Source organism: Vulpes lagopus, chromosome 3 (genome assembly GCF_018345385.1).
Source record: "Vulpes lagopus strain Blue_001 chromosome 3, ASM1834538v1, whole genome shotgun sequence".
Lineage (NCBI taxonomy): Eukaryota > Metazoa > Chordata > Mammalia > Carnivora > Canidae > Vulpes > Vulpes lagopus.
In genome coordinates, this window is record NC_054826.1 from 67,304,767 (window position 1) to 67,422,263 (window position 117,497).

Genomic DNA, 117,497 nt, shown 5'->3' on the forward strand with positions numbered 1-117,497 from the left:
TTTTCCACAATTCCTAGGGTGGGCGCTAATATTTGCATTAAATAGACGAGGATGGCTCATTCATCACCAAATTGGCTACATCTTACCGCCGGGTGGGAGCTTGCGGCAGGGCGGCCTGTTTCTCTCCAGATCCCAGTCAAGCGCCTTTGTCTCCAGGACCCCCCCTCCAACCAGTTCCCCAATTTCAGGCAGCCCTGCCACTCCCCCATCCTTCGCCACAGAAGGGAAGTCACATCTGTCACCCTCCCGCTTAAGAGCTCGCCGGGGCGCAGGGCGTCCCAGGGCCCCGGGGCGACGCAGCCCGCCAGGCCCGGGGGTCTGCGCGCCTGCCCGCGCTGGGCCCGCTGTCCCTGGCCGCCCCTGCGAGCCCCGCTTTCAGCTCTCTGTCCTGTCCTGCTACCGGGCCCTTGCACACCCAGGGCACAGCTGCCGCGGTCCTCCCCGGGGCCCACCCCTTCTCATCCTGGGAGAGGCCGCGGCCCGCCTCCCTGCCCCCAGGCTTCCGTACCGCGGGGGGCCGTGAGCATTTGCGGGTTTGCCCCAGGCTGTCAGCTCGGCGTTAGGAGAGCATCGCGCCCGCCGGCCACGGGGCGGGCTGGGGGCGGCTGCCCGGCGCGGTCCGCCCGATCGGGATTTCCAGGCGAGCCGCGGGAGGCAGGGGCCGCGGGGACCTCGGGGCGGTCGACCCGCCGCGGTGCCGGGGCCGCCCTCTGGGGCCGCGGGCGGGCAGGGGGCGGGGCCGGAGGAGGGAAGTGCCGGGGCGCCCTCTGGGGCCGGGGCCGGGGCCGGGGCCGGGGCCGGGGCCCGGGCCTGGGCGGGGAGGGCAGTGCCGGGGGCGGGCCTCTGGGGGGCGGGGCCAGGGCGGGGGCGGGGGCGGGGGCGGAGCCGGACCGAGCCTGGGCGGGGGGGCAGTGCCGAGGGCGGGTCCGGGGCGGGACCGCGGGGGGCACCCTCTGGGGGCGGGGCGAGGGCCGGGGAAGTGCCGGGGGCGCCGCTCTGGGGGCGGGGCCTGGGAAGGGGCGGGGCCTGGGCGGGCCTGGGCGGGGGCGGGGCCGGGCCTAGGCGGGGCGGGGCCTCGCCGAGCCCCGCCCACCCCCGCCGGGAGGAGCCCGGAGCGCGCGGCGACCGCCGAGCGGCCCGGGGGTGGCGCGCGGGGCGGGCTCTCGGGCCCCCCACACTCCCGGAGGGCTCGCGGGGCCTGGAGGCGCGGCGGTCGGCGTGGAGGTCGGTGCGCCGGCGTTGGGCCGGGCGGGGGAGGGCGGCCGTGCGGGGTCGCGGGGCCCACGCCTGCCCGCCCCCAGGTGCCCCAGGACACGGAAACCGGGAAGTCCAGCCCCGGCCCGGGCCGGGCAAGCTCGCCCCTCCCTCCCCGTCCGCGCTCGAAACTCCTGCGGAGTCTTCCCAGGTCGGACGGGCGCTCCCCTCCCCGAGGGCCCGGGGGTCACCGGCGGAGGAAGCGCGTTCCGGGGCGGGAGGAGAGCCTCGGTCGCCAAGGAGGGCAGTGGCCAGGGCCTGCTCGGGCGCGCTAGGGGCCCGCCCCCCCCCCACGCGGCCCCAGGTTCCGCGGGGACACAGGTCAGTGGTCCGGAACGCCTGGGGGGACTGGGGAAGGCCAGGCAGCCCGAAGTCCTCCCGGAGCTGCTTTTAGTGGGAGATGGTGGGCGCTTTCCTTCCAACAGCAGCCGCCGAACACCGGCCTTTCCCTCCAGGAGGAGTCCGTCTGCCGCGTGGATGCACAGTCGGGGGGGGCGGGGAGAGGCCCGGGAAGCCGGTGACCCACAGAGGGACGGGCCCAGGGCAGAGGGTCCGACCGCGGGGAAGGGGCTCGCAGGCGGCCCGCGGGCTCCTACCGTGTGCTCCAAGGCCAGTATGTAAAATAGGTAAATATGTAAAATATCGGGAAAGCCTGGCCAGGTTGGTGCGGATACAGGCGCGGGACCAGCTAGGGCCCCAAGCTCTCGGACCCCGCTGCCCTCTCCCTTGTGCCTGGCCTTGTTCAGGACTACTTAGCGGTTAGGGGTGGAGCTGGGCTGAGCTGCTGTCCTTGTGGGCCAGCCTGGCCTCTGGTGGTGAAATGTGGAAATCCGGGTCCAGACACAGGCTGTGAGCAGATAGTTAGTCTGGGTGTTGGGGGGGCCACGGAGTGACTTGCTCCCAGGACGGTGTACAAGTTCCATGGCCTCGGTTTTCCCTGAGTGTATATGTGACACCTGAATGAGCCTTTCTGCCCAGAGCTACCCTCTCCTGGGGCATGAAAGGACAACTCCCTCTTCAGAAATCTTTTTTGGGTTATATTCAGTGTGCCTCCCCTGGGGGCCTGGCCACAGAATGCCAGCACTCAGCCTGCACCCCTCTTCCCTGACCTGTGAGGAAGGCTGCCTGCCCCTCCCCCCACCCAGGCTGGGAGAGAGGGTGGTCAGGGTGAGTCCCACTCTAGTGGCCCCCTCATTCAGATGGTCCCTTGGAAGCAAGGCTCTGGAAATCCACTCTTGGTGTAACTGTGTAACTGTGCTGACTCAAAAAACGGGTGTGTGTTATTTGTAATCTCTCTGAAGTAATGCTGGGGCAATGTCCTTGCTTGGATCAGAGTTCACATGGTTCTTATGTCTTCAGAGGCACGACCTCTTAGCAGCTTTGGCATAAATACAACTTCTTCACTTTTCGGAGACTCATTCCTAACAGCCCCTTGTTTGTATTGTTAGAGAAGAATCCTCCTGGGGCCAGGCTGGTGTCCTTGGCAGAGAAAACAGGATTTACTGAGAAAATACAAGTGTGAACCAGATTGTGCATGTGTGTGTGTGTGTGTGTGTGTGTGTGTGTGTATTGGGGGCAGGAATGGGTGGGTGGCAAAGGTAAAATTCCATAGGAGTTGTTGGACAATTAGGATTTGTTTTCTTGGACCTTCTTTTATGCAAACATTCCTGAGTCTAGGCTGATGTAGTTAAGATTCTCTGGGGTCACCCTCTCCCTTGGCTTGATGTTCAGTTCGAAATCAGATGGTGGGGCTGGCAGTTCCTGAAAAAATTAAATCAAAAGTTACCATGTGACCTAGCAATCTCATGCCTAAGTATATATACTTGAGAATTAGAGACAAAAGTCCACACAAAAACTGGTACACGAATGTTCCTAGCAACATTATTCTAACAGCCCAAAGGTGGGAACGACACAAATGTCCATCAGCTGACAGATGGATAAATAAAATGTGGTGTTTCCATACAGTGTGATGTTAGCCATAAGAAGGAAAGAAGTACTGATATATCCTGCGGTTTGGAGGTTTGGATAAATCTTCAAAACGTTATGCTAAGTGAAGGAAGCCAGACACAAAAGGCAGGAAACAGGGGAATCTATAGAGACAGACACATGAATGGTTGCCGGAGGCTGGAGGGAGAGACAGACACATGAGTGGTTGCCGGGGCTGGAGGGAGAAAGGCATGGGGAGTGGCGGCTAATGGATAAGAGGTCATTTTGAGGAGTGATGAAAATATATTCCGGGATTAGATTGTGGTGATGGTTGCACAGCTTCATGAATGTACTAGAAACCACCAAATTGTATACTTTAAACTTGTATAACATATGAGTATCTCAACTTAAAAAAATAGATGGTAGGAAGCCTGCCCTGGTTTTCAACCTTTATTATTTCTATAAAAATGGCATACTCAGTTAAAAATATTCAGGCAATACAAAAAAACAAGAACAAAAAAACAAGCAAGCTCAAAGAAGAAAGTAAAAATATCACTTAGTGACCACTCTTGGTAGTTTGGTTTGGAGCATGGTTCTGATCAGAGTGTTGAGGATGGAACTTGGACAAATTATTGAACTGGTTTCCCAGATAGGGACAGAACCCCAAGCCTGTTCAATGCAGAGGTGTGTGTAAAAGTACAATGGATGCTAGCAGATAGAATGGTGACTTGTCTGTGTGTATGGAGCTGGGTATCTATCTGATTGTACTCAGTGGGATTAGACTTTATATGCTGTTTCCGGGCTTTTTCATGGACAACTTTTTTTTTCTCTTTTTAAAAAAATATTTAATTTGTTTATTCATGAGAGACAGAGAGAGAGGCTGAGACATAAACAGAGGGAGAAGCAGACTCCTCTCTGGGAGCCCGATGTGGGACTCGATCCCAGAATCCTGGGATTATGACCTGTGCCAAAAGCAGATGCTCAACCACTGAGCCACCCAGGTGCCCCCATGGACAACCTTTTTTTCCCTCCCTAGGACTTTATGTTTTTAGAGTAGTTTTAGGTTCACAGCAAAAGTAGAGGGGAAGGTACAGAGATTTCCCATATGCCCCCTGCCCTTGCACCTTCCATTGCTTTTCCCATTATCAGCATCGCTTACCAGACTGGTACATTTGTTACAGTTGATGAGCCTACATGGACACAATCACCCAAAGACCATAGTTTATTTATTTATTTATAAAAATATTTTATTTTTTTATTATTTTTTAAAAATTTTTTTATTTATTTATGATAGTCACAGAGAGAGAGGCAGAGACAAGCAGAGGGAGAAGCAGGCTCCATGCACCGGGAGCCCGATGTGGGATTTGATCCCGGGTCTTCAGGATCGCACCCTGGGCCAAAGGCAGGCGCCAAACTGCTGCGCCACCCAGGGATCCCTATAAAAATATTTTGTTTATTTATTCATGAGAGACACAGAGAGAGAGGCAGAGACATAGGCAGAGGGAGAAGCAGGCTCCTGGTGGGGAGCCTGTTGCGGGATTTCATCCCAGGACCCCAGGATCACCCCCTGAGCTGAAGGCAGATGCTCAACCATTGAGCCACCGAGGCGTCCCAAGACCATAGTTTATTTATTTATTTATTAAATATTTTATTTATTTATCCATGAGAGACACAGAGAGATGCAGAGAGAGAGGCAGAGACACAAGCAGAGGGAGAAGCAGGCTCCATGCAGGGAGCCTGACATGGGACTCGATCCCAGGTCTCCAGGATCATGCCCTGGGCCGAAGGCAGCACCAAACCGCTAGGCCACCGGGGCTGCCCAAGACCATAGTTTATATTAGGGTTCACTCTTGGTCTTGTACGTTCTATGTGGAGTACATGGGAGCATGGGTGTGGAGTAGTCATGGACAAAGTTTTCATGTAAAATATCATCCATTCTGGAAACACATGACTCCAGAACATTCTATCGTATGGATGTTTAATAGAGTAGTCTGCCCTTTATGGAGGTTTCGATTGCTTGTGGCATCTCCCATCGATTGAGGCTGTTGGCATAGCACTACTGCTACGTTAGAGCATGGGACTCAATTGCAAACATGCTTTTTGACCTCCTTAGGGTAGTTAGGAACACAGGTCTGTGGCTTAAGCCCACGGATTCGGTGTCCCGAGTAAGTCATGGCAGCAGGGTCTAGCTGTCCTTGGAGCCAGGCGAGAATTGGCACTGGAAGAGCCGAGGGAGGGGTGTCCAAGAGTGTGGGGTAGGGGAGGCTGCTGAGCAGGAAGGGTGGAATGTCAGAGGGATGACACTCCCAAGAGTGTCAGAGGCTAGTAGGGGAGAGAGGCACAGATTCCTGGAGAGGCCTCCTGCAGTGTGAAAGCACTTCCCCTCTCCTGGCCTAGCTACGGCGGCCCCTCAGGCCCCACACCTTCCACTGGGAGTGCAGAGAAGTGGTTTGCTTTCATGGAGGGTTAGCCCTTTGGGGAAGCCAGCTGATGATCCTTGGGGACTGAGGGAGCAGGGATTCAACTCCTTTGGCCAACCCACCATCTGCCAGGTCTATGCTGGGGTTGCGGGGCTTTCTTCCCTGGGATGGAGACCCTGGTGGTTATAGCCTGGGGGTAGGCCTGAGTGATGCCCTGGCAGCATGACATGTGTCTGCTGGCCCTGTCACCTGCCCTCCTGGCCTCCTCACATTGTTTCCTGAACTCCCACCCCCTCCCTTCCTGCCACTGGACTTTGGGTCCTAAGCTTTGCCTTTGGTGGTGAAGGCCCACAGCCCCTTGATTTTCAAGGCTCCCCCTGAGCTGGCCTGGGTGGTCCCATGTGACCGGACCTGTGGTGGACCCCGTCTCCCCAACGAACTGTGTATACTTTCTATGTGCCTGGGCCAGCCAAGTTGGAAGCAGTTCTCTGGTTCTCCCCAGCCTCCTGCCCAGGGGCAGGCCGGCGCAAGGGGCTGCGTGGAAGGGGGCAGGTGAAGTGCACCCCTTCCATAGCCCGCCTCATTGTCTGCCACATTCATGGGCTCTGCTGTCTTCCTGGGATCCTCTCCTGACCTCTGTCTGGGTCCCTGGGCCCTCTTGGGTCCTGGCCCCAGGAAGTATTCTCTTTTTGGCCCAATTGGCAGATTCAGTCTGTTGAACACTCAGGGGACGAGCTCTGGACCAGCTTTTTAAAGGCGTGGAGCAGTGAGAGCGGCACTGCCTCTGGGGACTTGTCTTGGTCAGAGCCCTGCTGAGGACTCAGTTTCCTTATCTGTAAAACAGGTGGAATGTACAAACCTCCATGCATTGAGGACTGTTTGGCTAATGGGAAACAAAGTTAGATCCCTTCTAATCTGTGCTACCCCCACCATTCCCAGCTTCTCTCCCGCAGGGGAGAAATGAGGCAGTGCGCATCTGAGTACCAATGAGATCAGTGCCTGCGGGTCCATAAGCTGCCTCTATAACCATGGAAGGCTCTGGGGGCCATCCTGGGTGGGGGGGGTCACCATGTCCTGGAAATATGTGCCAGAACATCTCATGGTGTCCCCTCCCACTGCAGGGGGTAAACGGCGGCCCCAAGAGAGGGGAAGGGCTGTGCCTGAGGCCACACAGACGATGCAGACTGGAGTAGTAGCCTTCCCCTTCTGTACTGCTGCCTGGAAGGGCCTGGATGGCTTGAAACATGCTTCCCCAGTGAGCCCGGCAGCTTGCTTGTGTCCTTCAAGGTTGACCTGAGTCCAGTTTCTTATTTCCTTGACCTCCCCCTCTCCCCTCCCCCTGAACACCCCCTCCCTGAAGCCCACCAGAGCTGCCGCCTTCTCTGCCTACCCTGTGCAGGGTAAGCTTTGTTGCTTTCCTTAGCGTTGCCCTCCGGCAGCCTGGCTTACTCCTGCCTCTCCTAGGAGCCTGCACGGGCCAGGAGGAGTTTTGATCGATTGCCTGCCGCCCTTGAGCCAGCATCTCCCCGCAGGATGCTCTTGGGATCGCAGCTCCTCAGACAGCTGGGTGCCCACCCTAGCGAGCCCCGAGGCCTACAGCACTAGCGCCTTTCTCTGGGGCTATGCTGGGCTGGGGACAGTGCTCCTCGCCGCAGCCCCAGGCCGGCCCCTCGGCCCTCCGTGGAGGCAGACTCTGGGACGCACCAGATGGTCCAGGCCCGCAGGAGGATGGGCCTGGGGGGCCGTCTCCCAGGCTGGCTCGGAGAGCCCAGGCAAACTGCTACTTTCTTTTTCCTTTGTGCTCAGCGGTTCAGTGTCTAGTGGGCCAGCCCGGCACTGCCCTCCGCCTCCCATGTCCTCCACCATCCGGTTCGGTGTCGAGCATTGGTTCTGAAATTTTGGCTCCTTGGGGATTCAGCCAAAGTTGGTTCTCGGTTTGCTGGGAACTGGTCACGCTGCCCCATTCCATGTGTGAGCGTGAGCCTGGTGCACACTTGGCCTACAGGTCTGGCTTCTGCCCTCTGCAGGTGCTCTCACAGATGACCACTCCCCTGTCCCAGGCATCCAGCACCAAGCACCACCTCTGACCAGAGCCTGCATGCATGATCAGTGCTTCTCCCCCACCCCGTGTCTTACCAGCAGACATTTCTTCTCATCCCGTCTCCTGGGGGATGTTGCTCAGCAGTCTTGGGCACATCTGCCGTCCCAGGAATGCTCAGGGAAGTGACTTGCCCACCGCAGGCTCCCTTTCCCCACCCATGACCAACCATGATGGTATCACATCCTGTTTTGGAGATTGCTCTGCATAAACCTGCTAACTGATCTCCTTAGACCCGGGGCTCAGGGTGGTGGCCTGGGAGCTGCACAGAATCCGGCGTCTGCCCAGTGCAGCACGTAAGGAATTGTAGCTACTTCCTTTAACGTGGTCTGTGCTTGCCAGTTGCCCACTGCTGTGCACCTGCCCAGCTCCCCTCATCAACCTCCTCCACCCTGCCCTTTGAGTCTGCGAGGCCTGCCTTAAAAGGACAGAGACCCTATCTGTGTGTGTGTGTGAGTGTGTGTGTGTGTGTGTGTGTGTGTGTGTGATTATGGTGTCCATAGCACAGAGCACACCAAAAAGCGGGAAGCTGGTTAATGCATGTTGAGTGAACAAATTATATATGGAGTGAAAAAATGCACAACAACTTGTTTAATGTGTCCAAAAAGTAATATTGGAGGTGCACAGAATATCTCTGGTAATGGGGGCAGAATGCCTTGGAGAAGGGAACTGGGTGGTTGGGGAATGGGATAGTTAGGGTACACCTTGTTCCTTTGCAATTTAATTCTGATGTTACAGAATTGGAATTTCATTAATAGATAGTCACATAATTTAAAAAGATCCAAGTCATGGGGTACTTGGCTGGCTCAGGCAGTAGAGCACCTGACCTTGGGGTTGTGAGAGTTTGAGCCCCACTTTGGGTGTAGAATTTACAAAAGAATAAAAATAAATAATAAATAATAAATGAGAAAAGATCAAGTCTTGGCATCTGAGGCCTTTCTTGCCGCAGGCCCCCTGACCCTGCCAGCTCTTGAGCCCCCTGACCCTGATGCAGTCTCTCCTCCTACCCCAGCAGTGCCTGGTTCAAGATGGGGTCCCAGGTCTCTGTGGACATGGGAGCCGTGCGCGTGGTGATCGTGGGTGGCGGCTTCGGTGGGATCGCTGCTGCCAGCCAGCTGCAGACTCTGAACATCCCCTTCATGCTGGTGGACATGAAGGACTCCTTTCACCACAACGTGGCAGCCCTCCGGGCCTCCGTGGAAAGTGGTAATGGACTCTTTTCTGGGGCTTTCTTTGTGAGAGTGGTCTTGTCACCACTGTGGGGCTTGGGGGTGGTTTTCTCCACTTAGGGCAAGGCTTAAGTGCCACCTTTAGAGAAGTTCTGGAGAGTCTTAAGGCTACTGGCCTTATGCAGCTACCATCTCAAGGCCGTAGAAGTAAGAGCTGGGCTTCCCTGAGGACCTGGTGAGGCTCAGGCCGGTGCTTTCGGGGAAGAGGGGGGCGGTAATTCCCAGAATACCATTGGCTCCGCTGTTTGGCCAAGGATACACCTCAGGAAAGGTTTCGAGTCATTCTGGCTTCCTGTGGAGAGCCCAGGTTCACTCTGTGATCTCCTCTGTGCCCATTCCCCAGGCTTTGCAAAAAAGACATTCATTTCCTACTCGGTGACCTTTAAGGAGAACTTCCGGCAGGGGCTAGTCGTAGAGATCGACGTGCAGAATCAGATGGTGCTGCTGGAGGATGGTGAGGTGAGCGTGGGGGGCGCTGAGCCGACCCTCAGCTGGCTTCGAGAGGCCCCCAGGAAGCCGCAGCTGCTGGTGGGAGGAGACCTGGGTGGTCTCAAGGGTGCAGACCTCTCTGTGGCCCCTACATGGTGCCGGCTGGATGGCACATTCCTCACACGCAGAGGCCTGGCCACAGCAGCCACGGGAGTGTGGTGGCAGCCTCTCCTGCGCCTTTTCTGTACGCCAGGCACTGTGTTAAGCTTGCTTAATCTCATGTCATGCCCTCCATGACTCTGTGAGGGAGGTGATATAGCCTCGCTTTATGGAGAGGCTCAGTGGCTTGTCCAAGATCCCACAGCGGGTAGGAGACTCAGCCAGGATTTGAACCCAGGCAGTTTCACCCCAGGGAGTCTATGCTCTGAAAGCTGGTGTTCCAGAACAGGCCCGGCCTGGCTGGCCTGTGGGGGCCCTCTTGGCTGTGTAGGTACACACATGATCCCACATCCCCTGGATTGGGAGGTCCCTGGGGCAGAGGCCTTCACTCATCTCTGCATTTCCCAGCCCCAAGTAGAGCCCAGAGCCTGGCACATACCCGCAGTGATGGGGGATCCATCCGTGAGCCACCATATGTCGTGCTGCCGGTCACCTCCAGCCTGGCCCTCCACTCTATTCAGAGCTAAGGGGCAATTGGAGAGAGGGGACACAATTGCTTTTCTCAGCAACTTTGTGAGAATCAGTCTTCCTTGAATTAATTTTAGGGCTGAGGAATCTCTTGGCTGGAAAGGTGACCGAGTCTCCTTGTCCTGTGGTTTAGGCCATGCTTCTCAGGGCCCTAGAAGGGACCATGAGGGCATCTTGGGTCTCCACGGGGTTGGGGCAGAGAGAGAGACAGCCGCACCGTGCCCCCTCCCACCAGAGCAGCTCTGATTTTGTCCACTTCATGCGTTTGGGCTCCAAACAGAATTTCTCTCCCTCCCTTCCTTTCTTTGTGGGAGCAGAGGAAGTACCTAGGAGATTCCAGACCAACTCCACACTGGCAGCTGGAGTCTGCTTGTCTGCACAGTATCTCCTGTGCCCTGCTTGCTCACTCACCCGCCACCCATCCCTGTGTGTGTCAGCTCCAGCAGGAGCGTGATGCGCTCCCTCAGCTGTCTCCCAGGTTCCAGGGCCACCCCTTGGCCTGGTCAGTGGCGGGTTTGCTGCTTTCAGAGGAGGGTGGCCTCGGTGTGCTCCCTGCCCGGCAGGCCTGATCGCAGGCAGAAGCGCAGGCCTGCCCTCACCTCTTTTCCTTTGCTCCTCCCAGGCCCTGCCCTTCTCCCATCTTATCCTGGCCACCGGCAGCACCGGGCTCTTCCCGGGCAAATTTAACCAGGTTTCCAGCCGGGAGCTGGCTATCCAGGCCTATGAGGACATGGTGAAGCAGGTGAGCTGTCTGTTGGCAGGGCCCCAGGAGAGGGGGGGCATGGGAGGCACAGCCATGAAGATGGAGGGTTAGTGGGAAGAGACTCCCTGGCGGGGACCTTTGTCCCCATCATCAAAGTCTGGAGGGGAGCACCCCAGACCTCACATAGTGACTGCTCTGTGTCCCCGACTTAGGTCTCTTGGAGTCTCGTGTGCACAAGTCTCTGTGTTTTAGAGAGCAGGCTTGAATCCATGATCTCAGGCGGTTTTCACCAAGGGGTGGCCAGGGTCTGGCCCCACTGAAAGATGGGGAGTAGAGCCCCCGAGAAGGATCCCCCAGCCAGTGCTACCGCGGGACCACGGCCGGGTCCTGCCCTCTGCCAAGCTTCTGAGAAGCCTGGAGAACCTCTTGCACCATCATGAACAGATGTGAGTGCAGAGGTGAGGATCCTGGCTGTGAACCCAGACAGACCTGGGCCGGGGTCACCTGAGTGGCAGCTCTTGGGGCTAAGCGAGGCCCAAGTGAGAAGATGCAGGGAGATGCCCAGAACGACCCGGCCCCGAGGAAGCCCATCCGGACCCAGATTTGGGAAGGGTTCTCTTCTCCTCTTTGGCCAAGGAGCCGGCACCCTCACTGAGCCCCGGGCACGCTGGGGCTAAGGGTGTGTTTCTGCTTCCTTCCACCCCAGGTCCAGCGCTCACAGTCGGTGGTGGTGGTGGGAGGCGGCTCTGCCGGCGTGGAGATGGCAGCGGAGGTTAAGACCGAATTCCCCGAGAAAGAGGTGGGCATGCGGCCTTGCCTTTAGGCTCCCAGAGCCCGGCATCTCTGCGTCATCTAGGGAGCACGGGGATTGGCCTGGCTCTGCCATGGGGAGTCCCGGAATGTCCTCCGTTCTGCCGGTGGTGTTTCCCAGAGAGCCAGGCTGTGTCCGCATTCAGTGAGGGGTCCTGCGCTCCGGTCCCACCAGGGGCACTGAGCCTGGGAGAGCTGCGTTGCGGAAGGTGAGCTCTCGTGTCCCCATGGTGTTCCCACCCCTTGAGATAGAAACGTAGGCTGGGGCACCCTGGTGGCTCAGTGGTTGAGCGTCTGCCTTCGGCTCCGGGTGTGATCCCGGGGTCCTGGGATCAAGTCCCCATTGGGCTCCCCATAGGGAGCCTGCTTCTCCCTCTGCCTGTGTGTCTTCCTCTCTCTCTCTGTGTCTCTCATGAATAAATAAATAAAATCTTAAAAAGAAGGAAAGAAAGAAAGAAAGAAAGAAAGAAAGAAAGAAAGAAAGAAAGGAAAGAAAGAAAAGAAAGAAAGGAAAGAAAGAAAAGAAAGAAAGAAAGAAAGAAAGGAAAGAAAGAAAGAAAGAAAAAGAAAGGAAGAAAGAAAGAAAGAAAAGAAAGAAAGAAAAGAAAGAAAGAAAGAAAGGAAAGAAAGAAAAGAAAGAAAGGAAAGAAAGAAAAGAAAGAAAGAAAGAAAGAAAGAAAGAAAGAAAGAAAGAAAGAAAGAAAGAAAGAAAGAAAGAAGAGCTTGACTCCCTCTTTTTGCTGGCAGCTGGCCTGGTCAAAGACACCTGCATTTGGCGTTTGGTCTGGGGGGAGCAGCAGCTGTTTGGTCGTCAGGAGATTGTCGCCCTTGCCCTGCGTGGCCACATGGGTGCCAACAGAGCAGGCCCCTCAATGCCCGTGCTGGGGAAGGACTGGCCAGCACCCATGGCAGGGTGACCCTGCTCCCTTTTAATGATGGAGGGAGGGAGATCCTGCCTGGAACTCTGGAGAGAAAGAGACCGTCCTCGCAGGATGTAGAGGCTTAGCTGAGGGCTGCGTGATGAGTGGGGATATGGGTCCTTGAGGCGAGAGCTCGCTTGCAGCTGATGCCAGACCAGCTCCCTTGAGCCCCGTGAACCCTGTGGCTCGTGCTTTTCTCCCAGAGAAAGGCAGGTCGGTTGTGAAAAGTAAGATCAGCATGGGCTAATTTAATTATATGACTGTTCTCTGACAAATTATTGGAAATTATTATGCGTGATGGATATAAAAGTTTTTAAAGTTTGATTTATGGGGCAAAGACCAGTCTGAAGTAGTAAGTCACTCAGTATGACTTCCACATGTTTATGATCGGTGAACAGATCCCAGTAATGGTGTTCACCCTTTACAAAGGACTCAGTATGTGCTGAGTTATGTACTTTGTACATGTTTTCTTTCTTTTTTTTTAAGATTTTATTAAGAGAGAGCATGTGTGCATAGGTGCAGGTGGTACGGGGAGGGGCAGGGGCAGAGGGAGAAGAAGACTCCCCACTGAGCAGGGAACCCAAGGTGGGGCTCGATCCTAGGACCCCAGGATCACGACCTGAGCCAGTGGCAGACGCTCAACCACTGAGCCACCCAGGTGTCCCTGTACATGTTTTCTCAGTTCATCATCACAAATTTCCTGTGAGTGAGACTGGATCCCTTTTTGACGGACTCTTTGGGAGGTGTCCGAGTGAGTATCTGAGATGACACTTCAACTCAGGGAGTCTGACTGTAAAGCCCAAGCTTCGAACGTCATTCCAGGCTGCCCCCTGCTTCCCTGTGCTTGCCTGTCAGACAGCAAGTAGACGTGCCTGGAAGAGCCAGTTTTAGAACCAACTTTAATGTAAACGTCAGCCTGATTTACAGCTGGAGTGTCAATGGCTTATATAGAGACTACAGTTATCAGTGCCCAAGGACGCTTGAAAAGAGTTTCCACATGGCTCTGGGGTGGGGTGTGGAGGGTGTGGAGCCCTGGTGCTTTCTGAAAGAGTCTCAGATTAGATGTGGGCTCCAGCCCAGCTGGCGTTACCTGGTTCCGGCATTGGGCGGATTACTTCTCTGACCTGGTCAGCGGACCTCGCTGACCTGGGGAGGAGCGAAGGGAGACGGACTCGTGTGTTTCTAAGCCTCTCCTTCTCTGCCCTGTGGTCGTTTGTCCAGGTCACTCTCATCCACTCCCAAGTGGCCCTTGCTGACAAGGAGCTCCTGCCCTGTGTCCGGCAGGAAGCAAAGGAGATCCTGCTCCAGAAAGGCGTGCAGCTGCTGCTGAGTGCGTGCAGGCTCCCCTCCCGCCCTGCCCCTCTCCCTCCCCAGGCTTCTCACTGTCCCAGCTGGAGGGCCCTCTGTGTTTTGGGGTTGAGCAGCTGAGCCCCGCTTTCCAGCTGGACTGGTACTCACAGGATGCCCACGCCATGCAGGCAGCACTGTGCTGGCTGTTGGTTTGGACACAGTGGAGGTGGTGCCCCTTTGCTGAATGATTTAAAAAAATCACCTGAAGGGATTGTGGTAGACAGAGTGGGTACTTTTGTATTCAGAGGGTGATGAGTGAGGAATGTGACCTTTGTTGAGAGCAGGAGGGGAGAGCACCTCCCAGCTTGTTTGAAGACTGAGGCCCTAACCCAGTGCCGTGACCACCACACTTCATGGGGCTCAGCCCCTGCGGTTTTCACAGGGAGGGGTGACATTTCTGCTCTCGACAGACCCCTCCCGGCTCTTGGTCTCCTTGTACCTGGCTGTGCGGTACTGCGACCACCTTTACTTTGAGGCTGGGGGAAGAGTATCGTAGAGCGTAGAGTATTGGCCAGCTTCTGGACCTTTCTTGCTTTCACCTTGGTCAGTGGTGTGCCTGGTTAGGACAGTGTGGCTGACATTGTGGGAGGTGTGGCTGATGTTGTCCTCAAATAGCTTTTCCCAGAACTTCTTGGGAAACTCAGCTTCACTTTCCCGCACTGCTTCTGGGAACTTTCCTCCCTTTGGATCCTCTGTGGTGGCCGGATGTCCACATCGTGCTTCTTGGGGCAGCAGGGTGGACTGGCAGGGGGCAGGGAGGAAGCAGGAGCAGAATGGTCACTTAGTGGGGCCCATACCCTGCTGGCCTCCCGCTCACGGATCTCACCTGACAGGTGAGCGGGTGAGCAACCTGGAGGACCTGCCTCTTAACGAGTATCGAGAGCGCATCCAAGTGCACACGGACAAAGGCACGGAGGTGGCCACCAACTTGGTGATCGTCTGCAACGGCATTAAAGTCAACAGCTCTGCCTACCACAGTGCATTTGGTAAGTGGCCCACTGCCCAGGCTGCTTCCTCACCCTCCGGCCTCTGTAGGCTTGTGGGCCTCTCCCCCAGGAATCAGCATCGCCCTGCCTTCCTCCCCGCACTCCCAGCAGCTCAGGGCTCTTCTGAATGGTGACATCAAGCTTTAAATTCAGGTCTGGGCCCACTCTTGCAGTGTCTTCCTCCCTGTGGTCATGATTTTGCCCAGGGTGGCCCAAGTGACCAGTCTTTCAAAATCGGAGCCCGCCCCCTCGTGGTGAGAGCAGGGAACAGGTTTCAGAGCGAAGGAAGGATCCAGTGGTTCACTTTCTTTGAACATGGAAGGGAGGAAATGCCTGGGGTCAGGCCCAGGAATTTCTTTCACAGGTGTGCTGTTCTCCCCTACCCTGATCCAAACGTATTGCCACTGAGCTTGGAATGACCACTTGGGGAGGAGAGGAAATAATGCGGCCTCAAGTTCAATATGGAAGTCAGCTAAGTGGAGGCTGCAGGAGGTGGAGTCATGCTTCCCGCCACCGCCTAGCATGAGCTGGAGACTCTGTGACTCTTCCTCACTCCCCATGATTGGTGTGTCCCCAGGTCCCCGTCATTTACTCCGTAGCACCCTGCCTGGACATGGAGCTCCTTCCAGGACATGGAGCTCCTGTTTGGGTCCTGCCTGAAAGAACTGGCCAATCCCAGGAGGAGGAGGCTCGTCCAGGCCATGCGTGGGGCTGGGAGTGAGTGCTTGTAATGGACGGAGATCCCAGAATTTTATACCCACTTGTCTTAATGTTATATTTTAAAAAATAATTCCTTTAAGTCCCTTAAAAAGAAAAGTTTATCATTTACTAGAGCCCTGCCTTATTTAAAAAATCTGATCCCCCCCCCCCCCCAAAATAAAAAATCTGATCCATGTTCAAAGGGAAATTCAAGACTTGGCTAAGTTACAACCTAGTTATTGTTAAGTTAATCATTGTTGATGGAGGTAACTTACAGAGTCATACACATCGTATAGAGTGGCACATACTGTCTTTCTGACCAGTTTCCATCCCAGAACAGTAACCTTAACTTTGCAGTAAGAGTTCGGAGGTGGGGACTTCAGGCAGAAATAAATTAGGTGGGATGTTTGGCCCTTGAGGATATGCTTTCAGCCAACACCAGAGGGTCATCTTCTCCATGTTCCAGTGGCCACTTAACAGGATTTCAGGGTTGGCTTTGCCCGACAGATGATCACCTGGCCAGCAATGGCGCTCTGAGAGTGAATGAGTACCTCCAGGTGGAGGGCTACAGTCACATCTACGCCATTGGCGACTGTGCGGACGTGAAGGAACCCAAAATGGCCTATCATGCCGGCCTCCATGCCAGCGTCGCCGTGGCCAACATTGTCAACTCCAGGAAGCAGAGGCCCCTCAAGGCCTATAAGCCAGGTAAGGAAGCCCCTTGTACTTCAGTTTTAAGAGAGCTGGGTTAGACATGGCGAAGCATTTGGGGGCTCTAAGATGAGTGGCCGCGAGAACAAGCTCTCAGAGCTGGTGATGGAAAATATCCCTCTGGACCTCTTTATTTTTATTTTATTTTTAATTTTTAAAAAATTTTTATTTATTCATGAGAGAGACACACACACACAGAGGCAGAGACACAGGCAGAGGGAGAAGCAGGCTCCATGCAGGGATCCCGATGTGGGACTCAATCCCGAGCCTCCACGATCATGCCCTGGGCCGAAGGCAGGCACCAAACCGCTGAGCACCTGGGGATCCCCCTCTGGAACTCTTTAAAAATAAATCAGGGACTCACCCATCTTCCTAAAAGTCTTAAGCATTTCCCTGTCCTCAGACCGAAGGTCCCGGGTGAGTTTGTGCTCGGGGAATTGTAGGCCCACGAATGGGGAGCGGGAGTCTGGTTTGTGCTCATGTGTCTGCTCCACAGGTGCGCTGACGTTCCTCCTGGCCATGGGGAGAAATGATGGCGTGGGCCAGATCAGTGGCTTCTATGTGGGGCGGCTCATGGTGCGGCTGGCCAAGAGCCGGGACCTGTTCGTCTCCTCCAGCTGGAAGACCATGCGACAGTCTCCACCTTGAAGCGGAGCTGGGCAGGAGACAGGTACTGCCTCTAGTGCACTGAGATTGCTTGACAGGTGGGCCCCGCCTGAGGAATGACCAAGGGCAAACATCCTCTTCCTGGACTGAGATGCCAGCCAGGGATGTACTGATCAGAAACACAACTTGCAGAAAACCAAAACTGGGAGAGGGAGAGAGCCATTGCACAATGACCCCCTCTAGAGGATTCTTTCTGGGTTTGGAGGGGTCTGCCTGCTGGGGAGGGAATAGCCCGCCTTCTCTCTCCCAGGGTCCTCATGTGTGTGCACGTGTGCGTGTGTGTGCACACGTGTTGGCATTCAGGAGAGCAGGAGAGGGCAGGGTCTCCTGGTGGCTGGTGTCCTGTCAGGGCAGGAGGGGGAGCCTGCATGGTGAGACCAGCTAAAGACGGGGAGCTGGGGCAGAGATGACCTGCACCCCGAGCCTCTCCCATCATGTCATGGGTGGGGAAGCCCATGCATTCTGCAACACCCAGGTGTTAGTTGGAGCCTGATTTCAAACTGTTAGTCCCTCCCGTCTTTCATGTTCAGGACGCTTTCTGTATTTCCATTTCTAGGTCCTGATTAATACACCACAGGTTACATTTAAGAAGAAAGAGTTAGGTAAACTCCCCGCCCAGTTAGCCCGTCCTAACAGACAGTGAGGTTTTACAAAGCTATCAGGTTAAGCCTGGAGATGTTCAGGAGAGGCAGCTGAGCTAACGTGACCCTTGGGGGGGTTGCCATTGGGCTCCCATTGAGGGAGCAGAGCGGGCTCAGCAGGTGTAGCCTTGTGTGCTTCTAGGCTGACACTTCGTGCAGCAATGCCTGCCTCTGGCCGTGTGAAGGTACATAAGCGACTCCTCTATCTGGGAGAGCACCTCAATCGGAGGGAGTCTGTTTTGGAAGACAGCTTAAACCTCCGTAGTGGAAGTGGTTGGTGATTTCGTCTGAGTAAATGCAGGCCCTGCTCACCTTTGATGATGGCCCCTGGGTACGTGGCCAGAGTCCTGCGGACACCAGCCTCTCTGGGCTGCTGTCTGGGCTGTGGCCCAGGTTGGTTCCATTTGTTCCCTGGGCCTACGTGAGACCTATGCCTCTCCCCCATAGGATGGCTGCCCCACTGGAGGCCTCGCCCAGGACTCCCTTCCTGTGGACCAAGGCCAACCAGGCTCCCCTTCTGGAAACAGGACCTGCTGCCACCCGAGAGGCGCAGGCCATTCCGTGCTGTCTGACCTTGGGGCCTAGCAGGGTAGGAGGCTCAGCCCGTTGTTCTGTTTGTAACGTTTTGCAAGCGTCCATCCATGGGGACACAGTTCTCCAAACTGAGGAAAATGTTGCAATAAAAGACTATATTGTAAGAAAGACACTGGATCTTCTATTTTTTTTTCCTTTCATTTTCTTTTTCTTTAAAAAAAACAAAACAAAACAAAAGCCTGAAGTGAAATCTTTTTAGGGGTAGATACAGATGCCATGGGGTAGGGGTGGGGGCAGTAAAACAGGAAAGGAAAGCACCATTGAGACACCTTTCTCGGTTTCTTCTCTCCGCCACTGAACACAGACAGCCAACAAAGCCCAAGTCACTTTTACGCCCTCTTCCCTCGCAAGAAGGAGAAACAAGGTATTAAGAATTTCGAAAGGATTTTTTGTGTGTGTGTGTAAAAGTCAATGCTATAAATCTAAAACGAAGTCTGTTTCTTTTTTTTTTAAAAAGTTCTAAAACAACAGGAAGAAAACACATGGAAAGAAACCCCTTGTGGAGACCTGGGTAATTACAGACTGAGGCTCTTTTAAATGATAATATAAAATGCAGAGGGCTCCTTCCGTGGGCAGGACCTGCGCTGGCGGCCTCTGTGACCCGCTGCCCTGCCAGCTGCCCTCGGCTCCCCTGCTGTCACCCTTCCTCTCTCCTTTTTAAAAATAAACCCCCACTCCTGTGACTTCGATCCTCCTCCGATTCCCGTTGGCAAGCGCGGCCGGGCAGGGGGTGGCTACTTGGCGTCGAGCTTGGCCATCTCCTGCACGTAGATGCCAATGCTCTCGCTGTCAAAGAGCAGGAAGTAGACATTCTTCAGTGAGGATGTGCTCGAATCGTCAAAGTGGGCCGAGATGGCTTTGAGGGTCACCTGGGCTGCCGTCTGTTTGGGGAAGCAGTTTCTGTACCAGAGGGAAAAAAAGAGCTGATGTCACTTTGGTTCCCAGGACCCGTGGGATCACTTTGCCCTCAGCCTGGGGTAGGGGTCAATGCGATGCCTACTTATCTTGGCACCACGCCTTTTGTTTCCAACTCATGGCGTCTTGCTGTGTGCAGGCTGGGCCACGTACCACCATCTCCTTTGACCCTAGTCAGAGGAACAGCCTGGGAGGGGGTGGGCAGGAGACGCTGGCCCCACTTTACAAGAGCCACGCTGACTCAGCATGGCACAAAGCGTTCAGCCAAAGTCAGAGAGCTGGCCTGCGAGCAGTGCCTCATGCTTGGGTGAGTCGATGTCACCTGCCCCAAGTCAAGCCGGGCTTTAAAACCACTACCAACTCAGCATTTGAAATACCTGGTATTCAAAAAAGCACAGCTAGGTTTTATTAGCTCCCTCAAAACCGCCGTGCATTGTCAGGTTGCTTGTGAAAGGGCACACATATGTGCTCAAAAGTACATTTCTTAACTCTTCTGCACTCACTAGTTCCCTCTCACTAGCCTGTGTGGACATGCAGGTGTAACTCGAGTATGGGGGACTCTGGGCAGGGACCCAAGCACCAAGCTGAGATGGAGCTGGCCTCTGGGCTGGGCCATGGCATTAGCCTTCGGGGACACAGCCATCCTAGTCATTTGGGGGTCAGCCACGAAGCCCCCTCGGGCGGGTGCGGGATGAGCCTGCCTGACAGGGATTCTTACTCGGATGTAGCGCCCCAGCTCAGGATGTCACAACACTTGGGCCCGGCTATGTGAGGGCTTCAGCCCGCCGTGCCTCTGGGCCCGGCCATGGACACCCGGTGCTGCTTGCTCAGGTTGAGGTGGGGTTATGGCAGGAGGCCAGGCCACGATTTCTCCCTCAGCCTTCCTGTGACTCGACCGTAACAGAACGGCTCTAGTGTGTGACTCCCATCTACGTTACAGAGGGGTATCTCTTTTAAGACTTTATTTATTCATGAGAGAGAGAGAGAGAGAGGCAGAGACACAGGCGGAGGGAGAAGCAGGCTCCATGCAGGGAGCCCGACGCGGGACTCGATCCCGGGACTCCAGGATCACACCCTGGGCCGAAGGCAGCGCTAAACCACTGAGCCACCCGGGGATCCCCCAGAGGAGCATCTCTTAAGAGAGAGGGTGTTCAAAATTGAAGCAATAGCTTGCTTCAACGACGAGTGTGATGTGAGAAGACAGGCTACCTGTGAGGACAGGTAACCTCATTGCCTACCTGCTGCTGTTCCCGCACCCCGCTGGGGTCTGTGACCATTAGAACAGACACTTCTCCTGACTCCCAAAACAGACCTTTGGCAAGAACCTGTCGCTCCTCTAGGTGGTCTGTCGGGCTCAGCCTCCAGGCTCCCCTCCCCATCACCCGAGCCCCACACGAGCCTCCTGGGGATTCTGAGGCGGTAGTTCTGGGGTGCAGTCTGAGAGGCCAAGCTCTGACATCCTAACACAGAGGGGTCACCGCGGCTGGTCCACGGGCTACACTTCAAGATGCAAGGCCTTTGAGCCTGGTATTTCCTTTTCTCTTGAGTAGGCTCCTCCACCAGCCTGGAGCCCAATGTGAGGCTTGAACTCATGACTGACCCTGAGATGGCAACCTGAGCTGGGATCAAGAGTCAGATGTTTAACTGGCTGGCAGCCTAGTCAACCTTGCTTGGCTGTGCCAGCAGCCCTGGGTTGTGTCTCCTGGAAGGGCCAGCCCGGCTGTGAATACGCAGGAGAGAAGCAGGCCCGAGGGAGCGGGCTGGGGGAGAGTCCCCCGCTTCCCCGGCCACCCAGAGAAGCGCATCTTACCTGCCGCTGGGGAATGGTGGGAATGCCACAGACTTGAGCTTTTTGTCCTCCGCCGCCGACAGGCAGTTTTTGATGGTCTCTTCCAGCTGTTCTTCACATTTGTCGGAGCCCCACTGAGGGATGTGACAGTGGATGACAAATTTGGCTGCAAGTCCGCTGGATTGGCTGACAGCGGCTGGGACAGGAGAGAAACACTGCGGGTTACTTCCTACACCTGTGCCTCCTGCCGGGGGTTACAGGCCGAACCTCGTGGAGGCCCCCCGGATGCTGTGGATGGGGAAGCGGGGCACCGTCCTGTGCTTCTGATGGGACCGGACGCCGGCAAAGAGCAGGAACCCTGTCGGGATTGCTTTGGGCAGTGGGCACCGGCTTTGGACAGGTGCGTTCAAGGCTCATGTGGTGGCATGTGGCTGTCACCTGCTGACCACGGTTCCCAGTGAAGAGGACCCGTCAGAATCATCTCTGGCAGCTGAGGAATGGCCCTCCCCGGGTGTCCATGTCCAGATCCTTACCTCACATGGCAAACAGGACTTGGCGGAGGTGTTTTAGTGAAGGATTGTAAGACGGGGAGATCACCCTGGGTGATCTGGGTGTGCCCTCAATGGAATCACCTGGGTCCTTCTGAGCAGGGCGAGAGGGGGGCGGGTAGGAAGGCTAACGGTAGGAGAAGGCGATGTGAGCACGGAGCCAAGGAGCAGCACAGCCCAGAAGCTGGGAGGGAAGAAGGGAGGAGCCAGTCCTGCCAACTGTAGTGTTCGTGACACTGTGACTCGTTACAGCAGGGATAGGAAAAGGATAGGACAGCTTTCAACAGGTGGACACAGGGGCCCCGCCGCCCCCACCCGGGGGGCCCTCAGGGTCCTGGCTTGGTGGGTCTGGCGCAGCGCCTGTGTGCACATGTGGGTGAGGGCCCTCCGTAGATGGCAAAGCACTGCACTACTTGGTTGCACATCCCCAGGGTCAGGGACTGTCTTCTGGTCACCCCTCCCTACCCAAGGAGTCCCCGGTGGGAGTGGGGGTTCAAAATGGGCTGTGCAGTTCAGTTACACCAGCCTTGTCTCCTTGTCCCAGTTCAGACTCCTATCTACTCCCCCAGGCCCACCCGGAGCACTTTGGTCTGAGCCCCTCGCCGTTCTCCGGTGAACCCTGCTTCCCCCAAGCCACCCTCGCAGAGCTGGGGTTCTGTGACCCTCAAGGAACCGGCTGTGGCAGGGGTCCTGGCCTCGCTCTGGGGGCCTGGGCAGTTCGGGAAGCCTGTGGCCACTAGGGAGTGTGTTTTTTTTTTTTTTTTTAAGATTTTATTTATTTGTTCATGCGAGAGACACACACACACACACACACACACACAGAGAGAGAGAGAGAGAGAGAGAGAGAGAGGCAGAGACACAGGCAGAGGGAGAAGCAGGCTCCATGCAGGGAGCCCAACATGGGCCTCGATCCTGGGTCTCTGGGATCACGCCCTGAACTGAAGGCAGCGCTAAACCGCTGAGCCACCCGGGCTGCCCTAGGGACTGTTTGTAACACAACTTTGTGCACCAATGTTCACAGCCGCTCGATTTGCAACAGCCAGACGTGCAGCAGTCGGGAAACAACCCAACTGATGAATGGATAAACAAAACAGAATATTATTCAACCACAAAAAAGGAACAAAGCACTGATGCATGCTCTGGTATGGGTGGACCTTGAGAAGATTATATGAAGTGAGGGAAGCCAGACAGCAAAGGTCACAGAGCCTATGATCCTGTTCACGTGCCATGTCCTGGACAGGCACATCTACGGAGGCGGAAGGAGGGCTGGGGGTCACCAGGGGCCGGGGAGGAGAGAGGGGTGTTTTCGGGAGACACCCAGAAGAGCTCTAGACTCATGGTGGTGATGATAGGACAACATGATGAGTAGAAGCTAACCCAGTTGCTTCATCTCTGGGTGACTTGATGCAAACTGACAATTATCCAGACACTTGGTCGTCCCCAGAGTGTGTTGAGTGGTCTACACAGGCCTGCTCAAGTTAACTCATTGGCCATGGTGTATTTTGCTTGGCACACTGATGGTGCGTGAAGCGGCTGACGCTGGCGGGGACGGTGCCGAGGCTGTGCTGGGAACACGGCCCACCGCCACACCTACCTTCAGCAACTTCCAAAGGGCCTTGGGATTTGCGAAGCTCCTTTACTGTTTCCAAGAACTCTTTGCCGCCCGCCTTTTCCAAGGCCTTCCCTGTGGAGGAGAACAGGAGAAGCCATTGCCGTGGTCCTTTCCAGAGTCACTAGTTACACTGCTTCACACAGTTTTCATAGGCCACAGACAAACCCACAGCCACACATGGGAAGTAGGAGTCACACTTTGCAATTGGAACCCTCGCTGCCCCTGGTCACTGCCCGCAGGGGTCTCTGGGCTTCTGTCCCGCAGGACTTGGATTCTAGCAAACTCCTTTTTCCCCCTAAATATTTTATTTATTTATTTGAGAGAGAGAGGGAGAGAGGAAGAGAGAGAGCACACACAGGGGAAGGGGCAGAGGGAGAAGGAGAGAGAATCTCAAGCAGACTCCTTACTGAGCGCAGACCCTGACGTGGGGCTCGATCCCACAACCCTGAGATTATGACCAGAGTCAGACACTTAACAGACTGAGCCACTCAGGTGCCCCTGTTGCAAACTCTTTTAAAGGACCATTTCAGGGAGTGATTTGGTCATAAGCAGTCTCAGGACATGAGTCCTAAAGGTGATTTTTAAAAATTCAAGTACAGTTGACACACAGTGTTACATTAGTTTCAGGTGTACAACATAGTGATCGGACAATGCTATGCTGTGCTCTACACACTACGCTGTGCTCACCACCAGGGTAGCTACTATCTGTCACCATATGGCGCAGTTGTAATACCACTGCCTACGTCATTTCCTATGCTGTGTATTAAAGGTGAACTTAAAAAAATAATTGGGGCTCCAGTGTTCTCATCTCTGAGTTAAGTCCCCACAAGGGGTTGGTTAAATTCAGTGTCTGGGTGATTTGAAGGCAGTGACTGCTCACAGACCCTGCAACCTGCCTCTTGTCATCAGGTCCTGAGCCTGGTCCTAGGCCCGAGGTGACACATGACTCAGCAGGACCGTCTGGGTGGAGAGCTCTAAGGTCCTATGCCCAGCTCTCCAACTACGTGTGGAAAGTCTTGGGGTCAGAGGACACACACAGGCCCAGGGCAGCGTGCGATGGTGTTCCTCCAACCCTGGCCTTGGTTTTCAATGGAAAAATGCAAATTTGAGAGGCTAAACTCTAAGGACCTTCCTGATGGGAGATCCCTTGAGTCTCTGATGTCATGACAATTCTCTACTTGAGATTTCAGGGTTGTGCTTCTACAGAGGCCCAAGTGGAGTCCCCAGGGGATGGCGGGACTCCGTCTCTGGCCAACAGGGACCCCATGTCTGCGCACCGGGGGTCCTCATGCCTCTGAGCGACATACGGGCGTCTTGTCTAGGCGTCTTGTCTATACTAGATGGCTGCTGCTCTCAGGTGCAGGATGAGGTCTCTCTCCCCAAGGGCTTTCATCTTCTAATGAATGTGGTGATCTGGCTACCTGGAACCAGTCTCAGCTCTCCCTCTTCATAGCTATTATGGTGGTGGTTATTATTCAGCTCAAGGGCTTCCCTGGGACCTGGGTAAGGAGCTTCTCCCTCCCCCCGGGACACTGAACTGTATTTGGAGAGCCACAGGACGTCCTGCAGGTGATTGTGGACCCCGTCTATTAGCAGTCAGTCTTCCCTGGGGGTGGGAATGGGAGGGAATTTCTTCACGAATGTGCTTGGGTTCAGCGACATGATTTGGAAATGGTAATCTCGGGCCTTCAAGTCTCTTTTCTGGGGGCACCCAGGTGGCTCAGTGGTTGAGCAGCTGCCTTCGGTTCAGGGTGTGATCCTGGGGTCCCGGGATCGAGTTCCGCATCAGGCTCCCTGCATGGAGCCTGCTTCTCCCTCTGCCTGTGTCTCTCATGAATAAATAAATAAAATCTTAAAAAAGAAAGTCTTCTTTCTGGCCCTCAGGCTCCTGGCCAGTGCTGATCTGCTGGGTCACAGAAGCCTGGAGAAGGCCAGGAGCTGCAGCTAGCAGCCCCATTCACGCGGAGAAGCTGGGGAAGCAGGTGGAAGGGGCTGGGTGGGAGCGTGTGGAAGGCAAGGTGCACCCACACTCTTCCCTGAAGACTTCCAAGAATAAAGCAACCTGGAGCGTTGATGAAGGGACTTTGTCTCTGTGGAAGCATTCCAGTGAAGAAAGGAAGGAGGGCTAGAATTAGGGTACAGCCCCCACCTCACACCACCCCTAACAAACAGACAAACTCAGACAAGGAGCGTCAGTGAGAGACAACCGGGCATCATGTGCCTCCTAATGGGAGAACATTCCATCGCTGACCAGGGAGTCTTGCCAAAACTTTTTGAGCCTTGAATCTCATTAAGACTCTCGATCCAACTACCAATTTATAAGAAAAACAGGAGAAACGTGTTTAATGGAATCAGGAGGAGGCAGTCAATGAAATCCAGACTTGGGAAACCCTACAGCTAAACGGCCCAGCTTCCTCAACAAAATAAATTGAAGAGAGAGAGAGAGAGAGTGAGAGAGAGAGAGAGAAAGGAGGGAAAGATATGAAAGAGGAACCTCTGGGTTCTAAGAGACTTATCAACCAGTTGCAGGGTGTGGACTTCTTTGGATCCTGAATCAAATACATTAAAAAAAAATTATATTTATGACATGACTGAAATTTGAATAGTGACCGGTATTTGATGACATGACTTATTCCAGTTGTGATAATGGTATTGTGGTGATGCTGCCAAAAACTAGCCCTTATCATTCTGAAATATCCACGGATATGATGGCGTGAGGTCTGGAGGACTGTGGGCAGGGTGGCACCGAAGAGGACTCCGTCATGGGTTGAAAAGCTTGCAACAGAATGTGTAGGGTTTCGTCATGCTCCTCTGCTATTTCTTTTTTCTTTTCAAGATTTATTATTTATTTATTCATGAAAGACACAGAGAGAGAGGCAGAGACACAGGTAGAGGGAGAAGCAGGCTCCCTGTGGGAAGCCTGATGCAGGACTCGATCCCAGACCCCAGGATCATGACCTGAGCCAAAGACAGACGCTCAACCACTGAGCCACCCAGGCGTCCCTCTTCTGCTATTTCTGTGCACGCTCGAACTCTTCTGTAGTAGCACACAATGCTTTCAGAAAGAATAAATCAGAGGGGCGACTGGGTGGTGCAGTCTGTTAGGCATCTGCCTCTTGATTTTGGCTCAGGTTGTGATCACAGCGGGGCTGTGAGATCAAGGCCCACGTCGGGGCCTGTGCTCAGCACTAAGCCTCATCTGTGTGTTACCCTACTTAGTCTTCACAGCACCGCTAAGACACAGGTGCTATTGCTGTCCTCACAGGGGAGGGAACTGAGGTTCAGAGAGCTTGAGAAACCTGCCCCAAGTCACACAGCTCAGAGGTGATGTCTAAAATCCAGACACAGACCCATCCCGACTCCAGAAGCCCCACTGCTGGGATCTGAGCCTGAGTTTTTGCTCCAATACCTGTGTTCTTTCTACCTTATCACCACTTAAAAAAAAAAAAATGAAAACACATCTTGATTGCTTTCCTGATGCAAGAGCCTCTGATGCCAAGAGGAAACCGTGTGTGGGGGGGCCCCCCCGGTGCTGCCAGCCAAGGCTGAGCTACTAGCATCTCCCTTACCTCAGAAGCAAGCCCAGCATCCCAGGGACAAGGCCCTTTCTTTGCTCACTTTACTTTTGCGATGAGAGTTTAAGGCACTTCCGTCTTGTAAAAAAAATGGATAGGATGGTGCCCCTCTAGTGTGCTATTGTGTCTAGTGCCCTCCATAGCTTATGCTCCCCAATACTTCCACCTAGCCCGGACCAGCTCCCTCCACCCCCGTGGGACAGGTGGCACCCCGCCCGCCCCATAAAGTGACTCAGTGCAGAGCCTTACAGACAACTTCACCCAGATGTCCATTTCCTTTTCACCAAAGGCGTTCTTAATTTTTAAGCTCAAAATAAACATGGAGGTTTACCCCGAAAATGTACAGTGACGGTTACAGCAGCACTACTCCTTCTGGCCCAACCTAGAAATTCTGTGAACGCCATCAGCGGTGGAAGGGTCAGCACACTGCCATGTATTCCTACAGCGGGATACCACATGGCCAAGAAGAGGAACGGACGACAGTCGTGCCCAACGCTGGGGGTGGATTTTACAAAGTTAAGCAAAAGACACCTAAGAAGACGCGCTGCATGATGTCATTTATATAAAATCCCAGAGGACAGCCATCTGTGCTGGGAGGAGACAGGACAGGGGTTATGCTTGGAGGGATTGGGGACTGGGATGGGGCAGGAAGAGGGCATTCTGGGGTGCCGGTGAGGTTCTGCTTCCTGATCAAGGTGCCTGTTACACAGCTGTGTTCACTTAGAGGAAAAGTCATCAAGATGTGCACTAATGATCTGTTTTTATATAATCCTTCAATAAACATTTTGGAAATATATGCAGATTAAAAACGAAATCAGTTGTTTTCTAGTAATGCTGTTTGGTGACATATAGAGTGTGACATGGTCCCCCAAGCAGAGGATCTCTGGTTGACAATGACCAACTTCAGGAGAACTTGCCCAAACAGTGGACCACTCTCTGGCACCCTACCTAAGTCTCAGGACCTTACCTATATCTTCCTTGAGGTCAATTTCGGCTGTGGTGGGGTGGACAATGCCCTCCACTCTCATGGAGCCAATATGGCTGATGTCACTCTGCGTCAGGGACAGCTGCGTCAGGGGGGAAAGATGGAGAGGGTTGGGAAAGAGCAAATCCAATTAAAAAGCTTCACATTTTACCTCACATCTGTTAATTCTCTCAATTATTGATAGCGAATGTCCACATAAAGGCCTGTGGTGTGGAGCGACCATCTCAAGTTTGCCTGTTGTTTGGGCTTCAGTGGGCTCTTCTGAGTTCAGTGGATTTGATGTCCACCATGATGCCAGCAGCACTCAACCAACTAGCCTCTTCTTCCAGGAGCAGGAATGGGCCCTCCCCTCTTCTTCCCTTCTCTAGAGCTATGTTTCCATCTCCCAATCTGGGGGGCCTCGGTGTGGGGTGACATACCATCAGAGCGGCTCCTACTAGGGAAACCAGGCTGGCCCTCCACCCTCCCCTCAGCACCCTACATTCTTCCCAGAGCAGCAGAGACCTCTGGTGGCAGGGACGTGTGGCCGATGGACCTCACTCAGGATAAGTGATGGGCTCCTGGATTCCGACCTACCTACGTTGGGCCACCTTGCATATTGGGGATCAAATTCTTGGGGCTACACCTGTGAAATGCTGCCCTGCGTGCTCACAGCTGAGCGGAATGCAGGGCATTTTGCATCGTCTCCCCTGTGAGCTCGACAGTCACCTTCCCCTAGGTAAGGGAGAAAAAGCTAATCGTAATGCAACTGTGGCCAGCCCCTTGGGGAACATGCTTTTCGTCAGTGAAAAATTAGGAGCCGGCCCCATGCACACGCTTCTGTAACACGCTTCCCGATTGCTTCAGTAGAGGGGTATCCTGTTACCAGGCTGCAAATGCTCAGCTACCAGAGATGCGATTCACTGACTGCTTCCCTGAATGTCTTACTTCAGCCCCATTTAACGTGGTAGATGAATTGTTCTGTAAACTTTATGCTAGCGGGAATGAATTATTTGCATGTCTGTCTGGCCTGCTGCAGGCTGTTCAGATGTAAAGCCCTGCTTGTTTTCTTTCTGCAGTCTAGAAAGGCAAGTAGACTGAGTTATTGGCAAATAATTCATTTCTAACACTGGAGATGTTCAGGAAACATATATTTCTATTTTTCTTTCTTTGATAAATCACATCAAAGAACCATGGCAGGCTGGCCTCCCAGGGCTGTTTGAGAAAGTTAGCTAAGGATGTTTTGGGTGGGCCCAGGAATGAGGGGGGTACGGGGTGTTCTTGGCAATGATGCCATTCTATCACCTGACCAGGAAGGTTCTCTATGCTTACCTTTGTCTGATTGATGTCAGCATGAATAATTCTTGGCACTAAAGAGCTTGTTGATTCTCACAACGTAGACACTGTCATAGCTCTTTAGTCTAAACATGAATAATTCAAGACCCGGGTGAAAGTTGTATTAGGGGAGCAAGGGAAGAAGGAAGCATCATTGCTCGCAAACAGTAGGTTGTAAAAATGCAATAGTGTTTTTACCACGGCACATTACAATTGTCTTTATTACCTTCTGCCCTAGAACAAGGCTCTTAGAAGACAGAATGGTGAATCCATCCCCTGGCCCATCTTCAGAGGTGGAATTTGAAGTTCCTTCTTTATCGCTGTCCTTTGGTTTGGACTGTTGGTAGAAATCAGAAGGAGAGATGGGAAATAATCCAGAAAAAGCCCGAAGTGGCTTTATTAAGTTCTTCCTATGGCTACCACCACCTTGGATGTGAAAGGAAGTGGTTAGGTGTTAAGTTCTGCTCTTCTCGGAGGGAAGCAAGGCACAGCAATACGAGGGAAATAAAGGGGTGCCACCCCAAATAAAGAGTGTTAAAGAGGCTCACAGGTACCTGTATTCCTCACTCAGACCTGGACACGGGTACATTATTCTTGTTTTTTTTTTTTTTTTTTGCAAAGCCCGCAGCTTACGATGGCAAGCATCAGAACCAAGAGGGGTTATTCTTAGCCTACCATTCGACCTCCCTTCTCCCCAGAATTTCCTTGGGACCCAAAGGAAGTGGAGTGAACTCTTGTAAATCTTTTGTGTTATCATAGAGGTCTGTAGAAGGGGAATTTGACAACCTCCAAAGCAGCGCTGTCTGATAGAACTTTCTGTGATCATGGAAATGTCCTATGCCTCTTGAGCCCTTGAAATGTGGGTGATGTAACCAATGAACTTAATTGTTCATCTGATTTAGTTTTAATGAATTCAAATTAAAAAGCCACATGTGGCTAGTGGTTATCGTACTGGGCAGCATATGAAAGTACTCCTCTGCAAATGGCATCTCCGAGCTACAGCTACTTAGCACATCGGGCTATCCACAACCCACTGGCTGAACCCAGTGACCATCTGTGGGAGACACACAGTCTGTGGGAGACAGAAATGTTTTTGTGTGCAATGTGGAGTTCTCAAGAGAAATGAAGAAGGGCTCCAGGCTATCATCTCTCACCTAAGATTTTGATGGGGGCAGTGGAAGCCTCTGGAAACATGAAGACCACGCGTGTTTTGGGTTTGGAAACCTCTAGTAGACTCTGCTGTGTGATTTAAGCTCTCGTCCCAGAGGTCCTTTGCCATTTTTTCCCAGGGAAAAGAGTCCCCAGCCCATCAGCAATGCTGGCCACAACCTCATCTTCTGATCTTTCAACTTTCTGTTGTCTGAGTCCCTGACTCACACAGGCGACCTGGGCTCACCTTTTTGGACGTCCGTGGTTTGGCAGCCTTAGATTTCTTGCCTCCCTTCTTGCCTGATGCCGCCTTCCTTCCCCTTTTCTCAGGGGGAGGGGAGAGGATAGCTTCTGACTTCCCTTTGGTCCCTCGCTTTTTGGCCAGCAGTTCGGGGTGAATTCTGGGCAGGACACCTCCACTGGCGATGGTCACTCCTTTAAGCAGCTAAAGAGAGAAACGCATGAGCTAAGGCAGCAAAGAGCTTGCTGGTTCTGGACTTACTACAGTTCAAACTGATGGCAAAACAAGTGTTAAGTCTGGTCTTTGCTTTCCCAAAGACACTGCATGATGGTTTAATTGGCTTTCCTGTTTCCCTGGTAGAGCGTGTCTCTGTAGGTATCCAGGCATCCCATGGCCTCTTACAGAAAGCAAAACAAGAGAGGCACGATGAAGGGGTATAGAGGCTGAGGCCGGGGATGTTTCCAGGGCTGTGGAATTCCAGACATAACAGAGGATAAAGAGCTACACAAGTGGGGAGCACAGCTTGATGAAACTGGGTTCAAAGGTCAACACTAAGGCTAGCCCCAGTTAGCAACAGACCAGTGGCCTCCACACTCTTTTGATCACACATCCCATCAGTAAAATATGTTTGACCAATGCAGCTCTCCATTAATGTTCATTTTGTGAATAATTGACGTACTACTACGTTAGTCTAGTCTGAACACCCCGAAGCAGTGTGGGTTCTCCAAGTATGGTCTGCATCCAAGGCTAGTCCACGGATAGTTAGTGACTGTCCAAGACAAGAGAAATACAGAAATTGCAAGGAAGAGTCCTTGCAAACTGACAGAGGTATTGTATTACCTATTGGATCAAATAGCAAAACATTTTGGTTTGGGATTGCATGTTTTGTTTTTTAAAATTTTTGTTTTTGTTTTTTAAAATTTGTCTAGCAATTAGTTTTTATTGTATCTTTAGAAATTTTAGTCCACGATGGACTGGAAATAAGAACTGAGTGTTGGCCACACACAATGTGAGAAGAAAAAAAATTAGAATAAAAATTCTTATACTACCTACCATCCATCTAGCATTTCCTGGGGGAGGCATTTGCACTTGGGAGTTAATTCTATAATATGAAGAAGATTCTTCTGCCCTCATCAAATAAATCATCAGCAAAATTTGGGTGAAGAAACCATGAATAACAGCTACGCACTGCAGCTTCCCTAGTCACACACAAAGCTCACTTTTAGAGAGGAAAAGAAGGTCTGGCAAGACCCAGGATATATAACGGGTCTATTCCAGAGGGAATTTTCTATCTGAATGACATAGCTATCAAATTTATTCTTCTCTTATATGATCTGAATTTTTTTTTTGTATTAATATGCTTGGGAACTGTAGCAGGAATGATTTATAGCCAACCGGGTCTACGTGTAATAGTGTGCCTGGCAAACCCATTCTGTGGCTTGTCGCAATGCTTCAGGCAGACATACCTGATTGAGCTCCTCGTCATTGGCAACTGCCAGCAGGATGTGTCTTGGTGCTATCCGGGCCTTCTTGTTGTCCCTTGCGGCATTCCCAGCCAGTTCTAGAATTTCCGCTGAAATCACAATAGGGAGTTAACAGGCAATCACAGAGTGGAGTCTGAGCTTCCTAGAGCTTTTCTTTGGAAATGGCCTTTGAATTTGATCACATTTATTCGTTTGTAAGTTTTATGCCCAGGTCTGGAAAGAAATCCAGAAAGCTGAGAAAGAACTCAGGTTACAGATGAGTAAGATGTTTTAGCAAGACCTGTTCTATGATCCTGTGGCCCGCTTCTAGTGGCCTCTGACATTAATTCTCCCCAATCATCCTTAGTATTTGGACCTCTGAGTTTTTGGTTGAGTCCATCATCAGAGGAGGGAAGAGTATTTCCCAATCTGCCTTGTTGATCACCGTGGTCACATGACTAAATTCTGACCAACAAGAGGCGGGTAGCATACTGTAGGGCACTTCTGGGAAGTGTCCATCAATGGCAGGCTGTGCCCTTCTTCCCTTTCTGCTGGCAGACCAAGGAGGACATGATGGCTGGAATTTGGCCAAGAGAAAGAACAACAAGATAGAAGGAACTGGAGTCTCTTATGACGGTGGAGGCGCACAACTGGGCTGTCCTTACTCCTGGACTGTCGTCTATAAACCTCTTTGTATGAGAGAGAAGCAAACTCTCCTGTTTAAGCCACGGTCAGGAACAGTTAATTCTGACCAATACCGAACCCTAACAGGACCTGAGTCTCTTCCCGTCTCAGGAGAGCAGGGCTGTCTCTGAAAAGAATAGTGATGTAGGCAGAGTCTGTCTTTGGGGCCCATTGGGATGCCTTCCAGAATCTCCTTTTCCTCTTCCCTCAATGCCAAAGCGGATGGTAAGAACTAAGTCATACTGTGGAGTGAGGAAATCTTTAACCTGGAAAGTGAATTCGGAATGGGGATACCTACAGGGCCTGGAAGGAAGGTATTTGGGGTTTGGAGGGTTTCCACCTATCCCTCAGGATCTGACTGTAACAAACATGTCATTTGGTAAATGTAAAAGGGCTGGTAAAGAGGAATGTCCCTAAAACGATTTTACATGTCATCATTTTTAGTCACAATTTAAAAAAATCTATAGAATTGGTTCATACCATCTGTCTGCTTTCCCCCTCCTCCTCTGTCTCTTTCTTTCGCCCCCGATTTCAGAGAGATGTTCTGCTAATCAAATTTGTCCGCCTTCAAAAGTATTAATGAGGCTTTAAAGGAAAATTCCTTCCCTTAGAAAGCTAGAGACAATGTGGCGATGTGTTGTCTCACTGATAATGTGGTGGCAAAATGCATGTGTGTGTGTTGGGGGAATTTGCTGGTACAATGGCATAAATACTAAGCTCTAAAATTAACAGGCAGTTCTGTGTGAGTCTTTACAATCAACCTAATTTCAAATAAATAGCACATGAAATTGCCATCACTCATAAAAATCTATGGTAATAAAAAAAACTGCATAAGTATGCCATATTAACTAAGCAAATGTGATTAACAAAAAATTAGAATAAAATACACATTAGAGTTAAATATTTATATAGAATTTCCATAATGAAAAGTGCTAAATCACTGCAAATTCATTCTCACAACATCTTTTCCAGGTTATTAAGCAATGAATATCGTGTTTACCAACAATCCATTTATATGGTGGCCGTATTTTCAGAATCAAAGACTGGGGGATGGTGGTAGTTTGAGAAGTATGAGCACACTTGTTGGGAAAACGGGATGGAGTATCTGAAATTCATGCCCCAGTAGATCATCTGGTTGGCTGCTCTCAGGCTGCTGCTCAACCCTTTCTTTCCCTTAGGAGAGGGTACTTGTCACAAAGAAATGTCATTATAAATATGACATAAATGTCATTATAAATATATATAATGTTGCTTTCACCAACAGACTGGCTTTTCCAACTCTAGGTTAAAAAGTATAGCTCCTCATTGTGCACAATAAAAGGAGCTGCTTTTTATTGATGTACATTCTTGGAGTCCCCATACCAGGGAGGAAGAAGGACTCCTCTCCCCTCTTTCTCTAGATTGGGTGTGTGTGGGGGGGTCAAGGAGCCTCCCACTCTTAAGCTTCTGAGCAATTGAACTTATTTTAGCATCTTGGACTACCACTTGCCTGCCTGTGTCTCTTGCACTCAGATGAAGATGCTAAGCATCCTGCCAACTTCCTCAAATGAGCTGTCGGCAGGAGAGGCAGGGCTAAGTGGGCAGCCCTACAGATTTGGGGCCTTCGGGAAGCCCCTGAGGTCGGGTTATTCTTAGCCTGACAGAGAGAAGATGCACAGACATTGGATTCACAGATGGCCACTCCGCTGGAATCGAGGCAGGAGAGCCAGAGCCTTGGCGCAGTGACTCCGCAGGTGGCCCCACGCGAGGCAGGTAGGTGAGGCCCAGCCAGCATGCACCCAGGCTCCTGGACTAGGCCTTCCAAAATCAGTTATAGGAGAGAAAAACCTCGATTCTGTGCCCTAGCACAAAAGCAGAGGTAGCCTTGTGTTCTAGAAAGAGAAAAGCTTCTCAACACACAGCCGAAAATCTAGACCAAGGACTTCTGTGTTGGATATTTGGCCACAACATTCCTCGGGACGTGGACCTCACAGTTTAAATGTCTGAAATAACATTCATTATTATTAATATTTCCAAATGTCATTGTGACCCACATATGTGCACGAACTATAAACGTTCATTACATTCTCGGGTGGTTTGATCTCGAGAATACAGGTATCCTCCTATTGGCAGTCGACAGGAAAAATGGGTTTCTACAGCATATTTTCGTTTCGCTGAAAATTTTGTGAGAAGATTATAATTCTGTCAAGCGGTAGAGACATCCATGGAAGTCTATAGACTTCTATATTCTCGGAAGTCACACTTCCAGCAATAGGAACCATCTGGAATACAGCTTAGACTCTGGTCGTTAAAAAAAAAAAAAAAAAAAAAAAAAAAAAAAAAAAGGATTTCTGTAGCCAAAACGGATGTTGGAAAGCTCAGCAGACACATAATCTTGGAAGCGTTGTGTCCTCTCATTTTGTCCACAATCTAAGCCAACATTGGCTGTCCCCCCTCCACAGGAGCCGGGAAGTAGCACAGTAACTGTAGGGTAGGGACAGAGGGTGTGGAGTGCCCACCCCTTCAAGACTGTCTCCTTCCTCAGCCTCTGCTTCCTCACCCACTTGCCCACGAGGTGATGAAATCCCCAGGGGTCTGGGGCACGCCCTCCCTGGCCTGCTCAGGCCATGCAGTCTCCCAGGGAAACCCCTTCCATTCATGGCTCTTGCTTCCCACTTGCCCATGCCACTCGATCTGCACCTCCAGTCCTGATGTGATGTCACCTGGACAACCTCACCTGGGGCGTTCTGCAGGTAAATAAAATTTACCACATCCCCAAATCCAAATCATTTCCTTAGGGGTGGCAGCTCTATCCACATATAGCTCCTCCCAGAGGCCTGGGAATCCTCCCTCCCTCCCCCTTCCTGGCCTCTTGAATCACACATCTTTGTCCCCCTTCTCCGCACCTACTACCATTCCCTGAGCTCAGGCTCTCTTCTCTTTGAGCCCAGAGAGTTGCAATGGCTGTTCAAATGGTTTCCCCATCCCCATTTTTGTCTTCCTCCAGATGCATGCCAACAAGGCCTCTGCTGGCCCATAGGTACCTTTGTATAGACTTGATGTCCCTTCTGCCAAACACTTTACTTCCCTGATTTTGTTAGAACAACACCGTTTACTGCCATCTGCCGGGAATGCTCGTAATAAAGATACAAATCTTCGGGGTCTATGATGTGAATGATCCTCTCTTCAACAGGTGTCCTTGCACAGTGTACAACCTGCACAACCACACATGTGGCCTTGGCTGGCAAAATGCTCTTTTTAAAACACAAATGCAATATATGAAAATCGTTAAAGAAATGCTTGTTGTTAAACGGATAGACCATATTGTCTGGAAATGATGTAAATGATGGGTTTCTATGTGACACAATGACTTAAGGTGCCCTGAGAGTCAAGCTTTTTTTAAAGACCTGTTTGCCCTGGCAGTTAGAAATATGTTACGGAACATTTTCTCACTACAAAAATGATTTAAATTATTCATTTTTGACACCTTACATTTATGCTTTATCTTTTGTTGGCAAAAACAAAACTATTTTCCAGAATTGGGGGCTTACTCTTTCAGTCCCTTCTCTGTCACTTCGGTTGAAGATGTGAACTGGGTCAATGTTGACAGATCGACAACCTCAGGTATGAAGGTCCATCCTGGGAGGCCTGGGGATGTCTCAGGTGGAAGGGATGTTCTAGATGAGCAGTTCAACATGTGTCTGCCACCAGACTTTGCAACCTCCTCCTCTTTTCTTGCGACTAGAAACACTGCGTGGCTCTAACACCATGGTGATGTGTGAGCCTGGGCCCAGCCCGGCAGCCAGCCCAGGGAAATCGGGCCGACTGCTCTGTCTCACCCAGAGCAGCTGAATATTTGTGCAGTTTTCTTTTTTAGTTAAGTAGCCCCTATCCTTCGCTTACTGGCCATGCCTGTGGCCCAAGGTTCGCTTCCCAAGGCACGGAGGGGGAGCGTCCGCATGAACCTCAGGGGAGAAGTGAGCTGGCCACGGGACATCCCCCGCCCAGGCCCGGCAGCTCCCAGGACATCAGCGGAGAATCCCAGGGCGCCTTCGGGGGTGAAGAGCACTGTTTGCTGTTGAGACCAGGGCAGGAGATGAGAGCTGAAAGGTGAGACTTAAAAACTGTTTTATGAGGAGAGACAGCGAAGGTGATGCTGTATGTGTAGGAGGAGGCTGATGTGCCCAGGGGGCGCTGTGGTATGTGCCTCTGGGAGCCAGAGCAGGGACCTACCCCCCTGGACCAGAGCCCCCAGCCAGCTCTGGAGGCCCCAGGGTCCCCACTTCCCCGATGGGGCCCCTTGTCTCCAGCATCTTCAGCTGCTCTCCCTCTGCCAGGGACGCTACACCCTTGTTGGTGCCAGGACACCTTTGGTAGTCTGGTGAGGCCTATGGACCTGTTCTCAGAATAAAGATTTTTTTTTTATTGCGATAAAGTACACATAACATGAAATTTGCCATTTCTAAGTGAATGACTCAGTGGCATTGATTACGTTCCCAGTATTGTGCAACCATCCCCACCATCCATCTCCAGCGCTTCCTCCTCTTAAATGGAAGCTCCATGCCCATTAAACTATCATGCCCAACCCACCCTCGCACCCCGGCCCCTACAACTGTCTCTCCATGCTCTGTCTCTATAAATTTCACTACTCTGACACTGCATCAAAGTGGAATCATGCACATTTGTCTTATTACGTCTGGCTTTTTTCAATTCCACTTTGCAGAAAAGTCTTCCAAGGCTCAGCCGTGTGGAGCAGGTGTCAGAACTTCCTTCCTTTTTAGGGCTGAGTAACATTCTCTTGCACATTTTGTTGCACCACGTTTTGTTTACCAGTTCATCTGTTGGATACTTGGGTTGTTTCCACTTTTGGCTACTTTGTATGTATAATGTTGCATGAATATTTGTATATAAATATCTGTTTAAGTCTCTGATTTCTATTATTTCGGGCATGTACCTAGGAGTGGAATTGCTGGGTCATATGATAATCATGTTTAACTTTTTTTTAAGTTAAGCATTTTATTTTAATTCCAATATAGTTTTAGTATTAGTTTCAGGTGCACAATATAGTAATTCAACACTTCCGTATATCACCCAGTGTACGACAAGTGTACTCCTTAATCCCCATGTACCCCATATCTTTATCTATTCATCTATCGATAGATACTTGGGCTGTTTCCATAATTTGGCTATTGTGAATGATGCAATAAACCTAGGGGGCATGTATCCCTTTGAATTTGTGTTTTTAAATTTTTGGGAGATAAATACTCAGTACAATTGCTGGATTGTAGAATAGTTCTTTTTTATTTTTTAAAAAGATTTTATTTATTCATGAGAGACACAGAGAGAGGGGCAGAGACATAGGCAGAGGGAGAGGCAGGCTCCCTGCAAGGAACCCGATGTGGGACTCGATCCCAGGATCCTGGGATCACATCCTGAGCCAAAGGCAGACTCTCAACCACTGAGCCACCTAGGCATCTTGAGTAGTTCTTTTTTAATTTTTGAGGAATCTCCATACTGTTTTCCAGAATGGCTGGACCAGCTTGCATTCCCACCAACAGCACACAAGGGTTCCTTTTTCTCCACATCCTTGCCAACACCTGCTGTTTCTTGTGTTTTTGATTTCAGTCATACTGACAGGTATGAGGTGATATCTCATCATAATTTTAATTTGCATTTCCCTGATGATGAGTGCTGTTGAGTATCTTTTCATGTGTTTATTGGCCATCTTGATGTCTTCTTTGGAGAAATTTCTGTTCATGTCTTCTGCCCATTTTTAAATTGGACTATTGGTTTGTTGAGTGTTGAATTGTATAAGTTCTTTATATATGTTGGATACTAATTCTTTATGGGATATGTCATTTGCAAATATCTTCTACCATTCAGTAGGTGGTCTTTCAGTTTTATCGATTGTTTCCTTTGCTGTGCAGAAGCTTTTCATTTTTAAATTTTATTTAAAAAGATTTATTTTAGAAAGGGAGAGAGAGAGAGAGAGAGTGTGCAAGTGTGTGCACGTATGCATGGGATGGGGGAAGGAGAGAGGGAGAGAGGGAGAGAGAGAATCTCAAGCACATTCCTCGATGAGTGCAGAGCTGATGCTGGGCTCCCTCAGGGCCCAGACAGCATGACCTGGGCCTAAATCAGTAGTTGGATACTCAATCAACTGATCTACCCAGACATCCCAGAAGCACTGTATTTTGATGTAGTCCCAATAGTTTAATTTTGCTTTTATTTCATTAGGAGACATATCTAGAAAAATGTTGGTATGACAAATTTTAGGTAAGTTATTGCCTGTGCTCTCTTCAAGAATGTTTAAGGTTTCAAGTCCTACTTTTAGGTCTTTAATCCATTTGAATTTATTTTTTGTGTATGGCATAAGAAAGTGGTCTAGGTTCATTCTTTTGCATGTTGCTGTCCAGTTTTCCCAACATCATTTGTTGTAGAGATTGTCTTTTTCCATTGGATATCCTTTCCTGTTTTGTTGAAGATTAACCATATGATTCTGGGTTCATTTCTGGGTTTTCTATTCTGTTCCATTGATCTATGTGTCTATTTTTCTGCCAGTAACATGTGGTTTTGATTACTACAGTTTTGTAGTATAACTTGAAGTCTGGAATTGTGATGCTCCCGTTTTGTTTTTCTTTTTCAAGATCGCTTTGGTTATTCGGGGTCTTCTGTGGTTCCATATATATTTTAGGGTTGTTTGTTCCAGGTTGGTGAAAAATGCTGTTGGTATTTTGATAGAGTTTGCAATAAATCTAGAGATTGCTTTGGGAAGTATAGGCATTTTAACAATATTTTTCTTCCAATCCATTTCTTTTTGTCATCTTCAATTTCCTTCATCAATGTTTTATACTTTTCAGAATACAGGCCTTTCACCTCCTTGGTTAAGTTTATTCAAAGGTACTTTATTATTTTTGGTGCAATTGAAAATTGTATTGTTTTCTTAACTTCTCTTTCTGCTGCTTCATTATTAGTGTCTAGAAATTCAACAGATTTTTGTACGTTGATTTTGTATGCTGTGACCTTACTGAATTCTTGATCAGTTCTAGTAGTTTTTTTTGTGGAGTCTTTAGGGTTTTCTATATACAATGACATGTTATCTGCAAATAGTGCAAATAGTTTTACTTCTTCCTGACCAGTCTGGATGCCCTTCATTTCTTTTTGTTGACTGATTGCTGTATCTAGGACTTCTACTATATGTTGAATAAAAATGGTAAGTGGACATCCTTGTCTTGTTCTTGACCATAGAGAAAACCTCTCAGCTTTTCCCCTACTGAGTATAATATTCCCTGTGGATTTTTCATAGAAGGCTTTTATTATAGTGAGATATGTTCCCTCTAAACCTACCTCTTTGAGGTTTTTTTTTAAAATATCATGAATGGTTGTTACATTTTAATCAAATGCTTCTTATGCATCTACTGAAATGGTCATATGGTTCTTAATCCTTCTCTGACTTATGCAATGTATCACGTTGATTGTTTTGTAAATATTGAACCACCCTTGCATTCTGGGAATAATTCTACTTGGTCATAGGGAATGCTTTTTTTCATGTACTGTTGGATTGGTTTTCTAGTATTTTGTTGAGGAATTTCGCATCTATGGTTATCAGAGATATTTAGTTCTCTTTAGGTCTTTAGTTCTCTTTTTTTTTTTTTTGTGGTGTCTTTATCTGGTTTTGGTATCGGGGTAATGCTGGCCTCATGGAATGAATTTGGAAGTTTTCTTTCCTCTTATATTTTCTGGAATAGTTTGAAAATAATAGGCATTAACTCCTTAAATGTTTGGTAGAATTTGCCTGAGAGGCAGTCTGGTCCTGGACTTTTGTTTGCTGGGAGTTTTTTGATCACTTCAATTTTGATCAACTTCAATTTCTTTGCTGGCAATTGTTCTATTCAAACTTTCTATTTCTTCCTGCTTCAGTTTTGGAAGGTTAGAGGTTTCTAGGAATTTATCCTTTTATTCTAGGTTGTCCAATTTGTTGGCATGTAGTTTTTCATAATATTATATTGTATTCATAATAAAATAAAGTTTTATTTTTTTAAAGCTTTTATTTATTTATTCATGAGAGACACAGAAAGAGATGGAGAGAGGCAGAGACACAGGCAGACAGAGAAGCAGGCTCCATGCAGGGAGCCTGACACTTGATCCCAGGTCTCCAGGATCACGCCCTGGGCTGAAGGTGGCGCTAAACCGCTGAGCCACCAGGGCTGCTTGGGTTTTTTTTTTTTAAAGTTTTTATATCATTTATTTCTGCTAATTTTTATTATTTCCTTCCTTCTGCTTTGGTTTTGGTTTTGTTTGTTCTTCTTTTTCAAGTGCCTGTAGGTGTAAGGTTAGGCTGTTTATTTGAAATTTTTCTTATTTCCTGTGGTAGGCCTGTATTGCTATAAATTTCCCTCTCAGGACTGCTTTTGCTGCTTCCCAAAGGTTTTGGATGTTGTATTTTCATTTTCATTTTCATTTGTTCCATGTTCTTGTTTATTTCTTCTTTGATTTCTTGGTTTACCTCTATGTTAAACTTTTTGAGGAACCACAAACTGTTTTCCACAGCAACTATATTAATTTACCTGCCTCCCAGCAATGCACCAGGTTTTCAATTCTCTACTTCGTCACCAACAATTGTAGTTCTTTTATAGCTATCTTAATGAGTGCCAGGATAAAGTTTTAAATGCATAATATAAAATACATAGGATGACAAAGAAAACCAATTCACTGGAATGTAATTTTCAAAGTATTAAAAAATCTGGAATATAGTAGTCTGTGTGCTGCTTTATGAACACATTAAATAACAAGATCTAGTGGTAGATCTAATAACTACTGTGATTTTGAAGTAATGATCAGCCTAATGATATTTCTATGTATCTTTAACAAGGGGACTATAATAAAAAAAACGCCACTGATTTCAATTGGCTTGAAAGTCCCAGGTGTAGGGGATCCCTGGGTGGTTCAGCGGTTTAGTGCCTGCCTTTGGCCCAGGAGGCAATCCTGGAGGCCCAGGATCGAGTCCCACGTTGGACTCCCGGCATGGAGCCTGCTTCTCCCTCTGCCTGTGTCTCTGCTTCTCTTTCTCTCTCTCTCTATCATAATTACATAAATAAATCTTAAAAAAAAAAAAGTCCCAGGTGTTGTTGACACACAACTGTGGTTTGTAGCCCACATCCATAGAGGAAGCAAATGGTAAAGTTTAGGTCTGTTTAGGGAAGCTGAAGATTGAATGTGAGGACCCCAGGGCTCAAGCCTCTTCTATGTCACACCCTCTCCCACCTGCCACACCTCTTCAGCTGCCAACCTCTCTTTTGCCTTCTTCTGAGCCAAACTCCCTAAGAGAGTCCCCATGCCCTTTGCCTCCTGCTCACATCTCCAGCTCCTCAACCCACTGCAGTTTGGCTTTGAGCACCCACACTGTCCTCCTCAGGGTCACCGTGACCTTGAGGTAGCTAGATTTGTAGTCCTTGTCTGGTTTTATTGGCATCATTGGTGACAATCACCTTTCCTTCGTTTCCCAGACACTGACTCTCCATGAGCCTCTCCTCATTAACCTCTGTTGCCCTCCTCAGCCTGCCTTGCCACACATTCCCCCTGCTTGGTCCAGAAACATGTGCATGCAGGTGCTGTTTGGACTGGTCCTGGGCTCCCCAGTCTTGTTGCCACACTCTCTCTGGGTACCTCACTCGCTCACTTGGCCTTTACAGCAGTCTGCCCATGATGCCCCCCATCTGTATCTCCAGCCCACAGCTCCCCTCTGGCTCCAGGCACGCCTAGTAGGGCTCCACTAAAAAACAATTCCCTTAGGGATGAGTTGCTAACATGTGTCCCAAGTGGTGCCAAGCACCTTTCATTCATTGTCTTATGTAATTCTCATCTTGACGCTATGAGGGTAAAGCAACATACCTTACAGTCCTCAGCTGATAAGTGGCAGAGCCAGAATTTGTCCTCCAGGGCACCTCGCAGAGACCTAAACCCTATGGGCTCCCCACTGAGCCCTTCACCCTGCACCCTATTTCCGCCCCATTGTTTCCTGCTTCAGCTACAGGCACCATTCTCATGCGTCTTCTACTTTCCTCTTCTTGGTCAGACTCCTTAGGTAAATTCTCCAATCCTCTTAGAGTGGAGTCCTCATCTCCACTCCTCAACATGGCAGCTTGGCTTGAAAGAAAGTGGCCAGCACAAGGCTGAAAGGTTCATGCTTTCCTTGATGCCCTTCCTCCCATCCAACCCATCATTGGGAGGAGCTGACTCTCGTCCTCCAGATATTTCCCCAATTTGCCCATTTCTTCTCATCATCCCCTCTGCACACCCCTGAACTGGCCACTATTGATTCTCAAAAGTGACACAAAAACAGCCCCCAGTGGTTTCCTGGACTCTGATCTTGCTTCCTGCTAACTGTTCACCTAAAGCCCAAGTGATATCCCCCAGAGGCCACCTCCTCACTTCTATGCTTCTCCCTAGCATGTGTGTGTACCTGTGTGTGCATATCATATACATTTTCATCATGGCCCTCAAAGACCTGCCTGCCCACTCCCCATCTCACCTCTCACCCCCTCCCATTCCCCAGCTCTGCTCCAGGCTCTGGAAGGGGCCCACACACTTCCTCTAAACTCTGGGTCTTCACCCTCATTCCTACCCCCACCTGAATATCTCCCCCAGCTCAATCTTCCATCAGAATCTACCTAATTCCAGGGATGCCTGGGTGGCTCAGTGGTTGAACCTGCTGCCTTTGGCTCAGGTTGTGACCCTGGGATCCTGCGATTGAGTCTCACATCAGGCTCCCCGCAGGGAGTCTGCTTCTCCTTCTGTCTATGTCTTTGTGTCTCTCTTTGTGTCTCTAATGAATAAAGAAAATCTTAAAAAAAAAAAAAAGAATCTACCTATTTCCTCCAACTAAATCCCCACTCTGGCTGCCATCAAAATCACTTGGGAGAGCTTTAAAAAATCCTGATGCCCCAGAATCTCTGGAGGTGAGCCTCGTCATCAGGATTTTAAATCAATCAACTTAAGAAAAACCCAGGGTTGCGAACCTGGTTATGTCCTAACAACTCTTACTTGACAAGAGGCAGCCCCCAGCACCCCGCCTGTACACACGTTTCCCAAAGCTCCTTTAACTTCCCTGCCTGGCATGTATGCCCGCTTATTGTGTTATGCTTAATGTTCCTCCGCCCTGCTGGTATGCAAGCCCCGCAGATGGAGGCAGGACCAGGTCTGTCTACTTTCCTCCGCATCATCAAGGCTTAATCCCAAGAAGAAACTCAGTCCAGATTTGTGTCATGAATGTTGAAGGTCATTTCAAGGGTGACTGGAGGCTCTCATGCTTTGAACCTCCTTTCCTAAACAAAATCAATTGATGACCTCTACCCCACCCCCAAAGTAACAACTCCCCCTCTTTTACTTACTCAACAATGGCCTGCAATTCTACTACTACTACTGATTCATTCCTTTCACTTAAAACTTCTCTCAATGCAAGTACAGCCCGAAAATATAACATTTTAACAGAGTTAGTCATTATACTTTGCCTTGAATGATTGCATCAGCTCTTAATAGTAGGGAGAGCAGAAGAATGACAATTTATTGAGTGTATCCTATGCACTAGGCATTTTACATATGTGAGCTCATGAACGGAGTTCAATGAGTTAGTTCTGGAAACACCAGAAACTCAGGAGGTTCAGGAATTAGCCCAAGGTAACAGAGCTGGTAAACTGATAGGAAGGGAGGGGAAGGACACAGAGAAGACATGCCTGGGCTTCAGAGGACCAACTTCACTTCTTCCCCCTGGCGCAGGACTCTGCTGGGTGCTAGGACTGGTTCCGGGGGGATGCAGTGTTATTGGCAACGGCATCCTTCCAGGTGCTTATCCTCTATTCTAGCTCACGTCCAGCACGTCGGCAAATCCTGTTGGATTTGCCTTCAAAATATATCGGTACTCTGACCACTTCTCGGTACATTCACTGCCCACTCACTGGACCTCTGTAAGAACCTTCTTGTTGCTTACCCTGCTTCTGCCCTGGTGCCCTCTCCCCACAAGGGTAGATCACATCCACATCCGCTCAAAACCTTCTATAACTCCTACTGCAAGCTCTCATCCCCCACCTGCCCATCCTCCTCAGGCCTCATTTACAGCCCAAGCCCCTTCCTCAGCCCAGCCTTCCAGCCCACTGCTGCTCCTCTTAACACCCTGCACCTGTCTTCCCCCTGCCTGGAGCGCCAGCCCGCAGACATGCATGCCCGCTCCCTGCCTCCCCCTCCATGGGGCCTCCGACCAGCACCGTTCACAACCTCCCTTACCTCCCCATTCCTTGAACACTCTCTCTCTCCTGGCTTTATTTGTCCCCTAGCACTTGTCACAGGCTTAGAATCATATGTGCTTCACTTACTTGCTTGGTGCTTCTCCTCCCCATAATGCACCTGTTCGAGGGCGGGGATTCCTATCTTGTTCTGTGCTGTAGCCTCAGCATCGAGAACACCAGGCATATAGTAAGTTTTCAATAAAAGTTTATTGAGTGAATGGAGGATTATGAATAATCAATTTGAAAAATTCGGTGCCACTCTACTTTGGGAGATACTATGTATCTTTAAAGATGTGCTGGCTCAAAGTCCAAAGTGTGACATTCGGGCTTTACTATGCATTGCTGGGGTCTGGTGGCTCTAATCTGAGATAAATTAAAACTCCTACCAGTGGTCCAATTCTAATACTAAGGAATAGTCTAAGGACTTGCCGTGTACACAGACATGTAGATGTTTACATGTATTTGTTAAATGAATGAACAGGAAAACATCAGCTTTCATCGGAACGATAGACTGAGATGCCAGTGACTCAAAAGACCAAAGTCTTTTCTATTATGCATAAAGGTTAGACCTTCACCGAGCAGCAGCAAAGGATGTACTACTTAATTATTGTTTGATTATACCAATATTATTAGAGGGTGATGTAATGTAGCAGAAGTACATGGCTTAGGATTGAAGTACCCCAGGGAACCCCCACTCTCTGCTTGGAGGCTGTGGGATCTCTGGTTACTTGGTGCCTTCCAGTCTCACTGGGTGATATGGACCTAACAGGTAGTTTGAAAGCTTCATTCGCCTTTCCCTCTCTGAGCCAGCAGATTTTTCCATCAGATTCCCAGGTCCCTCTCCAGACCCAGTAAATCAGACCACAGTGGGGGATGCAGCCAGGATCCTGCATTTTATTTTTATTTTATTTTTTTGGATCCTGCATTTTCAACAGGCATTCCCCAAGCCTGTAGGCTGCTGCTGCATGACTGGCTCCAGTCTTGCTCCTCTGAGCCCTCCCTGGACTAGCATCAGCATCAGCTGGCAGCACGTTAGGAAGGCTGTGTCTCAGTCTCCACCGCAGGCCTTGTCGACAAGATCCCTGGGAATGGTTGGCACTTTGAAAACACTGCTCTCTCCCACCTGATTGGACCAACTTTCAGAGCCCTCCAGCCCTTCTCTCCAACTTCCTAAAGGGGGCCCGTGAAAAACTTTTAGTTCAGGGACAAGCCTTTCATTTCACAATAAGGGAAAGGCTTAAGATGCCACGGTCTACCCCGAGGGAGCCCCAGGGGAGCCCCAGGGGAGAAGGCTTCCACAGGGTAGATCAAGGCAAACGTTTCATCGCTAACATTGCTTGGTGAAGATGCAGGACCAAGAGAACAGAACGGGACGAGCATCTAAGAGGAGGAAGAGATTGCTCTTAAGGGAGAAGGAGCAGGGGAAGGGGCCTGGGGACAGAAATGGGGTTCAGCCCCGTTGCATCTGTAGGTTTTCATGCTGTGGCGGCAGAGGGCAAGGCTTCTGGGGGAGACAGCTTGGGGAGGTTTGCTTTACCCAGAAGACTGCTTAGCAGATTTAAACTTGGTGCCTGGGGGATTTGTTAACCTTGAGCAGAGTCAGAGACATTGTTGCTTGTGGCTAACATGACTCCTCAAGGAACTAATCTCACTTACTTATACATATTTTTATATATTTTATTTATAAATATTTTGCATATATATATATTTAAAGCATCCTTGAAATCTGAAGTATGGTTCCTATTTAACCGTGACATGGGAGAACAAGAGTAAGAAAGCTAAACAGGGGGGCGCCTGGGTGGCTCAGTCAGTTAAGTGTCCAACTCTTGGTTTTTGGCTCAAGTCATGATCTCAGGGTCGTGGGATAGAGTCCTGCAATGGCTCTGTGCTCAGCTCGGAGTCTGCCTGAAGATTCTCTCTCCCTCTCCCTCTCCTTCTCCCCCTCCCCCAGCCTGTGCTCTCTCTTTTTCCCTCTCTTTGTTTAGAGAAATAAATAAATAAAATCTTAAAAAAAAAACTAAACAGAGAATTATTTAAATATATAAATATCACACATAGCAAAAATCTCATCTTTTAGTAATGTTAACAACCAACATGGGAAATTACTTCCTGTGTACCCATTGTACATAAAGGAGGGCACAACTGGGACATTATGGGCTTCATGGAACCAGCTGGTTCTGATGTGGGGTCAACACTATTCACGGACGATGAGCCCTAGTTCCAATACGCCGGGAGACCTGATGCAAAGTGAAGACCCCCCCAGGTACAATATGAATAGCACCCTGCCCCCCCTCCCATCCCCAATCTTCCCTGGAGTTTCTCTTTTGCGGGAACCCAGACTTTTACACACTGTGTTTACCTAAAGCAAGACACACACCTTTTTCTCGGCTGGTCTAGAAAAGCCACTTGATGGCGTGTTCTCTTCTTTTCGCGTTGGTCTCCTGTCATTATGCCCCCCTCCCTCCCCTAAAGCCTGCAAAATGAATCTCAGCCAAGCAGGCATTGATCCCAAAGGTCACTCTGGTCTTAAGCAGAAACCCTGTTAGCACCCCCCAGCCTTGAACCCCCACCACGGGAAGGGATCCCCTCTGTCTGGGGTGGCTGGGGAGCAGGGAGGGGTGACACGTTACCTGCCAGGTACTCGATGACTGCTGCCATGTAGACGGGAGCACCCACGCTGATCCGGTACTTGAATGTCCCTTTCTTCAGGTACCGCATCAGCCTCCCCACGGGGAAGATGACGCCGGCCCTGGCTGAACGGGACAGCTTGGACATTTTCTTCTTCCCGCTCCGGCCCGACATCTTGCCTCAGTTTCCCTCTCAGCTTGCTGATACGGAGGCCTCCCGGCACTAACACGATGCTGAAAAGGAAAGACGGTAGGGTGAGGAAGGGTGGTTGGCGAACATTTTGGGGACGGTCATGTGGCACTAGGGCACCGCGTGACACATCTGGTTGTCCTGAGAGGCAGCTGAGACCTGGCTGCCATCGCAGGCCACTGCAGGCTGGGCGCTGGGCATGGGGACTCCACAGTGCATCAGCAATCCCCCCCCCCCCCCCCCACGGACATCTCCCCCGTCGCATCAAGCCCACCCAACCTCAATGGGAGAGGCCAAAGAAACTTCATTAGAGAAAGGGGTCATGGGGCTGTCGTCTGCAGGACAGCAGCCCCAAAGGTGCCCAGAACCCCTGCATGTGTCACCTTATATGGCAAAAGAGACTTTGAAGATATGGTGAAGTCAAGGATCCTGAGATGGGGAGATTATTCTGGAATATTTGGGCAGGCCCAGTGTAATTGCAAAGGTTCTTTTAGGAGGGGGCAGGAGATGAGAGAGTAGTAAGAAGTGCAAGGAGGGAAGCAACAGATTCTCCCCTCAAGAGCCTCCAGAAGGAATCAGCCCTGCCAACACCTTCACTGAAGCCCAGAGAACCTGATTTTCACCCTTCCCGCTCCAGAACTGCCAGGGAATAAAATCCTATTACTTTAACCCCTACATTAAGGCTAATTTATTATAGCAGCAGCAAGAGAACAGATATGATTACTCTTCACCCTAATTTGCTCCTGCCTGTCTGAATCCAGAGTACTTAGTTATACAGCGATGCCTGTCCTGGTCGGCTCTGATGGACGGACGACTCAGAGCTGATGTGTGTTTCTAAATTCTCCAATAATAGAGCATTTGTAAAAACAGAAATACGTCAGAAGATGCAATTGATTAAATATTCTACTGCAGAGTAACCAAACCTAGCAAACTAAAAGTTACAAAGCGGCCCAAGCTTCTGCTCCTTGGAATGAGGAGTCCAGGCCGATTGAAGGGAGAAACTTTAGAATCAGCCTTAAGAAGTGACTTCAGTACCATGCACCATGAGACACGCCTATAATTCATGGTTATTTCAGGAAACGATCTTCTGTATGAAGATAAGATCATTATATACTTCCAAAAAGCTAATTCAGAGAATTTTACTAGAACTTTATCCATTTGTTGAGGGTATATTGTGCTCAAAAGATGGGATATAATACATAAAAGCAAGTTAGATAGGACACACGGGCATGACCAAAGGAAGAAAAAAAAAAGAAACAAAATTTCTAGGCAATGTATTAATGAATCAAAGTTCTCTGCTCCAAGGGCAAGGTCATTCTTGAGGGCCGTTTCATCTGGGAATGCAAAATAAGAAAGGCAAAAACACACTTGAGATTGGTTCTGTTTGTGGAGGCTGCCTGTCTTGCATGCTGGCCAGGCCGGTGGACCAATAGCCAAGGTGGTCATGAAAAGGCCCAAGAAAGTGGGTAAAAAAAATATGATGAAAGGAAGTGCTACATGGATGCACGGCTGATGGGAAAGACACGAAGCTGGGAATTATTTAATCTGGATGGAAGAACGAACATAGAGTTCAGTTTCCTCAAGTAGTTGATTACCCCGTTACGACTGAGGAGTTTTATATAAACAGTATGGAATTGGCAACCAACCCCATTCTTGACATCCTCCTATCTCCGAGGTGAATAATGTGAGTTTGAGGCGTTTTATTACATACTTCACATACATTATTTTTTACATGCTCATACGTACTTACTATACTCCTATTTTATGAGTCGTTTTGCCACCAAAATGTGTAGGTATTCATCAAAGTTAAGTACAAGCAAAGAGGAGCAAATGGCCTTACAATATTATCTCTTTTGCAGTAAGGCGCAGGGATCAAACACAATCACCCTTTTTAGAACTTGCACATTTTCTGTGCCTCTGCTGTGCCAGGCTGCTACCTCTCACGAAGCCACTCGGATGTCTTCCCTTGGAGGAAGCAAGCAACAGCAATATTAGCATTTTAGCCATCAATTTACATTAAGGAAACTGAGGTCACGCATCTGTCAATGTCTGCAGTACCTGCTGTTGGTCATCACTGACCCAAGGCATAGGGGACTCATAAAGCAATGTGAATCGGTCCTGTCCCCAGAGAGAGCTAAATGACAGATTTGCTAGCTGCTGGTAGTATTTGAATGGAGGGGGCTCCTGATACAGTGGGAAGCCTCCAGGATGGGGAGCAAAAAACCTGGGTGAGGTCCTGCTTCTACATAACTAGCTAGGGGAGCTCTGTGTTCATTGGTGTGGACCTCATCTGTAAAATAAGGCAGTGACTCATTGATCCCAAAGGTCACTCTGGTCTTAAACACTCCAATGTTTGTGAAATGCACTTTCAAATGGTTCTGGAAAAGCTTTCATACCTCTGGAAATGAATTTTGTAGAGTTAAGAGCCTGTACAGGTTCATAAAGATGTATGAGTATTGGTGACTCTGCTAAGCCAATTATGTGCTTTTTGTAGTTATGGGTAAGTTGGGGGAGGGAGAAGATTAGTAGGTCTGGTTGCCAAGGAAACCACCTGAAAAATCCATCACAGAGTGGACTTGCCCTGTGGATACTGTGCACACTAGATGGTCACGATCTCTCATACCAACAGAGAGAATGATGCACAAAACACAAATACACAAAGGCAGGACATACTCATCCCTCCCTACTCCACCATATTTTTCTCAAATGAAAATAGCCAGAAAATGACTAAGTGTGCGGGATAAAACCTCCTAGGGACTCCTCCAGTGTCAGCCAAGAGGAGTCACAAATTTCCCTAAATATTGAGAATTAGTGGCAGTAGAAGGAAAACAGGTGATGTTAAGGGACTGACGCCTAAAACTCTCATGAAGGGAAGACAGCCAAGGAAAGAAAACCAGGGTTAGATCATGTAGGGATCACTCTACACATAGCGTTTTTTTTTTTTTAAATTTTTATTTATTTATGATAGTCACACAGAGAGAGAGAGAGGCAGAGACACAGGCAGAGGGAGAAGCAGGCTCCATGCAGGGAGCCCGACGTGGGATTCGATCCCGGATCTCCAGGATCGCGCCCTGGGCCAAAGGCAGGCGCTAAACCGCTGCGCCACCCAGGGATCCCCACATAGCGTTTTGTAACCACACTTTCTTTAGCTTCCAGATTTTCCTCCAGATTAAGACCTTAGATCTGGGGATGTGGCTCTGTCTGAAGTATCAATGGGAGATTGTGCCTGGGGAACCCATCTTTGCAGACACCATGCTGAGCTTCAGCAGCTGGGCACCCCAAACTCCTGGGCCCCTGATGTTGGGGGGACCTGTACATTGTAGGAATCAGACCACATCTGGAAATCCCTAAAGATTCAGAAAGGATGCAGATGGAGCGGACATGTCACACCTCCTGGACCCTACAAGTGGAAGGAAGTGCTTGGCATCCACTGACCACTCCAGAGAAGACCCTGTGTTTACCCATGACCCCTGCCCCCAGCCTGCACTGAACTTCATCTGGAGTGGTGAGACATCATAATTCCTAAGGTCCTTCGTTCCCAGGCTACCCCTTCCCCTGACTCTATCTAGTCTTGGGAGATCAGGAGTTTAAAAACTTGAACAGGTTTTTACCTACTTGCCACAAATCTCCAAATTTCTGTGGAGGGCTGCTCATCTAAAGAGAAAAGAACTATTGCAATGTGAAATTTGTTTCCATCAGACTAATACTTAAATGTTTACATTTATTTACCTTCTGCTCTAAAACATTTTTTTCTCTAATTAGGCAAAGCTAAGGACTACAGTACATTATGTTTGTTTACAAGTTTGAAGACAAGAATATGGCTGGATGAAACTCTTCCAGTGGTTATAGGCACCACGTGGGGGCCCCCCTGGAGCCTGCACATGGTCAAGCTCAGCTGGCCCAACCCCTCCAGGCCCATCCTGGGGTATCATGGGGTCCTTAGGAGGAATTGGGAACCAGACCAGATAACCTAGATCTGTAATATATCTATCCTTTCATATTGGAGAGACCAGGAAAAACCGAGATATAAAGTCTCATAGTTGCAAAGTGAACGGGAGAGTTTTCAGCATGCTAACGGTGGGGACTCAGGGAAGAAGGGGGGAGAATGCAGAGCTGCTCATTCCCTTCTCTCTCCAAAAGCACAGTTAGAAGAACAAAACTGGTTTCGCGTGTGCTGGGCAGAGGGCACATTTGGACTCTGTAGATTTAGGATTTAAAGCCCATAAGGACACTGATGGGCTAGATTTTACAGACAGCACAAGGGTAAACATCAAATTGTAGCATTGACTCAGACATGGGCAATAAACTCACACCAGCCTATTCAAATCACTGCTGTATTTCATTGATTTTATGATGCTTTTTTTTTTTTTACACTTTATTATCTCTGGAAATCAGTATGCATCTTCCAACTGTGATGTCATTGATTCCATGAAAGATAGTGTTTATGAAGCATTTATTATTGAACGAGAAACTACATTCGTTGTGGAATATACATGGCCCTTGTCCTCAAATATTTTCCAATGAAGTCGTAAGACAGACCGTGCTAAAGTTTCAAATAGATGCTGGAGACATGGTTCCTAAACTGTGCACCAAGGTACCCTGGGACAGACAAGTCAGCAGATGTTTGAGCTTCCAAGGGAAATGAAGTGATACTCGACCTATTGGACTCTACAACTCTAGGGTCAAAGTGTTCCTACCAGTGGTTCATGGTGGGTCGTACTATCTGCTTTCTCATGGTGTTGCATCTTAGAAAGCTGAGTTTTTGGTGGCTCCTGTGATTAAAGCAAGGGTCAGGGAGAAATCAATGTGGAACAGAAAATGACAGTGGCAGTGTCCAACCGGATTCTAAGGTTCGAGAAGTTGTGCAGTGCCCAACAGGTGCACACACCCTATTTGTAATTCATTATGGCTATCTGTGAATGGTTTACAAATATTCTTTTTTCTTCTTATTCATGAATCAGTTTTTTTTTCCAAATAGCTTTTAATTGCAAGGACATACATACTTATTAAGTTGTTTGGACCTCACCACTTAATAAATGGAATTGATAGGCATTTCTTCTGGCCTAGGCGCTTGGAGGAAAAAATGGCCGAGACAGCAAATTTCTCTGTGAACTGAAAAAGTCTGAGAACTTCTCTTAGGGCCCATCACCCACAGGCTGAAATCTAGAAATATGACTTGATCAAGGTCACCCTGAATCAAAGCAAACAAAGAAGTTAAAGAAGCTATTTAAAATTTTGAGTTTAGGGGTGCCTGGCTGGCTCAGTCAGTAGAGCATGTGACTCTTGATGTCAGGGTTGTGAGTTTGAGCCCCATGTTGAGTGTGGAGATCACTTAAAAATAAAATGTAAAACAAAATTTTGAGTTTATCTTTAAATCTAAGTACTATTTGCACATAGTAGTATAAAGGAAAAAGGTAAAGAAATGCATAAAATGAAAAGCAATAGTCTCCCACCCCACTCTTTCTACCCCCAATCTCGCTTCCAGAGGCCATTTGGGAACAGTTTTTAATTTTAGTTCTGGTGGTCACCTCCAAAGCTCTAGTGTTTATACATTGACTTTGCAATTTATTTCCACTTTTTAGACAGTCTGTCAATGCCGAAGAAGGACAAGAACTTAAGTCCTCTTTCTTCTCCCTATTCTAGTTGTTGAACAGCATACTTTCATTTTTATTTCCTCTGCTGATTACCTTGGGAACTTTGTTTATTTTTCAAAGATTTTATTTATTTGAGAGAGAGAGAGAGCATGAGTGGGGGAAGGGGGGAGGGGGAGATGGAGCAGAGGGAGAGGGACAAGTAGATTCCATGCTGAGCACAGAGCCCCCACAACTCCAGGCTTGACTTGGGACTCCATCCCATGACCCTGAGCTTAAATCGAGAGTTGGACCCTCAACTGAGTCACCCAGGCACCTCTACCTCAGGAACTTTAAATACAACACTTCAATCTCTGACTCCCCAACCTACAGGTGTTCCCCCTTGAACCATTGTTACATCGGAGGAGGCTATGTGCCCTGATTCTTCCCTGGCCCTCGTTCCCTACCTCCCCTCCTGCTTCCTACCTCTGTCCTCCAGCCACCATCATCCCCACTCACAGCCTTTATATTTGGATCTGTAATCACAGTGAAATCTTCATTTTGGCTCTAGATTGATTTTGAACATGAAATGCTCATAAGCAGCATTTATATGATTAAAACTTTGTAAAGACTTTCCTTTCACAATCAAGTGGGTGCTGGGCTCACATTTGCTTTTCTGTGGTCCAGCACCGGGCATCTTGTGTCTCAGTATCAACAAGTGGATTCTTTGTTCTGAAAACATGTTGTTCAAAATCATTCCACATTTTACTTGGCTTCACATTTATTTATTTAAAGATTTTATTTATTTTTTCATGAGAGACACACAGAGAGAGCAGAGACACAGGCAGAGGGAGAAGCAGGCTCCCTGTGGGGAGCCTGATGTGGGACTCGATCCCAGGACCCCAGGATCATGGCCTGAGCCTAAGGCAGATGCTCAACCACTGAGCCACCCAGGCGTCCCTGGCTTCACATTTAGATTGTGTCTTACACAGCTTCCCCCACCCCCAAGTTACTAATTTGGGATTAAGTGCAGTAGTTGGGCTCTATGAAGCAGCTGGGAACACTGGACTAGTGCATGGTGAACGGGGCTCCTAGGGGAAGCAGGGTTAGGTGGCTGCAAGGCTCTGCTTATGACTTTTTCTTTTCTTTTCTTTTCTTTCTTTCTTTCTTTCTTTCTTTCTTTCTTTCTTTCTTTCTTTCTTTCTTTCTTTCTTTCTTTCTTTCTTTCTTTCTTTCTTTCTTTCTTTCTTTCTTTTTTTAGATTTTATTTATTCATGAGAGACACAGAGAGAAAGGCAGAGACATAGGCAGAGGGAGAAGCAGGCTCCCCCCAGGGAGTCTCATGCAAGACTTGGTCCCAGGACCCCGGGACCTGTGCGAGTTGAAGGCAGATGCTCAACCACTGAGCCACCCAGGGGTACCCAGTCATGACTTTTTCATCAACAAATCAATATATAACCTTGTGGGATCCCTGGGTGGCGCAGTGGTTTAACGCCTGCCTTTGGCCCAGGGCGCGATCCTGGAGACCCGGGATCGAATCCCACGTCGGGCTCCCGGTGTATGGAGCCTGCTTCTCCCTCTGCCTATGTCTCTGCCTCTCTCTCTCTCTCTCTGCCTATCATAAATAAATAAAAAAAAATTATTAAAAAAAAATATATAACCTTGTTTTACATGCGTTTGTGTTTAAAGATATCTTATACGATGTGTATTGCTGAGTCACTAACACTGAATTCATGGGAACTAGTGACTGTAACTTAAGCTTGAAGGAACCTCATCTAACACATATTTTCTCCAGAAGGCACGTGTATTCGCAGCATTCTTGTGCTCAGGAACTCTACACAACACAGCACTTCAGGACGGTGCCTCGGGGCCATTTTGAATAGTGGAATCACCAATGGAAAGCACAAAAGTGTGAAAACGATGGTGCTAAACAGGCCACGGAAAGGGCATGAATTTAGAGCGTGAGAGATGAAAGAGGAAGGCCAGCCCTCGGTAGAATTCAGCTGGGAAGGTAAGTGATGAGGCTAAATTTTTTACTGCCCGGTGCATGTCTTTGAAAGACTGGAAATCCATTGATTTGTGGGTGACATATACATTTTAGCAAGCAGGCAAACTCGCTAATATGGAATCCGTGAATAATGAGGATCCATTGTGTTTTCCTTCTTGTTGACAAGAGAAAAGTGTGGCTTTGCCATATCCTAAAAAACACCCTGCTTTTCAGTCATTGTTCTTTGCAGGGGCCACTTTCTTCCCAGAGACTTTTATCCAGAAGTCTCCTGACCTCCTGCTCCTGTTGGGAATGGTTGTCTCACCCAGCGGTCATCCTGGGACTGTCTTCCTGGCTTGTGCCTCACCCAACATCTTCCTCTTTCTTGGCCTGCTGCTATGGTTTCTTGTAACTCTTCAGAGACAATTCAGAGAAGTACACTTTGTTCTCTTACATAAATGGAGTTGTCTTTACGGAATGATCTTTGGAGGATCACTTGGTAATCAACAATTCAATCAATCAAATAATTTTTAGTATCAGAATCATTTTGCTTCAACATTTTGATCCATTGTTGTTTTTTGTCGAGTGTTACAGAGAAATTTGGTGCTACCAACCCCCATACTTTCTTTTAACTTATTTTAAATTTATTTTTCATTTTTCAAAACCCCTCCATACTTTTATTTTTTTATTTTTTTATTTTTTTTTTTTATTTTTTTTAAGATTTATTTATTTATTATTTATGATAGTCACAGAGAGAGAGAGAGAGAGAGAGAGAGGCAGAGACACAGGCAGAGGGAGAAGCAGGCTCCATGCACCGGGAGCCCGACGTGGGATTCGATCCCGGGTCTCCAGGATCGTGCCCTGGGCCAAAGGCAGGCGCCAAACCGCTGCGCCACCCAGGGATCCCCCCTCCATACTTTTAGATTGTCTCTTAATGTTCTAAAATTTCACAAGGACATGTTTAGATGTGGGTCCTCCCCATTTCCACTCACCCTGCTCAGCTCTTGGAGATAAGCCCATTCAATCTATCATAAGACTTGTGTCTTTAATAACTCCAGGGATTTTCTGGTATGGATTTGATTATTTCCTTCCATTTCTTTAACTCCTCCCCTTTTTAAAAAAGATTTTATTTATTTATTCATGAGAGACAGAGAGAGAGAGAGAGAGAGAGAGAGAGAGAAAGGCAGAGACACAGGCAGAGGGAGAAGCAGGCTCCATGCAGGGAGCCCCACGTGGGACTCAGATCCCGGGACCCCAGGATCAGGCCCTGGGCTGAAGGCGGCACTAAACCGCTGAGTGCCCCTGGGCTGCCCTATTTCCCTCCATTTCTTTATTCCTCCCACTTGTCCCTTCTCTTACTGGGATGCCTATAAACCAGGGATTGGATCTCCTGGATGGGTCCTCTTTTTCCTTCTGTTTTTTTTTTCAGTCCCGTAACATCTAATTTTGGCCAACAAATTATTAATCTTCAAGAGCTCTTTCTTATTCTCTGACTCTTCCTTTTTCTCTTCCTTCCTTCTTTTATGAACGTACCATGTTCAAGTCTCTCTGAAACTGCTTGGGGTGTGTTGACGTTATTGTCTGTTCTCTAAGTTATATTATCCAGTCAGTCATCCTATGTTTTTATTTTCATCTTTTTCTTTCATGTCAGCTTTCCTTCAATGTCTGGTGAGCTTTGGTCATGCTTTCATGTTTAAGAATGAAAGACAAGCCTGATTATTATAGGCAGATAGAAAAGTTTTCCTCAGCTATTATTTGGTAGGCATGGTTCCTGCTTTTGGGACCTCTGGGTACATGCATAAGGCCTGCCAAGAAGCAGGGATCACCTGGGTGCCCAGTCAGGGACTTAGAACCCAAAAAGCCAGAATGAGAACCCATTACTTTGTGGAATCTCAGGCATCCTAGAAATTCTAGACCTGCCCTGTAGTTGTTCAATTTCCCTCTTTTTAAAAATGTAAGACTAGATTTCTTTTTAAAAATAAATTATATATTTGAGGGGTGGGCAGAAGGAGAAGGAGAGAATCTTAAGCAGGCTCCATGTTCAGTGCAGGGCCCAACGTGGCGCTTGGTCTCCGGACCCTGACATCATGACCTGAACCGAAATCAAGTCAGACATTTAACCAGTTGAGGTACCCCAGTACCCCATGCAGTTGTTCAATTTCTTTAGAGAGGAAATCTCAGATTGTTACTTGGGGGATAAATGCTGGATTGCCGGAAACTCTACTGGGAGGTGGGGAGGGAGAAGGACTAATTCACCCAGCCGTTCTGGAAACAGACTCTCAACAACTCCCCATCTCTCACCCTGCCTTGACTCTTACTCATGGCTTCCCCGGAGATATTGTCTGCACAGTCGGAGGCCCTTGCAGTCTTCCAGAAATTTGTTGAAATCTCCCACCTGCTGAAGACCCACACTAACCCCTGCCCCTTTGTTGTTCAGTGTTTATTTTCTTTGAAATTCTTTACCATTACTTTTGTGGGCTCCAAGAGAGGGAAAGCACATGTGCTCCGTCCATCATGTAGAAGTGGAAACGGAAAGTGTCATTTCAATTTAACATCTTAACAAACATCATTTGGGATTTAGCCTAGAAATGAGTATGCTGGTAAGGAGAAAGAGCTCAACTGTTTTATAATTGAGTAATAATGTCATATTGAAAAATTTAGATCACTTTCATCACCAGGTGAGTCATTGGTCTTGAGATAATTGGAGAATATAAAATTTCCTATCAAGAGATTATTTAAGACCCATTAATATAACAGAATCAAATTCAGTGTGTCTGTATTTGCCCGGTTGTAGCAAATGTATATGGGATTCCTATAAACAATATTTGTAATTATACTATAGTCCCAGAAGGGAAGAGAAGAAAGAAAAGAAAAATTCCAAGCATTTGCCCTGATTGAATAAATTCTTTTGGTGGGAAACAGCAAACTTTGCTTACCACCCTGATTGCCTGTCTTCGTGAAAAGACAAAATAGTCTGGTTTCTTTGGACAAAATTTTCTTTTAAATAAATTCTTTCTCAAGCATAAAGAGCTGATCAAGAGTAACTCATTTTTTTATGCCTCAAACAACTTCTTGAAATTTTTATTATATGTAAACTGATGAGTTTGATGACAAACTCTAGCCAATCAGCAAGATGGTCCATTCGAAGCTGCCAGCAATCCTGACTTAAATGACCATTTTAAAGTGGCTTTATAAAAGAGAGAGCAGCCATTTGAGATGGGGAACAGTAATTGTGGGCCGAGTGTTACAGGTGAGGTTTGGTTGGGCTGATGAACCACCCTGACAAGGGATCTGGAATTGCAAGACACCTTATTTTAAAGTAGTCTTTTGAGCTGTTCTCTTCAGAAGTATACAAATCAGGGCCTGTGGGGAGGGAAAACGCTCATGGGGAGGGCTTTGGTCCCATGCCTGCTAGCAGGGTGCTCCTGGTAGGTGGAGAAATCTGAGGCAGAGCAGGGCTCCAGCTGCCTCTTCCTTAGTGAGGAGGGACCCTAGGGGTGGGAAGGGAGGGGGGCCTGATGCCTGAAAGTCAACAAGGCTGGAGCTTTGCTCTGTCCCTGTGCTAGCAAAAGCCTTGGCCCCTAGAAGATTCTCCCTAAATTTCTGTTGAATAAATGAGCAAGAGAGTGAATTCCCATAAAAAAGTATATGAATCAAAATGCTTTCATATATATATATATATATATATATATATATATATATATATATTACTTTAAAACTGGAAATCAGAGGTCTTCTAGCTTTTTGATGATGGCAATGAATTTTTTAAAACTTTAAGTACTGTCTTAAAATTGCTGAAATGTATTCATTTTTAGTCCCTGTGATATTTCTCTAATCTGTAGTATCGCGCTTCAGAATATCTCATATTGTAAATATTTTAAAAAAAATGAAGTAAAAAAACATGAAGTAGACATGGCAACGAAGCATCTTCACACTGTCAGCTCAAAATTCTCCTTTGGGAGAATAAAATGAGATGAAATAAAACTAGGTAGGACATTAGGGAATTCAATACAAATGTATTAACTATATGTAGAAATATATTTTTAAAGGCATTAAACAAAAAACCTCACACCTAATAGAATTCTAATATATTTTGGTGTTACCCTACGTACTGTATTAAAATAATAATAGAATTATTTTGTAGCTGTAAAAACCATTCTCAGTAATACTAGCTAAATCACTTGCTCTATTACATTTCCATTTATGAAGTCCAAGGGCAAATCATTATTGCACAAGTAATCCTTTCCAAACCGTTTTCTTCCAAGGCCACCTCTAAGTGAATGAGAATAGTCAATAATTTTATCGTCATATATGTTAGAGCACATTAACAATTTATAATGTAAAGAGCTATATCAAATGCAATTTCATCAAAATGACACACGGATCAAATTAACTAAATTAACCAACCATGAACGTTAGAACCAAGCATTAACCCAATTTATTTAAATTATACTATTGGGTTACAAATCACTCCCTTTTTAAAAAGTCTTTCAAGTCATGTCCTGGAATAATCCAGGAGGAAGCTCAACTACTGCCAGTGCATTCTTTATAATCCAGAGTCAGAGCCTGTGCCTATCTCCTTCTAGAGGGGACGGGGAGAGGAGAGCTGAGCAAAGGCTGGGAGCAGATGTGGCCTAGATTTAGGGCGTACGCTGCCACAGTGGTACTCAGCGACTTTTAGCAGGTTTTGTTTCTTTTGTTAAATGTAGGCTCAAGGGCAGCCTGGGTGGCACAGCGGTTTAGCGCCGTCTTTAGCCCAGGGCCTGATCCTGGAGACCTGGGATCGAGTCCCATGTCAGGCTCCTTGCATGGAACCTGCCCCTCCCTCTGTCTTTGTGTGTCTCTCATGAATAAATAAATGAAATCTTAAAAAAAAAAAATGTAGGCTCGAATTTTTATTTTATTATTTTTTATTTTTTATTTTTATTTATTTATTTTTTAAAGATTTTATTTATTTATTCATGATAGAGAGAGAGAGAGAGAGAGAGAGGGGGGGGGGCAGAGACACAGGCAGAGGGAGAAGCAGGCTCCATGCAGGGAGCCCGACATGGGATTCGATCCCGGGTCTCCAGGATCGCGCCCTGGCCCAAAGGCAGGAGCTAAACCGCTGCGCCACCCAGGGATCCCTTTTTTTTTTTTTTTTTAAAGATTTTATTTATTTATCGAATTTTTTTTTTAAAGAAGACAAAAGGACAAGTTGTTGATATCTATTTAGTTTCTTCCTTATGAGCCTATATGAGGCCACCTCCGGAACCAGTTGAATGAGAAATGAATGTAAGTGAGTGAATAACAATAATTTTAATTCTCATTGGATCTTAGTCATGCACCCCGGAAGAAAATGTCTTCCTGAATCTATTCATTCATGGAAAACAAAAACCAAACCCTTCACTGGGTCCAGCCTGGTTTCTGGTCTTTTTGCTCTTGAGAATTGACAAACAGGAACAGTGGGCAAGCTATCCTGTTTCTTCAAAAGCTAATCACTGCAAATTAGCAGTGATTTTATTGTTATCAACAGGGGCCTCCTGCTTCTCTGGGCAGGGGACCGACTTTGTCTGAGGCCAGATGAGCTTCTCAGGTGAGGGGTGAGGAGACACAGGAGTTCGCTTTGGGGCTGAAAGTGAGTGCACCAGCATCAGAGGGCTGTAGGCCTTGGTGCTGCCTGGCCCACCAGGGGCTTCCAGAGACACCATGGCTGCTGGGCCTCTGAGTACATAGGTAGGGCTGGTTGTGGGCTCTCAAGGCAGAGGCAGTTGTCCCAAGACCCCTCTTCCTCCATCCCTGTCTGTCTCCCCTCCTGTTTTCCTTACTGTCAGTGGGTGTACTATGGGCATAAGTGGTGGTGGCGGGGCTGTGGCTCTAGTTGCAGTGTTCTATCCTGTGACAGGCAGTGTCCTTCCCTGGTTATGGCTGTGGGGACCCGCCTTGGTGGTCTGTATCTGCTATACCTGGTAAGGGCAACCACGAGGCCCATGGTGCCTTTCCACCTATAGGTGCAAGCTGCTAGACCTCGGATGAGAGGTGCAGTGGGCCAAAGTGTGTGTGTGTGTGTGTGTGTGTGTGTGTGTGGTGTGAGGGGGGTAGGGGCTCGTCTTGTACTCACCACCTGTGGCCCTTAGTCAAACCTGTCGATTATTCAACACCTCCCCCGCCAATCCTTCCAACTTTGCTCAAACCAACGAAAGCAACCTTTCAGGAGCTCCAACATATAAAACAGATGGAAGGAAGGGGAGCAGTCCTGGTTGGAATCGGGAGGTGCTTGAGAACCTTGATGCCTGGGTCCCTACCTTTCCTGCTTTGGGCCTCCGAGAACTGACAGCTATTGCACCTGCTGACCCGTGAGGGCCTTTCCGACCTGACAGTTGCTTCTATTCAATGAAGATGCTCAAAAGGTCACTCCTGACCCCTCTCTGTGACTGTTCCACAGTCATGGAACAACCCTGTAGAATGAAGTCCAGGTGATCTTCCCTTTGAAGTGACTATCTTGTCATCCATGATAATCATAGAAAATAAAAACCAGACTTGAAAATTCTACTTTGCTTTGTTCCAGGACTGCCTCTTCTCCACCCCAAGACAATACTCTACGGTGTTCACTGAAGAGCCACGGGGGTGAAATCCAGTTTCATGGCAAGGAGGCAACACTGGAGTTGGTTAGTACGGCACGGAAATTCTGGAAGACCGATCGATTTGCAAGTTTAGGATATTGGTGGGGGACCCTGTGAATTATCGTCTGATCTAAAAGTTTATGTTGTATATTATAAAAGCTATTGGAATTTACTTTTTCATATTCTACTACCGCTATTTAATTTTAATGGCGTTATTGAACAGTGAAGGCAACGCAAAATACAAGTTGCATAATATATGCTGTTATTAATGCCAGACCAGTAAACACAAGGGCCTGGGGTTTCCAGGATCAGCTTGATTTCACTTTGCTATGTTTTTGTCCGGTTGTTATGGAAACACCCTAAATTTAGGCATCCAAACTATATCATCAGGACTGCCTCTTTTATCCAGAAACAACCCCCAAATCTTTGATCAGATCATGTACTGCAATTGTGGGTTAAGTAGTATGGTTGCCGTAGTTAATCCTGGCATCCTGGAATGAGCTGGAGCCAACGTCCCTGCGCTGAGGCTGGTGGTCCGATGCGTATTTCCACACACGCTTCTGTCAAAGCATGAGAATTCTGACTTGAATTACTTACTCCATTCCAAGTCCAAATTGGCAACGCCAGTCAAATAAATCGGGCAAAGTATGATGGATGGTGGGATGGATAAATGAACAGTAAGGGCTTCAGAGAAACCACCAAATTTATCTTATTTAATACTTTGTGACAAGACAGTTTAAAGTACAGTGTTGTGTGGCTCAATCGGATAATCTTTATCTTGCATCTGACAGAGGCAGGTAAAGCGGTGATGCAAAGACGAGGTTTCAAAAATCAGAATCTGCATAATGAACATAATCTGAGAATCACTGGGCTGCCAGCCTTGTTCTCACCCCATGGAGGGGAGGATGTGGGCTGTGGAGTGAGGCTGCCTGGCCTCGAGTCCCAAGTCTACCTCCAGCTGTGGGCACGTCCTTGACCTCGCTTTTCTCTTCTGTAAGATGGGTCTAATAAGAGTACCTACCTGTAGCGCTGTTGTAAGAATGAAAGGAGTTAATGCCTACAAAGTGTCCGGAACAGCGCCTGGCAGGCAGTAAGGGATTTAATGAACATTAGCTATTGTGTCTTAATTCCACAGAAGACATGGTTTTAGAGAATGAGTTTCACGGAGCTCAGGTTGGCATTTTTCCCTCTCGCTCAAAAGCAATGATTACGACATCATAGCGCTTGGTGTTCTGTGACCACCACCCGGCTTGGTCTCAGCAACCTCCTTCCAGGAGCTGGGGTAAAGGAGTGCTAATTAAAACTCCGAGCTACCTAATGTAGTGAGAACTTCATGACAGTCAGTACTTTTGTTTTTCCAAGGCGGGGCACTTCGGGGTCCCTCATGGTCTAATCCCGTATCTCCCAAATTCCATCTGTCTGGGAATTCACAATCATCACAAGGTTAGAATCAGGGTTTTACAGAATCATGATCCAAGACCAAAGGGGACTTGAGTGATCAGCCAACTATAGTGCCCTGATTTTAGCCACCACAGGAGGTGTGACGGGGAGGGGCAGTGGTCAGTAAACCGCTTATCCATGACCAGAAGGTTTATGTGAGACCAGACCTACCGCCAGCCTCCTCACTGCCCCCCCCCTCCCCCACTTCTGGAACCCTGATCTTTTCTGCACTTTGCTATACCTGGTAGTGTTATGTACACATCTGACCTTCAATAAATAGTCCTCGGGTAAGTGAAAAAGGCAGCCAGCCTTAAATATTGTTCTCATTCTCTCTCTCTCATTCATTCATTCATTCATTCATTCATTCATTCTCTTTCTCTCTCTCTCTCTCTCATTCATTCATTCATTCATTCATTCTCTCTTTCTTTCTTAGGCTTCATGCCCAACGTGGGGTTTGATCTCACCACCCTGAGATCAAGAGTTGCATGATCTACCGACTGAACCAGCCAGGTGCCCCTTCAATATTTGTTTCAATAGCATTTGGGGGGTTCCTTTCGTGATTTTTTTTGGAAGGGGGAAATGGGTTATCCTCTCAAACACTCATCTTTCCCTCCAACTTAATTCCCAATATACATCCCAGTGTGCATCCAGGAGAAAAAAAACCCCTCCCTTTTGAAGTTTTCACTACCTTCCTTTTTAAAATATCACCTTCCAGTATCATTGTAAGAAGTCATATCCTCTATTGGTTCATTTTTTTTTTCTCTTCTAAATCTAATATAAGATATTCATAGAATCAGAGCAATTACACAAATCATAAATTGTCAGTTCAGTTCCCTCCTCAGCCTGAACTGGGCAGGGCAGTTTGGCCTCAGCCTCGCAAGGGAATTTACGTGATGATGATGTGATGATGAAGAGATGAGGATGTGATGACGCTGAAGAAAGAGGAGGAGGAGCTCTTTCTTCTTTTTCTTTCTGCTCCAGTCCTCCTGCATTCTCTGTGAAGCCTACTCCAGCCTTTCCTCCAGACTAAAATTCCGTTCTCCCTTTAAAAATTGTTGTGGCATGTTATTGTGGCTGTTATTACACATTATCAATCACTTGTAACTTCTTAATTGTATTTAGTTATGCAAGTAATATAGAAATTAATTCAAATTGTAAAACTTCAAATGTTGTAACAATGGTTACAGATGGGTGTGAATAATTGTATGACTAAACTCTTCCTTGACAATTCCTCCAGTTGTTGTCTCTTTGTGTCTTTACATCCTTCCTGTTTATGTATGCGTTTTTGCTTACAGATATGCATAATATTATTTTGTTTTTACATAAATAGTACCATACAATATGTATTGTTCTGCAATTACTTTTTTCTTTTTTTTATTTTTAAAGATTTTATTTATTTATTTGTGAGAGACACAGAGAGAGAGAGAGAGAGAGAGGCAGAAACACAGGCAGAGGGAGAAGCAGGCTCCATGCAGGGAGCCCATTGTGGGACTCGATCCCGGGGTCTCCAGGATCAGGCTCCTGGGCTGAAGGCAGCGCTAAACCACTGTGCCACCCAGGCTGCCCCTGCAATTACTTTTTTCATTAATAATATGTCTTGGTGACTTTTCTCTCTTAGTATATATGGACTTACTCATTCTTTTTAACTGTTGCCTAGTTATCCAGGAGACAGATGTACCAAAGTTTATTCAGCCATTCCCTATGCCTGCCATTAAGTGGCTTTCAGTTTCAAAATTACCAAAAACCCTGCAATGGGAGGGAATTACATAATCTGTGCACACGTGTGCCTGCTTCTCTAGGATACATACCAAGAAGTGGAATGGCTGGGTCACAGAATGTGCACATCACTAATTTTAACACTGTCAAACTGCCCTCCAAGTTGGCTGTACTACTAATTTACACACCTGTTAGCAGTGTAAGAAAGAACCCAGTTTCCCACTTCGCTTGCCAAGATTAATCACTTTTTACCTTCCTTACCTGCATATACATTTTATCGCCTAGGCTTGGGATGTAAGCTCTCTGAGAGCAGGCTCCGTGACTTCCCATATGTGCATTTCGTCCCCCAATCAGAGGTGTTTAATAATTGGCTCTCAGTATATGCTTCTAGCGTGATCTCCAACCACAAGTTCTCTGCTCATGTCTGTGCAAAGGAAAGCATTTACCCACAGTGCATCTTTGAGGTTATTTCTTAAGAATGAAAAACAGTTTTTAAAAAGTCGGTTGGATTTTTGTACACCCTTCCCCCTGGACAAGTTACAGATACCTTTCATTTAAAGTTGCCTGCCTAAAACAGGATTCCCTCCTGCTCTGCTGGCAGGAGGCAGTGAAAACAGACCTGGCTGTCTCAGACAATAGCTAGCAGGGTGTCCCACCCACTGGGAAAAGCCTCAGAATCCCTGGGAACTAGACAGAAGATGGGATGGGGAGGGAGTAAGGTCAGACTCTTTGGAACATTCTGGATCCTAGGAGGGAAATTCTTTTACAGAGAGTCTTGAAATAGAGGAAACCATTAATAATGTCCAAAGCACAGCAATAAATGGATCCAGGTGAGGAAGACCTGTGACAGGCTAGCAGAAACGGCATGGAGAACTGGAGATATATCTCTATCTCCATTTATATACAATTTGGATACAGGGAAGGGAAGTTTTAAAGGTGTGAACTACTACTGGATGCAAGATAAACTTTTCCTCCGGGCAGAGCCTATATTTATTTCTATGATAATCTTGGGTTAGCGAGGTTCTACAAACGCATGAGCGTGGTTCCAAATCCTGCCGTTCGGAATGCTCATTTGGAAAAAAAAAAAAAAAAAAGGAGTTTTCCAAAGGGGTAAGAGAGAACTTTCAGTTACATATGAACGAATCGAGGATTCGTGTGGCCAAGTAAGAAACAGCACACCCCGCGGCGCTTTTCGCCCTGGATCAGGTTCGCCTCCCGAACCTCCCGAACCGCGGCGCAGGGTGCGCGGGCCCTGGACACGGGCGCACACGGGGAAGGCGGGAAGCGAGGACACCGCGCCAGGGCGGGCTGAGCGCCTCCAGGGCCCGGGCCCGCCGAGGCCTCGGGGCTTGGCATCGAGGCCCCCCGCGGCGGGGCGGGAACGCGGGGACCCCCATTCCCGTCGGGGTGCAGCGCCGCAGACACACCGGGACCCGCGCTTTGGCTTCCTCTGGCCCCTCCGCCCCTCGCCCGCGTGGGGCGGCTGCCACCGGAGCCCTGCAGGGGCCCGCCGAGCTGCAGGAGGAGGCGCCCTGGGCCCCTCCGGGGCTCGGTGCCCCTTGGCCATTGTTGGGAGGAACAAAGAGGGCAGGTGCGGAGGGCGCCCCCGCGCGGCGAGGCGGGGAAGGGCACCGCGGGGCGCGAGGCCCGGGCGCGGCCGGCGCGGGGCTGGGGGCCGGGCCGGGCCGGGCCGGGCCGGGGGAGCGGCCGCGCCGGGGGGCAGGGCCGGTGCCGCCCGCCGCGCCCGCGCGCCCCGCTCGCCGTCCCGCGCCCGCCGCCGCCCCGTCCTCCGCCGCGGCCCCTTGACTTGTATCCCCCCTCCCCCCCTTTTTTTTCTTAATTATCATTCTTATTCTAGATCTTTTTCCCGCGCAAAGCGGGAAGCCGGGGCTGCGCGAGCGAGCGGCGGAGGGGCCGCCATTTCCCGGGGAAAGCGCAGCGCGCGGCGGCCCCGGGCGCCCCGGAAAGGGAACCGGAGGGGAGTGCCCGGCCCGAGCCCTCCTCCGCGCCGGCCGGGAGCTCACGGGGCTCGCGGGGCTCCCCGGCCTCGCCCCCGCCGCGGCGCCCCCGGCCTGACCTTCCGCGGCGCCCGCGCCCCCGCCCGCGCCCCCGCCCGCGCCCGCGCCCGCGCCCCGCGCCCCTTCCATTGTCAGCCCGGAGCGGCCCGGCGCCCGGCCCCGCAGCCCCGGAGCGGCCCCCCGGCGGCCCGGCGCCTCCCTCCCCGCCCGCCCCCGCCGGCCTCGCCGCGGCCCCGCACCCCGCCGCCCCTCCGGCCCCTCGCGGGCCGCCCCGCCGCCCGGCCCCGCCGCCCCGGCCTCTCCTTCGCGGGGCAGCAAGTTGGGCAGCTCGACGCGTTCATCCCTGTCCGCCCCCTCCGCGGGGAGGCCCGGCTGCCGGGGCGGCGGGGCCGGGCGGCGGGGCGGCCGGGGGGTCGCTGCGGCCCCCGCGCTGCCCCCGCGGCGCGTTCCGGCTGCGGCCCCCGGAGCCCCCGAACAATGACGCGGTCGCCATGGCGGGCTCACCTGGTGCTGCGCCGCCTGCTCGGGCGCCCGGTGCCCTCGGCGCGCCGCTCCCCGGGCGAGGTCGGGCCCGCGCGCGCCGCCGCCGCCGCCGCCGCCGCCGCCGCCGCCGCCGCCGGGCAGGACTCTTTGCCTTTCTCCGGGCTCTACCGGTGCTTGTCAATGGCGGCAAGCGGCAGTCCCCGGGCCGCGGATAGTAGCGGGGGGGGGAGGCGGAGGGAGAAGGGATTGCTCCGTCTCCACATAACCACCTCTAGGAGGAGTCGCTCAGCCTCATCCCCCGCCAGCCCAGGCTCCGCGACGGCCGGGGCTCTCGCTGGGGCTTGATGAGCTATTGTCCTCCAGCCGCGATGATGACGGACCCGCGCGGCCTCCGCGCCGCGGGCCCCGGCGGGGAGGAGGCGTCCCCCGGGGCCGGGCACTCACGCCCCGCGGCCACCATCCCGGGGCGCCCGGGGCGGCGCGGGGGGAGCCTTAGGAGGTGGAAGCCCAGCCGGGCCCTTCCACGGGCTCGCGTCCTCAAACCAGCCCAGATGCTGTACATGAACGCGCGTGTCGATCACTGGGGCTGTTGCACAAAAGCGGCCACAGCCACGACCAACTGCCTGTTGGGGTGGTTTTTTTTTTTTTTTTTTTTTTTTTTTTTTTTAGATAAATCAAGACCCATTTAGATTCCAGCATCGCATAATATTCGGAGCAGCAGTTGTACGTTTCGGTGGGGGAGGCTGTGTGCGTAGGCATCCTGCTTAATTCGGTTGCTTTACGGTGTGTTAATTTGCAACATCCAAGCAGGTAGTAAGAGGAGCACGAGGCTATTGTCTTAAGGACCAAATGTTATCACTTTCCAGGAAATGTGTTTTTATAGGGATGTGGTGGACGGTTATCAGGCGTGATCATGTGGATTAGTAGTTGTTCTACTGGAAGCCGGTGCTATCCTTTGTACCTGGAGATGTTGTGTGTGTGTGTGTGTGTGTGTGTGTGTGTGTGTGTTGGGGGGGGTGTTCCATGTCTGGGGGTGAGTCAAAGGAACGTGTTTATTGTACGGAGAGATGTTCACTTGCTGTGGACCATCCATGCTCCTTCTGATTTCTCCCTGATGAGTCAGAGGATGGTGAAGAGGCAAAATTTGGACCTCTTCAAAAAGGAGAAACCCACAGGAAAACACAGTTCTCCAGCATGGGTCAAGTGGGTGCTTTTCAAAGCCTTTTCCATTTGGTAATATTGTGTACATATACCCCTATAAACTTGTAAGTGTTTAGGCAGTGAGGAATATTGGGGTGGCTGAGAGCCTCCAATTGCCTGAGTGGGAAAGAACCCAAAGGGCCAACTGCCTTCTGGATTTACGCTAGTCAATCCGGGCTGCTGATGGGATTAGTGGGTAGCGCTTTAGAACATATGCTTTTAAAACAAGTGTTTTGCTGAGAAATCTGTTGACTTCCCACAAGATTGTGCATGTATCCTAAAGGTATAAACACATCTCCATTTGTTTTAGATCTCATATGGTTCCTCAAGCTCTCCTGGACGCAATGGTCTCAGTGTATTGGGACTTCATTTCCTCTTCTTCCTACGTTTTTACCCTCTCTGTGTTATGACCTCACTGTTCTTTGTCTTTGAAGGTACTCTCCAGGTCAGAAACCTAGTCAGGATAAAGCCCTCTTTGCCCAAGACATATATTTAAAGGGTTTCAAATGATCCCGTGGGGCATCTCAAATGGTTTCGATTTTCCCGTTCTAGAGGAAGTGCCTATCTCCCTCCTTATATAGATTTCTGGTGTCCATTCTTGATCAGAAATAACCTTCAGGCCAACATTCAAAAGGGTTCAGGAGCCTTCTGGGAGTGCTTGAAAAATACTCCTACCCTGTGACCCACTCAGCCAGGCTGACTGAGATATAGTTGAATAATTCATCAATATATATTAGATTCACATTCTCCCTGTAACTTTGCAATAAAAATGGTACACGTGGTCATTTTTATGTGCATTTTATGTAACTCATTTCATCCTAGCATTTTGTTATGTGCTATCCTGAGAAAGGCTGGTCTAAGAATTTACTGGTCAGCATTCTCCCATTTCCTACTGGTTGTTTTCTTCCATTAGATGATGTAGTCACAATTCAGAGTCAAGGAGGGTGTGTGTGTGTGTGTGTCAGCTTCATAAGGCCCTTGTTCCTTGAATAGAAGGGATCATGGGGCACCTGGGTGGCTCAGTAGTTGAGCGTCTGCCTTTGGCTCAGGTCATGATCCCAGGGTCCTGGGATCGAGTCCTTCATCAGGCTCCCTTTAGGGAGCCTGCTTCTTCCTCTGCTTATGTCTCTGCCTCTCTTTCTGTGTCTCTCGTGAGTAAAGAAATAAAGCCTTTTTAAAAAAAAAAAAAAAAGAAGAAGAAGAAGGGATCACAGTGTTCTATTATAGGAAGGAATTTGATATTCAGGTGGGTTGGGTGACTTGTCATGGCCACATGGGTGAAACTCCAGGGTACTTCCGGATACCCAGTCTAAAGCAGTTTTCCTCAATTCCAAACTTCAGAGGATATATAGGGAACAAATCAGCAACCTAACATGCAGATCTAGTTAAATTGTATATATTTATTATTGGACATTTGACACATGAAAATTTACCCCGGATAATATTGTGTAGTTAAAATACATTTAAAATAGTCAACAAAATTATAAATTCATCAGTAATTGTGAGTTCTGCAGTGGCTTCCTGCCCAGGGAATCTGAGACAAGGGGAATAATAGATAGTAATAATGAGAGTTAACACTTACTGAATTTTTTCAGAGTGTCCCATATTTTTACCCTTACTGACTCACTTAGTCCTCACAACAACTCTTTCGGTTGGGCACTATTTGCTTCTCTGTATGAGTGGAGAAACTTGAGTCAGATCGTGGATTTGAAACTTGCCTGCAGTTATGGAGTTAGGAAGTGGCCATTTCATGTTCTTAAGTCCCATGCTAATTTGGTGGTAGGGGTGTGTGCATTCACTTTAAGCAAAGAACTTTTGTGATTGGTCACAGGATGGAAAGTCCCTTGACCATTCCCAATACACATTCTCAAGGAGTCAGTGAAAAGCCTAATTATAGGAGTTTCGGTTGATCACTGCTGCCCTGAAAACATTTTCCTAAACTTTGACCTGTATGTGTGGATAACATTATGAATAAATGCATTGATTGTGAGTTAACTCCATCAGCGATAAGGATGTCTAGCAAACATTTTATTGAGATGCAGGATGGACTGCTTCTCCACGTAGGGATAGGCATGTAGCATGATTTAGAGATGAAAGAAAAAAAGAGAACCAGCCATGCAACTAGATTCACATTCTATGGAGTCTACTAGTCATTTGTTCACAAAATCATCTATTTTAAAATAGCTTCATCGATTTTGGCCCCTCAAATGGTTTTATTTTCTCATAATCCCAATTTATGATGTTATGATGTTGTGTGAATCAAGTGGGTGTTTTTTTTACATGATTTGTTTGTTTGTTTTTTTTTTTAAGATTTTATTTACTTATTTATTCATGAGAGACACAGAGAGGCAGAAACACAGGCAGAGGGAGAAGCAGGCTCCATGCATGGAGCCTGATGTGAGACTCGATCCCGGGACTCCAGGATCACACCCTGGGCCAAAGGTAGGCGCCATACCGCTGAGCCACTCAGGTGTCCCTACATGATTTGTTCTAATCTAGTTCATGACACCTATTATAATTTGTGATCATTTTACCCTTCTGAGATCTTGGTATGCGATTACCCTATTAATGTCCTGACCCTCGCCTCTTCCAGAAGGACTGTATTGTGTGTGCATATATTTATATCTGGTCTACGTGAGTGCATGTGTATTATGTGTATGAGATTTATATATCCAGATTAATTTCATTTGAGAATTTCTGATCTCCTTTGAAGTAACTTGAGATTCCCTGAGAGTGTCATAAAAACAGATGGAAATCATTGGTTTAAGCTCTTCTTTGAATGTAAGTTAGCCAATTCTAGATGCTGTATTAATTCTGTCAAGGCACCAACTGGCATAACTCGAAATAGCAACTCAGAGGCCTGAGGTTATGAGTGCAGACAAAGCACCAGGCTAAAAAGTTCCCCACCATTCTAGGAAACAAACACAGCTTTTAAATGTACCCTATAGCCTGAAAAATACCAGGCAATCTGACTTAAAAATTTTTTATTAGCTAGAAATATGCAAAATTTTCCCTGGTGTTGTATTTTGAAAAGTGAACATTTGATTAACACTTAATTAAACATTTGATTTCCTTAATCAAAACTGGTGGCTTTAGGATCTTACTCACTTATGAAAGGGAATGAGGTCTTTAAAGAAACACATAGGCACTTATTATGCCAACAAAGCCTGGTTAAAATGAACATCTTCATCTAACAAAAGAAACATCTTAATAGTCCAGGTTTTTAAAAACAACAGCAGAATATATCTTTTTTGATACTAAACCCTGACCATTTGGTTCTGGGAAAGGGGGATGTACATGAGTGAGTATGTGTGTATGTGTAGATGAATATCTATATTCATCTATATATATATCTACATATATAGATTTATAAACATTTAGTGTGTGTGTTCCATGTGGATATGTTATGAGATAGGTCAAGACTGATACTTCAGTAGGCTCAGAATTAAGGGCAATTTGGAATTTATGTATGTATGTATGTATGTATGTATTTATTCATTCATTCATTCATTCATTCATTCATTCATTCATTCATTCATTCATGACACACACAGAGAGAGAGGCAGAGACACAGGCAGAGGGAGAAGCAGGCTCCATGCAGGGAACCCGATGTGGGACTGGATCCCGGGGTCTCCAGAATCAGCTAAACCGCTGCACCACCCAGGCTGCCCTGATTTGGATTTTAAAGGAATCTACCAAACGTTTAGCATTTAACCGATCTGATGATGAACTACGCTGTAAAAAATTAAATGTTGCAGGTTTTTAAGAGAAATACATCATCAGCCCCAATTATGCAAAGTTGTGGTTAGGAAGATAAGGCGCGAAGGTGTCATTATTAATGGAAACAGAACCCGGAGCTAAGGGGAGTGTGCCAGTTGGTGTCTTGCTCTGTTCAGTGCCAGAGCTCTCTGGGAGATCATCCCGTTACCTCCAGGCAGAGCTCTTTGCCACAATTGTGATAGGAAATGGCAGCATGCATCTACAGGGATTGGACCTTAGCATCTGTGTTGGGAGATCTGTGCAATGTGGCCTCACACCCAAACAAAATTGCTCTTTACAATTTAGACCCATTCTAGAGAATGGGGGCACAGATTTTCCAAATCCACAAAAGCAGAACACCATAGTAAAACTATAATTTATTTATACAAATGGTGTGTTTTTACAAAGGCCATCTGTCAGTTGACTCCCTGATCTAAAACAAATCTGTTTGTTCCCCCAAAGAAATAACATGTCTGTTGAAAAAGGATTTATGGACGACAGGCTGCCCAATCCACCAGCCATTGGTATAATAGTAACTATTTATGATATATTTACTTCTACAGGAGTGCTGTGAGTGGAAACTATTACTTGTAAAGTATGGTAATTAATTTTCATTACCTCGAAGCCAAGAAATGGAGCCCAGTTGCATTTATTAAGATTACTGCATGAAAAACATGTTTCTTCTGGAAAAAAAAAATCCAAATAAAAGCATTCAGAGAGCTTTGTCCACGTGGTAGCTCACTGCTCTCTGAAGGGTGGTGGTAGGAACGTGGGCTTGCACTCAGGTATTGGATTCGTTTTTGGAGGACAGGGGACAAATCATTATTGAATGACCCTGGGCACTTGGTCTCTAGGCACCACTGATGACCCTTACTGGAAATTAGATCTTACTAGTAATACTAAAAGGAACAACGACTCTAGGCTGGGAGAGAGAGAAATGGAAGAGGAGGGAAGGCCTCCATCCCCATCCCCTATACACAAAGGAGACGCTCTAGTGAATATGTATTAGTATTTATTTCCGAACAGAATCTAATATTTTTTAATATGCACTCTCTGCAAGAAACTGGGCCAGGTCACATGAGAGGTACAGAGAGGCATCGTCTCTTCTCAGGAAGCTTGCCATCATCCATACCGAGGGCATGGCAGCAGGTACAGAAATCACCTTGAAATGATCAATGCAAAATTGTTAACAAGGGTTAGGAGTTACCTTGTCGGGATCCCTGGGTGGCGCAGCGGTTTGGCGCCTGCCTTTGGCCCAGGGCGCGATCCTGGAGACCCGGGATCAAATCTCACGTCGGGCTCCCGGTGTATGGAGCCTGCTTCTCCCTCTTCCTATGTCTCTGCCTCTCTCTCTCTGTGTGACTATCATAAATAAAAAATAAAAAAAAAGGAGTTCCCTTGTCTTGGAACACCTTTCTTAAATTGACACCAGTTCCTACATGTTGGTTTTCCAAAGGATTCTTAAAATGAGGTAAGCCAGGTTTCCCCTCCCCCTCAGTATTTTATTTTATTTTAATTAATTAATTAATTGGTTTTCAAGCATCTTAAAAATGGGTAATACTTGAATAAAATTAAAAGTATATAGGTCGACAGTCCATAGGGTCTGTTCCCCTCTACCCCCCAGGCAGCCAGCTGCCTTCTCCAAGGTACCCACAGTTATGTTTCTTTGGCGTCCTTCCAAGCATGTACTTTTCTCCCTGTCTGTGGACAGAGGTCTTCTGTCTTCCCTGGACTCTGGAAGAGTCTGAGTATTCAGTCCTTCAGGGGACAGACACTAAGCATATGCCCTGCTCTCTGCCAAGTTCTCGGGCAGAGTGGACGCCGAGGCTCAGAGGCAAGACACTGGTGAAGGTATAGATCCGGATCTCCCGCTGGTGCTGCAGAGTGAAAGACCGTCACCTCCAGATCCAGGAAAGTCCTCACATGGCATAAGTCACAGCTCAGGGACCCAGCTGGCACCGAAATGTGTTTTGTCTCTCAAGCTGACAGTCCAGAATCCCACCTCTAAAGATAAGAGGACCCTCCTGTTATTTCTTGATGGGTCCTTGGAGATGCCCAGATGCCACTCAGCTTTATTTCCCACAAACACCTGCCAGTAATGGAGCTAGAGATCAAGTGGGCACTCCTTGGACCCCCTTTAGGTAGATAGGTCTCTCAGGATGGTTAGACTGAGTATCTTTGCCCCCAGGCTCCACACTGCAGTGGGCATCAGAAGTGATGAGGTGGTTTTTGGTTGGGATCACCTTCAAGGGCATTTCTACTTGGGACCTCTGCAGCTGGGGTCCACAGGCAGGGTCGCCTTCACTTAGGGCTGCTGCTTTCTGGGTGGGCTGCCAACCTTATCGGTAGCTCAGGCCTTGGGGGAATCTAAGGGTAGTGGCTAGAGCATGGCACTGCCCCGGGAATCATGGGCAGGAGCTCCAAGGCGCTCTAGGACTGTGGGATAGTGGGCTGGGGGCAGCTCATGGCTCCCTACAGCCATTTAACTGTGGCATCCTCAGCTCTGGTTTTCAGCAACCCTCTTGGCTGCCCCTCTCCTACAATTATTTTTTAAGACTTTATTTATTCATTCATGAGAGACACAAAGAGAGGCAGAGACATACAGAGGGAGAAGCAAGTTCCTTGCAGGCAGCCTGATGCGGGACTCAATCCCAGGACCCTGGGATCACTACCTGAGCCAAAGGCAGATGCTCAACCACTGAACCACCCAGGTGCCCCTCTCTCCTACTCTTTATAGAGGAAATCCTGCATCCACTCCTGGGCCTCAGCACCACTCCCAGCCACACCTTATTATTCATTCCCTTTCATTTGGGTTGGGAAAGAGTACCCAAGGTGAGAGGGGAGGGAGTCCACGCTAAAGGAGGCTCAGTCACTCCCACCTTTGCTTTTCAGAGAGGTTTCTGCCTCAATGCCTTTCTTTCCTCCTCCCTCCATCCCTTTCTTCCTTCCCTCGACTCTTAGCTTGGGTTCTTGGCTACCTCTAGGTCTGCTAGAAGCAGTTAGGGCTCTTGGAAGAAATTAGGGGTTCTGGTGTGTTTTGTGTGAATGTGCATTTCTGTTGAGAAGATCCATCTAATGTTGGTAGGTTCCCAAAGGGATTCCTGCCACAAAAGTTAGCTAATGCTGACTCAGTCTCCCCACCTTGTCCCAGGCTCCTGTTCTCACCAGCTGAGCTCTGGTTCCATGGTGATGAGAAAACTTCATTCCTCCCTTTATAGCAGAGACAGACAAACTTTTTCCATAACTGCCAGATAGTAAGTATTGTAGGCTTCTGCATCAAAAGGCAAAACGGAGGTTAATATGTAGGTACTCATATAACAAGAGAAAAAAATTTCCATGACTGTTTTATTGATAAGCTTTTGACTATAATAGCAGTAGGATACAATTTTTTTGTTATACAGGTCTCTGAATGAGAAGAATGGAATTCTGCCTTAGGGGTGGTAACATTTCTCGTAATAGGGGTTCAAAGTTAGTGTTCCCCATCATCAAAGCCAGTTGCAAACGTTCATCTGTTAATATATCCTGACTAATCCACTGCATGTGTTCAAACTGCCATATTTAACCGGAGGAGACCCTTCATTACATGTAGAAGCGATTTCTTTTCTTTTTCACATAAGGGGAACAAATGGCTCAGGGATGGTCAGCAGTTGGAGGAAGAAACACATCTCTCAGTTGGGCGAGGAGATGAACTGTTGGCATACCACCACACTTCCAACTTATTTTATTTGTGTCCACATCATTCATGGAAGGAAAATGAGCTTAGAGATGAAAGCTTTGGCCCAGTCCTAGCTCCTCCGCTGTGTGACGCTGGGCAAGTGATAGAATGTCTTTGAGTCTTAGTTTCCTCATCTATAAAATGATAATAGCAGTTAATAACGGGGAGGGAGGGATGTGTTACCAAATTCTGCTTTTGTAATGATGTCTTTAAATATTTGCTCTAAAGTGAACTTGAGGATGAATCCTTAAAATGTTACTTAATGCATAAGTGTAATGAATTATAATATCAATAGCTTTTATTTATTGAACACTTTCCACAGGCCTGGGACTGCGAAGCACTTCAATAATGGTAATGATGTTAATACTAATAAACCCGACTGCACGCTTATGATGCACCATGTACTACACTCACCGCTTTATGTGCACAGCTCATATAATAAACAGGACAGTTCCATGACTAGCCCACTTTACAGATGAGGACAGTGAGACGTGGGTGGTACCACAACTTGCCTAAGGCAAGGGTTTAGGTCCATCTCCACTTGGACTCTGAAGTCTTTGCGTTTTGCTATGTTTTTCATTCTTTTCCACCTTTTCATAAAATGTTATATTTGATTTTTTAAAAGATTTTATTTATTTATTTGACAGAGAGAGAGAGAGAGCACAAGCAGGGGGAGGGACAGGCAGAGGGAGAAGGAGAAGCAGGGTCCTCACTGAGAAAGGATCCCTGATGGGGGGCTTGATTCCAGGACCCTGGGATGATGACCTGAGCCAAAGGCAGATGCTCAACCAGCTGAGCCACCCAGGCACCCCATTATCTGAAAAAATTTTTTTAAAGTAAGCTCTATGCCCAACCTGGGGCTTCAACTCACAACCCTGGTCATCAAGAGTCACGTGCTCCTCCAGCCGAGCCATCCTGGCGCACCCCCTGTGTCTGGGTTTTTAAACAAAAAATTAAAACCAAGCAGATGAGATTAGAGAATCACAACTGGACCTTAAGCAAAACTGGTCTCTAACTTGAAACTTAACTGGCTTGAACCCATGGCCACAATACGGTTTAGGGTCACAAAAGAGGACTTGAGGTCATGCAGTCCAACCTCCCGCCCAGCATAGGAACTCCCAGTGTGTCAGACGGGGCAGATGGTCACTCAGCCTCTGTCGTAACACCTCACTGGCTGAACTTTTACCGCTTCATGAGGCTGCCTCTGCCAGTGTTCAAGAATCTCAACAATGCGAGTTTGCATATGCTTGCCTTTGCAATGCTAAAGCCATCAAGTGCTGGCCATCTCTCTCTGGCTCTCATCTCCCTCCCTTCCCCTTTCCTCCAACAGCTTTGGTAAAGAATTTCATGAAAATGGCATTTGAGCTGAGTGAGGAGGGTTGTATGGGATGTCACCCGGTAGAGCTGAGGGGCAGAGGATCAGAGGCTGCTGGAGGTAAATGGGCCAGGTGGGATGTGGCCAGCGTCCCAACTGGTGGGTCATTGGGTGTTCTCTCACAGCTTCACCAGAAGGGATCTCTGGATTGGCAGGTGGAGGCTCTAATATAGGGAGCCTTGGACACCGGAGGCTGGGGGGGGGGGGGGGGGGCTTGGTCTTACTGTGCTAAGCAGTGAGATCTTGAAGCTTCTTATGAATAAGGGAATGGACGGTCTGAGAGCCATGCTTTGGGGATATCCCCCCCGACCACCACCACAGTGGATGGCCTGGTGGGGAGACTCTGGAGCCAAGACAGGCCCTTCCCGGCATGCTGCAGCAGTTGCCACCCCCACCCTCTCACCTCTTTCTCTTTGCACAGCAGAATTTTCTACACCCCCCCCCCACCATATCACAGGACAGCTTATTACATTTTTTAAAACGAAGGGTGTACATTAAAGCGAGCATTTAAAAAAAATTTTTTTTTGCTTATTTATGATAGTCATACAGAGAGAGAGAGAGGCAGAGACACAGCCAGAGGGAGAAGCAGGCTCCATACACCGGGAGCCCCGAAGTGGGACTCGATCCCGAGTCTCCAGGATCGCGCCCTGGGCCAAAGGCAGGCACCAAACCTCTGCACCACCCAGGGATCCCAAGCGAGCATTTTGAATGAAAGAAGAGCAGCCTTTTCAACAACTCATTGCAGTTTATCTCCGGTACTTTCTTCCTTTCGTCTTCCAGCCTTGCCTTCTCTGAGAATCTCTCTGGCAAGAGGCACGCTGAGTTCGTAGCCTCGGAGAGGATCTGTCTTCTAACCTTGTCTTATGGTCCAAAGTCACACAGCCAGATAGTGGCCCAGCAGGCGCCAGAACTGGGGCTTTCTGATAGATTCCCAGGTTCTTTCCACTCCACCTAATGCCCCGCTTAATCTCACCAGCCATCATGATCTGCGTGTGTGTACGACACGTACCGAGTATCATCTTACCACATCAAAGGCTAGAGCAGACTCAAAATAATTCAACATAAGAATTTCTGCAGTTGGGATTTATGTGGAGGAATGAAAACAGCCCAATCTCTTTACTCCTGCTTATTTTCACAAAAAGGGATTTTTCAAAGCAGCAGACAATAGATCTGAGACTCTTATAGGATGGTCACAGACATAGGCTGACAGGTGCGTTGTCACCCATTTTCCCGAAGAAATGATCTTACCTGCACGTGGTTTCCCAGCAGCCCGGCCTTTGAGCCCAGTTTTGTCAGGAGGACCAGTTTTCCTTCCAGCACACCGCGCTGGCCCTCTGTCTGGTGGTGGTTCCTTGCATCTGGCTCATTAGATGGGGAGCATTCTCTACTTTGTTCTGTTTGATGATCATGAAATTGAGTGCTCCCAAATAATATGACAAGTGACTAGGAAGAGCCTTATTTGGAGCCAGAGGGGATGGTCACAATTAAGATCTTTAAGAACTTTCAAAAAAGACGTCCCTGCAGAGTGGATTTGACAGCTGCTGCTCGTTGAGATGAGAAACCATTGGCGCAGAACCAGCCAGTTCCGAACAGCAGGGTTTCCTGCTCTATTCCAAAATGTTTATTTCTTTCCACAGTGGCTGCTGAAATGCAGGCTCTAGGAATCCTGCTTTAAATGTGCCACCGGGGACCCTGGATTATTAAGGGTTATTGCTAGTGGTCCTCTGTCTAGGAAATGACTCCAGTTCTACATTATGCATTTTTGAGTTTGCTCAAAGGACTGCATGTGTTACCATAGAGTGATGTGTATGTTTGCTCTGGTAACCCATATAGTCCTTTGTAATGAGAATTATGTTGAGGACATCGTTGTACATAACCCAAGGAAGCAAACGTTCAGGCACCAGATGCTCTTAGGTTTTTTTCTTAGAATAAATTCTATAGACTAAACCTCAAACGCCAATGTTTCTACTTTCCCAGCAGAACAAGTGTGCAGATCACCTTAGCTCACACTTTTAGACCCTTCAAAGGGTTACGTGTATTAATGATTCAATTGAATGTGTAGTCCCCAATGCCTCTTTGGGAACTATTTAAAGATTTCTTATATTGTCCAAGGTTAGATAAAAATCCCAATTAAAAAATATTTTATTTATTTATTTGAGAGAGAGAGAGAGAAAGTCAAGCAAGGGGCAGGACAGAGGAAGAAGCAAGCTCCTCACTCAGCAGGGAGCCACATATGGGGTTTGATCTCAGGACGTTGAGATCATGACCCAAGCCAAAGGCAGACCCTTGACCGACTGAGCCACCCAGGCGCCCCCAAATCCCAATTTTTGAAACAAATTCTGTGTTATGTGTAGTGAGAGCACATGACAACCCATGTGCCATCCCACGTTCCTCTTCACAATTTGTGAACGTCTTTCTTTTTTTAAAATCCATAATCAAACTGGGCATCGTTTAAAAAGTGCACCCTTTGCTGATCTTTTGAATGCGTGAGTGTTTCCCTGGGAAATGCTATGAGGCTGATATTTTATGTGGCTAATCTTACTTGACTCAACCCTAGTCATTCACAAACAACAGATGTTCATGGTATATTTTTCACTTTCCTGCTTGCTCTGTGAGCAATTAAGTTTATAGTAGGCTGTGCCTTTGTCAGGTCCTCAGATTTCTAGACAAACCTGGTATTTTCCTCTTGCTGATTTTTTCCTCCCTCAGGATACAGTGTTTTGCTGAGGTTAGAGGCTTGCGGTAGTCTTCCTTTAGGTTTGTTCTTATTTTGGGGTACAACTAAGTCAGGCATTAGGTTTCTGTCAGGCGAAACTTAAAGGCACCCTGTATTTCCGTTTAAAATGCCGAAAACGCAGAATCTTTCCAGAGAATTTGTAAATGTGATATGCAGTCTCCTTGTTCACCACACCACCACAAGAGCTTTCACCACAAGATCAATGCCAGCACCTTCCAGAGAACCCTCGCCCGCCCGCCCACCCCAGGGAACTGATGATCAACTCTGGTTTTGGAATAACTGTTCCTCATCCCTTGTCTCTTGGCCAAATACTATTATTAATTAGAATAACAGATTCATAAACATGTGATTTTTAACTATCTTTAATTCAGTTCTGTCCCTGAACGTTTTGGAAAGCCTACCTTTCACTAGATTCTGGTTGTTAGCACACAGCACAGTGCAGTCTGGGTAGGAATGGGGAGGGCTGATGTAATTTAAACAAAGAAGCAAAGATAGTGAAGGGAGTCTAAAGGTATGAATCTTGGTCCTAAGGACAATATACATAATTTGCGGATTAAGGATTTCCATTCTAAGTTTTTTGATTTTATTTTTTTCCTTTTTAAAAAAAGATTTTATTTATTTATTTTGAGAGAGAGAGAGAGAGAGAGCACAAGCAGAGGGGAAGGGTAGAAGGAGAGGTAGATTCCCCACTGAGCAGAGAGCCCAACATGGGGCTCGATCCCAGGACCCTGGGATCATGACCAGAGCCTAAGGCAGTCAGCCACCCAGGCTCCCCAGTTTTTTTCCCCTAATTACAAAGGTAAATCATATTTATTTTCAGCATTTTGGAAAAAACAGAAAAATAGTCATAATCTTTCATCTTAACATTCATCTTTCCTGTCTTTTTCCTAAGCATGTTTATATCGTTTATTAAAAAATTTACATTAGGGGCACCCGGGTGGCTCAGTTGGTTGAGTATCTGACTCTTGGTCTCGGCTCAGGTCACGATCTCATAGGTTGTGGGACTGAGCCCATCGTGGGGGCCCTGCCCTCAGTGGGGAGCCTGCTTGAGATTCTCTCCCTCTGTACCCTCATCAGCTCGCTCTCTCTCAAATAAATAAATATATCTTTAAAAAAATTTAAAAAATTATATTGTTTAAAAAAATGTCATGTTATAACAGAAAACTGGTATTTAGAAGATGACACGAATGTATAGGTTCAGTATCAGTTATCACAAGGTGAACATTCTTGGAACCAGTATCCAATAAAGAAATAGACCTTTGCCCACACCGCCGGGAGTCCCTATCTCCACCCTATCACCATCTTAATCCTCTCACTTGCTAAAGTAACTACTATTCTAGTTTTTATCATGTATGACATTTTACCATTTATAGCTTGTACATATGTTATAAGCTCCATAATATATTGTTACTATTTTCCCATCAAACGCTCAATGATCTCTTAAAGAGATTTTAAAAAGGAAGAAAAGAACACTTCTTTTTGCCTAGGTATTTTACCATTTCTGGCGCTCTTCATTCCTTTGTCTTGAGGCAGATTTCCATCTGTTGTAATCATCCTTCAGTCTGCAGAACTTCCTTAAACACTTCCTCAAGTGCACGTCTGTAGCCAATGCATTCTTTTAATCATTTTACGTTTGAAAATATCTTTACTTCACTTTTGTTTTTGAAAGACTTTTTTTTTTTTCTGGGTGCGATTTTATAGGATGATGCCTGTTTGATGTTTAAAAATGTTGCTCCATTTTTCTCTGGCTTGCATTGTTTTCATTCAGAAGTCAGTTTTGTTCTTATCTTCATTCTTCTGGCTGTTTATAAGATTTTTATCTTTATCACTGGTTTTAAGCAATTTGGTTATGATATGCTTTGGTAATTTTCTTCTTGTTGCTTGAGTTTAAGTTCATTGAATTTCTTGGATCTATGGGTTTAATAATTCTGATAAAATTTGGAAAAAACTTCAGCCATATTTCTTCAATTACTTTTTGTTCCCCTCCTCCTTTAGGGGCTTCAATGGCTTATTTTATGCTGCGGGAAGTCTTCCCACTGATCACTGATGCTCTGGAGTTTTTTTTATCAGTCTTTTCTTTACGTGTTTCATTTTGGGTAATTTCTTTTCTTTTTTAAAGGATTTTATTTATTTATTCATGAGAGACACAAAGAGAGAGAGAGGCAGAGACACAGGCAGAGGGAGAAGCAGGCTCCATGCAGGGAGCCCGACGTGGGACTCGATCCCAGATCACCAGGATCACACCCTGGGCTGAAGGTGGCGCTAAACCACTGGGCCACTGGGGCTGCCCTCATTTTGGATAATTTCTATTGCTATGACTTGAAGCTCTTTTTTCCTGCAATGTCTAATCTGCTGTTCCTCCTGTCCGGTGTGTTTTTAAAAACGTCTGATGTTGCAGTTTTCATCTCTAGAAGTTCATTTGGGTCTTTATGCTACTTTACTGAACAGAAGGGCTGTAATTATAATTGCTTTATGTTCTCGTCTACGAATTCTACTTGTATCATTGCTGCATCTCCATCATGGGTCATATTTTCCTGTCCCTTTTCATGCCTGGTAATTTTTTTTTATTGGCTGCGGAAACTGGCTCCAGACATTTTAGCATGTAGGGTGCTGGACATTTTGCATGCCTGCAAATATTCTTGAGTTTACTTGTGCGATCCAGTAAAGTTACTTGGAAACAGTTTGATCACTTTGAGGCTTGCTTTTAAGTGTTGTCAGGTGGGATCAGAGCAGCTTTTGTTTTAGGGCTGATCTTAGGGCGTTACTTAACGCCTCGTGAATTCCAGGGTTTTTCCACTCTGTTTGGTGAGACCATGGACTTTTTTTCCTATGTGAGCTCCAGAAATTGTTCACCTTGGTACTTTTGAGTGATTCTTTCACCAGATTTGGGTAGTTTCCTATGTCCATGTACTGATCAGTTCACAAAGGTTGCCTCTGCAGACTTCTGGAGCTCTCTCTGGGTCTTCCTCTCTTCCCCTGAACTTTCCACCTGGCCTCCTTGAACTCCTCGCTTGGTCTGCTCAACTCAGGAAGACTGAGTGGGGCTCCTCCTCTCTGCATTCTGGACTGGATCTTTTCTCCAGGCAGGAGGCTGGGGGAATGGTAAAGCTCATCTCATTTGTTTCCCTCTCTCAGGGAATCACTGTTATGCAGCCAGACAGCTGATGTCTAAAACCAGGTTTTTCTCTATATTTTGTCTCATATTTTAGTTATTTCAGGCAGGAGGGTAAATCTAGTCCCTGTGACTTCAGCTTGATGGGAAGCAGAAGTCCCTATCCTGACTTGCACAGTGATTTCTTCCTTATGCTACTTTGTAGTTTTATCACTCGTGTATATCTCTAGAAACTATACATTAGTCTTCCTCATTAAAAAATCATCAGATATCTTTTAAGTCTCTTTTAATATAGAGAACCTTTCTCCATGCCTTTTTCTTCCCCCTTTCATTTTATCTGTGGACGAACTGGACTATTTGACCTATACTGTCTCATGCTGTGGATGTTGCTGGTGCTTAATGGTGGTGCAGTTCAACACATCGCTCTGGTCTTTTGCATTTCCTGCAAATGGGCAGCAGATCCAGAGGTCTGGTCAGATTTGAGCTCAGTGCCTTTGGCAAGATCACAGTGCCACTCTCTTTCACCAGGAGGTACATAATGTCTGGTTGTCTCTCTTTTTGTGATGTTACATTAATGCTTAATGCCTGAATTTATTCACTCATTGAAGATTGCAAAATGGTGATATTCTAATTCTTTAATTTCTTTTTCATTTTTTAGATGGAGTACCTTTATGAAGAGACTCATAGCCTCATTACTATTTGATTACCCATGGTACAGTTTATACGGGAAGGCTGAATAAATGATTCATTTAGGATAATGAATTGGTTTCATATCATTCTCTCAAGATGACCCATTAGTTTTTTAAAAATCATTTTTAATAACTTTATTAACTCATTGATTGATGGGTTTTAATCAATTGCAATTATTATCCTTTCTGAAGCTTAAATTGTCCCATCTTTTGCCAGGGGAAGCCTCTTCAAGTTGGCTCTCAGGCCTTTTAACACCTTAGTAGCCTGGAAACCGCCTCACCAGCGAGTGTGAGGAGATGTTTGGGCCAAATCTTGCCCCAAACCAAGAAAAGCAACCCAAGAAGTACATATTTCTTTTTGTGGAAAATGGTGTTTCCAACAATCTGGGTGTAGGGATGATCATTGCTATTAGGTCATTGTTTTTAAGCTTCTTTAGTGAATAGAGCTACATTTTGTGTGTGTGTGTATGCCTTTAGGAGATTTAGATTGTTTCCAAACATCTCCTGAATTCCTACTGATACTTCTAGTTCATAACCACAGGGTTGTGAAATTTAACCTCTTCTGCATTACATCTGTTTCTCCTCTCTTTCACACCATGGATCCTGATTCTCAAGGACACAAGAGGTGATAGAATTAGAACATTCCACAATTACTCATTTGTTTTATCCTGCACTCAAACCAAACATCTTCAGAAAAGTGATTGTGATGCTTTTATAGACACTAGTGTTATTACCAAGCGTAACAAAAATACTTTTTTTGCCCAGTCTCGCCATTCTACCTGCATTTAAAAATAGTTAATTGTATCTTGTTTGAACTTCAGCCACTGCATACTATAAACCTCTCTCTTTAGGCCTCATTTTGTGTTATGTTTACAAATAACTACATGTTTACTATGATCACCATTCCTTATGTTCAATGTTTCTTTTGTCATTTTGCTGGACTAAAGTTGATTCATTTTTCTTATTTTATTTCTGTACATTGGTGTTACCTGAAGTTCATTCTTTAGTATATTTTTCAGGGAGGGCTTATGGGACCTGTATCCTCATGTTTTTGCACGTTGATAACATTTTTTTGCCCCTTTACACTTGAATGTCACTTTTACTGACTCTCAGATCCTTGACTCATCTTTTCTTTCTCTGAGTATCTTAAAATTATTCTACGTTTGCTTCTGGAGAACTATTAGTGTAGAAGTGTTTCATGATAATCTAATTTTCTTTCTCTTATAATTCATCTGCTGTTTTGACTAGATGCCCCAAATAGTTTTTCTTTTTCTTTAAACTTTAGTAATTGCATTACAGTATTTTGTGATCTGGGTCATTCTGAGTCAATAATCTTAGGTACATGGAATGTGTTCTTTTCAAATGTAGTTTTGGAACCTTTTTTTATTTCAAGAAATTTTACTCTAGTCCCTTGTTTTAGTTTTCTTCCTTGGAGACTTCTATTATTCACATACTGAATCTTCTTTACCTATACAACATTCACCCCTTATCCACAGAGGATATGTTCCAAGACCCCCAGTGTATGTCTGAAACCATGGATAGTATCACACCCTATCTATACTATGTTTTTTCCTGTGTATACATACTTATGATAAGGTGTAATTTATAAATTAGGCACAGAAAGAAGTTAACAACAATAACTAAGAATAAAATAGAACAAATTGTAACAGAGTACTGTAATAAAAATTACATGAATGTGGTCTCTCTCTCAAAAGATCTTATTGTACTGTACTCATTCTTCTTGTGATGATGTGAGATGATAAAATGCCCATGTGATGAAATGATGTGAAGTGAATGACGTAGGCATTGTGACATAGTGGCAGGCTACTACTGACTTTCTGACAATATGCTATAGCTTTAAAAAATTCCTTGTTTGATAATTCCAACAGTTCCTGTCCTATCTGATTCTGGTTCTGATGCTTGCTCAATCTCTTTATTGTTTAAATATTTTATTTAAATTCAATTTGCCAACATATAGTATAACACCCAGTGCTCATCCCATCAAGTGCCATCCCAGTGCCTGTCACCCAGTTACCCTATCCCCCCACCAAACTCCCCTTCTGCAACCCTTTGTTCATTTCCCAGAGTTTGGAGTCTCTCATGGTTTGTCTCCCTCTCTAATTTTTCCCCACTCAGTTTCCCTCCTTTCCCTTATGGTCCCTTTCACTGTTTCTTATATTCCACATATGAGTGAAACCATATGGTAATTGTCTTTCTCTGATTGACTTATTTTACTCAGCATAACACCCTCCGGTTCCATCCATATGGAAGCAAATGGTAGGTATTCATCCTTTCTGATGGGTGAGTAATATTTCATTGTGATCTTTATCCATTCATCAGTCGAAGGACATTGTGGCTCCTTCCATAGTTTGGCTATTGTGGACATTGCTGCTATGAACATTTGGGTGCAGACACAATCTCTTTAAACCAAGTGTTTTACCTTTTAATATGGCTTGCAGTTTTTTGCTGTAAAGGGAACATGATGTACTATTGAGTAAAAGAAAGTGCATCAAGAGGGTCTTTACTGATGTGGTGGGGAGATGGAGCAGGAAGGGACGTGTTCTCTCATCTTATGACTAAGTCCCAGTCCTTTGGTGAGCGATGTCCCTGAACTGTGAACTTTACTAGTGCTCCTTGGTAACCTCATCCCCTCTAGGTGGGACAGGATGGCTAGACAGGGCTGGGAGTTGGGTATTTCCTTTCCTCCAGGCTGGTTTGGTGTTATAAAACTCCAGTTAGTTAGGCTTTGGCAGAGTGCTTTCTCCTGAGGGCGGGCCTTATTAAGAACAGAGTGCTCTGGCATATTTTAAAATGGTTCTTTTCCAGGGTGCCTGGGTGGCTCAGTGGTTGAGCATCTGCCTTTGGCTCAGGTCATGATCCCAGGGTCCTGGAATCGGGTCCCATATCGGGCTCCCCATAGGGAGCCTGCTTCTCCCTCTGCCTATGTCTTTGCATCTCTCATGAATAAATAAATAAATAAATAAATCTTTTTTAGAAAAGGTTCTTTGCCCCCTCCCCTGCCAGAAGCATGAAGGGGCTTTTCCCTGATATTCACTTTGAGGAGCTTCTCAGGCTCCTGGAGGAGGTAAAATGCACAAATGTGTAGGGGTTGCTCTGTGACCGGGTCCTCCTGGGGTTACTAATTCTCAGATTTGTCCACCCTGAGCCTGCACCAATTTATCAGTCATCGTTCAGGCTTTCCTGCCCTGGCTGGTTTCCACAGAAGTTTCTGCTCTGGTACATTGCAATTCTCTGTATCCACTTGTCTGTATTTTCAGTTTTGGGGGTTTGCTCTTCCATTGGCACCCTAGAGTCTCATTTTAAAGGTCTTATTTCCTTGGTGGGCCTGAAAACTCTGCTCCAATTCTCAGCTACTGTTTTCAAATCAGTAAATATGGGAGTGGGGAAAGATGGGCCCCAGGGTCATATTTCCCTTTCTGGGCTTTCCTTTGTTCTGAGTCCTTGGCTCTATAAGTGCTGACATTTTTAAAAAGATTTTATTTTATTTTTTAAAGATTTTATTTATTTATTCGTCAGAGACACACACACACACACACAGAGACAGAGACAGATACATAGGCAAAGGGAGAAGCAGGCTCTCTGCAGGGAGCCTGATGCAGGACTCGATCCCAGGATTCTGGGATCATGACTTAAGCCAAAGGCAGACACTCAACCACTGAGCCACCCAGGTGCTCTAAGTGCTGACAACTTTGATAGCTCTCCAACACCTTCAAGTAGATTAAAAAATATTAGGCTAGCTTTTTTTTTTTTTTTTTGTAAAAAGATTTATTTATTTATTTGAGAGAGAAAAAGAGAAAGAGAGCATGAGTAAGCATGAGTTGGGGGGAGGGGCAGAGGGAGAGGGAGGGAGAGAATCCTAAGCAGACTCTTCGCTGAGCGAGGGGCCCAATGCAGGGTGAGATCGCACCATCCATCGTGAGATCACAACCTGAGCGGAAATCAAGAGTTGGAGCTTACCCCACTGTGCCACCCAGGTGCCCCAGCCTCGCTTTCATAGCTGTTTTCAGTAAAAGAAAACAAGATAGCTTATTATTTTCAGAACAGAACCCACTTTTCTGAGTTGGAATTTTGGTGAATCTTTAAACTACATTTCTAGGATTTCTAACGGCTTATTTGAAAAAATAGTCTGATTTGTTTCGTAGTGTCTTATACTTTCACCATACTTTCTGCACTTAAAAATATCTAAGCATTTGAAGCCTATGCTTTTGTTTCACCTTTCAGTGACCTCGTGTCTTTGCTTCTTAGGATATTCTTTCTCCTTTATGGAGCTTTCTGCCTCACATGTCCTGTATTTTTTGATTGTGAGCTAATCTCCACCAAGAGTCATTTCTATTGGAGTTCTGGTAAGGTTTGCAGTAGTTTCCTCATGGAAAAGCTTGCATTATACTCTAGGGGTTTCATAATCTCTGGTCAATTATAATGTTAATTTTAGGTTTATAGGTGGAAGAGGGAATGGGAATTACTACTTCTAATAAAGGGGTGTCTTTTTGGGTGGCAGAAATGTTCTGGAAGAGAAAGTGATGATATTTACATAACTTTGTGAATACATGAAAGCCACTGAGCTGTATACTATAAAGTGGTGTGAATTTTAGTCATGTGAAATGTACAATAAAAACGTGCAAAAAAATCCAAATTTCAGGGACACCTGGGTGGCTCAGTTGGTTAAACATCTGCCTTTGGCTGGGATCGTGGTCCTGGAATCCTGGGATTGAGCCCCACGTTAAGGTCCCTGCTCAGTGAGGAGTCTGCTTCTCTCTCTCCCTCTGTCCCTCCTCCTGCTTGTACTCTCTCTCCCAAATAAATAAATAAATAAATAAACATCTACTTCTAAAAAAATCCACATTTTTGTACATGCAAGTAATATAAATTCAGACTACACATTCCCACTGAGGTCCAGGTAGACAAGAAATTTTGCTGCATCCTTGGGCCTATGAAGAGTGTTTTTTTAGTCTTTATTTAAAGACAGAGCAGCAGTTCAAGGGGTTTTTATTCTGGCTGTTGCCTCATATAAGCCTTAGGCCTTGTTCCTGCCTCTGGTGGGTATTAAAATCCCAACCTCAAACTTTTATGTCTTAAATCTAATACCTCTGTAAGTCACCAGGATTTTCTTTCTTCTTACCATTCTAATTTGGATTCTTTTTTCATTTTTGGGCCTGGGGATTTTTTTTTTCTCCTGCTTTAGGTTAGCTAATTATTTTGAAAAGTTGGTTAATATATTGTCATGTCACTATAAAACATGGCTTTTAACACTTGCCCCATTTTTGCTGCTATGTATAACACTCCAAGAAGCATTCTTGTATGTATATTCTTATGAGGTGATTCTTTTAGTTTATGTAAGGTGATAAGGAGCTGTTGCCTTTGTTGGGGAGGAAGATTTTCTTTGTTATTTAAAGTTCTCCTAGCCAGACTAAGAATTAAATTGACACGAGACAGATTAATAGGAGAAAAATCAAAATTTAATTTTGTACATATGAGGAATACACATAGACAGTCTTTGGAAAATTTGGAAATTCCAGAGTCAGGCGAAATGGGGTATATGTGTCATTCTGAACTAAGGAGAAGGGGTAGGGTCCTGGGACTTCAAAGGGAAGAAATGCAGTTCTCAAGAAGATGAAAAAGGGTATGTGTTTGGTAAACAAATATTTCCTGCCCCCTTTCCCTGAGAACAATGAGACATAGAGGACTTGGCTCAAACAGGTCTCTCTCTGGGGCTTCCCTTTCTGCCATACATACTTGATATTATAATATAATTATCTACAGTGATAGCTTCTTCCTGGAGCAGATTCTCCATCTAAATTCTGTTTAGGAGGTTGAAGGAAAGGTAATGAGGTTTTCCTGAATATGCTGAGTTTTGATGCTTTCTAATTTGAAATAATCCCCATGCCAAAATGGCCCACACTGGGGGTGGTCCGCCCTTACATGTCAAGTGTATATTCATTTTGAATATCCATAGCTACTGCCAGATAACTTTTAAGGGATGCTGGAGAATCTCCACTCCCACCAGTGATGTGTAAGACCACCCTAGCTAGGGCTGCAGAAGGCACAGCAGCCTCCCCAGCTTGGCATGAAAAGGAGCTTTGAGGAAACTTAACCGAAGTAAGCTTCCATGGAGTGTATGGGAGGCGGAGGTGGAGGAGATGGAGAGGATGCCTCTATCTTTGGAAGGATATGTTGGGTGGCTTCTAACAGGGCAGGTGCTTGTTTGAATAATTAATTTTGCAAAGAGAGAGAGAGAAAATGTGTGAAGTGTATGAAGCAGATCTTATCAGTTGTGGAAGGTATAATTCACACTAAAGATTAAGCATGTCTGGGATCCCTGGGTGGCTCAGAGGTTTAGCGCCTGCCTTTGGCCCAGGGCGCGATCCTGGAGTCCCAGGATCGAGTCCCACTTCGGGCTCCTGGCATGGAGCCTGCTTCTCCCTCCTCCTGTGTCTCTGTCTCTGTCTCTCTCTCTCTCTCTGTCTATCATAAATAAATCTTAAAAAAAAAGATTAAGCATGTCCATCTTTTAAATCATAAGCTTTTAAATCATACACCAAGCACCAACTGGCCCATAAAGACAATTCCCGTGCTCCTGATAAAGTGGTTCTAGCATCTGCTCACTTGGTCTGGAGTTACTGAAACTTCAGTTTTGTTCAGTCTTACTTTTTGGGTTCACCTCTCAATTTTTATGCCCTAAGGGATTCACTTTGGCAGTTGTTCTTTCTGACTTAGGCTTAAGACTCTTTCTTCCAGGATGTTGGCTTTCTTCTTCTCTCCCAGATTTTGACCCTCTTGACTGTATCTGCATATCCTCCCTCAGCCACTCCTAAGATCCACCCGTGGCCCACCTGTGATGGGCTGAAGTTGGAATAAAATAGCCATCTAGTCACTGAAACTTGGACTTCTTTTGCTATCATGGAAGATAGCATTGGGAGTTATGGAGAAGATGAATGCTATCTTAATAATCATATACACAACTGACGCTGACATTTTAATTTATTTTTTCTAAAGATTTATTTATTTATTTATTTGTTTGTTTATTTATTTATTTATTTATTTAGAAAGCAGGGGTGGGGAGAGACAGGGAGAGGAGAGAGAGAATCTCAATCCCTACTAAGCTCAGAGTCTGATGCGGGGCTCCATCTCACAACCCTGAAGATCATGACCTGAGCCAAAATCAAGAATCAGACACTCAAATGACTGAGCCACTCAAGTGCCCCTGACTTTGGTAGTTTTATATGAATGGCAAAGAAATAGAGAGAACTGGCTGATGACCAGTATGATAGTAAAACTGTGAGTTTTAAGCACAAAGGGTTTATTAGGAAAAAAAAGTTTTATCGGGCAACATTTTGCAGCTTATTTTGATAGTTTTTAAACTAGAAGAGATGCAGTAGATGTTATATGCATAAATGTTAGCAACACATTTCAGTGTTTGAAAATTTTGCTAGTAAAATTTAAGATGCCTTGGAATGAGAAACACAGTCACGTGGCTTGCAATCTGGTTGAAAGACTGTAAATTACAAATGGTATTGTTTAGTAGTTGGTTGGGAAGTCTAACAGAGGTTATAGAGTCTAAAAATTATTGCTGGAAACTCTAATTCTTAAAAATAATGTCAAGGAATTTCTGAAGTTTGGAGCAGGATATGAAGAGGAGGTCATTTCAATTCTCCCCCTTACCGGAAGAATTGACTTTTCAACAAGGTGACAAGGATGGACAGCGCCTTTTGGAAATAGGCATTTTATGTTGACTGGCTGTGGCAACCCACGTGGCCCAAGAATTTATTCTCTTTGTGGTGGTGGATGTTTTCTGCTCTAAGTGTTGTAGGGATTCAGAAAGATTTTTCTATAAGTTCCAAATCCTTATGGTTTATTTTATAAAATTTATTACATCCATTTTCTTGAATAACCTTTGGGATTGTTTGCCTGTTGTACTGATGTTATTTTCAAGGATTAAAAAAAATGAGATTTTGGGCACCTGGGTGGCTCAGTCAGTTAGTTAAGTATATGCTTTCTGTTCAGGTCATGGTCCCAGGGTCCTGGGATCAATCCCCACATTGGGCTCCCTGCTCAGCTGGGAGTCTGCTTCTCCTTCTTCCTCGGCCCCTCCCCGCCACTCATGCTCTCTCTTTCTCAAATAAATAAATAAAATCTTTTAAAAACTGAGATTTTGCTATTCAGGAGTGGACTGTCTTCTGTTTGTAATTTCTCCTGGAAATGGAAATGCAGGCTCCTTTTGGGAATGCAAATATCTAGTTAATCTTAGTGTGTTATAGAAGGAGATTACAAAGCTTTTTTAGATCTTTGTCTTGGGCTACTGTAACAAAATGCCATAGACTGGCTGCCTTAAATAATAGATTTTTATTTCTCATAGTCTGAAGGCTGGAAAGCCAAGATCAACATAATGGCAGATTTAGTTCCTGGTAGGAACCTCTTCCTGACTTGCGGTCAGCTTCCTTCTTGGAGGGTCCTTACATGGCAGAAGACAGGGGAGAGAGAGCTCTCTTCTTTTTGCAAGAACCCCCACCCCTGTCATGGGGGTCCCACCCTCATGACTTAATCTAAACCTTATTACCTCCCAAGGCCCTACCTCCAATACCATCACGCTCTTTTTTTTTTTTTTAATACCATCACATTCTAGGATAGAGCATCAATCTAAGAATTTTGCGATGACACAAACATTCAGTCCATAACAGATCTCATGCCTCTAAATTTTATTCCAAGAAAGTGCCTCCCAACTCCACATTTCTGATAAAAATAATTATATATCTCATATATACACACATATATAAGATATACAGAGTATATTGAAAAATATTTTTGAAGTTGTGCAAAGGGCAATTTCTGGAACCACTGAAGTTTTTGTGTTTACTTGTAATAGACAATACTTGTCTTTCAGAAAAATGGTTTCCCATTGATTTTCTTCCTGTTTCCTTTTCTTCTCTTTGGTTTTTATCTATTGATAGAACAATTTTATTTTTTAACTTTTGTTTTTATTTTTTAAGATATATTTATTTATTTGAGAGAGAGAGTGTGTGTGTGAGTGGAGGGAGGGGCAGAAGGAGAGGGAGAAGCAGACACCAGCTGAGTGTGGAGCCTGAGGCAGGGCTTGATGCTGAGACCTGGTCATAACCTGCAGAAACCAAGAGCCAGACGCTCAAGCTCAACCCACTGAGCCACCCAGGTGCACTTTCACAGAATGATTTTAAAAGAAATATTGAAAAAAAAAATCCAATCTTATCACCCTACATAAGGTACTTTTTTTGTGTGAGTTTCATTTGTTAGTTTTGTCTTTACTTAATTAGAGTTTACAGTCTTGTTTTCTGCATATTTTAATTCCACTTACAACTGTCAAACACATTTCCCTAGTTACATCATGATCTTTATCATGTAGTTTTATGATTGCATGATAATGTGAAAAGATGAAATAGTACTTTACTGAACTGTTTTGATGGAAAGGTGCAATAGATTTAGTTCCTGGTGCAATAGAGAGAGTCCCCCCTCTCCCTTCAAAGATGCCAGGGTCTTTTGGCCTGCATTCAGAAGTGCTAGGTTATTTTGGGGGATGCCAGTCAGAGAAATTCCAGATACTCAGGTAATCTACAGTCCAGCCCAGAAACAAGTTTTTAAAAGTTTTTCATTATGTGGTGGTGATCTCAGGGTCATGAGAGCCAGCTGGCCTCCCGGTTCCCACTTAGCGGGGAGTCTGCTTGATTCTCTCTCCCTCTCCATCTCCCTCTGTCCCTGGCTCTGGCTGACATGATTGCAAGAGCGTGGGCAGCTGTGCAAGCTCTCTCTCAAAAATAAACAAATAAATCTTAAAAAGTTTTACATTACAAAAGCAAATCGATCTTGTAATGTAGAAAAACTTAAAAAACTTAGGGAAAAAAGAAAACAAAAAACCAGCCTTAATTCCATCATTGATACTACCAGAGTAGTATTTCCTTCCATTTTTGTTTTGTATTAGTACATTCTCTGCCCCCAAATTTGTTTTTTTTTCATTCTTTGTCTTTTGCCTTAAAAAAGAAATACAGAATATATGAGTACATTCTTACTGTAAAAGATCAAAATAATTATTAAGTGGAGAGGAAGTTCCCTTTCATTCTAACATTCTAATCTCCCCTCCTTTTGGAGGTAAATGTCTATTCAGTATTTGGTGAGCCTGATTCCGGTTTTATTTTTATTATTATTATTTTTTAACAGATCCTGCCACAGGTTTATTTGTACAAATAGTACAGGAGGACACCAGGCCCATGCAGACAGAGGCCCAGGGGTCATACCAGTCCTTCCGTCCTCACACTGGCAGGCAGAAGCCTCTACACCGGAGCCTTTGTGGGGGTCTGGGCATCGTTGGGAGCCTGCGCTGCAGGAGTAGAAGCAGGAGTAGAAGCAGGAGCCGGAGCCGAGCCGGGGTCGCAGCTGCAGCCTGGGCCTTGGTTTGAGCCTTGAACCTGCAGAGCCTGAGACCTTTGGCAATGAGGGCACGAGCACGTTTCCCGAGCTTGGGGTGAGCGATGTAGGCAAGTCGATTGAGCTTGCGGCTGCCGCCCTTTGGGATCTTGGGCTTAAGCTCCTTGGGCTTGACAAGAGCCTTGATAGCCTCAGCACGCGCAGCCATGGCCTTGGCATTGTTGGCCTGCATCTTCTTCAGGCCCTTCTTGTTGTGCTTCTTGGCAAAGCGCATGTTCCTCAGGAACTTGGGGTCTACCCCCTTAAGAGATTTGTATCTTTGTGACTGGGGTTTCTTGATGCCATTTCTGTGCCATTTTCGTGACTGGTTGTGTGTGGTGTGGTTCTTGGACTTGGCCAGGTCTGCACCAAAGCCCGCGGCTGCCGGGGCGCCTCGGACCAGAAGAGAAAAAGAGAGAGCTGATTCCGGTTTTATTCTGTTGTAGCTGCGTATACACAAGTCTATATACAGCTATTACCCTGTATCTTGCTTTTTCAGTTTACAAGGTATCTTAGAATTAGTTTCACATTATTCTTCTATATTCTCTTTAACAGCTGTTTCATATTCTATAGAAGGGATTATGTCAGCATTTTAAAATGTTGCTTTTATTGATGGACATATAGGTTTGTTCAATTTTCTTCTGTAACAAAGTTACAGTGGATATTCTTGTACCTTATTTTGGAACAATGTGTGAGAATTTCTATGTGGTGGATTCCTTTAAGTTGAATTTCAGCTTCACAAAGCAGACACATTAAAATTTTGAGAGTTTTGCCAAACTGACTTGAATTTATACCTTTCTAATAGTATAAAGGTGAATTTATACCTTGAATTTATACCTTTCTAATAGTATAAAGTAGTATGAGGTGTCTGTTTCCTTTATTCTTATCAAATTTCACATTATAAAACAATTTTTTCATAACTTGGGAATGCTTTATATTGTCTTAATTTGTATTTCTTTGTATTATGATAGATTAGGCTTCTTTGATTTAGCGTAATGTTTTCCATATTCATTGATACTCTAACATGGACCAGTAATTTATTTCTTTTTTTGTTTTGTTTTTTGGCTGGATAGTGTTCTAGTGTATGGATATACTATATTTTATTTATCCATTATTCATCAGTTGATGGACATTTGGGTTGGTTATCCTTTTTTACTGTTATGAATAACGCTACTATGAATATTAACATACAAGTGTTTGTGTGATATTTTCAGTTTTTTTTTAAAGATTTTATTTATTTATTCATGAGAGACCCACAGAGAGAGGCAGAGACACAGGCAGCAGGAGAAGCAGGCTCCATGCAGGGAGCCCGACATGGGACTCGATCCCGGGTCTCCAGGATCATGCCCCCGGCCCAAAGGCAGGCGCTAAACCGCTGAGCCACCCAGGGATCCCCATATTTTCAGTTTTCTTGGTTATGATCCTGGGAGTGGAATTGCTGGGTCTATGGAAACTCTATGCTTAAATTTTTCAGCAAAACTGTATTACTAAGTGATGATACCATTTTACATTCCCATCAGCAGTTTATTAGGGATTCAGTGTTTCCACATCCTTGTCAACACTTATAATTATCTGTCTTTTTCTTTTTTTCTTTTTTCTTTTTTTGTCTTTTTCATTATAGCTACCCTGGTGGATGTGAACTGCTATCTCACCGTTGATTTGACATAACTTGTTGATCATCTTTTTGTGCTGATTGGCCATTTGTATATCATCTTTGGAGTAATGTCTATTAAAATTCTATAACCATTTTTATTTTTTTTTGTAATTTATTTTTTTATGACCATTTTTAAACTGGGTTATTTGTATTTTTATTGTGGAGATACAAGTCCTTTATCAGATGTATCATTTGCAAATATTTCCTTCCATTCTGTTGGTTGCCCTTTAACTTTCTTGATGGAGATGTTTGAAGCACAAAAGTTTTCAATTTTGTTAGAGTCCAATATACCTATTTTTAAAATTATGTTGCTTGTGCTTTTAGTGTGCTTTTAGATAGGAATCTAAAAAGTTTTACTTAACCCAAAGTCATGATGATTTAATCCTATATTTTCTTCTAAGAGATTTATATTCTATGATCCATTTTTCTTTTTTTATGATCCATTTTTCAATTAAATTTTGTAGATGGTGTGAAGTAGATGTTCAAATTCATTTTTTCATGTGTATATATCCATTATTGCAACATTATTTGTTAAAAAAGATTATTTTCCCCATGGAATTGCCTTGATATCTTTGCTGAAAATCAGTTTATGTGAGGTTTTATTTCTGACTCTTACACTGATATGTCAATCTTTATGCCAGTACCATATAGTCTTTATTATTTTTGTTTTGTGGTAAATTCTGAAATTAGAAGGATGAGTTCAACTTTGTTCAACCAATTTTTTTTTGTTATTCTGTATCCCTTGGATTTCCATATGAATTTTAGTATCCATTTCCGAATTTCTGTAAAAGAAAAGCAACTGAAATTTTGACAAAGATTACACTGAATACACTGATCAATTTGGGGGGAGTATTGCTATTTTGACAATATTAAGGCTTCTAATCTATGAACATGGGATACTTTTCCATTTATGTAGGTCTTTAATTTTTTTCAATGATATTTTACAGTTTTCTTTTCTTTTCTTTTTTTTTTTTTTTTAAGATTTTACTTATTTATTTGAGAGAGAGAGAGAGCACAAGCAAGGGAGAAGGGCAGAGGAAGGGGGAGAAGCAGACATCCCACTGAGCAGGGAGCCCAATGTGGGGCTGGAGTCCGGGACTCAGGATCATGACTCGAGCCGAAGGCAGATGTTTAACTGACTGAGCCACTCAGGCATCCTGTTTTGCAGTTTTCAACGCACAAATCTTGCATTTCTTTTTTTTTTTTCAATTTTTTATTTATTTATGATAGACATAGGAGAGACAGAGGCAGAGACAAGCAGAGGGAGAAGCAGAAATTTTCCATTTCTTTTGTTATATTTATTCCTAAGTATTTTGTTGTTTTTAAGGGTATTGTAAATGTAGTTGTTTTCTTAATTTTATTTTTTTGGGATGTATTCATTGCTAGTGTATAGAAATACAATTGATATTTTGTATCTGTCTTGAACAAACTCAATGAACTCGTTTTTTTTTTTAAGATTTTATTTATTTATTCATGAGATACACACACAGAGAGAGAGAGAGAGAGAGAGACAGAGACAGAGACAGAGACATAGGCAGAGAGAGAAGCAGGCTCCATGCAGGGAGCCCGATGCGGGACTCCATGGATCCAGGATCGCGCTCTGGGGCTGAAGGCAGGCGCTGAAACGCTGAGCCACCCAGATGTCCCTGAACTTATTTTTAAGTCAGTTTTTAACTCTAATAAATATTTTCTGAATATAAGTCATTTCCTCTTACACTTCTTCCCTTTATTTCTTTTCCTGTCTAGCTGTTCTGGCAAGAACTCCCACAATAATGTTGAACAGAGGTGGTGAGAGCAATAATCTTTGTCTTGTTCTTGATCTTAGGGAGAAAGCTTTCAGTCTTTCATCATTAAGTATGATTTAACTGTGAGTTTTTCATAGAAGCTCTTTATTAGGTTGAGGAAGTTCCCTTCTTATTAGGTTTTGAGTGTTTTTACCATGGAAAGGTGTTGGGCTTTGTAAATTGCTTTTTCTGTGTCTATTGAGATGCTCATTTTTTTTCTTTTTTGGTCTTTTACTATATTAACATAGTGTATTACATTGATTGATTTTCATATGTTAAACCAACCTTGTATTTCTGGGATAAATCCTCCCTGGTCATGTTATATAGTCCTTTTCACATGTTGCTGGATTCATTTTGCTAGTATGAGGATTTTTACATCAGGATTTATAAGGGGTATTGGTTTTCTTTTCCAGTGATATTTCTGTTGGATTTAGGTATCAGGGTAATACTGGTGTCATAAAATGAGCTTGGGAAGTGTTCCTTCTTCTTCTATGTCTCAGAAGGAAGAGTTTCTTAAGGATTGGTGTCAGTTTTAGTTTAAAAATCTGATAGAGGGATGCCTGGATAGCTCCGTCAGTTGAGCGTGTGACTCTTGATCTCAGGATTGTGAGTTTCAGCCCTACATTGATTGGGCAGAGAGCTTAATTTAAAAAACAGAGTTGGAGAAAGATAAAATAAAAATCTGATAGAATACACCAGTGAAGCTGTCTGGTTCTGGACTGTTGCTTGTGGGTAGTTTTAAAATTACTAGTTTACTCTCTTGTAAGTATATTCAGATTTTTTATTTCTTATTTTGTCAGTTTTGATAGTTTATGCTTCTAGATTTGTCCATTCAATTTAGGGAATCTAATTTGTTGGCATACAATAGCTCATAAATATTCCTTTTATGTTGTGATCCCTTTTATTTTTGGTAATCTCTTATTTCTATAAGGTTGTTAATAATATCCCCTTTTCATTCTGATTTTACTAATTTTAGTTGTCTTTCTTTTTCAGTCTAGTCAAATCAATTTAAATTTTTTTAAAGGAACAGAATTTTGTTTTCAATGATTTTTATCAATTTTGTCTTCTCTGTTGCATTGATTTTGTATTGAGTCTTTATTATTTCCTTTCTTCTGCTTTCTTGGGGTTTCGTTTGTCTTCTTGTTCTATTTTCTTAATGCAAAATTTAGGTTAATATTTTGAGATTTTTTCCTTTTCTGTTTTTCTTTCTTTTTTTTTAAATAAATTAATTTTTATTGGTGTTCAATTTACCAACATACAGAAAAACACCCAGTGCTCATCCTGTCAAGTGTCCCCCTCAGTGCCTGTCACCCATTCCCCCCCACCCTCCGCCCTCCTCCCCTTCCACCACCCCTAGTTCGTTTCCCAGAGTTAGGAGTCTTTATGTTCTGTCTCCCTTCCTGATATTTCCCACACATTTCTTCTCCCTTCCCTTATATTCCTTTTCACTATTATTTATATTCCCTAAATGAGTGAGAACATACACTGTTTGTCCTTCTCCGATTGATTTATTTCACTCAGCATAATACCCTCCAGTTCCATCCACGTCGAAGCAAATGGTGGGTATTTGTCGTTTCTAATTGCTGAGTAATATTCCATCGTACACATAAACCACAGCTTCTTTATCCATTCATCTTTTGATGGACACCGAGGCTCCTTCCACAGGTTGGCTATTGTGGCCATTGCTGCTAGAAACATCGGGGTGCAGGTGTCCTGACGTTTCATTGCATCTGAATCTTTGGGGTAAATCCCCAACAGTGCAATTGCTGGGTCGTAGGGCAGGTCTATTTTTAACTCTTTGAGGAACCTCCACACAGTTTTCCAGAGTGGCCGCACCAGTTCACATTCCCACCAACAGTGTAAGAGGGTTCCCTTTTCTCCGCATCCTCTCCAACATTTGTTGTTTCCTGCCTTGTTAATTTTCCCCATTCTCACTGGTGTGAGGTGGTATCTCATTGTGGTTTTGATTTGTATTTCCCTGATGGCAAGTGATGCAGAGCATTTTCTCATGTGCCTGTTGGCCATGTCCATGTCTTCCTCTGTGAGATTTCTGTTCATGTCTTTTGCCCATTTCATGATTGGATTGTTTGTTTCTTTGGTGTTGAGTTTAATAAGTTCTTTATAGATTTTGGAAACTAGCGCTTTATCTGATATGTCATTTGCAAATATCTTCTCCCATTCTGTAGGTTGTCTTTTAGTTTTGTTGACTGTATCCTTTGCTGTGCAAAAGCTTCTTATCTTGATGAAGTCCCAATAGTTCATTTTTGCTTTTGTTTCTTTTGCCTTCGTGGATGTATCTTGCAAGAAGTTACTGTGGCCAAGTTCAAAAGGGGTGTTGCCTGTGTTCTCCTCTAGGATTTTGATGGACTCTTTTTTTTTTTTTTTATTTATGATAGTCACAGAGAGAGAGAGAGAGGCAGAGACACAGGCGGAGGAAGAAGCAGGCTCCATGCACTGGGAGCCCGACGTGGGATTCGATCCCAGGTCTCCAGGATCGCGCCCTGGGCCAAAGGCAGGCGCCAAACCGCTGCGCCACCCAGGGATCCCAGATTTTGATGGACTCTTGTCTCACATTTAGATCTCACATCCATTTTGAGTTTATCTTTGTGTATGGTGAAAGAGAGTGGTCCAGTTTCATTCTTCTGCATGTGGATGTCCAATTTTCCCAACACCATTTATTGAAGAGACTGTCTTTCTTCCAATGGATAGTCTTTCCTCCTTTATCGAATATTAGTTGACCATACAGTTCAGGGTCCACTTCTGGGTTCTCTATTCTGTTCCATTGATCTATGTGTCTGTTTTTGTGCCAGTACCACACTGTCTTGATGACCACAGCTTTGTAGTACAGCCTGAAATCTGGCATTGTGATGCCCCCAGCTATGGTTTTCTTTTTTAAAATTCCCCTGGCTATTCGGGGTCTTTTCTGATTCCACACAAATCTTAAAATAATTTGTTCTAACTCTCTGAAGAAAGTCCATGGTATTTTAATAGGGATTGCATTAAACGTGTAAATTGCCCTGGGTAACATTGACATTTTCACAATATTAATTCTGCCAGTCCATGAGCATGGAATATTTTTCCATCTCTTTGTGTCTTCCTCAATTTCTTTCAGAAGTATTCTATAGTTTTTAGGGTATATATCCTTTAACTCTTTGGTTAGGTTTATTCCTAGGTATCTTATGCTTTTGGGTGCAATTATAAATGGGATTGACTCCTTAATTTCTCTTTCTTCAGTCTCATTGTTAGTGTATAGAAATGCCATTGATTTCTGGGCATTGATTTTGTATCCTGCCACGTTGCCAAATTGCTGTATGAGTTCTAGCAATCTTGGGGTGGAGGCTTTTGGGTTTTCTATGTAGAGTATCATGTCATCAGCGAAGAGGGAGAGTTTGACTTCTTCTTTGCCAATTTGAATGCCTTTAATGTCTTTTTGTTGTCTGATTGCTGAGGCGAGGACTTCCAGTACTATGTTGAATAGCAGGGGTGAGAGTGGACATCCCTGTCTTGTTCCTGATCTTAGGGGAAAGGCTCCCAGTGCTTCCCCATTGAGAATGATATTTGCTGTGGGCTTTTCGTAGATGGCTTTTAAGATGTCGAGGAATGTTCCCTCTATCCCAACACTCTGAAGTGTTTTGATCAGGAATGGATGCTGTATTTTGTCAAATGCTTTCTCTGCATCTAATGAGAGGATCATATGGTTCTTGTTTTTTCTCTTGCTGATATGATGAATCACATTGATTGTTTTACGAGTGTTGAACCAGCCTTGTGTCCTGGGGATAAATCATACTTGGTCATGGTGAATAATTTTCTTAATGTGTTGTTGGATCCTATTGGCTAGTATCTTGTTGAGAATTTTTGCATCCATGTTCATCAGGGATATTGGTCTGTAATTCTCCTTTTTGGTGGGGTCTTTGTCTGGTTTCGGAATTAAGGTGATGCTGGCCTCATAGAACGAATTTGAAAGTACTCCATCTCTTTCTATCTTTCCAAACAGCTTTAGTAGAATAGGTATGATTTCTTCTTTAAATGTTTGATAGAATTCCCCTGGGAAGCCATCTGGCCCTGGACTCTTGTATCTTGGGAGGTTTTTGATGACTGCTTCAATTTCCTCTCTGGTTATTGGCCTGTTCAGGTTTTCTATTTCTTCCTGTTCCAGTTTTGGTAGTTTGTGGCTTTCCAGGAATGTGTCCATTTCTTCTAGATTGCCTAATTTATTGGCGTATAGCTGTTCATAATATGTTTTTAAAATCGTTTGTATTTCCTTGGTGTTGGTAGTGATCTCTCCTTTCTCATTCATGATTTTATTAATTTGAGTCTTCTCTCTCTTCTTTTTAATAAGGCTGGCTAATGGTTTATCTATCTTAATTCTTTCAAAGAACCAACTCCTGGTTCTGTTGATCTGTTCCACAGTTCTTTTGGTCTCGATTTCATTTAGTTCTGCTCGAATTTTAATTAACTGTCTTCTTCTGCTGGGAGTGGGGTCCATTTGCTGCTTTTTCTCCAGTTCCTTTATGTGTAAGGTGAGCTTTTGTATTTGAGTTCTTTCCAGTTTTTGAATGGATGCTTGTATTGCAATGTATTTCCCCCTCAGGACTGCTTTTGCTGCATCCCAAAGATTTTGAACGGTTGTATCTTCATTCTCATTAGTTTCCATGAATCTTTTCAATTCTTCCTTAATTTCCTGGTTGACCTTTTCATCTTTTAGCAGGATGGAGGAGGTCCTTAACCTCCACGTGTTTGTGGTCCTTCCAAACTTCTTGTTGTGATTAAGTTCTAATTTCAAGGCATTATGGTCCGAGAATATACAGGGGACTATCCTGATCTTTTGGTATTGGTTCAGACCCGATTTGTGACCCAGTATGTGGTCTATTCTGGAGAAAGTTCCATGTGCACTTGAGAAGAATGTGTGTTCAGTTGAGTTTGGATGTAAAGTTCTGTAGATATCTGTGAAATCCATCTGGTCCAGTGTATCATTTAAAGCTCTCGTTTCTTTGGAGATGTTGTGCTTAGAAGACCTATCGAGGGTAGAAAGAGCTAGATTGAAGTCACCAAGTATAAGTGTATTATTATCAAAGTATTTCTTCAGTTTGGTTATTAATTGGTTTAAATATTTGGCAGCTCCCACATTCGGGGCATATATATTGAGGATTGTTAAGTCCTCTTGTTGGATAGATCCTTTGAGTATGAGATAGTGTCCCTCTTCATCTCTCACTATAGTCTTCGGGGTAAATTTTAATTTATCTGATATGAGGATGGCTACCCCTGCTTTCTTTTGATGACCATTTGAATGGTAAATGGTTCTCCAACCTTTTATTTTCAGGCTGTAAGTGTCCTTCTGTCTAAAATGAGTCTCTTGTAGACAGCAAATAGATGGGTCCTGCTTTTTTATCCAGTCTGAAACCCTGCGCCTTTTGATGGGGTCATTAAGCCCGTTCACGTTCAGAGTTACTATTGATAGATATGAGTTTAGTGTCATCATGATATCTATTCAGTCCTTGTTTTTGTGGATTGTTCCACTGAACTTCTTCTTAAAGGGGAATTTTAAGAGTCCCCCTTAAAATTTCTTGCAGAGCTGGTTTGGAGGTCACATATTCTTTCAGTTCCTGCCTGTCTTGGAAGCTCTTTATCTCTCCTTCCATTTTGAATGAGAGCCTTGCTGGATAAAGTATTCTTGGTTGCATGTTCTTCTCATTTAGGACCCTGAATATATCCTGCCAGCCCTTTCTGGCCTGCCAGGTCTCTGTGGAGAGGTCTGCTCTTACCCTAATATTCCTCCCCATAAAAGTCAGGGACTTTTTTTCTCTTGCTGCTTTAAGGATCTTCTCCTTATCTTTGGAATTTGCAAGCTTCACTATTAAATGTTGAGGCGTTGAGCGGTTTTTATTGATTTTAGGGGAGGATCTCTCTATTTCCTGGATCTGAATGCCTGTTTCCCTTCTCAGATTCGGAAAGTTTTCAGCTAGGATTTGTTCAAATACATATTCTGGCCCTCTGTCCCTTTCGGCACCCTCGGGAACCCCAATTAAACGTAGGTTTTTCTTCCTCAGGCTGTCATTTATTTCCCTTAATCTATCCTCATGGTCTTTCAATTTTCTGTCTCTTTTTTCCTCAGTTTCCCTCTTTACCATCAACTTGTCTTCTATGTCACTCACTCGTTCTTCCACCTCATTAACCCTCGTCGTTAGGACTTCTAGTTTGGATTGCATCTCATTCAATTGATTTTTAATTTCTGCCTGATTGGATCTAAATTCTGCAGTCATGAAGTCTCTTGAGTCCTTTATGGTTCTTTCTAGAGCCACCAGTAGCTGTATAATAGTGCTTCTGAATTGGCTTTCTGACATTGAATTGTAATCCAGATTTTGTAACTCTGTGGGAGAGAGGACTGTTTCTGATTCTTTTTTTTGAGGTGAGGTTTTCCTTCTAGTCATTTTGCTCAGTGCAGAGCAGCCCAAAACAAGTTGTATTGGGAAAAGGAGAAAAAGAGAGAGAAGGAAAGAAAAGAGAAAAAGAAAAATGAGAAAGAAGAAAAAAAAGGGAAAAGAGAGAAGAAAAAGAGAAAGAAAAAGAAAGGAGAAAAAAAACGGGGGGTGGGGTGGGGGAAGCAATCAGAAATCAAAAAGAAAGAAAGAAAAACACCAAACAAAACGAAAAACAAAACAAAACAAAACAAACAAACAAACAAAAAAACACGGGGGAGTATCTACTGATTCTGTACACTTTGAGTCCCTTGACTTCCCTTGGAACTGGTCCATCTCGCTGGTCTTCTGGGGGAGGGGCCTGTTGTGCTGATTTTCAGGTGTTAGCACTTGGGGGAGCTGCTCTGCCCCTGCCTGGTGCAGGGCTCAGTGGGGGTTGTTCACCCCGTGAGGCCCCAGGAGGAACAACCGCAGTGGCGGGGGCAGCTCTGGAGCCCTGGAGTCAGCCCCCGCAGTAGCTCCGGGGCTCTCCGTCTGCAGGGCCTGGGGGCTCCGGGGCGGGGCCGCTGATCTGCTCAGCCCCGGGCAGGAGCGACCTTGCTGTCCTGGGCCCTCCCGGCCTCTGCCTGTCCCGGGGGAGGCCGGATCCTGGGCTGTGTCCCGGCGCCCTGTGCTCCGGGGCCTGCGCTGTTTGATTCGCGCTCCCGCCCGCAGCCCCCTCCGCGGAGCCGCCGCCCGAGCCCCTCCGAGCTGCTCCGGGTCCCGCCGTGCGCGCTGCAGCCCTTAGGGAGCTCGGCTCACTCTCCTGCATGTGCCGCAGGTGCCTGTTAGTGTCCCCGGGAGCCCGAGGGCATCCCCGCCCTCCTGGGTCCTGCTCCAACTCCCTGCGAGGCCTTTCCGCGGGGAAGGTTGGTGCAGCTCCTGCTCCTCCGGGACGGGGCTCTCCTGTCCTGGGGACACTCGCCCCGGCCTCAGCCCGGCTCCTCGCGGGGCCCCTCCCCCTTGGAGGCCTTTTGTGTCTTTTATTTCTTTTCCCCCCGTCTTCCTACCTTGATAGAAGCGCGAACTCTTCTCACTGTAGCATTCCAGCTGGTCTCTCTTTAAATCTCAGGCCGAATTCGTAGGTTTTCAGGATGATTTGAAGGTTTTCTAGGTAATTTGGTGGGGACAGGTGATTTGGGGACCCTGCTCTTCTGCCCTCTTGTCCCTCCTCCCCTGTTTTTCTTTCTTTCTTTTTTTCTCTCTCTCTCCTTCCCTCCCTCTCTCTTTTCCTTCCTTCCTTCTTTAAAGTATAGGCATTTTCAACTATACATTTTTCTTCAAGCACTGCTTTAGCTGTTATGTTGTGTTTTCATTTTCATTCACTCAAAGTATTTTCTAATTTTCTTATAATTTCTTCTTTGATGCATTGTTTATTGAAGAGTGTGCTGTTTAATTACCTCATATTTGTGAATTTTCCAAATTTCCTTCTGTTATTCATCTCTAATTTAATTTCATTGCAGTCAGAGAACATAATTTGTATAATTTCAATTTTTTTTAAGTTTACTGATTCTTGTTTTCATTTTATGGTCTCACTTATGGTCTATTCTCAAGAATGTTTCATGTGCATTGAAGAAGAATGTGCATTCTATTGGTTTTGGATAGAGTTTTCCATAGGCATCTGTCAGATTTAATTTGTTTATAGTATTGTTCAAGTCTTCTATTTTCTTATTGACCAGTTACCTTGTTTTAAGCATTATTGAAAGAGGGTGTTGATGTATCCAACTATTACTTTTTAATAGTCTGTTTTTCTCTTCAGTTCTGTCAGGTTTTACTTTATATATTCTGGGATCTGTTTTAGGGGCATACATGTTTATAATTTTTATATCTTCTTGATGAATTGACCTTTTTGTCATTATAAAATGTCCTTTTCTGGGGCACCTGGGTGGTTCACTGGTTGAGTGTCCGTCTTCATCTCAGGGCATGATTCTGGGGTCCTAGGATTGAGTCCTACATCAGGCTCCCCTCAGGGAGCCTGCTTTTCTCCCTCTGCTTATGTCTCTGCTTCTCTGTGTCTCTCGTGAATAAATAAATAAAAGCTTTAAAAAATGTCCTTTTCTGTTTCTAGTAGCAATTTTTGTCTTAAAATTTATTTTGTCTGATATTAGTATAGTCACTCCAGTACTCTTGATTACTGTTTGCATAGTATATTTTTTTCCATTTTTTTTACTTTCAATGTATTTATGTCTTTGTTTTTTTTTTTTTTTTGTATTTATGTCTTTGAATTGAAAAATATGTCTCTTATAGATAGCATATATTTAGATCATTCTTTCTTTTCATTCATTCATTCTGGCAACTTTTGTATTTTGAATGGCAGGTTTAATTAACATTTAATAAAATTATTGGTAAGGTACTATTTATGTCTGCTCATTTGTCAATATTTCTTTAAATATTCTTTCTGTCCCTTTCACTCTGTCTTCTCCTTCTGAGACTCCTATTATGCACATGTTGGTATGGTAGATGGTATCACACATGTCCCTGAGGCTTGTTTACTTTATTCCTTGTTTTTCTTTTCTGTTTTTCATATGGGATAATCTCAATGGAACTATCTTCACATTGGCTAATTCTATTTTCTGTATGTTCAAATCTACTACTGAATCACTCTAGTGAATTTTTCATTTTGGTTGTATTTTTTAACCCCAAGATTTGTATTTGCTCTGTGTAGCTACTGAAGTCTGTGCTCAATTAGCTTAGACATCAGCTAATGATTAGACAGAGATTGCTCAAATGGCTAGAACCAATTCGTCTTTTATTCTTTGCCAAAAGTCCCTGTGTATGTGTTGGGGCATGCCTTTAACGCTGGGCCAGGTACTTTGCAACTCTGCCCTAGACCTCACTTACTGCTTATACAGGGTCTCAAGGTCAACCAGAGGTAACAGCCAATACCTTCTCAGCTCTTTCCTGAGCATACAGCCCCATGCACACATTTGGCTTTTTAGATTACTAGAAATACGTTGGAGCTTTTAAAAGTCCCCCATGGACATTTCATTTCCCAATTTTTCCTTTCAAACTTTTTGGTTAGACTGTTGTTTGTCCTGACTGTTATCCACAGTCATGCAGCCACAATGTTAAACAACCACTGCCAATGGTTTTTGAAAAAAAAGCCCCTTGAGAAGAGATTGCTTACATTGGGATAACTCTGAACCATGTCAATTAAAGATAAATCTGTGAATAGGGGCTTCTTGAGAATACCAGGCAGGTCGGTAATGACAAGTCTCTCAAAATGTGGCCTTGAATGATTTCCAGTCTGGTTCTGTCTGCCAATCTCCCAACCTCACCCGAAATTTCTACTAGGCTTCTGGTTTTCACTAATTTCAGGCCGTCCACTGATGAGCTGTGGAGGGATGTATGGAAACAAGGCAAATCAATTGTCAGCCAGTTTTGAATAAATGCTTTCTGGATTGCTGCAAACATATCATTAATTTCTAGAGTTCTGAAAAAGTTGATTCTGACATTTTTGCCATTGTTCTAGTTGCTTTTATGGGGGAGAGGATTTTCAGAACTTCTTAGTCTACCATTCTTACTGGTGGACCCTGGACATCGGATAACTTTCAGTTTTTAGCATTCCACATCTCCTTTGTATGTCCACGGTTAATTAGTATTTTTATTTTCCTCTTATTCAGGATAAAGAATAACATGGGGATGAGTTTATTTTCTCTTTCCCCAGGTCTCTACCATTTTCTTTGTTGAGAGAGAAACTCTCAAAATTGAGAATTTTCTTTGTTCCAGATTGCTATCCATAAAACAACAACAACTATTTTGGCTTAACTATACATTTTCCTGATTTCTATGCACATACCAGTTTCTTATATCCCATGGTTTCCTTTTTACTGGAGTACAGTTTTTAGTAACAATTTTGGTGAGAATTCACAGTCTAAGAAAGATTCTGAGTCCTGCATATCTGAATATATCTTTTTTTTGTACTAATAATTGGACACTAGTTTAATTAGATATAGAATTTAGTTTCATAATTATTTTGTCTCAACTTTGAAGTTATTTTTACATTACTTTTAAATGTAAATGTATTTTTAAAAATAATTTCAAACAAAGAAAAATTAAAATAGTATAAAGAACTCCTGCCTAATCTTCACCCAGATTTACCAATTGTTCACATTTTCTCACATATGTTTTGTTATCTTATTTTTGTCTATGTCTTTCTACTTTTTTCTGAACTATTTGAGAGCAAGTAGTAGATATCCAAACCCTTTACTTCTAAATACTTAAGTGTGTATTTTCTAAGGGCAAGAACATTCATATATATATATATAGCTATAATACCATTATAAATGTGGGAAATCTAATATTGGCACAATAGTACTAGCTAATCCTCAAACTATACTCAAGTGTTTCCAGTTGCCTTGTCATAAACTTGATAGTATTGTTTATGGCCCAGTATCCATTTAGTTCTCATGTCTCTTTAATATTTATTCTTTGTTAATCTGGATCAGTTCCTCAGTCTTTCTTTGTCTTTTCTGATATTGATATTTTAGAAGAGTACAGGCCAGTGTTTTTGTTGAATCTCCCTCTGTTACATTGTATTCTTACACCCAATCTTACTAGAATTTGGAGGTAGAGAAACTGTTTTGCTACTTTTTTTTTTTTTTTAAGTAGGTTCCATGCCCAGGACAGAGCTCAATATGGGGCTTGAACTCATGACCCTGAGATCAAGAGTAGGACACTTTACTGACTGAGCCACCCAGGCACCTGGAGGTAGAGAACCTGAATGAGAGTGTATTTAACTCAGCATAACTCACCCTTACTCTTGAAAAGCTAGGGAGATGGACCGTCTATTTTGTAAATATTCAATACCCAAACTACCCAAACTCCTCAAGGCCTATTAAAGCTCAGAATACCTGCAGATGCCATCTAATAGCTCATTTTTGGGAATTTACTGCGCTCTGAAACGGAGCATGAGTTGGAGAAGAGATCTCTGTAGGTTGGCAGTATCCAAACCAATGTCTCACCAGTTTACACAATACAAATCTACTCTCCAGGAGGCTGTACACTGACTTTGTTCAAGCACATGTACAGCTGTCAACAGCAGCTTTAGCCATATTGTATTGAAAATACCAATGGTTACAATGTATCTCCAGCTGTCACTATAGGCTGTGATAGTATCAGAAGAGATTTAGGGTCCAATGACATCATTTTATGAAGAAGTAGGGCCTTGGGAGATGAAGCGCTGGGGATGGCCACATAGCTTGTTAGTGCCACAGCCACATCTTGAGTTAATATTCTGATTTATTATTTAAACTTGAAATGACCCAGCAATCCTAAGGAAACCACTGTTCAGCAGCGGCAAGAATACAGTGGCCACATTAATAGCATGAATACTGGGAAGAAGGGGGGTGGATATAGTTCATAACTCCAGGACTAATATGCTGTGCATTTGTCAGCCCGATTAAAAAGGTCAGGTGGATAATATGCATAAAGTGTCATTGGATGGGGCTCTATGAAGTCAAAAAGGAGAGACTGTGATTCATTATTCTAAGAGCATCTTCACTGTCAGCACATTGAATTAAAGAGGGCGCTAGCAAAGAGGTCCTTCCCAGTTAACAGCCACACATGTGAAGGGTCAGGGGTCTTTAATTCAGAGGAAAGACTCCAGCCGTATAAACGTGGAGATTTATTGCTCACCCAGCGATGAGTGTTATGAGATACAGGGTCAAAATCCTTCCCTACATCTGCTTTTGATAAGCTCTGCAGAGTTAGTTATTTATGTCAAGAGTTCTTAGCCCCAAGCAGAGTGGGGGTGGGGTGGGATGGAGAGACAGCAGAGGAGAGGAAGGGCACAGAACTCACAGGGATCAGAAGGTTAATGCTCAAATACTGGGCTCCATCAGGATGTGCTCAAGGGTTTTCCTGATTATGCGCTTACCAGCGTCATGTAGGAGCTGAAAATGATGATAGGTTTTAATGACTGTGAAATAGGTGTGAGCAGGAAATAAAGCAAATATTTTTTTAAAGAAAAAATTTTAAAGAAAACGTTTTTGTGTTTCAACAAAAAGGTGTGCTCCATCTGCGGTATATCCTTCCTAGGTTAGTGGATTCTAGATCTTTACATGTGTCTTCGAGCCATATATAAATTCTGTTGTGTCTGATAGTGAAAATTGGCCACCACCTCTTTACAATTCATCTCAGCATTTCAATACTCCATATAAATTTATGCTTTTCTGACTTTTATTTATGCTTTTTTTTTTTTTTACTTTTTATGCTTTTTGGGCTGGTTAAAACACTGTCTTGTTTCCTCATCACATGGGTCAACATCCTTAACAGGCGTTCATTTTTACATCTATATGAGAATCATGATTTTATCTTTTCTGAATATTGTCTTTTAACACAAAATCCTTCTGGAGGCTGATGGCTTGTGAAGAAGTTCAGTGACTCTCCTCTTCCCTGGCTCCCTAAGATTTGGTTATGCAGACCAGGTCTCTGGAGACTTCTTTACTGGAAATTTTAAACATCAGTATTTTATTTATTTTAAAGATTTTATTTATTTATTCATGAGAGACACACAGAGAGAGGCAGAGACATAGGCAGAGGGAGAGAGGCAGGCTCCCTGCAGGGAGCCCAATGTGGAACTCAATCCCAGGGTCCCAGGATCACGACCTGAGCCAAAGGCAGACACTCAACCACTGAGCCATCCAGGTGCCCCTGAAAATCAGTATTTTAAAACAACACACAGCTGAAATCAGAAAACTATGTATCTAAAATACTTATCTGTTTTACCAATTTTGCTTCAAAGCAGCTGAAAGAAGTTGATGGAGGATTGGGGAGGACAGTGGGAAAGGAAATGTCAAGAAACAGAAAACAGAAGAGATGCTTTTATATGCTTCATCCCAGTGCTATCATTTTAGAGCAGGAAGGGCTTCTGGTCACATCTAACAACAGACCCATATCTGGAACCTGTTATCTCCTTGCAGGTCTGCACTTTTCTTTAGAAAAAGAGAAGTGGAAACTTGTATTTCTAGAAGCCCCCTCCTCCCACACTCAGACCTGCACACTGTACAATGCAATGACTGGATTTCTGATGCCCTAATCTGAAGACAGAGGGCCCATGGATAACTGAAAAGTGAACACAGCAAGTTCCCCTCCGCTTGCCCTTCTTGAACAGCAGGCAGAGAGGGAAGGTCCACAGCTCTGGAGAAGGGTCTTGATGGTTCCCTTATCTCTAGCTATTTTTCTCAAGAGCTGGAAAGACCATGGTGTCCAGTGCTTTGGAGGGGTCGCAAATATTCTCAGTCCCTCTTGTAGAGACAAGTGGGATGCTGATGATCTCGAAGGCTCATTTCTACTCTGACATGGTAGGAAGCCAAGGTCAAGCCTTGCGGTCTATTGAAGAGGGAAGCAACCTGCTATTCATCAAGGCTTTCTCTTGAATTCCATAGCTTCATATTGGTCATCCAGAAAGGATAAGATGGCATTTCTCAGTTCAGTGGGGTTACTGCAGGATTTCTTTGGCTCCATGGTGGAGCCTGCCTGAGATATAACTTGTGATTCCTGCCCACTTTGGATGGATTGTCAGCTCCAGGTCATTTGATTACATTTCTGTCTCAGTACAAATTTTCTTCATGGGATATTAGACACCGATGAAGAAATTTTGATCAAACCAAGAACATATTCAAAGTATTTCATTAAAAATTATTGAAAATTGAGGCTCCTGAGTGGCTCAGGCCATTAAGTGTCCGACTCTTGATGTCAGCTCAGGTCATGATCTCAGGGTTGTGAGTCTGAGCCCCCCCTCGGACTCTGCACTGAGCATGGAGCCTGCTTAAGATCCTCTCTCTCCCTCTGCCCCTCTCCCCAACCCCTACCCCTGCTCTCTCATTCTAAAAAAAAAAACAAACCGTTGAAAACAATTTCTTCCCTCGATACTCTTGAAGCTAATACAATAATTACGGTTATTAATCATGGGTCTTTAGAAGTCTCAGTGGGAGAAGTTAACTTCACACTCAATTTCTTTTTGGTTTTATTCTAAAGTAGAATTCAAGCAAAATGAAATATCAAACAGAAGTTTCCCTTACATAAAATGTCCATCCTCCAACTAATCAACATAATGAAAATTAAAACTTAGTCATTCCATGTGCATCTTTTGAATTTTAAGACAACTGTGGCAGCTGTTTTTATGTGTAGTTGAAGCTCTGGTCTTAAGTAACTTAGTCTCACATCTGTTAACAACAGAGTCAGAACTAAAACCCACTCTCCTGACCCCTAATCTTCCTTTTTGTGCAGCACCATCTTCCTTTCATTAGTTAGGAATGAAGGCTCCCTTTCATCATGAAACTCTCTTTTCCTTCTGAAAGATATTAAAGTAAAGGTATATAATTTCTAAAAGAAAAAAGATAAAATACCATGACATACATGATTTATAATTTATTACTTAGATCAACTTCCATTTAGAAAAGACAGAAATAAAATATATAATTTATATTTACATTTTTTACAGCAGAAAGTATTTACACCTTAGACATCAAGTACAAAATGATATAGAAAATCCAGGATGATACAGACAGTCAAGACCATAGTTTCAGCAGAGAATTTTCTGGCTACTTTTTTCCTTAACAAGAGGAAGTATTAAGCTAACTGTTGCCTAACTATTTTGCTAATTTAGCCAGTTACTGTTTTGCCTGTTTTTTTTGTTTTTGTTTTTGTTTTTTTTTTTTGTAGCTTGGTAGCCTCTCCTAAACAGCCTTTTCCCAGCACAGTTAAACAGAGTCTCTGCACCACTCTTTTGGGTTTCATCCTTAGGATACCTATTCTATCACTGTGGTTCCGGCCATTGGATTCTTGTGGGGTTCCCAAGGGCATAGAGCCTTCCACTTAAAACAGCAGCTATACCCATTTGCTAAACTTCTCCCCATCTGAGAGGAACAGGCTATTTTTCAAGGAATAGTCATTTTTTTTTTCATCTATGTCTTCTACAGAATATTCACATTTCAAAAAAAATGTCCATCCCTATATTTTATGGGGCTGAGCACTAGAAGGGACTGTCATTTAGTGCACCAGAGGCAGAAATGAGACTCAAGCCTGGGTCTTCTGACCCCCACGCAGCGCCCTGGTCACACTGGCTTGGGTGGAGTTGTTCAGTATTCCAGATTGTAGTCTACCTAGATGTGTTGAAGTAGGGGGCCAGAAGTTTCAGAGATGTGGGTATGGGTTAGCTCTGGGCTCTGCGTCTACCTCAGAAACACTTAAGAAGGCACTTGTGAAAAGCTATCTATCTACCCAGAGATCCTTAGGCAGACCCCAACCACCTGGGATGGTCTCCCTCAGTTCACGTTTGGCCTGGACGTTACTGACATGGAGCAAAAACTCTGCCAGAGGGAGCGAGGGAAGCTCTTTTTGACCTGTATGTTCAGGCATTGGGAAATTGAATCATGGCCAGCTGAGAATCAAAGTCAGAAACTGGAAGGACAGAATAACAAGTTTCTCCAGCAGAGAAACAAGTGTTGTTGAAATAGCACCTGAAAATGGGAATAAAACCATATAGGTGGCATCTAAAAGGACCAATCTTCTAACATCCATACCCTCCTATCAAAAAGCTTGCTCACTGCTTAAGCGAAGTCCTTTCCTCTGTCTACTTATACAAATAACTAACAGACTTCCAAGTTATCAAAGGTGGTTAGAAAAAGAAATTCCATCAGAAAAAATACTCAAAATTATGAATGATAATAGAATAATAGCAATAATGATCGCCATAAGAGACAGTTCTTAAAACATCAAGATCTTACATATAAGAAGTTAGTGACAGCACAACGTATAAAATGGGTCTAAAAAATTGAAACATTTCTGAAATTACCTGAAGGCTGTGAGAAGCAAGAGAAACTGTTCCATTATCAAGCTCATCATAGAAATAAAACACTGTGCAGTTAAACATTGTACACCAAATGTACCAAATAACAAGAAAAAAAAACATAAAGAAAAGGAAAAGTGGGGCTCCTGGTTGGCTCAGTTGGAAGAGCATGTGACTCTTGATCTCAGGGTCGTGAGTTTGAGCCCCACACATAGCTGTAGAGATTACTTAAATAAATAAAATAATAAAAAAAGGTAAAAGTAACAAATGCATGAAGTCCAATTGCTTCAATGAAAAGATCAACCCGGGATTGCTATGGAGGCTTGCAGTGTCCAGTTGGGCTGAAGAGGGGGCTGCTAGCAATAAAGGAATCAGGTGCCTTTGCCCTTAGCATTGCTGTCCAAGTGGCATTTTTACAAACTCGCTGGTAATAGGCTATGAGATTCTATACCTTTTCTTATAAAGGAAGCCCTCAGATTTATGGAGTAATTAAAATTATTTGGAGCCCCTCTTAAAATCATTAATGGGAGAAGCTACAGTGCTCAGTGGAGTCTGGGATAATGGACCAGTTACTGGAGAAAAGCTGTGGTCTGAGGGGACAGGATTCTGTCCAGAAGGGGTCCCTTTGATCAGTAACAAGAGGCCAAGGTTGAGGGTAAGGCCTTGAGAGGCCCACAAAGGCCATTGTGCTCTTGGGGCACCACCATCCAGTGGAATGCCTTTCTGAGGCCACAAATAGAGGCCCCAGGAGCACCAGATCTCCAGGCGCCCCAGAAAGGCTGCCTCTTCCTGTGGCCAGCAGCTTGGTGTGGACACTCAGAGAGCTGTGAGCACCGCTCTCAGAACCCCACTCATTGTGAAGAGCATGACATGACTACCCCAGGACCTGGTGAGGGAGACTTGCACAAAGTGGCTTTTTCTGGAGAGAAAACCTTGATGGAGAAACCACATTTCCTTCAGCAGTGGATGTCCTCCATTTATGATTAGGTCAGTGTTTGGACAGGGGGATTAGAGGTTGCACCCCAACACAGAACCAGTCCATTCTTCTGAGTCTGTATGTCAGGTGATAGCATATTTCTTGGCCAACGGGTATCGTGGAATGTTGCTCTGTTCTGCCTGTTCCCCTACTGGGTAAGGCTTGTATGACTTACGGTTTTACGTGGTCTATGCCCAGTCATATTCCCAGAACCATCTCTTTCTCCAGCATAAATCTGCGGTGATACCGTCCAGTAGCACATACAACACAGGAGCTAATTTCCTCTTAAACACAGTTATTACAAACCCATGACAGCAACAAAACCCCTTAGAGATTTATATTGATCATTCTAGAGCGTACGCATTGAACTCTAATGGCCATGGTGATGGGAACCCTGCAGACCCCCTGCTCCTTCATGGGATATCCTGATAGTCTCTCATGGAGGGACTTGGATGGCCATGGAATTGGCTTGCTTTCTCTGTTAAGCTATAGAACAAAGAGTTGGTTTTTAAGAAAAGGATTAGCTCTTCTATTTTCTGCCACAAATACCTGGCACTGGGTTTCTCTGAACGTCTCATCACATGTTAGAAACCTCATCCCAGATTCCAACAGTCCATGCACAGAAGGAAACCCAGTGAGTTCCCACAGGAAAAGGAAGGAACCACACAGGGAATTGTAGCCTTCCTTTGTTCACCGCAGCTCTGCATTCAGGCTTGGTGAGAAGGAAGCATTTATCAGCTCAGGCTGGAGCCAGAAAACCTCTTCACATTTAGAAAAAAAATAGACACTTTTGTCACTAAAAACCAAACCAAACCAAACCAATCCCTGATAGGCTTAAAGACAAATACATTTGACCCGATGAAATCAGCAAAAAAGCAATCAAATTCTAGAATGGCAAAATATTACATCGAGTTTCACCCTTTTGAGGATGGGGAAGCTGAAACTCTTTGCTCTGTAGCCTGCTGCCTTCCCCTGGAGGTGTGGAGTGCCACAGGTCTGTACTGACAAGTTCACTGTAACATACTGAACTTAAAACCAATAGAAAACCCCAGAGATTTGCTTATGACCCTGACCAAACAACAGAGAAAACAGAGCATTTTTTCACCCGTAGGTCCTAATAACAATGTTTTATCAGAATAAACACCTGAAAAAAAAATAAACACCTGAAATGAAGTAAAAGCGTATATTTCCCCTACTTAAGGGGGACATAGGAAGATACATCTGTCAAAGACAACTTGATTGAAAGGCACCAGGAGTGTTTGGTAGGCAAACAAAACTGTCACACAACCTGACAAGATGGCAGATCTTTCTCCCAGGAGACTTAGTTTTGTGAAGGTGAGCTAGAATGGGGGGGAGTTCTGGGGGACAGGATGGGAATGCAGACACAAAGGGCTGAGGGCAGGGACACGGGGAGGGGGTGGAGGGGTGGTGGGTGGAGAGCCAAGGGAGCTGGGGAGAGGTGAATGGAGAGAGATCTGAAAACAAAAGAAAACAGACTGAGGGCAGATGGCAGATAAGGAGGTGAGAGATCCACAGAGGGTGCCAGGAGACCATCTGAGCTGACGGGCTGGGGGTCTTAGCCCCAGGGGGAGGGTCAGAGATTAGTAAGGGGCTTTGGCAACCGTTGGGCAAAGTGCCACAAACATCAAGCAGGTAAAAACCTCTGAGGCTCCCACCAATTGCTTTACCTGGTGAGGAGGAACAAGCCCCTGGGCACCTGTATGGAGGTAATAATGGGGCCCCCTGGAAACCAGGGACCCACCTGCAGCCCAGGAAAGGTCCTGCTTGTTGAAAAATGACTTCTTTTTGGTATAAGACACTAGTGTGTGAAAGGGATTCCTGCAGGGGTCAGGATGGGACAGCTGTGCACATTGTTGGGGACACTTGGGATGAGGGGGGTGAGTGCGTGGGTGAGGGTGGCTCACTCCAGGGGGCTTAGCACCACGTTGCCTTCACAGGAGGCGCTTTTGACCCAAAGGAGAGCTCAGGGGAAATAACTTTTTGAAAGTCATAGGAAAAATACAATTAGTAAAAAGAAGACATCTTGCTTTAACATCAAAACAGAAATGATAGAAAAAGTTCAATCATTAGCAAACTATATACAGGTAAATGTTTTCTTCCAAAGAAAAGACCCACTGCCTGCAGTATGGATAGGTCCTTACCAAAAGAAAGTACAAGAAAAAATAGTAATGAATTAGTGCTTTTATCATCTAAGGATTACTCTTGAAAAGTTGTTTTTTTCCCCCTACTGTCTAAATCTATACAGTGGTCAAAAAAGCTGTTGACCTTCATTAGGCAATTCTGAAAATTACATTCTGACTCACTTTGAAAAAATGCACTAAAGCTCAACTATAACTGCACTGAGGAGTCCGGCAATAGAACTTCTCCTGAATTAGTGAGGTATGATTGTTAAACTTAAGACAACAGGTTGATGGCCAGGGAGTCTTGCCCACCGTGTGCAAGAGGGCCCTGGCGGGGAGCAGAGGGAGGGCAGGAGGCCGCTGGGGT

General features: G+C 45.8%; 3 protein-coding genes across 7 annotated transcripts; 1 reads left to right on the forward strand and 2 right to left on the reverse strand.

Moving 5' to 3' along the window:
• Positions 1 to 1,069: 1,069 nt before the first annotated feature.
• Positions 1,070 to 18,231, forward strand: AIFM2 (apoptosis inducing factor mitochondria associated 2). 5 transcript variants are annotated; one of them, XM_041748068.1, is made up of 10 exons: positions 1,070 to 1,224; positions 8,711 to 8,904; positions 9,271 to 9,386; positions 10,666 to 10,785; positions 11,453 to 11,545; positions 13,698 to 13,806; positions 14,660 to 14,812; positions 16,019 to 16,219; positions 16,719 to 16,892; positions 17,977 to 18,231. In XM_041748068.1, exons 2-9 carry the CDS (start codon positions 8,727 to 8,729, stop codon positions 16,868 to 16,870), a joined length of 1,122 nt encoding a protein of 373 aa, XP_041604002.1. In that variant the 5' UTR covers positions 1,070 to 1,224; positions 8,711 to 8,726; the 3' UTR covers positions 16,871 to 16,892; positions 17,977 to 18,231. The 5 variants fall into 5 exon arrangements, with proteins under 5 accessions (XP_041604002.1, XP_041604004.1, XP_041604005.1 ...); XM_041748070.1 differs by having other exon boundaries at positions 1,072 to 1,224; positions 8,714 to 8,904; XM_041748071.1 differs by lacking the exon at positions 17,977 to 18,231 and adding an exon at positions 17,672 to 17,958 and having other exon boundaries at positions 1,120 to 1,575.
• Positions 18,232 to 18,490: 259 nt separating this feature from the next.
• On the reverse strand, positions 18,491 to 67,742 carry LOC121486791 (core histone macro-H2A.2). The gene is made up of 9 exons (XM_041748072.1): positions 67,313 to 67,742; positions 47,289 to 47,519; positions 31,718 to 31,824; positions 30,258 to 30,455; positions 29,088 to 29,198; positions 27,530 to 27,629; positions 22,970 to 23,059; positions 20,849 to 21,023; positions 18,491 to 19,023 (listed from the first exon to the last, which is right to left on the reverse strand). The coding sequence occupies exons 2-9, from the start codon at positions 47,458 to 47,460 to the stop codon at positions 18,858 to 18,860; spliced, it is 1,119 nt and encodes a 372-aa protein (XP_041604006.1). The 5' UTR covers positions 47,461 to 47,519; positions 67,313 to 67,742; the 3' UTR covers positions 18,491 to 18,857.
• A 26,437-nt stretch (positions 67,743 to 94,179) lies between these two features.
• On the reverse strand, positions 94,180 to 96,028 carry LOC121487015 (60S ribosomal protein L29-like). The gene is made up of 3 exons (XM_041748492.1): positions 95,980 to 96,028; positions 94,298 to 94,720; positions 94,180 to 94,262 (listed from the first exon to the last, which is right to left on the reverse strand). The coding sequence occupies exons 1-3, from the start codon at positions 96,026 to 96,028 to the stop codon at positions 94,195 to 94,197; spliced, it is 540 nt and encodes a 179-aa protein (XP_041604426.1). The 3' UTR covers positions 94,180 to 94,194.
• Positions 96,029 to 117,497: the final 21,469 nt, after the last annotated feature.

Bases quoted from the DNA above. Each gene is read 5' to 3' on its own strand.
- AIFM2 (XM_041748068.1), top strand. From the start codon at position 8,727: ATGGGGTCCCAGGTCTCTGTGGACATGGGAGCCGTGCGCGTGGTGATC. The intron at 13,807-14,659 runs GTGCGTGCAGGC...CTCACCTGACAG, and splicing joins AGGCGTGCAGCTGCTGCTGA to GTGAGCGGGTGAGCAACCTG. The intron at 14,813-16,018 runs GTAAGTGGCCCA...TTTGCCCGACAG, and splicing joins TGCCTACCACAGTGCATTTG to ATGATCACCTGGCCAGCAAT.
- LOC121486791 (XM_041748072.1), bottom strand. From the start codon at position 47,460: ATGTCGGGCCGGAGCGGGAAGAAGAAAATGTCCAAGCTGTCCCGTTCA. The intron at 27,630-29,087 runs GTAATAAAGACA...CCCCTGACGCAG, and splicing joins GCCTTGTTCTAGGGCAGAAG to CTGTCCCTGACGCAGAGTGA. The intron at 19,024-20,848 runs GTAAGATGCGCT...CCTCTGGTACAG, and splicing joins CCACCATTCCCCAGCGGCAG to AAACTGCTTCCCCAAACAGA.
- LOC121487015 (XM_041748492.1), bottom strand. From the start codon at position 96,028: ATGGCCAATCAGCACAAAAAGATGATCAACAAGTTATGTCAAATCAAC. The intron at 94,721-95,979 runs GTGAGATAGCAG...TTCTGGTCCGAG, and splicing joins CAAGTTATGTCAAATCAACG to GCGCCCCGGCAGCCGCGGGC. The intron at 94,263-94,297 runs CTGCGACCCCGG...CTCCTGCTTCTA, and splicing joins AACCAAGGCCCAGGCTGCAG to CTCCTGCTTCTACTCCTGCA.